At 44.6% G+C, this 144,179-nt stretch overlaps 1 protein-coding gene across 2 annotated transcripts; it reads right to left on the bottom strand.

Annotated features, from left to right (window-relative positions):
* Positions 1 to 40,827: 40,827 nt before the first annotated feature.
* LOC141172736 (indolethylamine N-methyltransferase-like) lies at positions 40,828 to 95,567 on the bottom strand. 2 transcript variants are annotated; one of them, XM_073657207.1, is made up of 4 exons: positions 95,303 to 95,567; positions 92,947 to 93,006; positions 44,203 to 44,410; positions 40,828 to 41,816 (listed from the first exon to the last, which is right to left on the bottom strand). In XM_073657207.1, the coding sequence occupies exons 1-4, from the start codon at positions 95,451 to 95,453 to the stop codon at positions 41,393 to 41,395; spliced, it is 843 nt and encodes a 280-aa protein (XP_073513308.1). In that variant the 5' UTR covers positions 95,454 to 95,567; the 3' UTR covers positions 40,828 to 41,392. The 2 variants fall into 2 exon arrangements, with proteins under 2 accessions (XP_073513308.1, XP_073513309.1); XM_073657208.1 differs by lacking the exon at positions 92,947 to 93,006 and having other exon boundaries at positions 95,303 to 95,565.
* Between the last annotated feature and the right edge of the window lie 48,612 nt (positions 95,568 to 144,179).

The raw sequence follows: 144,179 nt of genomic DNA on the forward strand, positions 1-144,179 counted from the left end.
CATTAACTCGTCTGGATTCACAGAAGCGCTGGAGTCGACCTCTGATTCCCAGGCTATAGTATGAGTAAACAGCTCTGCAGACTCAACCATCTGTTCTACCTCATACTCAGACGGGCAGCTGGAGATTTGGGAGCTGTGAGGAAGCAAGTGCGATTGGGGTGACACCTTTGAGGACTGGAGTATTTGTGATGTTGAAGTTGATGTGGAGGAGAGCCCACTTAAAGGAGCACTTGATATCCGTTGAAGCACCAGCTGTTTTTGTGCCTCATCTGGAATTTGTAGCGATTGGCGTGGCCGTAAGAAAGGGATCTTATCACATTGTCCGCAAAAAGAAATAGACATTTTAGTTTGGCTGGAAGATGGTCTTTCTTCTGCAGATGTTACTGTTGCTTTAACACCTACCCCACGGACACAACCTTTTTTCCCCTTCCCAACACGCCTATTCCCCTTTCCACCAGCAGCAGGCCTTTTTCCACTCATTTTGCTGGTTAACTAATTAACAACTCTGGAGTTGTTTGCACAAAAAAACAATTGATGGGAACCGAGCAGAGCTGAATGGCCAAACTGTGGTATTAGGCCAAAACTATTGGCTGGGTTAGATGCAGAAAAAAATTATATTCAATTTGCAACCTGATGGAGGTCAGTATAGATGGACTAATAGAGAAAGTCCCACACACTGCTAGAAGGCCAAATATTTTTTCAGAGCTAGATGCAGAAAAAAATATATTCAGTTTGCAACCTGATGGAGGTCTGTATAGATGGATTAATAGAACAAGTCCCACACACAGCTAGAAGCCCAATATTTTTTCAGAGGTAGATGCAGAAAAAAATATATTCAGTTTGCAACCTGATGGAGGTCAGTATAGATGGACTAATACAACAAGTCCCACACACAGCTAGAAGCCCAATATTTTTTCAGAGGTAGATGCAGAAAAAAATATATTCAGTTTGCAACCTGATGGAGGTCTGTATAGATGGATTAATAGAACAAGTCCCACACACAGCTAGAAGCCCAATATTTTTTCAGAGGTATATGCAGAAAAAAATATATTCAGTTTGCAACCTGATGGAGGTCAGTATAGATGGACTAATACAACAAGTCCCACACACAGCTAGAAGCCCAATATTTTTTCACAGGTAGATGCAGAAAAAAATATATTCAGTTTGCAACCTGATGGAGGTCTGTATAGATGGATTAATAGAACAAGTCCCACACACAGCTAGAAGCCCAATATTTTTTCAGAGGTAGATGCAGAAAAAAATATATTCAGTTTGCAACCTGATGGAGGTCAGTATAGATGAACTAATACAACAAGTCCCACACACAGCTAGAAGCCCAATATTTTTTCAGAGGTAGATGCAGAAAAACAGAAAAAAATATATTCAGTTTTCAACCTGATGGAGGTCTGTATAGATGGACTAATACAACAAGTCCCACACACAGCTAGAAGCCCAATATTTTTTCAGAGGTAGATTCAGAAAAAAATATATTCAGTTTGCAACCTGATGGAGGTCAGTATAGATGGACTAATACAACAAGTCCCACACACAGCTAGAAGCCCAATATTTTTTCAGAGGTAGATGCAGAAAAAAATATATTCAGTTTGCAACCTGATGGATGTCTGTATAGATGGATTAATAGAACAAGTCCCACACACAGCTAGAAGCCCAATATTTTTTCAGAGGTAGATGAAGAAAAAAATATATGCAGTTTGCAACCTGATGGAGGTCAGTATAGATGGACTAATACAACAAGTCCCACACATAGCTAGAAGCCCAATATTTTTTCAGAGCTAGATGCAGAAAAAAATTATATTCAATTTGCAACCTGATGGAGGTCAGTATAGATGGACTAATAGAATGATGCTATGCCCAAAAGATTTTACTTCACTAGGTGCAGTAAAAAAATTGGTATTCTATACACAGGTGGTATATCTTGCAACACAGATAGGCTACTCCACTGACTAACACACTCTGCAATAGGCCAAAAAGGATTAGCTTTGCTAGATTCAGCCAAATGCTGTGAAAAAAACTTGCACAGCACTGGCACAGACCTGCCTGGCAAAAACTGATAGGAACTGATGTAACCTAGTCCTGAAAAGGACTCCAATTACAATTAGTCTTTACTCCCACAATCTATCTATTTAAGAGCACAGACCTGCCTGATAAAAGTCGTAGGAAATGCTGTAACCTAGTCCTTAAAAGGACTGCAATCACAACTATTCCCTACTCCCAAGCTATCTGTAAATTTGTGCGAAAATTGGCTTGAAATTAACAAGGTATAGCGCACACAGCAACAGCAGTGCCGTCTAACATGCAGCTGCAGCAGTGAGAAAATGGTGGCGTCGGGGAAAATGGCTTGGTCTTATAGGGCAAGGACATGTGACATACACTGCCAATGACACATGCCCTTGCTTGTGTGAAAAAAAGCACTTCGCTCCGTGTGTGCGCTGCTGATAGGCTGACAGATTGCACCTCCCCACTGTAAATGCGGGAAAGAGAAAAAAAAAATGGAGATCTTCATTGTTCCTGCAGAGATCCATCCCCTGCCCCTCCCCCCACCCCGCTGTACACTCAAACTGCGTATTAACATTAATTTTCATCATTACTGAGAAAAAATCCAGTTATGATTTTGGTGCACGAACAGTTATCGAACATAACCTCGAACAGCCGAATTTTTCTCAAATTGTTCGTGTTCGCCGAACGGCTCAAACACCGCCCAAAACAGCTCGAATTTGAGATTGGCGAACAGTTCGAGTAGAACAACGCTCATCTCTACTCAGGAGTGGATATGGATGTCAGACATATGTAACATCCTCCAAAACTTTGAGGACTCCACCAAGATGGTGAGCGGTGATGATGCCATAATTAGCGTCACCATCCCCTTCTCTGTCTTCTAAAATACTCTATGCTCACAATCAAAGAGGATGCAGTGCAGGTGGAGCATGATGAGATAGAGCAAGGAACCATACAGGGTGATTACACACAGCCAAGCCTCATCTCATCTCAAAGTGGATTGGGTGACAATGAGGAAGAAGAGGAGGAGGAAGGACAGGAGCTCGTTTCATGCACTATAGACGGTACTAGCTGCACAGCTGTCATACCGTCTGTTCAGCGTGGATGGCCAGAGGAAGGAGAGGAGGAGAAGGAGAGCATGGTCAGTCATCCTCTTGGTGAGGACACGGAAGTCTTGCCTGTTAGTAGTCTGGGTGACAGTCATTACTGGTTAGTGACATTTCAAGACCGACGCTACAAGAAGAAATTTATATCTCTTATTCCTGAGACGGACAGGTGTACAAAAATGCGGCTGTACCAGAAGGCCCTTGTTGCAGAGCTATTAAAAAAATTCCCATCTGAAAATACTGGCGGCAGAGGGCACACTTCATTGGACAAACAAGGAGTTCAGGCGAGAGACACACAATTTCAATCCAGCAGAGGCAGGGGAACACTGTCATAGTTCTGGGAGAGTTTTCTCAGACATTCCCATCGCACGGGCCCTGAGACGCGGGGTACTCTCTCAAGGAGTGCAAAGTTTTGGAAGATGCTGAGGGAGTACCTTGCCGACCTCATCAACGTCCTCCGTGATTCCTCTGTGCCTTATAATTATTGGGTATCCAAGCTTGATACGTGGAATGAACTGGCTCTCTATGCCTTGGAGGCCCTGGCCTGCCCTGCAACCAGCATTTTATCAGAGCGGGTTTTTAGTGCCACTGATGGAATTATAACTGATAAGCGCATCCGCCTGTCAACTGAAATTGCTGACAGGCTGACTCATAAAAGTGAACAAGGGCTGGTTTGGGCCAGACTTCTCAACACCACCGAATGATAGCAGCGTAACATGAACTCAAATCCAGTGTCTTTTCTTCGGAGGTGTATTCCTATGCACATTTTCACACCCACTCATGGGTATACGCTTCCTGATTTTGGCTATTTGCTCTTGTCCTCCTCCTTCTCCACATCCTCCACCACCATATCCCCAGTGTGACCGTGGTCCTCGATGCAACACCCACATAATTATTTTAAAGGGTGTTTATGATGCCCGTAAAAAAAATTTTTTATACAGTATGTTCATGTATACCCTACAGGGGTAAATGTTTGTCAGCCCATACACTTGTGCATGGGCATTACAAGTATAGGAGGCCTGCTCCTTTCTAATGGAAGTTTGTCGTTAATGTGGCCCTGCTCTACGTCTCTTTAAATTGTTAGCGGGTTTTTCCTAAATTTGGTCAGCCGTTGAACTCACTGCATACCCTATAACGGTATAGCAGACTCTCTTCTTTCCAATGGGAACATGTCGTATCTTGCTACTGTGGCCCTGCTCTATGTGTCTTTAAATTCTTAGTGGGGGTTTTCCTAAAATTAGTCAGCCATTGGACTCACTGCATACCCTATAACTGTATAGCAGACTCTCTTCTTTCAAATGTGAATTTGTTATTACTGTGGCCCTGCTCTATGTGTCTTTAAATTCTTAGTGCGTTTTTTCCTAAAATTGGCCAGCCTTTGCACTCACTGCATACCCTATAACTGTATAGCAGACTCTCTCCTTTCCAATGGGAACATGTCGTAACTTGTTACTGTGGCCATTGCTCTATGTGTAATTAAATTCTTAGTGGGGTTTTTCCTAAAATTGGTCATCCTTTGGACTCACTGCATACCCTATAACTTTATAGCAGACTCTCTCCTTTCTAATGGGAATTTGTCATTACTGTGGCCCTGCTCTATGTGTCTTTAAATTCTTAGTGGGGTTTTTCCAAAATTTTGGCAGCCCTTGCAGTCACAGCATGGGCATTACCACTATAGAAGGCCCACTCCTTTATAATGTGAACATTTTTTTTTACTGAGACCCTCCTCTATGTCTCTTCATAGGGGTATTGGGTTGAGTCCACATTTTTGGCAGCCCTTGCAGTTACTGGAAATGCAATAACAGTATTGGAGACACACTTGTTAATAATGGGAACAACAAAGCATAGCAGGCTGATGGCTCTCTAGCAACAGCGAGCGCCGACTTCTTGCCTTTTAAGAATAGTAAGGGCCGTCTGATGGCCCTATAAAAATAGGCTTTATGACTTTCAGAGTCCCTCCATCATAAATAAAACAGGATGTGTCTGATGATGTGTTACACACCACATTGCCAGATAAGGTTGTAAAATGTTAATATGACATTTCCCGGCGAATGCATTTGTCTGAAAAAATAACGTAAAAAAAAACAAAACAATAGGATCATTCTTTAGTTTAAAGAACATTGTCACCAATTTAACCTCAATGTAATGACATTGTTCAGCTCCTGCACCTCCTCCTCCATCTCCAAAATGATCAAATCAGTCACAAGCTGACAGCACTGCAGCACTCCCTTAGCCAAGCAGCAACGGGCTGTGCTGAAGATAGCATGATTAATGATTAATTGACAAACCGCTCAGGGCTGCAGATTTGTTGAAAGTTGTAACACATCAGCCTGATCTGTGTCTCTCACCGCTGAACATACAGCGAGGCATGGTGGTGTGTGACAATGGGCTTAACCTGGTGACGGAGAAATGACAGCCTGGGTAGATACGGTTTCCCCCTATGCCAGTCCTTTCACAGAGCTAAATACAACTCTCAGCAAAAAAAGCTGTGAACTGGCTCAGTACCGTCCCTGGCCACATTCATCTGTCCACGTGTTTGTGAGTAGGTGGTCCTTCCCAGTAAGTGCACTGGGGAGGGCACGGGTAATGTTGAGGGACCCGTGCTTGTGGAAGGCAGAGACGACACTGGGAGAAACAGTGGCAGCTGGGGACCAAGTATGGACACCCGGCCGCCGCCGGCATGAGGTTGTGAAAAGCTTCCGCCTCCACAAGCCTAAAAGGCCACATTTCAAGTGAAAGCAGCTTTAAAGGACTTCCTGGGAGAAATGACAGCTGGGTAGATATGGTTTCACAAGTGCTTTCACCAAGCTAAAGAATATGGCTGTGGTGAAATACGACTCACCAAAAAAAGCTGTGGACTGGCTCCATACCGTCTCTGGACACATTCACCTGTTCACGTGTTTGTGATTAGACGGTCCTTCCCAGTAAGTGCACTGGGGAGGGCATTGGTAATGTTGTGGGAAACGTGCTTGTGGAAGGCGGAGATGACACCGGGAGAAACAGTGGCGGCTGGGGACCGAGTATGGACACCCGGCCGCCGCCGGCATGAAGTTGTGAAAAGCTTCCGCCTCCATGAGCCTAAAAGGCCATATTTTAAGTTCAAGTAGCTGCCCAGAAATCTGGCAGTTCAGTGTTGTGGCCTGTGGGTGGGCGGCTGGATGGCTGCATACTTGGCTTGCATTCCAAGTAGCAGAAAACTAAGCAGATGGTGGCCTCTATCATCATCATGGCCTCACCTCGGCACTATGAACTCTCCTGAAGGAAAAGCCAGGGCCCACCGGAGGAGTCTCCAGTGCTCTGGTGGGCCCGTCCAACCCTACCGAGAAGCATCCCTGGCTGAGAATCGTGTGGGGTAAGGTTCCTGGACACTCTATGGCTGCTTTTTAATGTGGATCCGACATGCTTATGCATGTTGTTTCTTAAATCGCATTGCAGATCAGGCCATTGTCCAACTCTATATTCATGAAATTAAATGCGCAAAGAAAGATGTTTGTGTGTTAAAGCACCACCGACAAGTGTGAGTTGATGTTGAACTGGTTGCCATTGCTTCTGCAACAAGCTGCATTAGAGGACTTCCTGGGAGAAATGACACCCAGGTTAGAGACGGTTTCCCTCTATGCCAGTCCTTTCACAGAGCTAAATACAACTCTCAGCAAAAAAAGTTGTTAACTGGCTCCGTTCCATCCCTGGTCACATTCATCTGTCCACGTGTTAGTGGTTAGGCGGTCCTTCCCAGTAAGTGCACTGGGGAGGGCACGGGTAATGTTGTGGGACCCATGCTAGTGGAAGGCGGAGACGACACCGGGAGAAACAGTAGCGGCTGTGGACCGAATATGGACACCCGGCCGCCGCCGGCATGAGGTTATCAAAATATTCCGCCTCCACGAGCCTAATAGGCTGCATTTCAAGTGCAAGTAGCTGTCAAAAATTTGGCAGTATAGTACTGCAGCATGTGGGTGGGTTGGTGGCTGGTTGCATACTTGCGCTTGCATTCTATGGAATGGGGTAGGGACAACTGAACGCTGCACTGGGAGAAGGACATGGACGGTGATTGCTGCAAGTCTGAAACGACAGGTGCATGGCGAGAGGCATCTTCGCATGCACCAAGGATCACTTATGATGGGCACACTTTTAGACAGTGACCTAGGAGTCAGAAATGCTTCCAGAGGTCTTCCCCTTGCTGTTCCCATGTCTTTTCAGCACTGTATGCATGTGTCTGATGATGTGTCACACACCACATGGCCAGAAAGGTTGTAAAATGTTAAAATGACATTTCCCAGTGAATGCATTTGTCTTTGTTGAAAGCAATGCAAAAGTGCAAAAACGCATCAAAAACGCTATGTGTGAACATAGCCCAAGGTGTGGACTAGTGTTTTTGGTTTTGGTTATATATTTTGCTTTATATACAGGTCATTACTAGAGATGAGCGTTGTTCTACTCGAACTGTTCGCCAATCTCGAATTCGAGCTGTTTTGGGCGGTGTACGAGCCGTTCGGCGAACACGAACGATTTGAGAAAAATTCGGCTGTTCGAGGTTATGTTCGATAACTGTTCGTGCACCAAAATCATAACTGGATTTTTTCTCAGTAATGATGAAAATTAATGTTAATACGCAGTTTGAGTGTACAGCGGGGTGGGGGGAGGGGCAGGGGATGGATCTCTGCAGGAATAATGAAGATCTCCATTTTTTTTTCTCTTTCCCGCATTTGCAGTGGGGAGGTGCAGTCTGTCAGCCTATCAGCAGCGCACACACGGAGCGAACTGCTGTTTTTCACACAAGCAAGGGCATGTGTCATTGGCAGTGTATGTCACATGTCCTTGCCCTATAAGACCAAGCCATTTTCCCCGTCGCCACCATTTTCTCACTGCTGCAGCTGCGTGTTAGACGGCACCGCTGTTGCTGTGTGCGCTATACCTTGTTAATTTCAAGCCAATTTTCGCACAAATCTACAGATAGCTTGGGAGTAGGGAATAGTTGTGATTGCAGTCCTTTTAAGGACTAGGTTACAGCATTTCCTACGACTTTTATCAGGCAGGTCTGTGCTCTTAAATAGATAGATTGTGGGAGTAAAGACTAATTGTAATTGCAGTCCTTTTCAGGACTAGGTTACATCAGTTCCTATCAGTTTTTGCCAGGCAGGTCTGTGCCAGTGCTGTGCAAGTTTTTTTCACAGCATTTTGCTGAATCTAGCAAAGCTAATCCTTTTTGGCCTATTGCAGAGTGTGTTAGTCAGTGGAGTAGCCTATCTGTGTTGCAAGATATACCACCTGTGTATAGAATACCAATTTTTTTACTGCACCTAGTGAAGTAAAATCTTTTGGGCATAGCATCATTCTATTAGTCCATCTATACTGACCTCCATCAGGTTGCAAATTGAATATAATTTTTTTCTGCATCTAGCTCTGAAAAAATATTTGGGCTTCTAGCAGTGTGTGGGACTTGTTCTATTAGTCCATCTATACTGACATCCATCAGGTTGCAAACTGAATATAATTTTTTTCTGCATCTAGCTCTGAAAAAATATTTGGCCTTCTAGCAGTGTGTGGGACTTTCTCTATTAGTCCATCTATACTGACCTCCATCAGGTTGCAAATTTAAAATAATTTTTATCTGCATCTAGCTCTTAAAAAATATTTGGCCTTCTAGCAGTGTGTGGGACTTTCTCTATTAGTCCATCTATACTGACCTCCATCAGGTTGCAAATTAAAAATAATTTTTATCTGCATCTACCTCTGAAAAAATATTTGGGCTTCTAGCTGTGTGTGGGACTTGTTCTATTAGTCCATCTATACTGACCTCCATCAGGTTGCAAACTGAATATAATTTTTTTCTGCATCTAGCTATGAAAAAATATTTGGCCTTCAAGCAGTGTGTGGGACTGGTTCTATTAGTCCATCTATACTGACCTCCATCAGGTTGCAAATTAAAAATATTTTTTTTTCTGCATCTACCTCTGAAAAAATATTGGGCTTCTAGCTGTGTGTGGGACTTGTTCTATTAATCCATCTATACAGACCTCCATCAGGTTGCAAACTGAATATAATTTTTTTCTGCATCTACCTCTGAAAAAATATTTGGGCTTCTAGCTGTGTGTGGGACTTGTTCTATAAGTCCATCTATACTGACCTCGATCAGGTTGCAAACTGAATATAATTTTTTTCTGCATCTAGCTCTGAAAAAATATTTGGCCTTCTAGTAGTGTGTGGGACTTTCTCTATTAGTCCATCTATACTGACCTCCATCAGGTTGCAAATTAAAATTAATTTTTATCTGCATCTAGCTCTGAAAAAATATTTGGCCTTCTAGCAGTGTGTGGGACTTTCTCTATTAGTCCATCTATACTGACCTCCATCAGGTTGCAAACTGAATATAATTTTTTTCTGCATCTACCTCTGAAAAAATATTTGGGCTTCTAGCTGTGTGTGGGACTTGTTCTATTAGTCCATCTATACTGACCTCCATCAGGTTGCAAACTGAATATAATTTTTTTCTGCATCTAGCTCTGAAAAAATATTTAGCCTTCTAGCAGTGTGTGGGACTTTGTCTATTAGTCCATCTATACTGACCTCCATCAGGTTGCAAATTAAAAATAATTTTTATCTGCATCTACCTCTGATAAAATATTTGGGCTTCTAGCTGTGTGTGGGACTTGTTCTATTAGCCCATCTATACTGACCTCCATCAGGTTGCAAACTGAATATAATTTTTTTCTGCATCTAGCTCTGAAAAAATATTTGGCCTTCTAGCAGTGTGTGGGACTTTCTCTATTAGTCCATCTACACTGACCTCCATCAGGTTGCAAATTAAAAATAATTTTTATCTGCATCTAGCTCTGAAAAAATATTTGGCCTTCTAGCAGTGTGTGGGGCTTTCTCTATTAGTCCATCTATACTGACCTCCATCAGGTTGCAAATTAAAAATAATTTTTATCTGCATCTAGCTCTGAAAAAATATTTGGCCTTCTAGCAGTGTGTGGGACTTTCTCTATTAGTCCATCTATACTGACCTCCATCAGATTGCAAATTAAAAATAATTTTTATCTGCATCTACCTCTGAAAAAATAGTTGGGCTTCTAGCTGTGTGTGGGACTTGTTCTATTAGTCCATCTATACTGACCTCCATCAGGTTGCAAACTGAATATAATTTTTTTCTGCATCTAGCTCTGAAAAAATATTTGGCCTTCTAGCAGTGTGTGGGACTTTCTCTATTAGTCCATCTATACTGACCTCCATCAGGTTGCAAATTAAAAATAATTTTTTTTCTGCATCTACCTCTGAAAAAATATTGGGCTTCTAGCTGTGTGTGGGACTTGTTCTATTAATCCATCTATACAGACCTCCATCAGGTTGCAAACTGAATATAATTATTTTCTGCATCTACCTCTGAAAAAATATTTGGGCTTCTAGCTGTGTGGGACTTGTTCTATTAGTCCATCTATACTGACCTCCATCAGGTTGCAAACTGAATATAATTTTTTTCTGCATCTAGCTCTGAAAAAATATTTGGCCTTCTAGCAGTGTGTGGGACTTGTTCTATTAGTCCACCTATACTGACCTCCATCAGGATGCAAATTCAAAATAATTTTTTGTCTGCATCTAGCTCTGAAAAAATATTTGGCCTTCTAGCAGTGTGTGGGACTTTCTCTATTAGTCCATCTATACTGACCTCCATCAGGTTGCAAACTGAATATGTTTTTTTTCTGCATCTACCTCTGAAAAAATATTTGGGCTTCTAGCTGTGTGTGGGACTTGTTCTATTAGTCCATCTATACTGACCTCCATCAGGTTGCAAATCGAATATAATTTTTTTCTGCATCTAACCCAGCCAATAGTTTTGGGCTAATACCACAGTTTGGCCACTCAGCTCTGCTCGGTTCCCATCCATTGTTTTTTTGTGCAAACAACTCCAGAGTTGTGAATTAGTTAACCACCAAAATGAGTGGAAAAAGGCCTGCTGCTGGTGGAAAGGGGAATAGGCGTGTTGGGAAGGGGAAAAAATGTTGTGTCCGTGGGGTAGGTGTTAAAGCAACCGTAACAACTGCAGAAGAAAGACCATCTTCCAGCCAAACTAAAATGTCTACTTCTTTTAGCGGACAATGTGATAAGATCCCTTTCTTACGGCCACGCCAATCGCTAAAAATTCCAGATGAGGCACAAAAACAGCAGGTGCTTCAATGGATATCAAGTGCTCCTTTAAGTGGGCTCTCCTCCACATCAACTTCAACATCACAAATACTCCAGTCCTCAAAGGTGTCACTCAAATCGCACTTGCTTCCTCACAGCTCCCAAATCTCCAACTGCCCGTCTGAGTATGAGGTAGAACAGATGGTTGAGTCTGCAGAGCTGTTTACTCATACTATAGCCTGGGAATCAGAGGTCGACTCCAGCGTTTCTGTGAATCCAGACGAGGAAATGATCTGCACTGATGCCCAGAATCTTTATGAGTCGGATCCAGGACCAGACGCAGAAAGTTCTGACCATAATGTAGACCGTCATTCCCAAACTGTAACTCCTGTTGGTGGAGACAATGAGGAAGACGATGATGAGACTCAAATACCTGATTGGAGCGACAACTTTAGTTTTTTGTCAGGGCAGGAACAGGTTGGCTCTGAGGACGACGGGTGTGATACCGCACAGGGTGATGATGATGAGGTTGGAGATCCCACTTACTGTCAACCCACAGTCAGCCAAGAGATGAGGTCAGCAGAGGAGGTGGAGGAAGATGCTAGTGACGACGAGGTCAGGTTGCGCCTTCCTGGACAGAGACGTAGTACTGGAAGCACGTCAACAACTGCATCCTCAAACACAACTCTGCCTCTCACCACAAGTCGTGGTGGCTCTTCAGGTCGCATGGGTGCTAAGCCTTGCATAGCCTGGGCATTTTTTCAGATCGATAAAGATGACCCAACTCGTGTTATCTGTAACATTTGTCAGCAAAAGTTAAGTAGAGGCCAAAAAATACATAGTTTGAGTACTTCATGCATGAACCGGCACATGGACATGAAGCATAAGTTGCAGTGGGAAGCTCAGTGTGCTACAATGCGGCCTAGCCGGCCGGGCCAACCGCCGTCTGCCATATCTTGTGCTTCCGCGGCCTCTTCATCCGCTGTGACTGGGGGGACAGCAGTCACACCTGTTTTGGGGTGCAGACCTGCCACCTCTTTACCCGCAACAGCCAGCGTGATTGGCAGGTCATCATTTTCTTTGGAGGTGGTAACACCAGCTGGTGTTGAGCGCTGTCCGACATCGATAGCACCACCTTTGGATCAAGGCAACCTAACATGTCCGCCTGCATCTTCCTCACAGACCGGCAGTTTGCCGGGGACACCCTTATCAACCCCGTCTAAGCACAATAGCCAGCCCTCGGTCCCTCAGATGTGGACAAGTAAAATACCATTTCCTCCTAGCCATGAGAAAGCTAAGAGGTTGAATTTCACCATCTGCAAGCTCTTGGCTACAGAAATGCTGCCTTTCCGCCTGGTGGACACAGAGGATTTTCGAGACCTTATGTCCGTCGCAGTGCCCCAGTACCAGATGCCCAGTTGGCACTACTTCTCAAAGAAAGATGTGCCTGCGCTCCACCAGCATGTCGCACACAACATCACCGCTTCTTTGAGAAACTCTGTGTGTGACAGGGTGCATTTCACCACAGACACTTGGACGAGTAGGCATGGACAGGAGCGTTACATCTTGCTGACTGGGCACTGGGTAACTATGGTGACAGCAGGACAAGGGGCTGCTGTCCAAGTCTTGCCGTCCCCACGAGTTGTGCATCAATCCTCTTTATGTCAAAGTTCCTCCACTGCTTCTGCCTCCTCAACCTCCTCTCGGTCTTCCACCTGCACCCAAAGCCTGTCTATTCATGCCACAAGCTTTCTAACTGCGCAGAAGGGATCCTGCACACCTCCTTACTATGCTGGCAGTAGGGCTCAACATCATCAGGTGGTTTTTACTTTGAAATGTCTGGGAAATGTGAGTCACACAGCTGAGGAGTTGTGGTCAGCTCTGGAGAACCAATTTCATGAATGGTTGTCTCCACTGGACCTGAAACCAGGGAAGGCCGTGTGCGACAATGCTGCAAACCTGGGTGCGGCCCTTCACCGGGGCAATGTCACACACGTGCCTTGTATGGCTCACGTGTTGAACCTGGTTGTCCAGCAATTTTTAGCCCACTATCCCAGACTAGATGGCCTTCTGCAGAGGGCATGGTCGCTGTGTGCTCACTTCCGCCGTTCGCATCCCGCAGCTCAGCGACTTACATCTCTACAGAAGTCGTTGGGCCTGCCACTTCACCGGCTAAAATGCGATGTGCCTACCCGGTGGAATTCAACTCTGCACATGTTGCAGCGACTGTGGCAGCACCGACAAGCCCTGGTGCAATACGTTCTGACGTATAGCCTGGGCCAACGAGATCCAGAGGTGGGGCAAATCACGCTGGAGGAGTGGTCTCAGATCAGGGACCTATGCACCCTTCTGCACAGTTTTGAAATGGCGACGAAGATGTTTAGTGCTGACTATGCCATTATCAGCATGACTATTCCGGTAATTTACATGCTGGAGCACATGTTAAACAGAATTCGGAGTCAGGTGGTGGCACAAGAGGAGGTGGAGGAAGTAGAGGAGGAGGAGCTGTATGCGGAAGGGCTAACATCTGCAAGGTCCAGACGGTCGGCAGCACCAAGGTGGCAGGCATGTGAGGGGGGGGGGGATGGTTTTACCAGGGCGCATGGTAGCAGCCAAACTAGTGAGGAAGGTGCTGGAGCCTAGGAAGAAGTGGCGGACGAACTGATGGAAGACTCATCAGATGAGGGAGACCTTGATCACATTTCTGTTGTGCGAGGTTGGGGGGAGAGGACAGAGGAAGGAAGCATGATTGTTACCTCGCCACCAACACAACAGGGACTTGGTGCTCCTGGATGCGCAACACACATGAGTGCCTTCTTGCTGCACTACCTGCAACATAACCCTCGAATTGTGAGAATTAGAAATAATCCTGACTACTGGGTTGCCACACTGTTAGATCCCCGGTACAAAAGTAAATTTGCCGAAATTATTCCTGCCATAGAAAGGGATGCACGCATGCAGGAGTATCAGCAGAGACTGTTGCAGAATCTTACATGTGCTTTTCCACAAAACACCAGTAGTGCACGTAGTGAATCTCACAGTTCCAACTTGCCAACTGTGGGACCGTCAAGTGTTCAGCACTCAAACCGTAACAGAACCACAGTATCTGCTGGTAACATCAATTTTGCAAAATCATTTCACCACTTTTTTAGCCCATCCTTTGCAAGGCCACAGGAGACAAGAAGTCTGACACATAGTCAACGCCTAGAGACGATGGTACAGGAGTATCTCCAAGTAAACATTGAAGCCATGACTGTGTCACTGGACCCTTGCTCTTTTTGGGCTTCCAATCTGGATAAATGGCCGGAGCTAGCCACTTACGCCTTGGAGATCTTGCCATGCTCCGCAGCCAGCGTTCTGTCTGAACGTGTGTTCAGCGCTGCTGGTGGTGTGCTGACAGATAAGCGCACGCGGCTCTCCACTGATAATGTAGACAGACTCACGTTCATAAAGATGAACAAATCATGGATCCGAAATGAGTTTTCTACCCCTGTGTCATCCTGGGGAGAGTAAAAGCTTGATGATTGGTTAAAATCACCCTACCAACCGTTTTAAGCTTTCAAATTACTAATCATGTTTATCTGTATCTTGGCTGGAAAATAATTTGGGCTTTGTAGCAGTGTGCAGCACTGATTCTATTAGGCCATCTATAATAAGCTCCACCAGATTTAAAATTACTAATCATGTTTATCTGTATCTTGGCTGGAAAATAATTTGGGCTTTGTAGCAGTGTGCAGCACTGATCCTATTAGGCCATCTATACTAAGCTCCACCAGATTTAAAATTAATAATAATTTTTAGCTGCATCTAGCCCGGAAAATAATTTTGGGGCTCCGAGATGCGCAAGACACATAAGTGCCTTCTTGCTGCACTACCTGCAACATGACCCTCATATTGTCAGAATTCGAAGTAATCATGACTACTGGGTTGCCAGACTCTTAGATTCCCCAAACTTTTCGATCAACCTTTTCATTTTAATAAAGACCAAAAAAATTGTCATTTTTGAAATTATAAGCATTAGCAGGTTATTAGAAACTGAAATCAAACAGTTTTCAACTCAAAACTTTATTCTAGATGATGTTACATTTTCACATAGGACCCCTTGTTCGAAAGGAGCTTCTGAACTCTCTCGTCCATTGAATTTGTCAGGTTTTGGATGGTTTCTGCTTCAATTGTTTTGCATGAGGACAGAATACCCTCCAAGAGCTGTTGCTTAGATGTGAACTGCCTCCCGCCATCATAGACACTCCTTTTGATGATGCTCCAGAGGTTCTGAATGGGGTAGAGGTCAGGGGAGCATGGGGGTCACACCATAAGTTTGTCCCCTTTTATGCCCATATCAGCCAGAGATGCAGATGTTTTATGTGCAGCATGAGATGGTGCATTATCATGCAAAAAAATGATCTTGCTGTGAAATACACGGTTCTTCTTCTTGAACCATGGCAGGAAGTGCTGTTTGAGAAAATCCACATACATTATGGAGTTCATCTTTAGCGCCTTCAGGGATCCTAAAGGGGCCGACAATCTCTCTCCCCATGATTCCAGCCCAAAGCATTACTCCACCTCCTCCTTGTTGGCGCTGTAGCCGTGTTTGCGTGGGGTGTCCATCAACCAGCCATCCTCCACTCCATCCATCTGGACCATCGAGCGCTGCACGGCACTCATCCGTGAACAAAACAGTTTTGAAATCAGTCTTCATGTAATGTTTGGCCCACTGGAGCCGTTTCTGCTTGTGTGAAGTGGATAGAGGAGGTCGACAGGATGGCGTATGCACAGCTGCAAACCTCTGAAGGACCCTGCATCTTGTTGTTCGGGGGACGTTGGAGGCACCAGCAGCTTCAAAAACTTGTCTGCTGCTATGACAAGGCTTTTTTGCCGCTGCTCTTTTAACCTGACGTAATTGCCTGTAGGAAAGAGTCCTCAATTTGCCCTTATCAGCACGCACACGTGTGTACTGTGAATCAGCTACATACTTCTTGATTGCCAAGACACTTCATCCTGATCATCGCACAATGTTGATTGTAGTCATGCCTTGACCTAAACACTCCACAATTTGTTGCTTCTCAGCAGCCGACACATCCTTTTTCTTTCCCATTTTGGCAGAAAATGTAGGCTGCTTAATAATGTGAGACAGCCTTCTTAAGTAGTCTTGCCTTTCATTGGACACACCTGCCAAACTAATTAGCACAGGTGTCTGCAATTGCTTACAGTGATATAAAGAGCCCTGACACACATCACCATCAATGAGTTTAACTGACAAACAAACAAATTCTTCCCTTATCACTCCTAAACACTTTTTGCATAATAATTTGGAACACAGTGTACATGTGCTTTTCCACAAAACACCAGTGGTTCACGTAGTGAATCTTACAGTTCTAACTTGCCAACCGTGGTCTGTATGGAGTTGTTCAATAAAGGGCCCAAAATTAAGATAACATAGATGGGAGAGGTCTCTATGAATAGGAATTCCTAAGTATTTGATACCCTGTGAGGGCCAGGCAAAGGGAAAGTTGGACTGGATGGAATCCTATATGGATTTGGGGAGGGAGACATCGAGGGCCTCAGACTTCGCTGCATTGATTTTAAAATTTGACCATGTAACAAAGTGATCTATTTCAGCCATAACAGCATGGATGGATATATGTGATTGAGTGATATATACTAGGACATCATCAGCAAATAGAGAGCACTTGTACTCGGTGCCTCCCACCTCAATCCACCTAATATTGGGGTTATGGCGAATTGATGAGAGCAGGTGCTCCGTCACTAGGATGTATAAGAGAGGGGACAGAGGACATCCCTGCCTTGTCCCATTGGTGATTGTGAAAGGTGATGAAAATGTTCTGATGCACCCCCTGGGCCTTGGGACACCCAGAGCCGGACCCTTTTTGGTGGATGCTGGTGGTTGTAGTCTTCGTATCGGCGACCCGGTTCCGTGGCTCAGGGTGGTCAAACCAGTGGCAGAACTATTTATGTGGTTTTGATGTTTAAATGTCCGACTACGCCACCCGTGGATTGCGGTCAGAGTGAACCGCCGCTGCAGGGCAGACCGCTGAGGCTGGTGTTGTGGGTGCAGCAGAGTGTAGCATAACTCCCCACGGGAGGAGTATAGCCTCAGGGCAGTGTATGCGGAGGATGGGGGTGATGGTGCAGGGCAGCAGCAGTAACGACACGGAGTCAGTGACGCAGTCCAGGGCCTTTACTCACAGTTCTTATTATCCAGACCACGTCTGCAGGTAACGGCTGCCCACGTCGTACTGTGCTCACCAGGTGAGGGGCTCAGACATCTCCCAGATAACTTTGGAGCGCTTCACAGGACCCCCTTTGTGTGTCCTTTGTCTGGCCTTTCTTACCAACCCTTCTGTCCGGCTGCCTCGGGCCTCCTCTTGGTAAACTTGGCGCCAGTTTCCCTGACCCTATGTGGTGCCTTCCTAGCGGGTGTAGCGAGGGGCTGCGCCACATAAAATGTCACAGCCTCCGGTTTCTAGCTGAGGGTCGTTTCCTGCCTCCACTAGTTTCGGGGACCGGTCTCCCCCTTTGGCCTGACCCCTCCACGCAGGTGGATTCGGGCGTGCGGTGGCGACTCGCCCGTCCGCACCCCTGGGATCCCTTCATTCCTCGTTCCTGGAGCCTTCTCCGCTCCTCTTCCTTCCTTCTCCCTCTTCCAGGCCTGGGCCTCTGTTACTAGGCCCGCCTCCGGAGCAGAGCTCATGCAGAGCCCCTGCTCCCTGCCACTTCTGCTCAGACTTCTCTGCACTGAACTAAGATGGTGCCCACCTTTTATACTCCCTTCTCAATGCACCCAGGAACTGCTTCCTCCCTGCTCCTGCACTACAGGGTTCCCCTTCCTCAGTGTTCCCTCCCCCCACTCCAGCCAGGGACAGGGACTGTCGTGCCCATCTCAGAGGCATATTGGTCGCCCTGCCCCACGGCAATGTGGTGTAATGCATGCAGGTGTCGGGTCCTGATCCACACTCCATCCTTACCTGAGAGTGAGATATCACACCTCTGGGTGAGGTGCAATACCTCTGTAGCAACCGAGCCCTCAGGGTGCTACAGTTCCATTTATCTTCAGCCTAGGTGACGTATTGTGATACAGGGCCGTGATTTTGGCTATAAAAGGGTCCCCTAGACCCCTACCCAAAGCTTTTTAAGAGAATCATATATGGCGTGCCAGGAGACTCTATGGAATGCTTTCTCAGCATCCAACGAGAGTATCTAATTACAAATTTTTAACTGCATCTAGCCCAGGAAATACTTTGTGCCTAGTAGCAGTGTCTGCTAGTCAGCGGATTATCCCGGCTGTTAAGCAAGCTACACCACCTGTAGTTTGGACACTTAATTTTTTCAAAGGAAATGCTTCGGGACCACGGGATACTCAGTGAAGAGCATCAGGAGGCACCCCAAGGCATAGGGGCTGGGACTGGCAGTAGGATGCCTTGCGGTGGACAGCCGAGCTCGATCCTTATAAAATCTTTTTAACTGCAGCAGCTTTAGTGGACGCTACTGGAGCTGGAATTACGCGGCTGCTGGCATGAGACTTGCCCTCCAATAGATCCTTGTAAATGGATTTAAAGTGTATTCATTCAAATTAGAGAGACAATTTAAATTAAAAAGCTTAGAGCTGCCTCCACCACAGGGGGGCTCGCTCGACCCACCAGCGGACAGACACCAGTATTGGGAGAGGGGGGCTGGCCGTCAGGGTTCACCGCGGCTCTGGCACAAACCCGGCGACACGGAGGTGGCACGGGCAGGAGCGGACTGAACGTGTCGGCTTCTCCCTTTTTGGATTTTAGAAGGGCATGACATGCCTATATCTGTGTCTCCCCCTCCTTTTACTGCTCCACCTCTTTTCTTTTTGCATGACTATATGTAGTTGTCACTTTTCCATGTGTTAGTTGTGTCTTCTGAGCAGTTTGTCAGCTTTTGGACACCTTTGAAGGTGTTTTCTATGTGTTTCTATGTGTTTTTGTTTGCCTGCCATTGGTTTTAACGGTGTTCGAAGGTGTTCGACGAACAGTTCGACGAACAGTTCGGCGAACACACGGGTGTTCGACGAACCGAACCGAACTCGAACACTACGGGGGTGGCTCAACACTCCCTTTGACCTCCATGTCATTTCTAATGGGCATTGGAGTGCCTCAAAATTTTTGGTAGGCATTGCACTCACTGTATGCCCTATAATTGTGTAGCTGAACCGCTCCTTTTGCTACAGAAACATATCCTACAAGACATATGTGGTTGACTGGCCTGATATTGATGTGAATGGTCCCTGTTCCTCCTGCTCTTTCTCCTTTGCCACTACCTCATCCATCATTTATCACCTGAAGCTTTGTTTTAAAGGGAGTCATAGAACTGGGATATTAGCAGGAAAGCATCCAGCAATCCTCGGAGGAGGTAGGATATGCGCCAAAACACTGACCACCTCAGACCTAGCCACTACTACATACATGCGCTTACATTCCAAGAAAACAAAGCAGATGCTAACTTGTATCATCATCATCATGGTCCTCACCTTAGCACTCTCAACTCCCCTGATGGAGAAGCCAGGGCCCACAAGAGGAGTCTGGTTCTCTGGTGGTCTCGTCCAATGCTGCCCTAAAGCAGGCCGGGCTAAGAAAAGTGTGTGGGGGGAACTTGAAAGGAGAAATAGGGTCGGCTGGGGACCCTTTTATGGACACCCGGCTGCCCCCTGTCGGCTGGGGATCGTTTGTGGACACCCGGCCGCGGGGTGGCTGGGGACCGAGTATGGACACCCGGTCGCCCCCTGGTGGCTGGGGACCAAGTGTGGACACCCGGTCGCCGGGCGGCTGGGGACTGAGTATGGATTCCAGGCCACCAACACAGCCATGATGTGGTGGCCAGATTGCGCCTCCACATGCCTAAAAGGCCCAATTTCAAGCGCAAGCAAGCAAGCAGTATGGTATTGCAGCCTGGGGGTGGGTGGGTGGCAGGCTTCATACTTGAGCTTGCATTGCAAGGAATGGGAGAGGTACAATTGAACACTGCCCTGGTACAAGGACTTGAACGGGGATAGTTGCAAGTCTGCAACGACAGGTGCAGGGTGGGAGGCATCTTCGCATGTACCATGAACAGGGGTTTGGCATGCACACAATACAGCGGAATAGGCTGTCCTTCCCAATAAATGCACTGGGGAGGGCACAGGTAATGTTTTGGTATACGCGCTTAATCTTATGTATAAGGCACACCGGGACAAATAGGGGTGGCTGGGGACTGAGTATGGATACCTCACTGTCGAAGCAGCCATGAGGTAGTGGCCAGCTTCGGCCTCCTCCAAACTAAAAGACCCCATTTCAAGTGCAAGCTAGCAGTATGGCATTGCAGCCTGGGGGTGGGTGGGTGGCAGGCTGCACACTTATGCTTGCATTAAAAGAAAAAAAAGCAGATGCTAACTTCTATCATCATCATCATGCTCCTCACCATGGCACTCTCAACTCCCCTGATGGAGAAGGCAGAGCCAACCAGAAGAATCTGGTTCTCTGGTGGTCTCGTCCAATGCTGCCCTAAAGCAGGCCGGGCTAAGAAAAGTGTGTGGGGGGAAGTTGACAAGAGAAATAGGGGCGGCTGGGGACCATTTATGGACACACGGCTGCCCCCAGGTGGCTGGGGACCATGTGTGCACACCCGGCCGCGGCGCGGCTGGGACCGAGTATGGACACCCAGCCGCCCCCTGGTGGCTGGGGACCGAGTGTGGACACCCGGCTGCCGGGCGGCTGGGGACTGAGTATGGATTCCAGGCCGCCAACGCAGTCATGACATGGTGGCCAGATTCCGCCTTCACATGCCTAAAAGGCCCAATTTCAAGTGCAAGCAAGCAAGCAAACAGTATGATATTGTAGCCTGGGGGTGGGTGGGTGGCAGGCTTCATACTTGCGCTTGCATTGCAAGGAATGGGAGAGGTACAATTGAACACTGCCCTGGGACAAGAACTTGAACGGGGATAGTTGCAAGTCTGCAACGACAGGTGCAGGGTGGGAGGCATCTTTGTATGTACCATGAACAGGAGTTTGGCATGCACACAATACAGTGGAATAGGCTGTCCTTCCCAATAAATGCACTGGAGAGGGCACAGGTAATGTTTTGGTATACGCGCTTAATCTTATGTATAAGGCACACCGGGAAAAATAGGGGTAACTGGGGACTGAGTATGGATACCTCGCTGCCGAAGCAACCATGAGGTAGTAGCCAGCTTCGGCCTCCTCCAAACTAAAAGGCCCCATTTCAAGTGCAAGCTAGCAATATGGCATTGCAGCCTCGGGGTGGTGGGTGGCAGGCTGCACACTTATGCTTGCATTAAAAGAAAGCAAAGCAATGCTGCCCTAAAGCAGGCCGGGCTAAGAAAAGTGTGTGGGGGGAAGTTGACAGGAGAAATAGGGGCGGCTGGGGACCATTTATGGACACCCGGCTGCCCTCAGGCGGCTGGGGACCGTGTGTGGACACCCGGCAGTGGGGTGGCTTGGGACCGAGTATGGACACCCGGCCGCTCCCTGCACAGGGATATTTGCAAATCTGCATCTTCTGATGTGGCAAGGATGACTTCACATGGGTACACTTTTAGGCAGTGACCAGGGTGTCAGAGATGCTTCCAGGGGTCTTCCCCATGCTGTTCCCATGTCTTTTCAGCACTGTATGCATGTGTCACACAGCACATGGCCAGATAAGGTTGTAAAATGTCAAAATGAAATTGCCCGGTGCATGCTTTTGTCACGGTTGAAAGCAATACAAAAGTGCAAAAACGCATAAAAAATGCTACTTGTGAACATAGCCCAAGGTGTGGAGGAGTATTTTTGTTTTTGGTTATTTATTTTACCTTATACACAAGTCTTTACCCTGGAAAAGAAATTCCTTAACATATTTTACAGGAAAAAAGTTTAACTTTCGTTTTTGAACATTTTATTATGAGCCTGTAAAAGTGGCTTAATACGTCTGACCACGTTGTTGACAACAGTGACCTGGGGGTCACAAATGCTTCCTGGGGCGATCCCCATGCTGCCCCATGTCATTTGAACACTGTCACATTTGGGCACTTGTTAGGCTTTTAAAAGACTGCCGGGGTGCCGCACCAAAAATGCTCGGGTCTCCCACAGACTAACATTGGGCTCGTTGCTCGGGTCGAGCACCCGAGTATCACGGCGAGCTGGGCCCGAGCTTCGAGCACCCGAGCATTTTAGTGCTCGATCACTAGTTATAACATATTTATGAAACCGACTTGTCAAAACTATGGCAATTGTTCTTGTATTTAGTGAGATATTGATTAAAATTTTACTTTTCAAAGTGAGGGTGTGTACTCATTTATGTTGAGCATAGGTATAAACACTATTTGCTTAAATAGCTGGTTATCTACAAATCAAGTTCCAGAAAAATTTGTGCGATGTGTAAAATGTTAAAATGACAAAAGAACAAATCTTTTGTAGCTTTATTTGATTAAAAACAACACAGATCAGAAGTTGATAATTAGACATTTTCAATTTTGTTTTAAATTTTTTTTTAGAAATGTTGGGACACACAATTAATTTTATAACTGTGTATAAACATACTATGTCAGAAAAGCAGAGTCTTTAAGAAGCAAAGATGGTCAGAGGTAGAGATGAGCGGTGTTCGACTTGAACTGTTCGCCAATCTCAAATTCGAGCTGTTTTGGGCGGTGTTTGAGCCGTTCGGCAAACAAGAACAATTTGCAAAAAATTCGGCTCTTCGAGGTTATGTTCGATAACTGTTCATGCACCAAAATCATAACTGGATTTTTTCTCAGTAATGCTGAAAATTAATGTTAATAAGCAGTTTGAGTGTACAGCGGGGCGGGGGGAGGGGATGGATCTCTGCAGAAATAATGAAGATCTCCATTTTTTTTTCTCTTTCCCGCATTTACAGTGGCGAGGTGTAATCTGTCAGCCTATCAGCAGTGCACACACGGAGCGAACTGCTTTTTTTCACACAAGCAAGGGCATGTGTCATTGGCAGTGTATGTCACATGTCCTTGCCCTATAAGACCCAGCCATTTTCCCTGTCGCCACCATTTTCTCACTGCTGCAGCTGCATGTTAGACGGCACCGCTGTTGCTGTGTGCGCTATACTTTGCTAATTTCAAGCCAAGTTTCGCACAAATCTACAGTTAGCTTGGGAGTAGGGAATAGTTGTGATTGCAGTGCTTTTAAGGACTAGGTTACATCATTTCCTACGACTTTTATCAGGCAGGTCTGTGCTCTTAAATAGATAGGTTGGGAGTAAAGACTAATTGTAATTACAGTCCTTTTCAGCACTAGGTTACATCAGTTCCTATCACTTTTATCAGGCAGGTCTGTGCTCTTAAATAGATAGGTTAGGAGTAAAGACAAATTGCAATTGCAGTCCTTTTCACGGCTAGGTTACATCAGTTCCTATCACTTTTTGCCAGGCAGGTCTGTTTTAGTGCTGGGCAAGTTTTTTTCACAGCATTTGGCTAAATCTAGCAAAGCAAATCCTTTTGGCCTCTTGCAGTGTGTGTTAGTCAGTGGAGTAGCCTATCTGTGTTGCAAGCTACAACACATGTGTATAGAATACAAATTTTTTTACTGCACCTAGTGAAGTAAAACCTTTTGGGCATAGCATCATTCTATTAGTCCATCTATACTAACCTCCACCAGGTGTCAAATTCAATATAATTTTTTTCTGTATCTAGCTCTGAAAAAATATTTCGGCATGTAGCAGTGTGTGGGACTTGTTCTATTAGTCCATCTATACTAACCTCCACCAGGTTGGTACAAGCCGAAATATTTTTTCAGAGCTAGATGCAGAAAAAAATCATATTGAATTTGCAATCTGGTGAAGGGTAGTATAGATGGACTAATAGAACTAGTCCCACACACTGCTACAAGCCAAAATATTTTTTCAGAGCTAGATGCAGATAAAAATTATATTGAATTTACAACCTGGTGGAGGTTAGTATAGATGAACTAATAGAACAAGTCCCACACATTGGTACAAGCCGAAATATTTTTTCAAAGCTAGATGCAGAAAAAAATCATATTGAATTTGCAGTGTGTGGGACTTGTTCTATTAGTCTATCTATACTAACCTCCACCAGGTTGTAAATTCAATATAATTTTTATCTGCATCTAGCTCTGAAAAAATATTTTGGCTTGTAGCAGTGTGTGGGACTAGTTCTTTTAGTCCATCTATACTACCCTCCACCAGATTGCAAATTCAATATAATTTTTTTCTGCATATAGCTCTGAAAAAATATTTCGGCTTGTAGCAGTGTGTGGGACTTGTTCTATTAGTCCATCTATACTAACCTCCACCAGGTTGCAAATTCAATATAATTTTTTTCTGCATCTAGCTCTGAATAAATATTTTGGCTTGTAGCAGTGTGTGGGACTTGTTCTATTAGTCCATTTATACTAACCTCCACCAGGTTGCAAATTCAATATAATTTTTATCTGCATCTAGCTCTGAAAAAATATTTCGGCTTGTAGCAGTGTGTGGGACTCGTACTATTAGTCCATCTATACTAACCTCCACCAGGTTGAAAATTCCATATAATTTTTTTCTGCATCTAGCTCTGAAAAAATATTTCGGCTTCTAGCAGTGTGTGGGACTTGTTCTATTAGTCCATCTATACTAACCTCCACCAGGTTGCAAATTCAATATAATTTTTATCTGCATCTAGCTCTGAAAAAATATTTCAGCTTGTAGCAGTGTGTGGGACATGTTCCATTAGTCCATCTTTACTAACCTCCACCAAGTTGCAAATTCAATATAATTTTTTTCTGCATCTAGCTCTGAAAAAATATTTGGCCTTCTAGCAGTGTGTGGGACATGTTCTATTAGTCCATCTATACTAACCTCCACCAGGTTGCAAATTCAATATCATTTTTATCTGCATCTAGCTCTGAAAAAATATTTTGGCTTGTAGCAGTGAGTGAGACTTGTTCTATTAGTCCATCTATACTAACCTCCACCAGGTTGCAAATTCAATATCATTTTTATCTGCATCTAACCCAGCCAATACTTTGGAGCTAATACCACAGTTTGGCCACTCAGCTCTGCTCGGTTCCCATCCATTGTTTGTTGTGCAAACAACTCCAGAGTTGTGAATTAGTTAACCACCAAAATGAGTGGAAAAGAGCCTGCTGCTGGTGGAAAGGGGAATAGGTGTGTTGGGAAGGGAAAATAAGGTTGTGTCTGTGGGGTAGGTGTTAAAGCAACAGTAACAACTGCAGAAGAAAGACCATCTTCCAGACAAACTAAAATGTCTACTTCTTTTAGGGGACAATGTGATAAGATCCCTTTCTTACGGCCACGAGAATCGCTAAAAATTCCAGATGAGGCACAAAAACAGCAGGTGCTTCAATGGATATCAACTGCTCCTTTAAGTGGGCTATCCTCTACCTCAACTTCAACATCAAAAATACTCCAGTCCTCAGAGGTGTCAGCCCAATCGCACTTGCTTCCTCACAGCTTCCAAGTCTCCAGCTGCCCATCTGAGTATGGGGTAGAACAGATGGTTGAGTCTGCAGAGCTGTTTACTCAGACTATAGCCTGGGAATCAGAGGTCGGCTCTAGAGCTTCTGTGAATCCAGACGAGGAAATGATCTGCACTGATGCCCAGAATCTTTATGAGTCGGATCCAGGACCAGACTCAGAAGGTTCTGACCATAATGTAGACCCTCGTTCCTTAACTGTAACTCCTGTTGGTGGAGACAATGAGGAAGACGATGATGAGACTCAAATACCTGATTGGAGTGACAACTTTAGTTTTTTGTCAGGGCAGGAATAGGTTGGCTCTGAGGACGATGGGTGTGATAACACACAGGGTGATGATGACGAGGTTGGAGATCCCACTTACTGTCAACCCACAGTCAGCCAAGAGATGAGGTCAGCAGAGGAGGTGGAGGAGGATGCTAGTGATGACGATGTCAGGTTGTGCCTTCCTGGACAGAGACGTAGTACTGGAAGCACGTCAACAACTGCATCCTCAAACACAACTCTGCCTCTGACCACAAGTTATGGTGGCTCTTCAGGTCGCATGGGTGCTAAGCCTTGCATTGCCTGGGCATTTTTTCAGATCCATAAAGATGACCCAAGTCTTGTTATCTGTAACATTTGTCAGCAAAAGCTAAGTAGAGGCCAAAAAATACATAGTTTGAGTACTTCATGCATGAACCGACACATGGTTATGAAGCATAAGTTGCAGTGGGAAGCTCACTGTGCTACAATGCGGCCTAGCCGGCCGGGCAAACCACCGTCTGCCACATCTTGTGCATCCACGACAGCAGTCACACCTGTTTTGGGACGCAGACCTGCCACCTCTTTACCCGCAACAGCCAGCGTGATTGGCAGGTCATCGTTTTCTTTATAGGTGGAAACACCAGCTGGTGTTGAGCGCTGTCCGACATCGATAGCACCACCTTTGGATCAAGGCAACCTAACATGTCCGCCTGCATCTTCCTCACAGACCAGCAGTTTGCCTGGGAAACCCTTCTCAACCCAATCTAAGCACAACAGCCAGCCCTCGGTCCCTCAGATGGGGACAAGTAAAAGACCATTTCCTCCTAGACATGAGAAAGCTAAGAGGATGAATTTCACCATCTGCAAGCTCTTGACTACAGAAATTCTGCCTTTCCACCTGGTGGACACAGAGGATTTTCGAGACCATATGTCCATCACAGTGCCCCAGTACCAGATGCTCAGTTGGCACTACTTCTCAAAGAAAGGTGTGCCTGTGCTCCACCAGCATGTTGCACACAACATAGCCGCTTCTTTGAGAAACTCTGTGTGTCACAGGGTGCATTTCTCCACAGACACTAGGACGAGTAGGCATGGATAGGGGCATTACATGTCGCTGACTGGGCACTGGGTAACTATGGTGACAGCAGGACAAGGGGCTGCTGTCCAAGTCTTGCTGTCCCCACGAGTTGTGCATCAACCCTCTTTATCTCAAAGTTCCTCCACAGCTTCTGCCTCCTCAACCTCCTCTCGGTCCTCCGCCTGCACCCAAAGCCTGTCTGGTCATGACACAAGCTTTCTAACTGTGCAGAAGGGATCCTGCACACCTCCTTACTATGCTGGCAGCAGGGCTCAACGTCATCAGGCGGTGTTTACTTTGAAATGTCAGGGAAATGTGAGTCACACAGCTGAGGACTTGTGGTCAGCTCTGGAGAACCAGTTTCATGAATGGTTGTCTCCACTGGACCAGAAACCAGGGAAGGCCATGTGCGACATTGCTGCAAACCTGGGTGCGGCCCTTCGCTAGGGTAATGTTACACACGTGCCTTGTATGGCTCACGTGTTGAACCTGGTTGTCCAGCAATTTTTAGCCCACTATCCCAGACTAGATGGCCTTCTGCAGAGGGCACGGTCTCTGTGTGCTCACTTCCGCCGTTAGCATCCCGCAGCTCAGCGACTTACATCTCTACAGAAGTCGATGGGCCTGCCACTTCACCGGCTAAAATGAGATGTGCCTACCCGGTAGAATTCAACTCTGCACATGTTGCAGCGACTGTGGCAGCACCGGCAAGCCCTGGTGCAATAAGTTGTGACGTATAGCCTGGGACAACGAGATCCAGAGGTGGGGCTAGTCACGCTGGAGGAGTGGTCTCAGATCAGGGACCTATGCACCCTTCTGCACAGTTTTGAAATGGCGATGAAGATGTTTAGTGCTGACAATGCCATTATCAGCGTGACTATTTCGGTGATTTACATGCTGGAGCACATGTTAAACAGAATTCGGAGTCAGGTGGTGGCACAAGAGGAGGTGGAGGAAGTAGAGGAGGAGGAGTTGTATGCAGAAGGGCTAACATCTGCAAGGTCCAGACGGTCAGCAGCACCAAGGCAGCAGGCATGTGCGGGTTTGGGAGATGGTTTTACCAGGGCGCATGGTAGCAGCCAAACTAGTGAGGAAGGTGCAGGAGCCCAGGAAGAAGTGGAGGACGAACTGATGGAAGACTCATCAGATAAGGGAGACCTTGATCACATTTCTGTTGTGTGAGGTAGGGGGGAGAGGGCAGAGGAAGGAAGCATGATTGTTACCTCGCCACCAACACAACAGGGACTTGGTGCTCCCGGATGCGCAAGACACATGAGTGCCTTCTTTCTGCACTACCTGCAACATGAACCTCGAATTGTGAGAATTAGAAATAATCCTGACTACTGTGTTGCCACACTGTTAGATCCCCAGTACAAAAGTAAATTTGCAGAAATTATTCCTGCCATAGAAAGAGATGCACACATGCAGGAGTATCAGCAGAGACTGTTGCAGAATCTTATATATGCTTTTCCCCAAAACACTAGTGGTGCTCCTAGTGAATCTCACAATTCAGACTTGCCAACCGTGGGACCGTCGAGTATTCAGCACTCAAAACGTAACAGAAGCACAGTATCTGCTGGTAACATCAATTTTGCGGAATAATTTCACCACTTTTTTAGCCCATCCTTTGCAAGGCCACAGGAGACAAGAAGTCTGACACATAGTCAAAGCCTAGAGACGATGGTAGAGGAGTGTCTCCAAATAAACACTGAAGCCATGACTGTGTCACTGGACCCTTGCTCTTTTTGGGCTTCCAATCTGGATAAATGGCCGGAGCTCGCCACTTACGCCTTGGAGATCATGTCATGCCCCGCAGCCAGCGTTCTGTCTGAACGTGTGTTCAGCGCTGCTGGTGGTGTGCTGACAGATAAGCACACGCGGCTCTCCACTGATAATGTAGACAGACTCACGTTCATAAAGATGAACCAATCATGGATCCGAAACGACTTTTCTATCCCTGTGTCATCCTGGGGAGAGTAACAGCTTGATGATTTGTTAAAATCACCTCACCAACCATTATAAGCTTTCAAATTACTAATTATGTTTATGTGTATCTTGGCTGGAAAATAATTTGGGCCTTGTAGCAGTTTGCAGTACTGATACTATTAGGCCATCTATACTAAACTCCACCAGATTTAAAATTAATAATCATGTTTATCTGTATCTTGGCTGGAAAATAATTTAGGACTTGTAGCTGTGTGCAGTACTGATTCTATTAGGCCATCTATACTAAACTCCACCAGATTTAAAATTACTAATCATGTTTATCTGTATCTTGGCTGAAAAATAATTTGGGCCTTGTAGCAGTTTGCAGTACTGATTCTATTAGGCCATCTATACCAATCTCCACCAGCTTTCAAATTAATAATAATTTTTAGCTGCATCTAGCCTGGAAAATAATTTCGGGGCTCCTAGATGCGCAAGACACATGAGTGCCTTCTTGCTGCTCTACCTGCAACAGGACCCTCAGTTTGTCAGAATTCGAAATAACCCTGACTACTGGGTTTCCACACTCTTAGATCCCCCACACTCTTCGATCAATCTTTTCATTTTAATAAAGAGCAAAAAAATGGTCATTTTTTAAATTATCAGCATTAGCAGGTTATTAGAACTAAAATCAAACAGTTTTCAACTCAAAACTTTATTCTAGGTGATGTTACATTTGCACATAGGACCCCTTGTTCGAAATGAGCTTCTGAACTCTCTCATTCATTGAATTTCTCATGTTTTGGATGGTTTCTGCTTCAATTGTTTTGCATGAGGACAGAATACCCTCCCAGAGCTGTTGCTTAGATGTGAACTGCCTCCCGCTATCATAGACACTCCTTCTGATGATGCTCCAGAGGTTCTGAATGGGGTAGAGGTCAGGGGAGCATGGGGGTCACACCATAAGTTTGTCCCCTTTTATGCCCATATCAGCCAGAGATGCAGATGTTATGTGTAGCATGAGTCGGTGCATTATCATGCATGAAAATGATCTTGCTGCGGAATACACAGTTCTTCTTCTTGAACCATGGCAGGAAATGCTGTTTGAGAAACTCCACATACATTATGGAGTTCATCTTTACCCCTTCAGGGATCCTAAAGGAGCAGACAATTTCTCTCCCCATGATTCCAGCCCAAAACATTACTCCACCTCCTCCTTGTTGGCGCTGTAGCCGTGTTTGCATGGGGTGTCCATCAACCAGCCATCCTCCACTCCATCCATCTGGACCATCGAGCGTTGCATGGCACTCATCGGTGAACAAAACAGTTTTGAAGTCAGTCTTCATGTATTGTTTGGCCCACTGGAGCCATTTCTGCTTGTGTACAGTGGATAGAGGAGGTCGACAGGATGGCTTACGCACAGCTGTAAACCTCTGAAGGACCCTGCATCTTGTTGTTCGGGGGACGTTGGAGGCACCAGCAGCTTCAAAAACTTGTCTACTGCTATGACAAGGCTTTTATGCTGCTGCTCTTTTAACCTGACGTAATTGCCTGTAGGAAAAAGTCTTCAATTTTCCCTTATCAGCATGCACACGTGTGTACTGTGAATCAGCTACATACTTTTTGATTGTGCGATGATCAGGATGAATTGTCTTGGCAATGTTGATTGTAGTCATGCCTTGACCTAAACACTCCACAATTTGTTGCTTCTCAGCAGCCAACACATCTTTTTTCTTTCCCATTTTGGCAGAAAATGTAGGCTGCTTAATAATGTGGGACAGACTTCTTAAGTAGTCTTGCCTTTCATTGGACACACCTGCCAAACTAATTAGCACAGGTGTCTGCAATTGCTTACAGTGATATAAAGAGCCCTGACACACATCACCATCAATGAGTTTAACTGACAAACAAACAAATTCTTCCCTTATCACTCCTAAACACTTTTTGCATAATAATTTGGAACACAGTGTACATGTGCTTTTCCACAAAACACCAGTGGTTCACGTAGCGAATCTTACAGTTCTAACTTGCCAACCGTGGTCTGCATGGAGTTGTTCAATAAAGGGCCCAAAATTAAGATAACATAGACGGGAGAGGTCTCTATGAATAGGAATTCCTAAGTATATGATACCCTGTGAGGGCCAGGCAAAGGGAAAGTTGGACTGGATGGAATCCTGTATGGATTTGGGGAGGGAGACATCGAGTGCCTCAGACTTCGCTGCATTGATTTTAAAATTTGACCATGTAACAAAGTGATCTATTTGAGCCATAACAGCAGGGATGGATATATGTGATTGAGTGATATATACTAGGACATCATCAGCAAATGCAGAGCACTTGTACTCGGTGCCTCCCACCTCAATCCACCTAATATTGGGGTTATGGCGAATTGATGAGAGCAGGTGCTCTGTCACTAGGATGTATAAGAGAGGGGACAGAGGACATCCCTTCCTTGGCCCATTGGTGATTATGAAAGGTGATGAAAATGTTCCATTTATCTTCAGCCTAGGTGACGTATTGCGATACAGGGCCGTGATTTTGGCTATAAAAGGGTCCCCTAGACCCCTACCCCAAGCTTTTTAAGAGAATAATATATGGCGTGCCAGGAGACTCTATGGAATGCTTTCTCAGCATCCAACGAAAGTATCTAATTACAAATTTTTAACTGCATCTAGCCCAGGAAATACTTTGTGCCTAGTAGCAGTGTCTGCTAGTCAGCGGATTATCCCAGCTGTTAAGCAAGCTACACCACCTGTAGTGTGGACACTTAATTTTTTCAAAGGAAATGGTTCGGGCCCCCGGGACACTCAGTGAAGAGCATTGGGGAGGCACCCCAAGGCATAGGGGCTGGAACTGGCGTTAGGACGCCTTGCGGTGGACAGCCAAGCTCGATCCTTATAAAAGCTTTTTAACTGCAGCAGCTTTAGTGGACGCTACTGGACCTGGAATTACCGCGGCTGCTGGCATGAGACTTGCCCTTCAAAAGATTCTTGTAAAAGTATTTAAAGTTTATTCATTAAAATTAGAGAGACAATTTAAATTAAAAAGATTAGACCTGCCTCCACCGCAGGGGGGCTCGCTCGACCCACCAGCGGACAGGCACCAGTATTGGGAGAGGGGGGCTGGCTGTCAGGGTCCACCGCGATTCTGGCACAAACCCGGCGACACGGAGGTCGCACGGGGAGGAACGGACTTGCCTTGTCGGCTTCGCACTTTTTTGATTTTAGAATTGCATGACATTCCTATATCTGTGGCTCCCTCTCATTTTACTCCTCCACCTCTTTTCTTTTCGCATGACTATATGTACTGGTCACTTTTCCATGTGTTATTTGTATATTCTGAGCAGTTTGTCAGCTTTTGGACACCTTTGAAGCTGTTTTCTATGTGTTTCTATGTGTTTATGTTTGCCTTCCATTGGTTTTAACTGTGTTCGAAGGTGTTCGACGAACAGTTCGACGAACAGTTCGGCGAACATACGGGTGTTCGACGAACCGAACCGAACTTGAACACTACGGGGGTGGCTCAACACTAGTCAGAGGTTAACCAATCTGTGAACAACTACAAATTATGGAGCAATTTCTGAAAAATGTTTCTCAACATAAAATTACAAACACTTTGAATGTTCCACCATCTACAGTTTACCATATCAAAACATTCAGAGATTCTCAAGAAATCCACGTTCACAAGGGTACAAGGCTGACGTTCAATATTAGATGCTTGTGATCCCTGGGCCCATTAAAAACAGGCATGATGCGATCATGCAAATCATTGCATGGGCTCAGGAATGCTTCCAGAAATCATTGTCTGTGAATACAGTTCCCTGTGCAATCCACAAATGTAAGGTAAAGGCCCCTGCTCTGCATCATTTTAGGTCTGGATGACCAAAGATGTTTGCAAGCTTAAAATATGGATACCACCAGAACAGATGTCAAACGGAGCTTAGATTTTCTCCATGCCTCATTTTAGTGAGTGGTTCCTTCTGGGGTTTCGTCTGAATCATATTTTTGTGGGATTTACATGGAAACCATGTCATAAGTGCTCAGTGTAAAACATAAAAGATTGTGATCCCAGCCTTATACTGAGAGTGATCAAAAAAAATGTTATGTACTCCAAAATGTTACCAATAAAACCCCTTATTTATCTAGCACAAAACAAGCCCTCACTCAGGTTGTCATCTGTCACTGGAAATATAGGGGTTCCTATGCTACTGTAGAACAAAGACTCTGGAAAAGCGACACAGCTCCCATCTCCTCAAATCAGATGCAGTGAAATCTGTGCTCCCAAATCCAAATGTCCCGTCCTTCTGAGCCCCACTGTGCCGAAACCGCAATAAGCAGCCACATATTTAACATTATTGTAGTGGTGAGAGCCCAATTAACGATATGCGGGGTGTGTGTCTCCAGAAGCACAAACTGGGCATAACGTGTGGGCACTGGTATAGATGCTACAACCCATAGATGAATCCATTAAGAAGTGCGATTTCTACATTGGGGTAACTTTTAGGTATTTTCTGCTGTTCTGGAAACTTAGGGGTTTTGAAATTGCAACCTATTTTAACAATATCTGTTCTAAAAAGAAATAGTGCTCCTTCCTTCTCAGCTCTGACATGTGGTCTAACAGTAGTTTATGAGGAGATATAGGGCACTACCTTGCTTGGGAGAAATTGTGCAATAAATTGGTGTACTGCACCAATAAAAATTGAATAACAAATTGTTCTTCTCAATTTCCTCCTATTGCCCCTTGTGTTAATTAAAACTTTGCAACTAAAGTAAAATGTCTGATCTGTTGGAGTCCGACACCCAGCATCCACGTCATTCAGCTGCTCTCGATGATGGTGGATGATGGCTGAAAGTGCTTACTTGTGGAGCTAGCCATCTTCTGATAGTGGCCGCAGTAGGGTACTACACATCCGCCTCCTATTGATTTGAATACGAGGTGGATGTGTAATACTTTGCCACGACCACTATCAGAAGATGGCCAGGTCCACAAGAGAGCATTTACGGCCTGCAACTGCCGCCATTACCGAGTACGGCTGATTGGCGGGAGTGTTGGACTCTGACTGATCAGACCCTAAGGATATGTCATCAGTGCTAAAGTAGTAGACAATCTCTTTACGTTTTTCATTTTCACAGCCCAATCTTATAAAATTCTGTGATGTAGTATGTGGGTTAAAAATGCTCACCACACCAATAGATGAATTCCTTATGGGGATTAGTTTGCCAAATGGGGTAACTTGTGGGTGTTTCTGCTTTTTTGGTACCTCAAGGGCTTTTCAAACGCAACATGGAGTCCAAATTTGCGTTCCAAAAATAAAATAGTGCTCTTTGCTTTCCCAGTTTTGCTATGTGCCCAAACATTAGTTTTTTATCACATATAGGGTATCACTGTATTTGAGAGCTATTGCATAAAAAAATATCAGGTCCATTTTCTCCTACTACCACTTGTCTAAATTATAAATTGATGTTAAAACAGTATTTTAGTGAAAAAAAAAAAATTCTGTTGTTCACATTGAAATGTTAAAAAAGTTTTGTGATTCAACTGTAGGTTAAAAATGCTCTGTACATCACTAAAAAAATTCCTTGAGGAGTCTAGTTTTCAAAATGGGGTCACTTGTGAGGGGTTTCTGCTGTTTTGAGTGTCAGGGGCTTTGCAAATGAGCCATGGAATTCACAATCAATTCCAGACAAATTTACTCTCCATAAATAGAATACCGCCCATTCCTTTCACAGCCCTGCCATGTGCCCAAAAGTAGTTTTTGACCACATATGAGGTATAATTGTGTTTTGGAGAAATTGCAGAACAAAAATATTGGGTCTAGTTTTAAAAATGGGGTCACCTGTGGGGGTGTCTGCTGTTTTAGTACCTCAAGAGCTCTGCAAATGAGACATAGTGACTGCAACCTATTCCAGACAAACTTACACTCCAAATACCAATTGTCACTTCTTCCCTTCGGAGCCCTACCATTTGTCCAAACAGAACTTTTTGAGAATATGTGGGGTATTGCTGCCCTCAAAAGAAAGTACACAACAAACTGTGGGGTCCACTATTTCATGTTGCCTCTTGCAAAAGTGAAACATTTGGGGCTAAAGCAACATTTTTGGGAAAAAATTGAATTTGTTCAATATGATGACCTAATGTTATCAAACTCTGTGTAGTACCTGTCGGTTCAAAATGCTCCCTATATCCCTGGATACCATCTTTGAGGGGAGTAGTTTCCAAAATGGGGTGATTTGTTTGGGTTTTCTGCTATTTGGGTGCATTATGAGCCTTGCAAATGCATCATGGCATCAGCAGTCTATTTCAGCCAAATTTTTGTTCCAAAATTCAAATGATGTTCCTTCCCTTCCGAGACATGCCGCTTGTTCAAAGAGAAGTTTATGATCACATGTAGGTTATCAATGCACTCAAACTGGGTAACAAATTGTGAGGTCCATTTTCTCATTTTAGCCCTTGTAAGAGTGAAAAATTTGTGGCTAAAGCAACATTTTAGATGAAAAATTCAAATTTTTATTTTTTTTCATTCCACTTTGCAATAATTTCTGTGTAGCACCTGAAAGGTTTACACATTTCCTGCCAGCAGTTTTGAAGTATTTGAGGGGTGTGATTTTTAAGACAGTACCACTTTTGGGAGTTTTTAATATACAGTATAGGCTCCTCAAAGTCAATTAAAATCTGAATAGGTACCAAAAGAAACAGGTATTGTAAATTTCTTGAAAAAATGAAAAATTGCTGCTTAACTTTTAACCTTTCTAACATCCTAACAAAATAAAATGATGTATGAAGAATGATTTAGATGTAAAGTTGGCATATGGGAATTGTTATTTATTAGTTATTTTGTACAGCATGGTTAACTGGCTTAAGGATATAAAAAATAAAAGTTTGAAAATTGCTAATTTTTCAAAATTTTCACCAAAAATATATATTTTTTCATAATTAAACGAAAAACAGATTGACCTAAATTTACCACTAACATAAAGTACAATGTGTCATGAAAATGATTTGAACAATAATGCACTCAACATCAGACTAACGTCAAATCTCTCCAATATAGAGATAGACTACTTGGATCTGAAGTTGATCAAGAGAGGTAATCATATCTGTACTACTCTCTTCAGAAAAGCCACAGCTACAAATAATCTGCTGCATTATTCAAGCTTCCACCCATTGCACTTACGAAACGGGATCCCGAAGGGACAATTTCTCCAGGTCCGAAGGAATTGTACCACTGTGGAGGATTTCCATGAACAATCGAAGGACCTCTCACGACACTTTCTTAAGAGAGGTTACCCACGACGAATCATCTCGAGTGCTTTCCAGGATGCAAGAGGTAGGAACTACAATGACTTACTGCAGACACGAGGGGCAAGACTGGTTAGACCTCTGAGCCTAATCACCACCTTTAATAATCAGTGGTCCAACATTCGGAATGTGCTCACAAAGAATTGGGGTATTCTTCTGAGTGAGCCAAAACTGATCACACACATCTCAACGATCCCTAATCTGATAGCCCATAGAGCAAGGAATCTAAAAGATAAACTGTGTAAGAGCCATTATAAGCGACCCTCCACCAGATTGGATAGAGGGGGTAGAATTGTTGGTACCTACCCTTGTGGGGGATGTAACATCTGCCAATACACAGTTGCACAAGATGGTATAACACTTTCCATCTTTCCTTATCAGATCAGATCAAAGACTTATTTCAACTGTCGATCACGAAACCTGGTATATGCCTTGATTTGTGGCTGCCCAAAGATATATGTTGGACAGACATCGCAAGAACTTAGGAAGAGAATCCAACAACATATCTCCAACATTTCCACGGCCAGGAGGGACCGTGACAAGGATAAAACATTAACGTCTGTGGCGACACACTTCTTGGATGTCCATAATGGTCGACCATCCGGACTCCAGGTACTGGGCTTGGAGCAGATAAAAACCAATATTAGGGGAGGTGACTGCATTAATGCCCTTTTGAGGTGTGAATCCAAATGGATTTTTGATCTACAGAGCTTGACGCCTGGAGGTTTAAATGCGGAACTTCTATTCACCGGTTTTTATAAACAGTTGTGAGTTTGCCCTGTCTCCATTCTCATCCCCTGTGCTCTCTTTTTCACACAGGACGTTTATTGCATCAGCTCCACTGTATCTGAAATCTGTCTTCATTCAGGTTACTTCCCCTTTGAAGCCAACTGAAGATGGCCTAGGTCTCTTGGATCCCCTAAAGATACCTTCGACATACATCTATTGGGCCTTTGACGGTGGAAGGGACGATACTCACTGCTTGAGGGACCCCCAACCTCCTCGGAGCCATCGAGAGAGCGGGACTGAGGGGGGTGAGGAGGAATCGGGGAACCAAACTCTACAACCTTTACCTTTCTTTCTACCATTCATTCATCTCCAACATTTGATTGTTGACTGGAATCCCGACACGGCCAGCACAACCGGTATGTCTGGGCCCTGGTTGTTCCCGCGGCCTCAGAAGAATTGGGACGGATAGGACTCATACGATTTACTCGCGGTTCTCGTGGCACCGTTACTTGATGGAACCTACCACGTGGGCGCAGTTACTATGTACCCAAGAGGACAGTTGGGTCATCTATTTATATATCGATTATCTTTGTACACTTTTTCCACGTGGGCGCAGTTACTATGCACCCAAGAGGACAGTTGGGTCATTTATGTATATTGATGTATATTGATTATCTTTGTACATTTTTTCCTTGTTTATTATTTGCTCCTCTTGTTCGCCATTAGGCTTCATTATCTGTGGTGGTCAATAATGGTTATACTATATTGGATGCACACAGAGGAGACATTGATAACCTTGTTGGGTACTAGAAAATATTCACCCACTAAAGCCCACCTCGGTGAATAATTTGGGAATCTGTACTCCCATTTCATAAAGAGTGTATCTAAGGAAGAATCAATACTTATACCTGCGCCCATGTATGATATGAATTGAGTTGCATTATTTTGCAGTTTGATAGTGCCACAAGAGCTCCAATGGCGGAGTCACGTTTATCATGCAATATCAGACGTTTAGTGAGGTCATTTATAAATCTCATTGAAAGTAGCATGTATATATATTTTTCCTATGCTTCCTCTTTTTCTAGTAACAGAATATTCAATATTAATTGGACATGATTGAATTTTGAGGGACCCTGATCTAAATTAACAACTTTCTCCTTATAAGTACAAATGTCTATCTTTCAGAGCACACATATGGGTTTGACCTTTGTACACGCTCTTATGTGTCTTATTATTATTATTATTTTTGACATGCTGCTATTGTCATGTCATAGTCTCACTCTGACTGAGTTGAATTTTATTACTGTACCCATGCTCAATTTGTTGGGCTTAGGTGGAGAGTTCTTATTTTTGAATCCCCTATTTGATCGGGCCAGTATTTTCTCTGTGGCCAACATTGTGGACGCTTCTTATGAAGCCGCGCATGCGCCAATGTACGGGGACTGTTTGGTCGGGGACTGTTTGGTCTGTGCGCGTGGGTCTCCTTAGCATCTCAGGACGCATACTATACTGGCTGCATTTGATATGTCTGTGCCGGTGTGAGTACTTCCGGTTCAGACATACACACTTCCGTTCCGCGATGTCCGGGGCTCCGGAGTCTCCTGAGATACAGCTGTTCTCTGGGTAAATTACAAATTACTGATTACTTAGGCTTTATATATATTGACACAAGGTATGGGTTCATACATGCCCCTGATGAAGCCACCCTGCGTGGCGACACGCGTTGGGCACTGAGGTCCCAGCTTCACTTTCCAGAGCACATGCTGTCTTAAATTAAACATATGCATTTAGGGTCATGTTGCGGGTCTAGATTGCCATATTGTGTGGGGAGTTGCTTTTCCTGCCCTTATAGTCATGGTGACTAACTAATTTTTTGCGGATATTTATTATTGGTATATTGTTTGCTTATTGAACAATCATTATCTGCACTTTGACTATTCTAACTGAACGTGTATTACACCTTTGGCCTGGCACCCGGGTACACGGGGAATAGGCATTTACCAATTGATTGAAAACTTTTACTTATTTTGATCATGTAAACATAGTGTGTAATTTACCACTTCTTGTTTTGGGTGTGTGCAATATAGGGCTTGTGCAGATATTGACCACTACAGATATTTTATACAGCCTGTGCGGCTGGTTTGATTATGTGCATTATTTGCACTCTATTCTTTAATACCATGGAAAGGTTTCTTGTGTAGCTGGCTCCTCATATAGTGGTTCACTCCACTTTTTTAATGGTGTTTTAAAATTGTTGGTATGTCCTTTACTTGTGTCTGATGATATTCAAATAAAATTAATTAATGCACTTTAAAATATATACATCTCTTTTTCTCATCTGTTATTTTGGTGATCACTGCTTATATGCACGTTCTTTCTCTGCTTGTTAGTTCATGTCATTTTTTTGCGTGCAGCAGGTGGATCCCAATTACCAGATGGTGCCCTCCTTAACTGGTTGTTGTTAATATTACAGTTCTATCACCAGAGCTGTCACTCAAGGAAGAGATCCCACCCCACCAGATACCAAGAAGTGAGGAGACTTTAAGAAGATTGCTCTGAGCTGCTCAAGAGACAACTTGTGAATACCCCATTAACACTAATTGACAACATATTGATTTGTTTAGATGTTTGAGTCTCAGTCTCTAAAAATGCAAAAGCTAATACCTTTATACCATGTAAAAACAAAGATGTCAGATTTAAAAAGTGTGCACAAAATCAAATGTATATGCACCTTCATATATTGATAAATAATCATTAAATCCTAAAATCATATAAAACAGAAGAAACACTATTAGAGTTGAGCGAATAAATTTGAGTATAACTGAATATACAGTATAAGGTGTAATTATTTTTGTACTTTGCTTCCGCATGGATTTAGCAGAATCAAAAAAGTTCATCAAAATGTTCAAAAAATTTAAAGAAAAACTTTTACTCACCTCACAGCTCTCTCCACTCCTCAACATCACCCATCTGGTCATAGCTGCATCTTCTGATCGCCATCATGAGCACTGAAATTGCTGGTTCGGGTCTTCTATGAGGACTCGGAAGGGTTCTGTGGATGCCCACACCATGACGTCATGAAACTGTGACACTTCACGCGCTTGCTCGAAAACCTCATGGGCTCTCATCAGAGTGGGAAATACCAGGTTAGAAGGAGAAGATCGGGGATTTCAGCACAAGCAGTGTTGATCTGAAGATGCAGCAAAGACCGAACGGGTGAGGGTATGAAGCAGAAAGCCTGGAGAGGTGAGCGGTGAGGTGAGTATTAGTATTCTTTTTTATTCATATATTACGTTAATTATGCTTTGAGGTCTAGAGAGCTCGCAAATCTTAATAAGGGACATTCAATTCACAGAGAAAAACATCTCTGTGAATAGCATTTCCGGTAAAAATCCGGAAAACCAGATGAATTTGAAATTTGCATTTTCCGCTCATCTCTAAACACTATAGAATATAGATAAAAGAACAAGTTTATGAATCTACAGTATGTAGAATGGTTATTAATGATGAAATATCTCATCCCTTCTAAAATGTATTCTCTGGAGGCCTCTAGTTTACAAATTCATGATCCAGTTTGGCTTCCTCGTATCAGGAGATGTTTAAATAATAGTTAATCGTCATCATTTCATGGCACAAGATTCTGATTAAAATCCAATATCTGTCAAAAATCTATTTGATCTGGTCTGATTTTTGTTACTGCTTCTATATTACACGTGCTACATTGCAGTCAAAGTGATGATCATTGGTCGCAAATCAATTTTTGCAAAACGAGCAAGTAAGTGAGAATTTTTGTCTTAGTAAAGGACACAAATAGCTAAGTCAGACATCAGTCACCTTTATTGTGGGAACTTATAAAAGATCCAACTCCTTAATGGAAGACACGAGTGTGAATGGATGCTCAACAGTTTTTTTCACAATATATATAATTTTTCCCCAGGGATTAGTGATGAGCGTCCCTACTTGCTACTCAATCGTGCATCGGTGTGCTCGGATACACATCAAGTATCGCCGATGCTCGAGTGCCTTGCTCGAGTCCCCACATGTGTCACGGCTGTTAGACAGCCAATAAATATGATGGAATTGCCTGCCATACATGGTAATCCCATAGCCATGTTGGCAATCCTCCCATGTTTATTGGCTGTCTAATAGCCGCGAAACATGCGGTGGGGACTAGAGCATGTCATTCAAGCACCCGCGATACTTGATGTGTACCTGAGCACACCGATGCACATCGTGTGGCGAGCACAATGCTTTTTATAAAAAAGAAAGAACAATTATATTTTTATACAATTGTATCATGCACTAGACTCAGATTAAACATATTAATAGGATTTAAGCTTGACATAAAACACTTGACATGGAGACTCAACTTATCATCTCAAACCTACTTCTCTTTGTGAGCTGCAATGAATATCATGCTCTTATAATCAACGTGGTCATTCACATCTGTTCTCTTTTTAACATTACAGCGGTCAATGATAAAACCTTCTCCAACTAGAGCTTTCCTGGCAAAATCCTCATCATAACTGAAAGCATGGTACTTGTGTTTCCCGACTGTGTAATATGTCATCTCTAAAGCCCCAATTAATATGAAGTGTCCTCCAGGTTTCAACAACCTTGAGAACTTCCTGAGATATCTCATGTAATCATTCTGATCTCTGCTGATAACGTCCAGGAAGATAGCACTGATGATACAATCTGCTGGTGGTAAAATGATCGGATCCATCATATCTTCTTTCTCGAGGTTACATTTCACAACATGTTGAAGGGCAGATCTCACTTTTCCTTCTTTGTCCTGTAACTGTTCACTGAAAAAAATAGGAAAAATGATGAAAGTGATTGTACCACAGTCAATACTGATGAGGACGGCATGAGAGCTCAGTGATTACCGCTGAATCATTGACTTCCATTTGGGAAAATACTGGACTCCACAAAGATTATTATATACACAGTGTTTGGACATAAATTTTTGGACTTCATTCATCTAACTGAGGCCATATACAGTGTCTCATACTTCTTTGTTAAGGTATTATATGCTAGCAAAACATTTTTACTAAATAATGCTTTCCTATGCAAAGAGGACTGCAAAAAACTTTTTACCATGGTTTGCTCTTTGGTCAATGATGAGTAATTCCCACTATTTGGCTAATCAGAGGAATATGTTGGATATATACAGTGGGTGAAATAAGTATTAAACATGTCACTAATTTTCTAAGTAAATATATTTCTAAAAGTTCGATTGACATGAAATTCTCACCAGATGTCGGTAACAACCCACCATATCCACACAGACAAATAAATAAAACCATAGATGTCCATAAATTTAAGTTATGTGTAAGAATTATAAATGACACAGTGAAAAAGTATTGAACACATGATTCAACTGATATAGGCCTAGGAAGACCTAGGCAATGATACTGAGCTCCATATACAATATAACAACCTACAGAAAAACAAAGGTCCTCCAAAAACCATAAACGTTAAATAAATACATTTTATTGACACACAAATTGATAAAAAAACACAAAAAAACAAAGAAATTGCAATACAGTTGACAACTAAAATGAAACAACTAAACAGAAATGTGTTTGAGATTAATCAATATGGCCAGTAACACACAACATATTGTGTGTGAAAGGGTATATATAGTAGAACCAGACAAATGATTTGGTGTTATTATTATGCACATCAAGATAGAATTTATATGCACCCAAGATTTACAAACATAATAATAGCAATAACTAAATAATATATTTTAAAAAGTATATCACAGTGTGTAAAAAATATAAGTTATTGCATTCATTACAGATGAGGTAAATAAATATAAAGTGCACAGATCAACATGGGGAGGTAGATTTCTGGAAACTGCAAAAAAATTATTCCTATACTGCAAAAAGTGCAGTACAGGAATAATGTGCTTGGCAGGTATGTCTTGGGAGTATACTTCATACAAAGGAAGATTGGCCGAAACGCGCATCAGTAGGTGGCAATGACGCTATCTGTGTCCTGGGTAACTAAACTTATCGTTATGTCTTGGTTGATATAATTAGATGTATTGCACTATATGGCTATAACGTTTTCTGGGTTACCTGCTTAATATATGCTCTTATGCTCTAGTGAATGTGTTTATGTGTACATTGATGTATTAGTATTACGCTCTTGGGCTACCTGCATATAAAAAATGGACTATATAGATACTGTAATTGGTATATAATGATTATCCTGAACAAATTCTAAATGTACTATTTATTGGACTTTGCTTTGTATGCAGTATACACCCAAGAGGTATTCCAACACCTTTCAGCATTTATCTCTCTTTGCATACCCGCCAAGCCGAATATTTCTCTGTTGCACACTGAACTTTTGCAATTTGCACTTTCCAGAAATCTACCTCACCATGTTTATCTGTGCACTTATATTTATTTGCCATATCTGTAATGAATACAGTATATTATATTTTTTACCCACTGTGACGTACGGTTCAAAGTATATTATTCAGTTATTGGTATTATTATCTTTGCATACTTTGGGTAAAGATAAATTCTATCTTGAGGATTTATGTCAATATGCATAATAATAACGCCAAGTCATTTGTCTGGCTCCACTTCATATACCCTTTCACACACAATATTTTGTGTGTTACTGGCCATATTGATTAATTCCGGTCACATTTCTGTTCAGTTTTTTCACTTTTTGTCTACTGTATTGGTTTTTGGAGGAGCTTTGTTGTTTTGTAGGTTGTTATTTTTGCTTAACTGATGGCCTTTAAAAAGGTGTCTCATTACCAAGGTGCCACACAAGAAACATCTCATGATGGCTAAAACCAGTGAGCTGTCTGAAGATCTTTGCAACCTTATTGTTTCAAAAAATACTGATGTCAACAGCAGCTTTAGAAATATATTTACATAGAAAATTGGTGACAAGTTCAATGCTTATTTCACCCGCTGTATGTGAGAGCTGAGGTTTGTAGACTCCCATTTTATACCTCCAACCCAAATGTGATATGAAGAGAGCATTACTGTGCCTTCCCAACAGTGTCCATTATTATAAAGCTCCAAGATTGAGAACTTTGATCTGAGTGGACAAATTTAGACTTTACTACCGACATTTAAAACTTTAAGACTGCAATCATATCTTTTGTACTTTAGAAACAATGACAGTGAAATTCTTTGAATTTTTGGACAAATATCTCACCTGTCTTCTTCTGTGTCTACATGACGTTTTGTGACATGGCTCCAATCAAATGCTCCTGTACGTGAGTCCACCCATCTTTTCAGCTCAATAATGCAACTGTCTCTAGACTTCAGCACGATGATGTGGTTGAAAAAGTCACTGGCTGCAAACAAATGATAAATCATAGAGCCAAGACTGATGTCGATCAAGACGTCTCCTTTAATATGACCTGCAGAAAAAAATCCAAATATTGAAATATACAAATAAATACATATACAAGTGAGAAAGTCACAATATCTATCACCTAAATATACTACTTTCAATGTAAACTTTGGGTGAATTCATTTGTTGTTTTTTTTTCTTTTTATGCCTCATGATATTACTTTTCCTTTTAATGTCTTGTGATACATGGATGTAAACCATAGATGCAAATATTTTTATCTAGGTTCGGGGCCCACTCACGTGTGACCCACCATTACTCCTGTGCGTAACCCTTTCTACATCTGTTCTGTGCATTATTCCTTATTATTAACTTTTGTTGCCCATTATAAGCAAAATAAATAAGCTTGCATAGTTCCCAACTATACAGGATCCAGGAGTCTCGATTTGCCTGAGATGTCCTGGGAGGTCAGGACTATGTTCTCGACTTTTACTCAGTTTCATTTTCTGAGATGTCTTGTCTAGTGTTGAGCCACCCCTGTAGTGTTCGAGTTCGGTTCGGTTCGTCGAACACCCGTATGATTGCCGAACTGTTCATCGAACTGTTCATCGAACACCTTCGAACACCGTTAAAACCAATGGCAGGCAAACAAAAACACATAGAAATACATAGAAAACACCTTCAAAGGTGTCCAAAAGCTGACAAACTGCTCAGAAGACATAACTAACACATGGAAAAGTGACAAGTACATATAGTCATGCAAAAATAAAAGAGGTGGAGCAGTTAAAGGAGGGGGAGACACAGATATAAGCATGTCATGCCCTTCTAAAACCAAAAAAGTGTGAAGACGACACGGCCAGTCCGTTCCTGCCCGTGCGACCTCCGTGTCGCCGGGTTTGTGCCAGAGCTGCGGTGGACCCTGACGGCCAGCCCCCCTCTCCTAATACTGGTGCCTGTCCGCTGGTGGGTCGAGTGAGCCCCCCTGTGGTGGAGGCAGGTCTAAGCTTTTTAACTTAAATTGTCTCCCTAATTTGAATGAATACAGTTTAAATCCTTTTACAAGGATCTATTGGAGGGCAAGTCTTATGCCAGCAGCCGCGTAATTCCAGCTCCTGTAGCATCCACTAAAGGTGCTGCAGTTAAAAAACTTTAATAAGGATCGAGCTCAGTGGTCGACTGCAAGGCGTCCTACCGCCAGTCCCAGCCCCTATGCCTTGGAGTGTCTCCCCGATGCTCTTCACTGAGTGTCCCGGGGGCCCGAAGCATTTCCTTTGAAAAAATTAAGTGTCCAAACTACAGGTGGTGTAGCTTGCTTAACAGCTGGGATAATCCGCTGACTAGCAGACACTGCTACTAGGCACAAAGTATTTCCTGGGCTAGATGCAGTTAAAAATTTGTAATTAGATACTCTCGTTGGATGCTGAGAAAGCACTCCATGGAGTCTCCTGGCACACCATATATTACTCCCTTGAAAAACTTGGGGTAGGGGTCTAGGGAACCTTTTATAGGCCAAATCACAGCCCTGTATCGCAATACATCACCTAGGCTGAAGATAAATGGAACATTTTCATCACCTTTCTTAATCACCAATGGGACTAGGCAGGGATGTCCTCTGTCCCCTCTCTTATACATCCTAGTGATGGAGCACCTGCTCTCATCAATTCGCCATAACCCCAATATTAGGTGGATTGAGGTGGGAGGCACCGAGTACAAGTGCTCTGCATTTGCTGATGATGTCCTAGTATATATCACTCAATCACATATATCCATCCCTGCTGTTATGGCTGAAATAGATCACTTTGTTACATGGTCAAATTTTAAAATCAATGCAGTGAAGTCTGAGGCCCTCGATGTCTCCCTCCCCAAATCCATACAGGATTCCATCCAGTCCAACTTTCCCTTTGCCTGGCCCTCACAGGGTATCAAATACTTAGGAATTCCTATTCATAGAGACCTTTCCCGTCTATGTTATCTTAATTTTGGACCCTTTATTGAACAACTCCATACAGACAACGGTTGGCAAGTTAGAACTGTAAGATTCACTATGTGAACCACTGGTGTTTTGTGGAAAAGCACATGTACACTGTGTTCCAAATTATTATGCAAAAAGTGTTTAGGAGTGATAAGGGAAGAATTTGTTTGTTTGTCAGTTAAACTCATTGATGGTGATGTGTGTCAGGGCTCTTTATATCACTGTAAGCAATTGCAGACACCTGTGCTAATTAGTTTGGCAGGTGTGTCCAATGAAAGGCAAGACTACTTAAGAAGGCTGTCCCACATTATTAAGCAGCCTACATTTTCTGCCAAAATGGGAAAGAAAAAGGATGTGTCGGCTGCTGAGAAGCAACAAATTGTGGAGTGTTTAGGTCAAGGCATGCTACAATCAACATTGCCAAGACACTTCATACTGATGATCGCACAATCAAGAAGTATGTAGCTGATTCACAGTACACACGTGTGCATGCTGATAATGGAAAATTGAGGACTCTTTCCTCCAGGCAATTACGTCAGGTTAAAAGAGCAGCGGCAAAAAAGCCTTGTCAAAGCAGCAGACAAGTTTTTGAAGCTGCTGGTGCCTCCAACGTCCCCCGAACAACAAGATGCAGGGTCCTTCAGAGGTTTGCAGCTGTGTGTACTCCATCATGTCGACCTCCTCTATCCACTGCACACAAGCAGAAACGGCTCCAGTGGGCCAAACAATACATGAAGACTGACTTCAAAACTGTTTTATTGACCGAAGAGTGCCGTGCAACTCTCGATGGTCCAGATGGATGGAGTGGAGGATGGCTGGTTGATGGACACCCCACGCAAACACAGCTACAGCACCAACAAGGAGGAGGTGGAGTAATGTTTTGTGCTGGAATCATGGGGAGAGAGATTGTCAGCCCCTTTAGGATCCCTGAAGGGGTAAAGATGAACTCCATAATGTGTGTGGAGTTTTTCAAACAGCACTTCCTGCCATGGTTCAAGAAGAAGAACCGTGTATTCCGCAGCAAGATCATTTTCATGCATGATAATGCACCGTCTCATGCTGCACATAACACATCTGCATCTCTGGCTGATATGGGCATAAAAGGGGACAAACTTATGGTGTGACCCCCATGCTACCCTGACCTCAACCTTATTCAGAACCTCTGGAGCATCATCAAAAGGAGTGTCTATGATGGCGGGAGGCAGTTCACATCTAAGCAACAGCTCTGGGAGGTTATTCTGTCCTCATGCAAAACAATTGAAGCAGAAACCATCCAAAACCTGACAAACTCAATGGACGATAGAGTTCAGAAGCTCCTTTCGAACAAGGGGTCCTCTGTGCAAATGTAACATCACCTAGAATAAAGTTTTGATTTGAAAACTGTTTAATTTCAGTTTCTAATAACCTGCTAATGCTTATAATTTCAAAAATTACCATTTTTATGTTCTTTATTAAAATGAAAAGATTGATCGAAGAGTGTGGGGAATCTTAGAATGTGGCAACCCAGTAGTCAGGATTACTTCGAATTTTGAAAATCTGAGGGTCATGTTGCAGGTAGTGTAGCAAGAAGGCACTCATGTGTCTTGCGCACCTAGGAGACCCAAAATTATTTTCCGGGCTAGATGCAGCTAATAATTATTATTAATTTGAAAGCTGGTGGAGTTTATTATAGATGGCTTAATAGAATCAGTACTGCAAACTGCTACATAGCCCAAATTATTTTCCAGCCAAGATACCGATAAACTTGATTAGTCATTTTAAAGCTTAAAACGGTTGGTGAGGTGATTTTAACAAATCATCTTTTACTCTCCCCAGGATGACACAGGGGTAGAAAAGTCATTTCGAATCCATGATTTGCTCATCTTTATGAACGTGAGTCTGTCTACATTATCAGTGGATAGCCGCGTGCGCTTATCTGTCAGCACACCACCAGCAGCGCTGAACACACGTTCAGACAGAACGCTGGCTGCAGGGCATGACAAGATCTCCAAGGCGTAAGTGGCAAGCTCCGACCAATTATCCAGATTGGAAGCCCAAACAGAGCAAGGGTCCAGTGATACAGTCATGGCTTCAATGTTTACTTGGAGATACTCCTGTACCATCGTCTCTAGGCGTTGACTATGTGTCCGACTTCTTGTCTCCTGTGGCCTTGCAAAGGATGGGCTAAAAAAGTGGTGAAATGATTCCGCAAAATTGATGTTACCAGCACATACTGTGGTTCTGTTACGGTTTGAGTGCTGAACACTTGACGGTCCCACGTTTGGCAAGTTGGAACTGTGAGATTCACTACGTGCACCACTGGTGTTTTGTGGAAAAGCACATGTAAGATTCTGCAACAATCTCTGCTGATACTCCTGCATGCGTGCATCCCTTACTATGGCAGGAATAATTTCTGCCAATTTACTTTTATACCGGGGATCTAACAGTGTGGCAACCCAGTAGTCAGGATTATTTCTAATTCTCACAATTCGAGGGTCATGTTGCAGGTAGTGCAGCAAGAAGGCACTCATGTGTCTTGCGCATCCAGGAGCACCAAGTCCCTGTTGTGTTGGTGGCGAGGTAACAATCATGCTTCCTTCCTCTGTCCTCTCCCCCCAACCTCGCACAACAGAAATGTGATCAAGGTCTCCCTCATCTGATGAGTCTTCCATCAGTTCGTCCTCCACTTCTTCCTGGGCTCCTGCACCTTCCTCACTAGTTTGGCTGCTACCATGCGCACTGGTTAAAACCATCTACCCCACCCTCACATGCCTGCCGCCTTGGTGCTGCCGACCGTCTGGACCTTGCAGATGTTAGCCCTTTCGCATACAACTCCTCATCTTCTACTTCCTCCACCTCCTCTTGTGCCACCACCTGACTCCGAATTCTGTTTAACATGTACTCCAGCATGTAAATCACTGGAATAGTCATGCTGATAATGGAATCGTCAGTAGTGTTGAGCCACCCCCGTAGTGTTCGAGTTCGGTTCGGTTCGTCGAACACCCGTGTGTTCGCCGAACTGTTCGTCGAACTGTTCGTCGAACACCTTCGAACACCGTTAAAACCAATGGCAGGCAAACAAAAACACATAGAAACACATAGAAAACACCTTCAAAGGTGTCCAAAAGCTGACAAACTGCTCAGAAGACATAACTAACACATGGAAAAGTGACAAGTACATATAGTCATGCAAAAATAAAAGAGGTGGAGCAGTTAAAGGAGGGGGAGACACAGATATAAGCATGTTATGCCCTTCTAAAACCAAAAAAGTGTGAAGACGACACGGCCAGTCCGTTCCTGCCCGTGTGACCTCCGTGTCGCCGGGTTTGTGCCAGAGCTGCGGTGGACCCTGACGGCCAGCCCCCCTCTCCTAATACTGGTGCCTGTCCGCTGGTGGGTCGAGTGAGCCCCCCTGTGGTGGAGGCAGGTCTAAGCTTTTTAACTTAAATTGTCTCCCTAATTTGAATGAATACAGTTTAAATCCTTTTACAAGGATCTATTGGAGGGCAAGTCTTATGCCAGCAGCCGCGTAATTCCAGCTCCTGTAGCATCCACTAAAGGTGCTGCAGTTAAAAAACTTTTATAAGGATCGAGCTCAGTGGTCGACTGCAAGGCGTCCTACCGCCAGTCCCAGCCCCTATGCCTTGGAGTGTCTCCCCGATGCTCTTCACTGAGTGTCCCGGGGGCCCGAAGCATTTCCTTTGAAAAAATTAAGTGTCCAAACTACAGGTGGTGTAGCTTGCTTAACAGCTGGGATAATCCGCTGACTAGCAGACACTGCTACTAGGCACAAAGTATTTCCTGGGCTAGATGCAGTTAAAAATTTGTAATTAGATACTCTCGTTGGATGCTGAGAAAGCACTCCATGGAGTCTCCTGGCACACCATATATTACTCCCTTGAAAAACTTGGGGTAGAGGTCTAGGGAACCTTTTATAGGCCAAATCACAGCCCTGTATCGCAATACATCACCTAGGCTGAAGATAAATGGAACATTTTCATCACCTTTCTTAATCACCAATGGGACTAGGCAGGGATGTCCTCTGTCCCCTCTCTTATACATCCTAGTGATGGAGCACCTGCTCTCATCAATTCGCCATAACCCCAATATTAGGTGGATTGAGGTGGGAGGCACCGAGTACAAGTGCTCTGCATTTGCTGATGATGTCCTAGTATATATCACTCAATCACATATATCCATCCCTGCTGTTATGGCTGAAATAGATCACTTTGTTACATGGTCAAATTTTAAAATCAATGCAGTGAAGTCTGAGGCCCTCGATGTCTCCCTCCCCAAATCCATACAGGATTCCATCCAGTCCAACTTTCCCTTTGCCTGGCCCTCACAGGGTATCAAATACTTAGGAATTCCTATTCATAGAGACCTTTCCCGTCTATGTTATCTTAATTTTGGACCCTTTATTGAACAACTCCATACAGACAACGGTTGGCAAGTTAGAACTGTAAGATTCACTATGTGAACCACTGGTGTTTTGTGGAAAAGCACATGTACACTGTGTTCCAAATTATTATGCAAAAAGTGTTTAGGAGTGATAAGGGAAGAATTTGTTTGTTTGTCAGTTAAACTCATTGATGGTGATGTGTGTCAGGGCTCTTTATATCACTGTAAGCAATTGCAGACACCTGTGCTAATTAGTTTGGCAGGTGTGTCCAATGAAAGGCAAGACTACTTAAGAAGGCTGTCCCACATTATTAAGCTGCCTACATTTTCTGCCAAAATGGGAAAGAAAAAGGATGTGTCGGCTGCTGAGAAGCAACAAATTGTGGAGTGTTTAGGTCAAGGCATGCTACAATCAACATTGCCAAGACACTTCATACTGATGATCGCACAATCAAGAAGTATGTAGCTGATTCACAGTACACACGTGTGCATGCTGATAATGGAAAATTGAGGACTCTTTCCTCCAGGCAATTACGTCAGGTTAAAAGAGCAGCGGCAAAAAAGCCTTGTCATAGCAGCAGACAAGTTTTTGAAGCTGCTGGTGCCTCCAACGTCCCCCGAACAACAAGATGCAGGGTCCTTCAGAGGTTTGCAGCTGTGTGTACTCCATCATGTCGACCTCCTCTATCCACTGCACACAAGCAGAAACGGCTCCAGTGGGCCAAACAATACATGAAGACTGACTTCAAAACTGTTTTATTGACCGAAGAGTGCCGTGCAACTCTCGATGGTCCAGATGGATGGAGTGGAGGATGGCTGGTTGATGGACACCCCACGCAAACACAGCTACAGCACCAACAAGGAGGAGGTGGAGTAATGTTTTGTGCTGGAATCATGGGGAGAGAGATTGTCAGCCCCTTTAGGATCCCTGAAGGGGTAAAGATGAACTCCATAATGTGTGTGGAGTTTTTCAAACAGCACTTCCTGCCATGGTTCAAGAAGAAGAACCGTGTATTCCGCAGCAAGATCATTTTCATGCATGATAATGCACCGTCTCATGCTGCACATAACACATCTGCATCTCTGGCTGATATGGGCATAAAAGGGGACAAACTTATGGTGTGACCCCCATGCTACCCTGACCTCAACCTTATTCAGAACCTCTGGAGCATCATCAAAAGGAGTGTCTATGATGGCGGGAGGCAGTTCACATCTAAGCAACAGCTCTGGGAGGTTATTCTGTCCTCATGCAAAACAATTGAAGCAGAAACCATCCAAAACCTGACAAACTCAATGGACGATAGAGTTCAGAAGCTCCTTTCGAACAAGGGGTCCTCTGTGCAAATGTAACATCACCTAGAATAAAGTTTTGATTTGAAAACTGTTTAATTTCAGTTTCTAATAACCTGCTAATGCTTATAATTTCAAAAATTACCATTTTTATGTTCTTTATTAAAATGAAAAGATTGATCGAAGAGTGTGGGGAATCTTAGAATGTGGCAACCCAGTAGTCAGGATTACTTCGAATTTTGAAAATCTGAGGGTCATGTTGCAGGTAGTGTAGCAAGAAGGCACCCATGTGTCTTGCGCACCTAGGAGACCCAAAATTATTTTCCGGGCTAGATGCAGCTAATAATTATTATTAATTTGAAAGCTGGTGGAGTTTATTATAGATGGCTTAATAGAATCAGTACTGCAAACTGCTACATAGCCCAAATTATTTTCCAGCCAAGATACCGATAAACTTGATTAGTCATTTTAAAGCTTAAAACGGTTGGTGAGGTGATTTTAACAAATCATCTTTCTTCCTCTGTCCTCTCCCCCCAACCTCGCACAACAGAAATGTGATCAAGGTCTCCCTCATCTGATGAGTCTTCCATCAGTTCGTCCTCCACTTCTTCCTGGGCTCCTGCACCTTCCTCACTAGTTTGGCTGCTACCATGCGCACTGGTTAAAACCATCTACCCCACCCTCACATGCCTGCCGCCTTGGTGCTGCCGACCGTCTGGACCTTGCAGATGTTAGCCCTTTCGCATACAACTCCTCATCTTCTACTTCCTCCACCTCCTCTTGTGCCACCACCTGACTCCGAATTCTGTTTAACATGTACTCCAGCATGTAAATCACTGGAATAGTCATGCTGATAATGGAATCGTCAGTAGTGTTGAGCCACCCCCGTAGTGTTCGAGTTCGGTTCGGTTCGTCGAACACCCGTGTGTTCGCCGAACTGTTCGTCGAACTGTTCGTCGAACACCTTCGAACACCGTTAAAACCAATGGCAGGCAAACAAAAACACATAGAAACACATAGAAAACACCTTCAAAGGTGTCCAAAAGCTGACAAACTGCTCAGAAGACATAACTAACACATGGAAAAGTGACAAGTACATATAGTCATGCGAAAATAAAAGAGGTGGAGGAGTAAAAGGAGGGGGAGACACAGATATAGGCATGTCATGCCCTTCTAAAATCCAAAAAGTGAGAAGCCGACACGGCCAGTCCGCTCCTGCCCGTGCCACCTCCGTGTCGCCGGGTTTGTGCCAGAGCCGCGGTGAACCCTGTCGGCCAGCCCCCCTCTCCCAATACTGGTGCCTGTCCGCTGGTGGGTCGAGCGAGCCCCCCTGTGGTGGAGGCAGCTCTAAGCTTTTTAATTTAAATTGTCTCTCTAATTTGAATGAATACACTTTAAATCCATTTACAAGGATCTATTGGAGGGCAAGTCTCATGCCAGCAGCCGCGGTAATTCCAGCTCCAGTAGCGTCCACTAAAGCTGCTGCAGTTAAAAAGCTTTTATAAGGATCGAGCTCGGCTGTCCACCGCAAGGCATCCTACTGCCAGTCCCAGCCCCTATGCCTTGGGGTGCCTCCTGATGCTCTTCACTAAGTATCCCATGGTCCCGAAGCATTTCCTTTGAAAAAATTAAGTGTCTAAACTACAGGTGGTGCAGCTTGCTTAACAGCCGGGATAATCCGCTTACTAGCAGACACTGCTACTAGGCACAAAGTATTTCCTGGGCTAGATGCAGTTAAAAATTTGTAATTAGATACTCTCGTTGGATGCTGAGAAAGCATTCCATAGAGTCTCCTGGCACGCCATATATGATTCTCTTAAAAAGCTTGGGGTAGGGGTCTAGGGGACACTTTTATAGCCAAAATCATGGCCCTGTATCGCAATACGTCACCTAGGCTGAAGATAAATGGAACTGTAGCACCCTGAGGGCTCGGTTGCTAAAGACGTATTGCACCTCACCCAGAGGTGTGATATCTCACTCTCAGGTAAGGATGGAGTGTGGATCAGGACCCGACACCTGCATGCATTACACCACATTGCCGTGGGGCAGGGCGACCAATATGCCCCTGAGATGGGCACGACAGTCCCTGTCCCTGGCTGGAGTGGGGGGAGGGAACACTGAGGAAGGGGAACCCTGTAGTGCAGGAGCAGGGAGGAAGCAGTTCCTGGGTGCATTGAGAAGGGAGTATAAAAGGTGGGCACCATCTTAGTTCAGTGCAGAGAAGTCTGAGCAGAAGTGGCAGGGAGCAGGGGCTCTGCATGAGCTCTGCTCCGGAGGCGGGCCTAGTAACAGAGGCCCAGGCCTGGAAGAGGGAGAAGGAAGGAAGAGGAGCGGAGAAGGATCCAGGAACGAGGAATGAAGGGATCCCAGGGGTGCGGACGGGCGAGTCGCCACCGCACGCCCGAATCCACCTGCGTGGAGGGGTCAGGCCAAAGGGGGAGACCGGTCCCCGAACTAGTGGAGGCAGGAAACGACCCTCAGCTAGAAACCGGAGGCTCTGACATTTTATGTGGCGCAGCCCCTCACTACACTCGCTAGGAAGGCACCACATAGGGTCAGGGAAACTGGCGCAAGTTTACCAAGAGGAGGCCCGAGGCAGCCGGACAGAAGTGTTGGTAAGAAAGGCCAGACAAAGGACACACAAAGGGGGTCCTGTGAAGTGCTCCAAAGTTATCTGGGAGTTGTCTGAGCCCCTCACCTGGTGAGCACAGTACGACGTGGGCAGCCGTTACCTGCAGACGTGGTCTGGATAATAAGAACTGTGAGTAAAGGCCCTGAACTGCATCACTGACTCCGTGTCGTTACTGCTGCTGCCCTGCACCATCACCCCCATCCTCCGCATACACTGCCCTGAGGCTATACTCCTCCCGTGGGGAGTTATGCTACGCTCTGCTGCACCCACAACACCAGCCTCAGTGGTCTGCCCTGTAGCGGCGGTTCACTCTGACCGCAATCCACGGGTGGCGTAGTCGGACATTTAAACATGAAAACCACATAAATAGTTCCGCCACTGGTTTGACCGCCCTGAGCCACGGAACTGGGTCGCCGCCACGAAGACTACAACCACCAGCATCCACCAAAAAGGGTCCGGCTCCGGGTGTCCCAAGGCCCAGGGGGTGCAACAGAACATTTTCATCACCTTTCACAATCACCAATGGGACAAGGCAGGGATGTCCTCTGTCCCCTCTCTTATACATCCTAGTGACGGAGCACCTGCTCTCATCAATTCGCCATAACCCCAATATTAGGTGGATTGAGGTGGGAGGCACCGAGTACAAGTGCTCTCTATTTGCTGATGATGTCCTAGTATATATCACTCAATCACATATATCCATCCCTGCTGTTATGGCTCAAATAGATCACTTTGTTACATGGTCAAATTTTAAAATCAATGCAGCGAAGTCTGAGGCCCTCGATGTCTCCCTCCCCAAATCCATATAGGATTCCATCCAGTCCAACTTTCCCTTTGCCTGGCCCTCACAGGGTATCAAATACTTAGGAATTCCTATTCATAGAGACCTCTCCGATCTATGTTATCTTAATTTTGGGCCCTTTATTGAACAACTCCATACAGACCACGGTTGGCAAGTTAGAACTGTAAGATTCACTACGTGAACCACTGGTGTTTTGTGGAAAAGCACATGTACACTGCGTTCCAAATTATTATACAAAAAGTGTTTAGGAGTGATAAGGGAAGAATTTGTTTGTTTGTCAGTTAAACTCATTGATGGTGATGTGTGTCAGGGCTCTTTATATCACTGTAAGCAATTGCAGACACCTGTGCTAATTAGTTTGGCAGGTGTGTCCAATGAAAGGCAAGACTACTTAAGAAGGCTCTCTCACATTATTAAGCAGCCTACATTTTCTGCCAAAATGGGAAAGAAAAAGGATGTGTCGGCTGCTGAGAAGCAACAAATTGTGGAGTGTTTAGGTCAAGGCATGACTAAAATCAACATTGTGCGATGATCAGGATGAAGTGTCCTGGCAATCAAGAAGTATGTAGCTGATTCACAGTACACACGTGTGCGTGCTGATAAGGGCAAATTGAGGACTCTTTCCTACAGGCAATTACGTCAGGTTGAAAGAGCAGCGGCAAAAAAGCCTTGTCATAGCAGCAGACAAGTTTTTGAAGCTGCTTGTGCCTCCAACGTCCCCCGAACAACAAGATGCAGGGTCCTTCAGAGGTTTGCAGCTGTGCATGCGCCATCCTGTCGACCTCCTCTATCCACTTCACACAAGCAGAAACGGCTCCAGTGGGCCAAACATTACATGAAGACTGATGTCAAAACTGTTTTGTTCACGGATGAGTGCCGTGCAGCGCTCGATGGTCCAGATGGATGGAGTGGAGGATGGCTGGTTGATGGACACCCCACGCAAACACGGCTACAGCGCCAACAAGGAGGAGGTGGAGTAATGTTTTGGGCTGGAATCATGGGGAGAGAGATTGTCGGCCCCTTTAGGATCCCTGAAGGCGCTAAAGATGAACTCCATAATGTATGTGGATTTTCTCAAACAGCACTTCCTGCCATGGTTCAAGAAGAAGAACCGTGTATTTCACAGCAAGATCATTTTTCTGCATGATAATGCACCATCTCATGCTGCACATAAAACATCTGCATCTCTGGCTGATATGGGCATAAAAGGGGACAAACTTATGGTGTGACCCCCATGCTCCCCTGACCTCTACCCCATTCAGAACCTTTGGAGCATCATTAAAAGGAGTGTCTATGATGGCGGGAGGCAGTTCACATCTAAGCAACAGCTCTGGGAGGGTATTCTGTCCTCATGCAAAACAATTGAAGCAGAAACCATCCAAAACCTGACAAATTCAATGGACGAGAGAGTTCAGAAGCTCCTTTCGAACAAGGGGTCCTATGTGAAAATGTAACATCACCTAGAATAAAGTTTTGAGTTGAAAACTGTTTGATTTCAGTTTCTAACAACCTGCTAATGCTTATAATTTCAAAAATGACCATTTTTTTGGTCTTTATTAAAGTGAAAAGGTTGATCGAAAAGTTTGGGGGATCTAAGAGTGTGGCAACCCAGTAGTCATGATTACTTCGAATTCTGACAATATGAGGGTCATGCTGCAGGTAGTGCAGCAAGAAGGCACTTATGTGCCTTGCGCATCTCGGAGCCCCAAAATTATTTTCCGGGCTAGATGCAGCTAAAAATTATTTTTAATTTTAAATCTGGTGAAGCTTTAGTATAGATGGCCTAATAGGCTCAGTGCTGCACACTGCTACAAAGCCCAAATTATTTTCCAGTCAAGATACAGATAAACATGATTAGTAATTTGAAAGCTTAAAACGGTTGGTAGGGTGATTTTAACCAATCATCAAGCTTTTACTCTCCCCAGGATGACACAGGGGTAGAAAAGTCGTTTCGGATCCATGATTTGTTCATCTTTATGAACGTGAGTCTGTCTACATTATCAGTGGAGAGCCGCGTGCGCTTATCTGTCAGCACACCACCAGCAGCGCTGAACACACGTTCAGACAGAATGCTGGCTGCGGGGCATGACAAGATCTCCAAGGCGTAAGTGGCTAGCTCCGGCCATTTATCCAGATTGGAAGCCCAAAAAGAGCAAGGGTCCAGTGACACAGTCGTGGCTTCAATGTTTACTTGGAGATACTCCTGTACCATCGTCTCTAGGCGTTGACTATGTGTCAGACTTCTTGTCTCCTGTGGCCTTGCAAAGGATGGGCTAAAAAAGTGGTGAAATGATTCCGCAAAATTGATGTTACCAGCAGATACTGTGGTTCTGTTACGGTTTGAGTGCTGAACACTTGACGGTCCCACGGTTGGCAAGTTGGAACTGTGAGATTCACTACGTGCACCACTGGTATTTTGTGGAAAAGCACATGTAAGATTCTGCAACAGTCTCTGCTGATACTCCTGCATGCGTGCATCCCTTTCTATGGCAGGAATAATTTCTGCAAATTTACTTTTGTACCGGGGATCTAACAGTGTGGCAACCCAGTAGTCAGGATTATTTCTAATTCTCACAATTCGAGGGTCATGTTGCAGGTAGTGCAGCAAGAAGGCACTCATGTGTGTTGCGCATCCAGGAGCACCAAGTCCCTGTTGTGTTGGTGGCGAGGTAACAATCATGCTTCCTTCCTCTGTCCTCTCCCCCCAACCTCGCACAACAGAAATGTGATCAAGGTCTCCCTCATCTGATGAGTCTTCCATCAGTTCGTCCTCCACTTCTTCCTGGGCTCCTGCACCTTCCTCACTAGTTTGGCTGCTACCATGCGCCCTGGTAAAACCATCTCCCCCACCCTCACATGCCTGCCGCCTTGGTGCTGCCGACCGTCTGGACCTTGCAGATGTTAGCCCTTCCGCATACAACTCCTCCTCCTCTACTTCCTCCACCTCCTCTTGTGCCACCACCTGACTCCGAATTCTGTTTAACATGTGCTCCAGCATGTAAATCACCGGAATAGTCATGCTGATAATGGCATCGTCAGCACTAAACATCTTCGTCGCCATTTCAAAACTGTGCAGAAGGGTGCATAGGTCCCTGATCTGAGACCACTCCTCCAGCGTGATTTGCCCCACCTCTGAATCTCGTTGGCCCAGGCTATACGTCAGAACGTATTGCACCAGGGCTTGTCGGTGCTGCCATAGTCGCTACAACATGTGCAGAGTTGAATTCCACCGGGTAGGCACATCGCATTTTAGCCGGTGAAGTGGCAGGCCCAACGACTTCTGTAGAGATGTAAGTCGCTGAGCTGCGGGATGCGAACGGCGGAAGTGAGCACACAGCGACCGTGCCCTCTGCAGAAGGCCATCTAGTCTGGGATAGTGGGCTAAAAATTGCTGGACAACCAGGTTCAACACGTGAGCCATACAAGGCACGTGTGTGACATTGCCCCGGCGAAGGGCCGCACCCAGGTTTGCAGCATTGTCGCACACGGCCTTCCCTGGTTTCAGGTCCAGTGGAGACAACCATTCATGAAATTGGTTCTCCAGAGCTGACCACAACTCCTCAGCTGTGTGACTCACATTTCCCAGACATTTCAATGTAAAAACCGCCTGATGACGTTGAGCCCTACTGCCAGCATAGTAAGGAGGTGTGCAGGATCCCTTCTGCGCAGTTAGAAAGCTTGTGGCATGACCAGACAGGCTTTGGGTGCAGGTGGAAGACCGAGAGGAGGTTGAGGAGGCAGAAGCAGTGGAGGAACTTTGACATAAAGAGGATTGACGCACAACTCGTGGGGACGGCAAGACTTGGACAGCAGCCCCTTGTCCTGCTGTCACCATAGTTACCCAGTGCCCAGTCAGCGACATGTAACGCCCCTGTCCATGCCTACTCGTCCAAGTGTCTGTGGTGAAATGCACCCTGTCACACACAGAGTTTCTCAAAGAAGCGGTGATGTTGTGTGCGACATGCTGGTGGAGCGCAGGCACACCTTTCTTTGAGAAGTAGTGCCGACTGGGCATCTGGTACTGGGGCACTGCGACGGACATAAGGTCTCGAAAATCCTCTGTGTCCACCAGGCGGAAAGGCAGCATTTCTGTAGCCAAGAGCTTGCAGATGGTGAAATTCAACCTCTTAGCTTTCTCATGGCTAGGAGGAAATGGTCTTTTACTTGTCCACATCTGAGGGACCGAGGGCTGGCTATTGTGCTTAGACGGGGTTGATAAGGGTGTCCCCGGCAAACTGCCGGTCTGTGAGGAAGATGCAGGCGGACATGTTAGGTTGCCTTGATCCAAAGGTGGTGCTATCGATGTCGGACAGTGCTCAACACCAGCTGGTGTTACCACCTCCAAAGAAAATGATGACCTGCCAATCACGCTGGCTGTTGCGGGTAAAGAGGTGGCAGGTCTGCGCCCCAAAACAGGTGTGACTGCTGTCCCCCCAGTCACAGAGGATGAAGAGGCCGCGGATGCACAAGATATGGCAGACGGTGATTGGCCCGGCCGGCTAGGCCGCATTGTAGCACACTGAGCTTCCCACTGCAACTTATGCTTCATGTCCATGTGCCGGTTCATGCATGAAGTACTCAAACTATGTATTTTTTGGCCTCTACTTAGCTTTTGCTGACAAATGTTACAGATAACACGAGTTGGGTCATCTTTATCGATCTGAAAAAATGCCCAGGCTATGCAAGGCTTAGCACCCATGCGACCTGAAGAGCCACCACGACTTGTGGTGAGAGGCAGAGTTGTGTTTGAGGATGCAGTTGTTGACGTGCTTCCAGGACTACGTCTCTGTCCAGGAAGGCGCAACCTGACCTCGTCGTCACTAGCATCTTCCTCCACCTCCTCTGCTGACCTCATCTCTTGGCTGACTGTGGGTTGACAGTAAGTGGGATCTCCGACCTCATCATCATCACCCTGTGCGTTATCACACCCGTCGTCCTCAGAGCCAACCTGTTCCTGCCCTGACAAAAAACTAAAGTTGTCGCTCCAATCAAGTATTTGAGTCTTATCATCGTCTTCCTCATTGTCTCCACCAACAGGAGTTACAGTTTGGGAATGAGGGTCTACATTATGGTCAGAACCTTCTGCGTCTGGTCCTGGATCCGACTCATAAAGATTCTGGGCATCAGTGCAGATCATTTCCTCGTCTGGATTCACAGAAGCGCTGGAGTCGACCTCTGATTCCCAGGCTATAGTATGAGTAAACAGCTCTGCAGACTCAACCATCTGTTCTACCTCACACTCAGACGGGCAGCTGGAGATTTGGGAGCTGTGAGGAAGCAAGTGCGATTTGGGTGACACCTTTGAGGACTGGAGTATTTGTGATGTTGAAGTTGATGTGGAGGAGAGCCCACTTAAAGGAGCACTTGATATCCGTTGAAGCACCTGCTGTTTTTGTGCCTCATCTGGAATTTGTAGCGATTGGCGTGGCCGTAAGAAAGGGATCTTATCACATTGTCCGCTAAAAGAAGTAGACATTTTAGTTTGGCTGGAAGATGGTCTTTCTTCTGCACCTACCCCACGGACACAACCTTTTTTCCCCTTCCCAACACGCCTATTCCCCTTTCCACCAGCAGCAGGCCTTTTTCCACTCATTTTGGTGGTTAACTAATTCACAACTCTGGAGTTGTTTGCACAAAAAAACAATGGATGGTAACCGAGCAGAGCTGAGTGGCCAAACTGTGGTATTAGGCCAAAACTATTGGCTGGGTTAGATGCAGAAAAAAATTATTTTTAATTTGCAACCTGATGGAGGTCAGTATAGATGGACTAATAGACCAAGTCCCACACACCGCTAGAAGCCCAAATATTTTTTCAGAGCTAGATGCAGAAAAAAATTATTTTTAATTTGCAACCTGATGTAGGTCAGTATAGATGGACTAATAGACCAAGTCCCACACACTGCTAGAAGCCCAAATATTTTTTCAGAGCTAGATGCAGAAAAAAATTATTTTTAATTTGCAACCTGATGGAGGTCAGTATAGATGGACTAATAGACCAAGTCCCATACACCGCTAGAAGCCCAAATATTTTTTCAGAGCTAGATGCAGAAAAAAATTATTTTTAATTTGCAACCTGATGTAGGTCAGTATAGATGGACTAATAGACCAAGTCCCACACACTGCTAGAAGCCCAAATATTTTTTCAGAGCTAGATGCAGAAAAAAAATATTTTTAATTTGCAACCTGATGGAGGTCAGTATAGATGGACTAATAGACCAAGTCCCAGACACCGCTAGAAGCCCAAATATTTTTTCAGAGCTAGATGCAGAAAAAAATTATTTTTAATTTGCAACCTGATGTAGGTCAGTATAGATGGACTAATAGACCAAGTCCCACACACTGCTAGAAGCCCAAATATTTTTTCAGAGGTAGATGCAGAAAAAAATTATTTTTAATTTGCAACCTGATGGAGGTCAGTATAGATGGACTAATAGACCAAGTCCCACACACCGCTAGAAGCCCAAATATTTTTTCAGAGCTAGATGCAGAAAAAATTATATTCAGTTTGCAACCTGATGGAGGTCAGTATAGATGGACTAATAGAATGATGCTATGCCCAAAAGATTTTACTTCACTAGGTGCAGTAAAAAAATTGGTATTCTATACACAGGTGTTATATCTTGCAACACAGATAGGCTACTCCACTGACTAACACACTCTGCAATAGGCCAAAAAGGATTAGCTTTGCTAGATTCAGCCAAATGCTGTGAAAAAAACTTGCACAGCACTGGCACAGACCTGCCTGGCAAAAACTGATAGGAACTCATGTAACCTAGTCCTGAAAAGGACTCCAATCACAATTAGTCTTTACTCCCACAACCTATCTATTTAAGAGCACAGACCTGCTTGATAAAAGTCGTAGGAAATGCTGTAACCTAGTCCTTAAAAGGACTGCAATCACAACTATTCCCTACTCCCAAGCTATCTGTATATTTGTGCGAAAATTGGCTTGAAATTAACAAGGTATAGCACACACAGCAACAGCGGTGCCGTCTAACACGCAGCTGCAGCAGTGAGAAAATGGTGGCGACGGGGAAAATGGCTTGGTCTTATAGGGCAAGGACATGTGACATACACTGCCAATCACACATGCCCTTGCTTGTGTGAAAAAAAGCACTTCGCTCCGTGTGTGCGCTGCTGATAGGCTGACAGATTGCACCTCCCCACTGCAAATGCGGGAAAGAGAAAAAAAAATGGAGATCTTCATTGTTCCTGCAGAGATCCATCCCCTGCCCCTCCCCCCGCCCCGCTGTACACCCAAACTGCGTATTAACATTAATTTTCATCATTACTGAGAAAAAATCCAGTTATGATTTTGGTGCACGAACAGTTATCGAACATAACCTCGAACAGCCGAATTTTTCTCAAATTGTTCGTGTTCGCCGACCGGCTCGAACACCGCCCAAAACAGCTCGAATTTGAGATTGGCGAACAGTTCGAGTAGAACAACGCTCATCTCTAATCGTCAGCACTAAACATCTTCGTCGCCATTTCAAAACTGTGCAGAAGGGTGCATAGGTCCCTGATCTGAGACCACTCCTCCAGCGTGATTTGCCCCACCTTTGGATCTCGTTGGCCCAGGCTATACGTCAGAACGTATTGCACCAGGGCATGTCGGTGCTGCCACAGTCACTTCAACATGTGCAGAGTTGAATTCTACCGGGTAGGCACATCGCAATTTAGCCGTTGAAGTGGCAGGCCCAACGACTTCTGTAGAGATGGAAGTAGCTGAGCTGGGGGATGCGATCGGCGGAAGTGAGCACACAGCGACCGTGCCCTCTGCAGAAGGCCATCTATTCCGGGATAGTGGGCTAAAAATTGCTGGACAACCAGGTTCAACACGTGAGCCGTACAAGGCACGTGTGTGACATTGCCCCGGCAAAGGGCCGCACCCAGGTTTGCAGCATTGTCGCACATGGCCTTCCCTGGTTTCAGGACCAGTGGAGACAACCATTCTTGAAACTGGTACTCCAGAGCTGACCACAAGTCCTCAGCTGTGTGACTCACATTTCCCAGACATTTCAAAGTAAAAGCCGCCTGATGACGTTGAGCCCTGCTGCCAGCATAGTAAGGAGGTGTGCAGGATCCCTTCTGCGCAGTTAGAAAGCTTGTGGCATGACCAGACAGGCTTTGGGTGCAGGTGGAGGACTGAGAGGAGGTTGAGGAGGCAGAAGCAGTGGAGGAACTATGAGATAAAGGGGATTGATGTACAACTCGTGGGGACGGCAAGACTTGGCCAGCAGCCCCTTGTCCTGCTGTCACCATAGTTACCCAGTGCCCAGTCAGCGACATGTAACGCCCCTGTCCATGCCTCCTCATCCAAGTGTCTGTGGTGAAATGCACTCTGTCACACATAGAGTTTCTCAAAGAAGCGGTGATGTTGTGTGCTACATGCTGGTGGAGCGCAGGCACACCTTTCTTTGAGAAGTAGTGCCAACTGGGCATCTGGTACTGGGGCACTGCGACGGACATAAGGTCTCGAAAATCCTCTCTGTTCACCAGGCGGAAAGGAAGCATTTCTGTAGCCAAGAGCTTGAAGATGGTGAAATTCAACCTCTTAGCTTTCTCATGGCTAGGAGGAAATGGTCTTTTACTTGTCCACATCTGAGGGACCGAGGGCTGGCTGTTGTGCTTAGACGGGGTTGAGAAGGGTGTCCCCGGCAAACTGCCGGTCTGTGAGGAAGATGCAGGCGGACATGTTAGGTTGCCTTGATCCAAAGGTGGTGCTATAAATGTCTGACAGCGCTGAACACCAGCTGGTGTTTCCACCTCCAAAGAAAATGATGACCTGCCAATCACACTGGCTGTTGCGGGTAAAGAAGTGGCAGGTCTGCGTCCCAAAACATGTGTGACTGCTGTACCCCCAGTCACAGAGGATGAAGAGGCTGCCGATGCACAAGATGTGGCAGACGGTGGTTGGCCCGGCCGGCTAGGCTGCATTGTAGCAAAGAGAGCTTCCCACTGCAACTTATGCTTCATGTCCATGTGCCGGTTCATGCATGAAGTACTCAAACTATGCATTTTTTGGCCTCTACTTAGCTTTTGCTGACAAATGTTACAGATAACACGAGTTGGGTCATCTTTATTGATCTGAAAAAATGCCCAGGCTATGCAAGGCTTAGCACCCATGCGACCTGAAAAAGCACCATGACTTGTGGTCAGAGGCAGAGTTGTGTTTGAGGATGCAGTTGTTGACGTGCTTCCAGTACTACATCTCTGTCCAGGAAGGCGCAACCTGACCTCGTCATCACTAGCATCCTCCTCCACCTCCTCTGCTGACCTTATCTCTTGGCTGACCTTATCTCTTGACAGTAAGTGGGATATCCAACCTCATCATCATCACCCTGTGTGTTATCACACCCATCATCCTCAGAGCCAACCTGTTCCTGCCCTGACAAAAAACTAAAGTTGTCGCTCCAATCAGGTATTTGAGTCTCATCATCGTATTCCTCATTGTCTCCACCAACAGGAGTTACAGTTTGGGAACGAGGGTCTACATTATGGTCAGAACCTTCTGCGTCTGGTCCTGGATACGACTCATAAAGATTCTGGGCATCAGTGCAGATCATTTCCTCATCTGGATTCACAGAAGCTCTGGAGCCGACCACTGATTCCCAGGCTATAGTATGAGTAAACAGCTCTGCAGACTCAACCATCTGCTCTACCTCATACTCAGACGGGCAGCTGGAGACTTGGAAGCTGTGAGGAAGCAAGTGCGATTGGGGTGACACCTCTGAGGACTGGAGTATTTGTGATGTTAAAGTTGAGGTGGAGGAGAGCCCACTTAAAGGAGCACTTGATATCCATTGAAGCACCTGCTGTTTTTGTGCCTCATCTGGAATTTGTAGCGATTGGCGTGGCGGTAAGAATGGGATCTTAACACATTGTCCGCTAAAAGAAGTAGACATCTTAGTTTGCCTGGTAGATGGTCTTTCTTCTGAAGATGTTTCTGTTGCTTTAACACCTACCCCACGAACACAACCTTTTTTTCCCTTCCCAACAGGCCTATTCCCCTTTCCACCAGCAGCAGGCCTTTTTCCACTCATTTTGGTGGTTAACTAATTCACAACTCTGGAGTTGTTTGCACAAAAAACAATGGATGGGAACTGAGCAGAGCTGAGTGGCCAAACTGTGGTATTAGCCCAAAAGTATTGGCTGGGTTAGATGCAGATAAACATTATATTGAATTTGCAACCTGATGGAGGTCAGTATAGATGGACTATTAGAACAAGTCCCACACACTGCTAGAAGCCAAAATATTTTTTCAGAGCTAGATGCAGAAAAAAAATATATTGAATTTGCAACCTGATGGAGGTCAGTATAGATGGACTAATAGAACAAGTCCCACACACTGCTAGAATCCTAAATATTTTTTCAGAGCTAGATGCAGAAAAAAATTATATTGAATTTGCAACCTGATGGAGGTTAGTATAGATGGACTAATAGAACAAGTCCCACACACTGCAAGAAGCCGAAATATTTTTTCAGAGCTAGATGCAGAAAAAAATTATATTGAATTTGCAACCTGATGGAGGTTAGTATAGATGGACTAATAGAACAAGTCCCACACACTGCTAGAAGCCTAAATATTTTTTCAGAGCTAGATGCAGAAAAAAATTATATTGAATTTGCAACCTGATGGAGGTTAGTATAGATGGACTAATAGAACAAGTCCCACACACTGCTAGAAGCCTAAATATTTTTTCAGAGCTCGATGCAGAAAAAAAGTATATTGAATTTGCAACCTGATGGAGGTTAGTAAAGATTGGCTAATAGAACAAGTCCCACACACTGCTAGAAGCCTAAATATTTTTTCAGACCTTGATGCAGAAAAAAATATATTGAACTTGCAACCTGATGTAGGTCAGTATAGATGGACTAATAGAAAAATTCCCACACACTGCTAGAAGCCTAAATATTTTTTCAGCGCTCAAGGCAGAAAAAAATTATATTGAATTTGCATCCTGATGGAGGTTAGTATAGATGGACTAATAGAACAAGTCCCACACACTGCTAGAAGCCTAATTACTTTTTCAGACCTCGATGCAGAAAAAAATTATATTGAATTTGCAACCTGATGGAGGTTAGTATAGATGGAGTAATAGAACAAGTCCCACACACTGCTAGAAGCCAAAATATTTTTTCAGAGCTAGATGCAGAAAAAAATATATTGAATTTGCAACCTGATGGAGGTTAGTATAGATGGACTAATAGAACAAGTCCCACACACTGCTAAAAGCCTAAATATTTTTTCAGAGCTCGATGCAGAAAAAAATTATATTGAATTTGCAACCTGATGGAGGTTAGTATAGATGGACTAATAGATCAAGTCCCACACACTGCTAGAAGCCTACTGCAGCAAGGCATGTCCCCTGAAATCCAGAGGAGTGTCAGCTCCAGTAAAGAGGGAAATAGGAGAGTAGGGCAGGCCAGGCAGGTGCTGGTAGTGGGGGACTCAATTATTAGGGGAACAGATAGGGCAATCTGTCACAAAGACAGGGATCGTCGAACAGTGTGCTTCCTACCTGGCGCTCGAGTCCGGCACATTACTGATCGGGTTGACAGATTACTGGGAGGGGCTGGTGAGGACCCAGCGGTCATGGTGCACATTGGCACAAATGACAAAGTTAGAGGTAGGTGGAAGGTCCTTAAAGATGATTTCAGGAAATTAGGCTGCAAGCTTAAAGCAAGGATCTCCAAGGTGGTATCCTCTGAAATACTACCGGTACCACGTGCCACGCCAGAGAGGCATTGGGAGATTAGGGAGATAAATAAGTGGCTCAAGAACTGGTGTAGGAAGGAGGGATTTGGGTTCCCGGAGAACTGGGCCGACTTCTCAGTTGGCTACAGACTCTACGCTAGGGACCGGCTGCACCTTGATGTGGAGGGTGCAGCTGTACTGGGGGAGAAAATGGCTAGAAGGTTGGAGGAGTGTTTAATCTTGGGATTGGGGGGGAGGGTATTCATTTTATAGGTGGGGAAGATAGTGCAGATAGTGACCTGGGCACTAGAGATGAGCGTTGTTCGACTCGAACTGTTCGCCAATCTCAAATTCGAGCTGTTTTGGGCGGTGTTCAAGCAGTTCGGCGAACACGAACGATTTTAGAAAAATTCGGCTGTTCAAGGTTATGTTCGATAACTGTTCGTGCACCAAAATCATAACTGGATTTTTTCTCAGTAATGATGAAAATTATTGTTAATACGCAGTTTGAGTGTACAGCGGGGTGGGGGGAGGGGCAGGGGATGGATCTCTACAGGAATAATGAAGATCTCCATTTTTTTTTCTCTTTCCCGCATTTACAGTGGGGAGGGGCAATCTGTCAGCCTATCAGCAGTGCACACACGGAGCGAAGTGCATTTTTTCACACAAGCAAGGGCATGTGTCATTGGCAGTGTATGTCACATGTCCTTGCCCTATAAGACCAAGCCATTTTCCCCGTCGCCACCATTTTCTCACTGCTGCAGCTGCGTGTTAGACGGCACCGCTGTTGCTGTGTGCGCTATACCTTGTTAATTTCAAGCCAATTTTCGCACAAATCTACAGATAGCTTGGGGGTAGGGAATAGTTGTGATTGCAGTCCTTTTAAGGACTAGGTTACAGCATTTCCTGCGACTTTTATCAGGCAGGTCTGTGCTCTTAAATAGATAGATTGTGGGAGTAAAGACTAATTGTAATTGCAGTCCTTTTCAGGACTAGGTTACATCAGTTCCTATCAGTTTTTGCCAGACAGGTCTGTGCCAGTGCTGTGCAAGTTTTTTTCACAGCATTTGGCTGAATCTAGCAAAGCTAATCCTTTTTGGAATATTGCAGAGTGTGTTAGTCAGTGGAGTAGCCTATCTGTGTTGCAAGATATACCACCTGTGTATAGAATACCGATTTTTTTACTGCACCTAGTGAAGTAAAATCTTTTGGGCATAGCATCATTCTATTAGTCCATCTATACTGACCTCCATCAGGTTGCAAATTGAATATAATTTTTTTCTGCATCTAGCTCTGAAAAAATATTTGGCCTTCTAGCAGTGTGTGGGACTTGTTCTATTAGTCCATCTATACTGACCTCCATCAGGTTGCAAACTGAATATAATTTTTTTCTGCATCGAGCTCTGAAAAAATATTTGGCCTTCTAGCAGTGTGTGGGACTTGTTCTATTAGTCCATCTATACTGACCTCCATCACGTTGCAAATTCAAAATAATTTTTTGTCTGCATCTAGCTCTGAAAAAATATTTGGCCTTCTAGCAGTGTGTGGGACTTTCTCTATTAGTCCATCTATACTGACCTCCATCAGGTTGCAAATTAAAAATAATTTTTATCTGCATCTACCTCTGAAAAAATATTTGGGCTTCTAGCTGTGTGTGGGACTTGTTCTATTAGTCCATCTATACTGACCTCCATCAGGTTGCAAACTGAAAATAATTTTTTTCTGCATCTAGCTCTGAAAAAATATTTGGCCTTCTAGCAGTGTGTGGGACTTTCTCTATTAGTCCATCTATACTGACCTCCATCAGGTTGCAAATTAAAAATAATTTTTTGTCTGCATCTAGCTCTGAGAAAATATTTGGCCTTCTAGCAGTGTGTGGGACTTTCTCTATTAGTCCATCTATACTGACCTCCATCAGGTTGCAAACTGAATATATTTTTTTTCTGCATCTACCTCTGAAAAAATATTTGGCTTCTAGCTGTGTGTGGGACTTGTTCTATTAATCCATCTATACAGACCTCCATCAGGTTGCAAACTGAATATAATTTTTTTCTGCATCTACCTCTGAAAAAATATTTGGGCTTCTAGCTGTGCGTGGGACTTGTTCTATTAGTCCATCTATACTGACCTCCATCAGGTTGCAAACTGAATATAATTTTTTTCTGCATCTAGGTCTGAAAAAATATTTTCCTTCTAGCAGTGTATGGGACTTTCTCTATTCGTTCATCTATACTGACCTCCATCAGGTTGCAAATTAAAAATAATTTTTATCTGCATCTAGCTCTGAAAAAATATTTGGCCTTCTAGCAGTGTGTGGGACTTTCTCTATTAGTCCATCTATACTGACCTCCATCAGGTTGCAAACTGAATATATTTTTTTTCTGCATCTACCTCTGAAAAAATATTTGGGCTTCTAGCTGTGTGTGGGACTTGTTCTATTAGTCCTTCTATACTGACCTCCATCAGGTTGCAAACTGAAAATAATTTTTTTCTGCATCTAGCTCTGCAAAAATATTTGGCCTTCTAGCAGTGTGTGGGACTTTCTCTATTAGTCCATCTATACTGACCTCCATCAGGTTGCAAATTAAAAATAATTTTTATCTGCATCTACCTCTGAAAAAATATTTGGGCTTCTAGCTGTGTGTGGGACTTGTTCTATTAGTCCATCTATACTGACCTCCATCAGGTTGCAAACTGAATATAATTTTTTTCTGCATCTAGGTCTGAAAAAATATTTGGCCTTCTAGCAGTGTGTGGGACTTTCTCTATTAGTCCATCTATACTGACCTCCATCAGGTTGCAAATTAAAAATAATTTATATCTGCATCTAGCTCTGAAAAAATATTTGGCCTTCTAGCAGTGTGTGGGACTTTCTCTATTAGTCCATCTATACTGACCTCCATCAGGCTGCAAATTAAAAATAATTTTTTGTCTGCATCTATCTCTGAAAAAATATTTGGCCTTCTAGCAGTGTGTCGGACTTTCTCTATTAGTCCATCTATACTGACCTCCATCAGGTTGCAAACTGAATATATTTTTTTTCTGCATCTACCTCTGAAAAAATATTTGGGCTTCTAGCTGTGTGTGGGACTTGTTCTATTAGTCCATCTATACTGACCTCCATCAGGTTGCAAACTGAAAATAATTTTTTTCTGCATCTATATCTGCAAAAATATTTGGCCTTCTAGCAGTGTGTGGGACTTTCTCTATTAGTCCATCTATACTGACCTCCATCAGGTTGCAAATTAAAAATAATTTTTATCTGCATCTACCTCTGAAAAAATATTTGGGCTTCTAGCTGTGTGTGGGATTTTTTCTATTAGTCCATCTATACTGACCTCCATCAGGTTGCAAACTGAATATAATTTTTTTCTGCATCTAGGTCTGAAAAAATATTTGGCCTTCTAGCAGTGTGTGGGACTTTCTCTATTAGTCCATCTATACTGACCTCCATCAGGTTGCAAATTAAAAATAATTTATATCTGCATCTAGCTCTGAAAAAATATTTGGCCTTCTAGCAGTGTGTGGGACTTTCTCTATTAGTCCATCTATACTGACCTCCATCAGGTTGCAAATTAAAAATAATTTTTTGTCTGCATCTATCTCTGAAAAAATATTTGGCCTTCTAGCAGTGTGTCGGACTTTCTCTATTAGTCCATCTATACTGACCTCCATCAGGTTGCAAACTGAATATATTTTTTTTCTGCATCTACCTCTGAAAAAATATTTGGGCTTCTAGCTGTGTGTGGGACTTGTTCTATTAGTCCATCTATACTGACCTCCATCAGGTTGCAAACTGAAAATAATTTTTTTCTGCATCTACCTCTGAAAAAATATTTTTGCTTCTAGCTGTGCGTGGGACTTGTTCTATTAGTCCATCTATACTGACCTCCATCAGGTTGCAAACTGAATATAATTTTTTTCTGCATCTAGGTCTGAAAAAATATTTGGCCTTCTAGCAGTGTATGGGACTTTCTCTATTAGTTCATCTATACTGACCTCCATCAGGTTGCAAATTAAAAATAATTTTTATCTGCATCTAGCTCTGAAAAAATATTTGGCCTTCTAGCAGTGTGTGGGACTTTCTCTATTAGTCCATCTATACTGACCTACATCAGGTTGCAAACTGAATATATTTTTTTTCTGCATCTACCTCTGAAAAAATATTTGGGCTTCTAGCTGTGTGTGGGACTTGTTCTATTAGTCCTTCTATACTGACCTCCATCAGGTTGCAAACTGAAAATAATTTTTTTCTGCATCTAGCTCTGCAAAAATATTTGGCCTTCTAGCAGTGTGTGGGACTTTCTCTATTAGTCCATCTATACTGACCTACATCAGGTTGCAAACTGAATATATTTTTTTTCTGCATCTACCTCTGAAAAAATATTTGGGCTTCTAGCTGTGTGTGGGACTTGTTCTATTAGTCCTTCTATACTGACCTCCATCAGGTTGCAAACTGAAAATAATTTTTTTCTGCATCTAGCTCTGCAAAAATATTTGGCCTTCTAGCAGTGTGTGAGACTTTCTCTATTAGTCCATCTATACTGACCTCCATCAGGTTGCAAATTAAAAATAATTTATATCTGCATCTAGCTCTGAAAAAATATTTGGCCTTCTAGCAGTGTGTGGGACTTTTTCTATTAGTCCATCTATACTGACCTCCATCAGGTTGCAAATTAAAAATTATTTTTTTCTGCATCTACCTCTGAAAAAATATTTGGGCTTCTAGCTGTGTGTGGGACTTGTTCTATTAGTCCATCTATACTGACCTCTATCAGGTTGCAAACTGAATATAATTTTTTTCTGCATCTAGGTCTGAAAAAATATTTGGCCTTCTAGCAGTGTGTGGGACTTTCTCTATTAGTCCATCTATACTGACCTCCATCAGGTTGCAAATTAAAAATAATTTATATCTGCATCTAGCTCTGAAAAAATATTTGGCCTTCTAGCAGTGTGTGGGACTTTCTCTTTTAGTCCATCTATACTGACCTCCATCAGGTTGCAAACTGAATATATTTTTTTTCTGCATCTACCTCTGAAAAAATATTTGGGCTTCTAGCTGTGTGTGGGACTTGTTCTATTAGTCCATCTATACTGACCTCCATCAGGTTGCAAACTGAAAATAATTTTTTTCTGCATCTAGCTCTGCAAAAATATTTGGCCTTCTAGCAGTGTGTGGTACTTTCTCTATTAGTCCACCTATACTGACCTCCATCAGGTTGCAAATTAAAAATAATTTTTATCTGCATCTACCTCTGAAAAAATATTTGGGCTTCTAGCTGTGTGTGGGACTTGTTCTATTAGTCCATCTATACTGACCTCCATCAGGTTGCAAACTGAATATAATTTTTTTCTGCATCTAGCTCTGCAAAAATATTTGGCCTTCTAGCAGTGTGTGGGACTTTCTCTATTAGTCCATCTATACTGACCTCCATCAGGTTGCAAATTAAAAATAATTTATATCTGCATCTAGCTCTGAAAAAATATTTGGCCTTCTAGCAGTGTGTGGGACTTTCTCTATTAGTCAATCTATACTGACCTCCATCAGGTTGCAAATTAAAAATAATTTTTTGTCTGCATCTAGCTCTGAAAAAATATTTGGCCTTCTAGCAGTGTGTGGGACTTTCTCTATTAGTCCATCTATACTGACCTCCATCAGGTTGTAAACTGAATATATTTTTTTTCTGCATCTACCTCTAAAAAAATATTTGGCTTCTAGCTGTGTGTGGGACTTGTTCTATTAATCCATCTATATAGACCTCCATCAGGTTGCAAACTGAATATAATTTTTTTCTGCATCTACCTCTGAAAAAATATTTGGGCTTCTAGCTGTGTGTGGGACTTGTTCTATTAGTCCATCTATACTGACCTCCATCAGGTTGCAAACTGAATATAATTTTTTTCTGCATCTAGCTCTGAAAAAATATTTGGCCTTCTAGCAGTGTGTGGGACTTTCTCTATTAGTCCATCTATACTGACCTCCATCAGGTTGCAAATTAAAAATAATTTTTATTTGCATCTAGCTCTGAAAAAATATTTGGCCTTCTAGCAGTGTGTGGGACTTTCTCTATTAGTCCATCTATACTGACATCCATCAGGTTGCAAACTGAATATATTTTTTTTCTGCATCTACCTCTGAAAAAATATTTGGGCTTCTAGCTGTGTGTGGGACTTGTTCTATTAGTCCATCTATACTGACCTCCATCAGGTTGCAAACTGAAAATAATTTTTTTCTACATCTACCTCTGAAAAAATATTTGGCCTTCTAGCAGTGTGTGGGACTTTCTCTATTAGTCCATCTATACTGACCTCCATCAGGTTGCAAATTAAAAATAATTTTTATTTGCATCTACCTCTGAAAAAATATTTGGGCTTCTAGCTGTGTGTGGGACTTGTTCTATTAGTCCATCTATACTGACCTCCATCAGGTTGCAAACTGGATATAATTTTTTTCTGCATCTAGGTCTGAAAAAATATTTGGCCTTCTAGCAGTGTGTGGGACTTTCTCTATTAGTTCATCTATACTGACCTCCATCAGGTTGCAAATTAAAAATAATTTATATCTGCATGTAGCTCTGAAAAAATATTTGGCCTTCTAGCAGTGTGTGGGACTTTCTCTATTAGTCCATCTATACTGACCTCCATCAGGTTGCAAATTAAAAATAATTTTTTGTCTGCATCTAGCTCTGAAAAAATATTTGGCCTTCTAGCAGTGTGTGGGACTTTCTCTATTAGTCCATCTATACTGACCTCCATCAGGTTGCAAACTGAATATATTTTTTTTCTACATCTACCTCTGAAAAAATATTTGGCTTCTAGCTGTGTGTGGGACTTGTTCTATTAATCCATCTATACAGACCTCCATCAGGTTGCAAACTGAATATAATTTTTTTCTGCATCTAGCTCTGAAAAAATATTTGGCCTTCTAGCAGTGTGTGGGACTTTCTCTATTAGTCCATCTATACTGACCTCCATCAGGTTGCAAATTAAAAATAATTTTTATCTGCATCTAGCTCTGAAAAAATATTTGGCCTTCTAGCAGTGTGTGGGACTTTCTCTATTAGTCCATCTATACTGACCTCCATCAGGTTGCAAACTGAATATATATTTTTTCTGCATCTACCTCTGAAAAAATATTTGGGCTTCTAGCGGTGTGTGGGACTTGTTCTTTTAGTCCATCTATACTGACCTCCATCAGGTTGCAAACTGAAAATAATTTTTTTCTGCATCTACCTCTGAAAAAATATTTGGGCTTCTAGCTGTGTGTGGGACTTGTTCTATTAGTCCATCTATACTGACCTCCATCAGGTTGCAAACTGAAAATAATTTTTTTCTGCATCTACCTCTGAAAAAATATATGGCCTTCTAGCAGTGTGTGGGACTTTCTCTATTAGTCCATCTATACTGACCTCCATCAGGTTGCAAAGTAAACATAATTTTTATCTGCATCTACCTCTGAAAAAATATTTGGGCTTCTAGCTGTGTGTGGGACTTGTTCTATTAGTCCATCTATACTGACCTCTATCAGGTTGCAAACTGAATATAATTTTTTTCTGCATCTAGGTCTGAAAAAATATTTGGCCTTCTAGCAGTGTGTGGGACTTTCTCTATTAGTCCATCTATACTGACCTCCATCAGGTTGCAAATTAAAAATAATTTATATCTGCATCTAGCTCTGAAAAAATATTTGGCCTTCTAGCAGTGTGTGGGACTTTCTCTATTAGTCCATCTATACTGACCTCCATCAGGTTGCAAATTAAAAATAATTTTTTGTCTGCATCTAGCTCTGAAAAAATATTTGGCCTTCTAGCAGTGTGTGGGACTTTCTCTATTAGTCTATCTATACTGACCTCCATCAGGTTGCAAACTGAATATATTTTTTTTCTGCATCTACCTATGAAAAAATATTTGGCTTCTAGCTGTGTGTGGGACTTGTTCTATTAATCAATTTATACAGACCTCCATCAGGTTGCAAACTGAATATAATTTTTTTCTGCATCTACCTCTGAAAAAATATTTGGGCTTCTAGCTGTGTGTGGGACTTGTTCTATTAGTCCATCTATACTGACCTCCATCAGGTTGCAAACTGAATATAATTTTTTTCTGCATCTAGCTCTGAAAAAATATTTGGCCTTCTAGCAGTGTGTGGGACTTTCTCTATTAGTCCATCTATACTGACCTCCATCAGGTTGCAAATTAAAAATAATTTTTATTTGCATCTAGCTCTGAAAAAATATTTGGCCTTCTAGCAGTGTGTGGGACTTTCTCTATTAGTCCATCTATACTGACATCCATCAGGTTGCAAACTGAATATATTTTTTTTCTGCATCTACCTCTGAAAAAATATTTGGGCTTCTAGCTGTGTGTGGGACTTGTTCTATTAGTCCATCTATACTGACCTCCATCAGGTTGCAAACTGAAAATAATTTTTTTCTACATCTACCTCTGAAAAAATATTTGGCCTTCTAGCAGTGTGTGGGACTTTCTCTATTAGTCCATCTATACTGACCTCCATCAGGTTGCAAATTAAAAATAATTTTTATTTGCATCTACCTCTGAAAAAATATTTGGGCTTCTAGCTGTGTGTGGGACTTGTTCTATTAGTCCATCTATACTGACCTCCATCAGGTTGCAAACTGGATATAATTTTTTTCTGCATCTAGGTCTGAAAAAATATTTGGCCTTCTAGCAGTGTGTGGGACTTTCTCTATTAGTTCATCTATACTGACCTCCATCAGGTTGCAAATTAAAAATAATTTATATCTGCATGTAGCTCTGAAAAAATATTTGGCCTTCTAGCAGTGTGTGGGACTTTCTCTATTAGTCCATCTATACTGACCTCCATCAGGTTGCAAATTAAAAATAATTTTTTGTCTGCATCTAGCTCTGAAAAAATATTTGGCCTTCTAGCAGTGTGTGGGACTTTCTCTATTAGTCCATCTATACTGACCTCCATCAGGTTGCAAACTGAATATATTTTTTTTCTACATCTACCTCTGAAAAAATATTTGGCTTCTAGCTGTGTGTGGGACTTGTTCTATTAATCCATCTATACAGACCTCCATCAGGTTGCAAACTGAATATAATTTTTTTCTGCATCTAGCTCTGAAAAAATATTTGGCCTTCTAGCAGTGTGTGGGACTTTCTCTATTAGTCCATCTATACTGACCTCCATCAGGTTGCAAATTAAAAATAATTTTTATCTGCATCTAGCTCTGAAAAAATATTTGGCCTTCTAGCAGTGTGTGGGACTTTCTCTATTAGTCCATCTATACTGACCTCCATCAGGTTGCAAACTGAATATATATTTTTTCTGCATCTACCTCTGAAAAAATATTTGGGCTTCTAGCGGTGTGTGGGACTTGTTCTTTTAGTCCATCTATACTGACCTCCATCAGGTTGCAAACTGAAAATAATTTTTTTCTGCATCTACCTCTGAAAAAATATTTGGGCTTCTAGCTGTGTGTGGGACTTGTTCTATTAGTCCATCTATACTGACCTCCATCAGGTTGCAAACTGAAAATAATTTTTTTCTGCATCTACCTCTGAAAAAATATATGGCCTTCTAGCAGTGTGTGGGACTTTCTCTATTAGTCCATCTATACTGACCTCCATCAGGTTGCAAAGTAAACATAATTTTTATCTGCATCTACCTCTGAAAAAATATTTGGGCTTCTAGCTGTGTGTGGGACTTGTTCTATTAGTCCATCTATACTGACCTCTATCAGGTTGCAAACTGAATATAATTTTTTTCTGCATCTAGGTCTGAAAAAATATTTGGCCTTCTAGCAGTGTGTGGGACTTTCTCTATTAGTCCATCTATACTGACCTCCATCAGGTTGCAAATTAAAAATAATTTATATCTGCATCTAGCTCTGAAAAAATATTTGGCCTTCTAGCAGTGTGTGGGACTTTCTCTATTAGTCCATCTATACTGACCTCCATCAGGTTGCAAATTAAAAATAATTTTTTGTCTGCATCTAGCTCTGAAAAAATATTTGGCCTTCTAGCAGTGTGTGGGACTTTCTCTATTAGTCTATCTATACTGACCTCCATCAGGTTGCAAACTGAATATATTTTTTTTCTGCATCTACCTATGAAAAAATATTTGGCTTCTAGCTGTGTGTGGGACTTGTTCTATTAATCAATTTATACAGACCTCCATCAGGTTGCAAACTGAATATAATTTTTTTCTGCATCTACCTCTGAAAAAATATTTGGGCTTCTAGCTGTGTGTGGGACTTGTTCTATTAGTCCATCTATACTGACCTCCATCAGGTTGCAAACTGAATATAATTTTTTTCTGCATCTAGCTCTGAAAAAATATTTGGCCTTCTAGCAGTGTGTGGGACTTTCTCTATTAGTCCATCTATACTGACCTCCATCAGGTTGCAAATTAAAAATAATTTATATCTGCATCTAGCTCTGAAAAAATATTTGGCCTTCTAGCAGTGTGTGGGACTTTCTCTATTAGTCCATCTATACTGACCTCCATCAGGTTGCAAATTAAAAATAATTTTTTGTCTGCATCTAGCTCTGAAAAAATATTTGGCCTTCTAGCAGTGTGTGGGACTTTCTCTATTAGTCTATCTATACTGACCTCCATCAGGTTGCAAACTGAATATATTTTTTTTCTGCATCTACCTATGAAAAAATATTTGGCTTCTAGCTGTGTGTGGGACTTGTTCTATTAATCAATTTATACAGACCTCCATCAGGTTGCAAACTGAATATAATTTTTTTCTGCATCTACCTCTGAAAAAATATTTGGGCTTCTAGCTGTGTGTGGGACTTGTTCTATTAGTCCATCTATACTGACCTCCATCAGGTTGCAAACTGAATATAATTTTTTTCTGCATCTAGCTCTGAAAAAATATTTGGCCTTCTAGCAGTGTGTGGGACTTTCTCTATTAGTCCGTCTTTACTAACCTCCATCAGATTGCAAATTAAAAATTATTTTTATCTGCATCTAGCTCCAAAAAATATTTGGCCTTCTAGCAGTGTGTGGGACTTTCTCTATTAGTCCATCTATACTGACCTCCATCAGGTTGCAAATTGAATATAATTTTTTTCTGCATCTAACCCAGCCAATAGTTTTGGCCTAATACCACAGTTTGGCCACTCAGCTCTGCTCGGTTCCCATCCATTGTTTTTTTGTGCAAACAACTCCAGAGTTGTGAATTAGTTAACCACCAAAAAGAGTGGAAAAAGGCCTGCTGCTGGTGGAAAGGGGAATAGGCGTTTTGGGAAGGGGAAAAAAGGTTGTGTCCGTTGGGTAGGTGTTAAAACAACAGTAACATCTGCAGAAGAAAGACCATCTTCCAGCCAAACTAAAATGTCTACTTCTTTTAGCAGACAATGTGATAAGATCCCTTTCTTACAGCCACGCCAATCGCTACAAATTCCAGATGAGGGACAAAAACAACTGGTGCTTCAACGGATATCAAGTGCTCCTTTAAGTGGGCTCTCCTCCACATCAACTTCAACATCACAAATACTCCAGTCCTCAAAGGTGTCACCCCAATCGCACTTGCTTCCTCACAGCTCCCAAATCTCCAGCTGCCCGTCTGAGTATGAGGTAGAACAGATGGTTGAGTCTGCAGAGCTGTTTACTCATACTATAGCCTGGGAATCAGAGGTCGACTCAAGCGCTTCTGTGAATCCAGACGAGGAAATGATCTGCACTGATGCCCAGAATCTTTATGAGTCGGATCCAGGACCAGACGCAGAAGGTTCTGACTATAATGTAGACCCTCATTCCCAAACTGTAACTCCTCTTGGTGGAGACAATGAGGAAGACGATGATGAGACTCAAATACCTGATTGGAGCGACAACTTTAGTTTTTTGTCAGGGCAGGAACAGGTTGGCTCTGAGGACGACGGGTGTGATAACGCACAGGGAGATGATGATGAGGTTGGAGATCCCACTTACTGTCAACCCACAGTCAGCCAAGAGATGAGGTCAGCAGAGGAGGTGGAGGAGAATACTAGTGATGACGAGGTCAGGTTGCGCCTTCCTGGACAGAGACGTAGTACTGGAAGCACGTCAACAACTGCATCCTCAAACACAACTCTGCATCTCACCACAAGTCGTGGTGGCTCTTCAGGTCGCATGGGTGCTAAGCCTTGCATAGCCTGGGCATTTTTTCAGATCAATAAAGATGACCCAACTCGTGTTATCTGTAACATTTGTCAGCAAAAGCTAAGTAGAGGCCAAAAAATACATAGTTTGAGTACTTCATGCATGAACCGGCACATGGACATGAAGCATAAGTTGCAGTGGGAAGCTCACTGTGCTACAATGCGGCCTAGCCGGCTGGGCCAACCACCGTCTGCCATATCTTGTGCATCCGCGGCCTCTTCATCCTCTGTGACTGGGGGGACAGCAGTCACACCTGTTTTGGGGCACAGACCTGCCACCTATTTACCCGCAACAGCCAGCGTGATTGGCAGGTCATCATTTTCTTTAGAGGTGGTAACACCAGCTGGTGTTGAGCGCTGTCCGACATCGATAGCACCACCTTTGGATCAAGGCAACCTAACATGTCCGCCTGCATCTTCCTCACAGACCGGCAGTTTGCCGGGGACACCCTTATCAACCCCGTCTAAGCACAACAGCCAGCCCTCGGTCCCTCAGATGTGGGCAAGTAAAAGAACATTTCCTCCTAGCCATGAGAAAGCTAAGAGGTTGAATTTCACCATCTGCATGCTCTTGGCTACACAAATGCTGCCTTTCCGCCTGGTGGACACAGAGGATTTTCGAGACCTTATGTCCGTCGCAGTGCCCCAGTACCAGATGCCCAGTCGGCACTACTTCTCAAAGAAAGGTGTGCCTGCGCTCCACCAGCATGTCGCACACAACATCACCGCTTCTTTGAGAAACTCTGTGTGTGACAGGGTGTATTTCACCGCAGACACGTGGACGAGTAGGCATGACAGGGGCGTTACATGTCGCTGACTGGGCACTGGCTAACTATGGTGACAGCAGGACAAGGGGCTGCTGTCCAAGTCTTGCCGTCCCCACGAGTTGTGCGTCAATCCTCTTTATGTCAAAGTTCCTCCACTGCTTCTGCCTCCTCAACCTCCTCTCGGTCCTCCACCTGCACCCAAAGCCTGTCTGGTCATGCCACAAGCTTTCTAACTGCACAGAAGGGATCCTGCACACCTCCTTACTATGCTGGCAGTAGGGCTCAACGTCATCAGGCGGTTTTTACTTTGAAATGTCTGGGAAATGTGAGTCACACAGCTGAGGAGTTGTGGTCAGCTCTGGACAACCAATTTCATGAATGGTTGTCTCCACTGGACCTGAAACCAGAGAAGGCCGTGTGCGACAATGCTGCAAACCTGGGTGCGGCCCTTCGCCAGGGCAATGTCACATACGTGCCTTGTATGGCTCACGTGTTGAACCTGGTTGTCCAGCAATTTTTAGCCCACTATCCTGGACTAGATGGCCTTCTGCAGAGGGCACGGTCGCTGTGTGCTCACTTCCGCAAGTCGCATCCCGCAGCTCAGCGACTTACATCTCTACAGAAGTCGTTGGGCCTGCCACTTCACCGGCTAAAATGCGATGTGCCTACCCGGTGGAATTCAACTCTGCACATGTTGCAGCGACTGTGGCAGCACCGACAAGCCCTGGTGCAATACGTTCTGACGTATAGCCTGGGCCAACGAGATCCAGAGGTGGGGCAAATCACGCTGGAGGAGTGGTCTCAGATCAGGGACCTATGCACCCTTCTGCACAGTTTTGAAATGGCGACGAAGATGTTTAGTGCTGACGATGCCATTATCAGCATGGCTATTCTGGTGACTTACATGCTGGAGCACATGTTAAACAGAATTCTGAGTCAGGTGGTGGCACAAGAGGAGGTGGAGGAAGTAGAAGAGGAGGAGTTGTATGCGGAAGGGCTAACATCTGCAAGGTCCAGACAGTCGGCAGCACCAAGGCGGCAGGCATGTGAGGGTGGGGGAGATAGTTTTACCAGGTCGCATGTTAGCAACCAAACTAGTGAGGAAGGTGCAGGAGCCCAGGAAGAAGTGGAGGACGAACTGATGGAAGACTCATCAGATGAGGGAGACCTTGATCACATTTCTGTTGTGCGAGGTTGGGGGGAGAGGACGGAGGAAGAAAGCATGATTGTTACCTCGCCACCAACACAACAGGGACTTGGTGCTCCTGGATGCGCAACACACATGAGTGCCTTCTTGCTGCACTACCTGCAACATGACCCTCGAATTGTGAGAATTAGAAATAATCCTGACTATTGGTTTGCCACACTGTTAGATCCCCGGTACAAAAGTAAATTTGCAGAAATTATTCCTGCCATAGAAAGGGATGCACGCATGCAGGAGTATCAGCAGAGACTGTTGCAGAATCTTACATGTGCTTTTCCACAAAACGCCAGTGGTGCACGTAGTGAATCTCACAGTTCCAACTTGCCAACTGTGGGACCGTCGAGTGTTCAGCACTCAAACCGTAACAGAACCACAGTATCTGCTGGTAACATCAATTTTGCGGAATCATTTCACCACTTTTTTAGCCCATCCTTTGCAAGGCCACAGGAGACAAGAAGTCTGACACATAGTCAACGCCTAGAGACGATGGTACAGGAGTATCTCCAAGTAAACATTGAAGCCATGACTGTGTCACTGGACCCTTGCTCTTTTTGGGCTTCCAATCTGGATAAATGGCCGGAGCTAGCCACTTACGCCTTGGAGATCTTGTCATGCCCCGCAGCCAGCGTTCTGTCTGAATGTGTGATCAGCGCTGCTGGTGGTGTGCTGACAGATAAGCGCACGCGGCTCTCCACTGATAATGTAGACAGACTCACGTTCATAAAGATGAACAAATCATGGATCCGAAACGACTTTTCTACCCCTGTGTCATCCTGGGGAGAGTAAAAGCTTGATGATTGGTTAAAATCAACTCACCAACCGTTTTAAGCTTTCAAATTACTAATCATGTTTATCTGTATCTTGGCTGGAAAATAATTTGGGCTTTGTAGCAGTGTGCAGCACTGATTCTATTAGGCCATCTATACTAAGCTCCACCAGATTTAAAATTACTAATCATGTTTATCTGTATCTTGGCTGGAAAATAATTTGGGCTTTGTAACAGTGTGCAGCACTGATCCTATTAGGCCATCTATACTAAGCTCCACCAGATTTAAAATTAATAATAATTTTTAGCTGCATCTAGCCCGGAAAATAATTTTGGGGCTCCGAGATGCGCAAGACACATAAGTGCCTTCTTGCTGCACTACCTGCAACATGACCCTCATATTGTCAGAATTCGATGTAATCATGACTACTGGGTTGCCACACTCTTAGATCCCCCAAACTTTTCGATCAACCTTTTCATTTTAATAAAGACCAAAAAAATGGTAATTTTGAAATTATAAGCATTAGCAGGTTATTAGAAACTGAAATTAAACAGTTTTCAACTCAAAACTTAATTCTAGGTGATGTTACATTTTCACATAGGACCCCTTGTTCGAAAGGAGCTTCTGAACTCTCTCGTCCATTGAATTTGTCAGGTGTTGGATGGTTTCTGCTTCAATTGTTTTGCATGAGGACAGAATACGCTCCCAGAGCTGTTGCTTAGATGTGAACTGCCTCCCGCTATCATAGAGACTCCTTCTGATGATGCTCCAGAGGTTCTGAATGGGGTAGAGGTCAGGGGAGCATGGGGGTCACACCATAAGTTTGTCCCCTTTTATGCCCATATCAGCCAGAGATGCAGATGTTTTATGTGCAGCATGAGATGGTGCATTATCATGCATAAAAATGATCTTGCTGTGGAATACACGGTTCTTCTTCTTGAACCATTGCAGGAAGTGCTGTTTGAGAAAATCCACATACATTATGGAGTTCATCTTTTCCCCTTCACCGATCCTAAAGGGGCCGACAATCTCTCTCCCCATGATTCCAGCCCAAAACATTACTCCACCTCCTCCTTGTTGGTGCTGTAGCCGTGTTTGCGTGGGGTGTCCATCAACCAGCCATCCTCCACTCCATCCATCTGGACCATCCAGCGCTGCACGGCACTCATCCATGAACAAAACAGTTTTGAAATCAGTCTTCATGTAATGTTTGGCCCACTGGAGCCGTTTCTGCTTGTGTGAAGTGGATAGAGGAGGTCGACAGGATGGCGTATGCACAGCTGCAAACCTCTGAAGGACCCTGCATCTTGTTGATCGGGGGACGTTGGAGGCACCAGAAGCTTCAAAACCTTGTCTGCTGCTATGACAAGGCTTTTTTGACGCTGCTCTTTTAACCTGACGTAATTGCCTGTAGGAAAGAGTCCTCAATTTGCCCTTATCAGCACGCACACGTGTGTACTGTGAATCAGCTACATACTTCTTGATTGCCAAGACACTTCATCCTAATCATCGCACAATGTTGATTTTAGTCATGCCTTGACCTAAACACTACACAATTTGCTGCTTCTCAACAGCCGACACATCCTTTTTCTTTCCCATTTTGGCAGAAAATGTAGGCTGCTTAATAATGTGAGACAGCCTTCTTAAGTAGTATTGCCTTTCATTGGACCCACCTGCCAAACTAATTAGCACAGGTGTCTGCAATTGCTTACAGTGATATAAAGAGCCCTGACACACATCACCATCAATGAGTTTAACTGACAAACAAACAAATTCTTCCCTTATCACTCCTAAACACTTTTTGCATAATAATTTGGAACACAGTGTAGATGTGCTTTTCCACAAAACACCAGTGGTTCACGTAGTGAATCTTACAGTTCTAACTTGCCAACCGTGGTCTGTATGGAGTTGTTCAATAAAGGGCCCAAAATTAAGATAACATAGATGGGAGAGGTCTCTATGAATAGGAATTCCTAAGTATTTGATACCCTGTGAGGGCCAGGCAAAGTCAAAGTTGGACTGGATGGAATCCTGTATGGATTTGGGGAGGGAGACATCGAGGGCCTCAGACTTCGCTGCATTGATTTTAAAATTTGACCATGTAACAAAGTGATCTATTTCAGCCATAACAGCAGGGATGGATATATGTGATTGAGTGATATATACTAGGACATCATCAGCAAATAGAGAGCACTTGTACTCGGTGCCTCCCACCTCAATCCACCTAATATTGGGGTTATGGCGAATTGATGAGAGCAGGTGCTCCGTCACTAGGATGTATAAGAGAGGGGACAGAGGACATCCCTGCCTTGTCCCATTGGTGATTGTGAAAGGTGATGAAAATGTTCTGTTGCACCCCCTGGGCCTTGGGACACCCGGAGCCGGACCCTTTTTGGTGGATGCTGGTGGTTGTAGTCTCCGTGGCGGCGACCCGGTTCCGTGGCTTAGGGCGGTCAAACCAGTGGCGGAACTATTTATGTGGTTTTGATGTTTAAATGTCTGACTACGCCACCCGTGGATTGCGGTCAGAGTGAACCGCTGCTGCAGGGCAGGCCGCTGAGGCTGGTGTTGTGGGTGCAGCAGAGCGTAGCATAACTCCCCACGGGAGGAGTATAGCCTCAGGGCAGTGTATGCGGAGGATGGGGGTGATGGTGCAGGGCAGCAGCAGTAACGACACGGAGTCAGTGATGCAGTCCAGGGCCTTTACTCACAGTTCTTATTATCCAGACCACGTCTGCAGGTAGCGGCTGCCCACGTCGTACTGTGCTCACCAGGTGAGGGGCTCAGACAACTCACAGATAACTTTGGAGCGCTTCACAGGACCCCCTTTGTGTGTCCTTTGTCTGGCCTTTCTTACCAACCCTTCTGTCCGGCTGCCTCGGGCCTCCTCTTGGTAAACTTGGCGCCAGTTTCCCTGACCCTATGTGGTGCCTTCCTAGCGGGTGTAGCGAGGGGCTGCGCCACATAAAATGTCACAGCCTCCGGTTTCTAGCTGAGGGTCATTTCCTGCCTCCACTAGTTTCAGGGACCGGTCTCCCCCTTTGGCCTGACCCCTCCACGCAGGTGGATTCGGGCATGCGGTGGCGACTCGCCCGTCCGCACCACTGGGATCCCTTCGTTCCTCGTTCCTGGAGCCTTCTCCGCTCCTCTTCCTTCCTTCTCCCTCTTCCAGGCCTGGGCCTCTGTTACTAGGCCCGTCTCCGGAGCAGAGCTCATGCAGAGCCCCTGCTCCCTGCTACTTCTGCTCAGACTTCTCTGCACTGAACTAAGATGGTGCCCACCTTTTATACTCCCTTCTCAATGCACCCAGGAACCTCTTCCTCCCTGCTCCTGCACTACAGGGTTCCAATTCCTCAGTGTTCCCTCCCCCCAATCCAGCCAGGGACAGGGACTGTCGTGCCCATCTGAGGGGCATATTGGTCGCCCTGCCCCACGGCAATGTGGTGTAATGCATGCAGGTGTCGGGTCCTGATCCACACTCCATCCTTACCTGAGAGTGAGATATCACACCTCTGGGTGAGGTGCAATACCTCTGTAGCAACCGAGCCTTCAGGGTGCTACAGTTCCATTTATCTTCAGCCTAGGTGACGTATTGCGATACAGGGCCGTGATTTTGGCTATAAAAGGGTCCCCTAGACCCCTACCCCAAGCTTTTTAAGAGAATCATATATGGCGTGCCAGGAGACTCTATGGAATGCTTTCTCAGCATCCAACGAAAGTATCTAATTACAAATTTTTAACTGCATCTAGCCCAGGAAATACTTTGTGCCTAGTAGCAGTGTCTGCTAGTCAACGGATTATCCCGGCTGTTAAGCAAGCTGCACCACCTGTAGTTTGGACACTTAATTTTTTCAAAGGAAATGCTTCGGGACCACGGGTGTACTCAGTGAAGAGCATCAGGAGGCACCCCAAGGCATAGGGGCTGAGACTGGCAGTAGGATGCCTTGCGGTGGACAGCCGAGCTCGATCCTTATAAAAGCTTTTTAACTGCAGCAGCTTTAGTGGACGCTACTGGAACTGGAATTACGCGGCTGCTGGCATGAGACTTGCCCTCCAATAGATCCTTGTAAATGGATTTAAAGTGTATTCATTCAAATTAGAGAGACAATTTAAATTAAAAAGCTTAGAGCTGCCTCCACCACAGGGGGGCTCGCTCGACCCACCAGCGGACAGGCACCAGTATTGGGAGAGGGGGGCTGGCCGTTAGGGTTCACCGCGGCTCTGGCACAAACCCGGCGACACGGAGGTGGCACGGGCAGGAGCGGACTGAACGTGTCGGCTTCTCACGTTTTGGATTTTAGAAGGGCATGACATGCCTATATCTGTGTCTCCCCCTCCTTTTACTCCTCCACCTCTTTTCTTTTCGCATGACTATATGTACTTGTCACTTTTCCATGTGTTAGTTGTGTCTTCTGAGCAGCTTGTCAGCTTTTGGACACCTTTGAAGGTGTTTTCTATGTGTTTCTATGTGTTTTTGTTTGCCTGCCATTGGTTTTAACGGTGTTCGAAGGTGTTCGACGAACAGTTCGACGAACAGTTCGGCGAACACACGGGTGTTCGACGAACCGAACCGAACTCGAACACTACGGGGGTGGCTCAACACTACTGGGTACAAATAAAGAAATTGGGGGTGGGGTTAGAACAGTCAATAAAGTAAGAAGGAATAGAGGTACAGAGAGATACATGAAATGCATGTACACTAATGCCAGAAGCCTCACCAACAAAATGGAGGAATTAGAATTAATTTTGTTGGAAAATAATTATGACATGGTAGGGATATCTGAGACGTGGCTGGACGAGAGCCATGACTGGCCAGTTAATTTACAGGGCTATAGTCTGTTCAGAAATGACCGTACAAACAAGTCAGGGGGGTGTGTGTTTATATGTAAAATCATCCTTAAAACCTGTCTTGCGGGAGGATATATGTGAATCTGATGAAAATGTAGAGTCACTGTGGGTGGAGATAAGGGGTAGGGGAAAAAATAATAAATTACTGATAGGGGTTTGTTATAAGTCTCCAAAAATAATGGAGGTAGTGGAGAATATCCTCGTAAAGCAAATAGATGAAGCAGCGACTCAAGGAGAAGTCATTATTATGGGAGACTTCAACTACCCTGAAATACATTGGGGGACAGAAACATGTAGTTCAAGCAAAGGAAAAAGTTTTTGACTACTATGAGAGACAATTACCTTTCACAACTGGTTCAGGACCCAACAAGAAGGGGGGCACTGCTAGACCTAATATTAACCAATAGTCCAGACCGCATATCAAATATACGAGTTGGGGGTCACTTGGGTAATAGTGATCACAAAATAATACGTTTTCATGTAACCTTTAATAAGATGTGTAGTAGAGGGGTTACAAGGACACTAAACTTCAGGAAGGCAAATTTCCAACGGTTAAGAGATGATCTTAGTGCAATAAACTGGGACGATATGCTGAGACATAAAGCTACACAAAGCAAATGGGAGACATTTATTATCATCCTGAATAGGACCTGTGCACAATATATACCCCTTGGTAATAAACATGCTAGAAATAGGAGGAAACCACTATGGCTAAATAGAGCTGTAAGGGGCGCAATAAGTGACAAAAAGAAAGCATTTAGAGAACTAAAGCAAGTAGCTAGTGATGAGGCATTAAATAAATATAGAAAATTAAATACATTATGTAAAAAACAAATCAAAGCAGCAAAGATTGAGGCAGAGAGAATCATTGCCAGAGAAAGTAAAAATAACCCCAAAATATTCTTTAACTACATAAATAGTAAAAAACTAAAAAATGATAGTGTTGGCCCCCTTACAAATAGTCTGGGTACACAAGAAAATCGCATGACAGAAAACATGATTAGTGATAACAAAAATTCTCCAGTAAATGTCACTTGCTTAACCCAGCAGGAAGTACGGCGGCGTCTAAAAATCACTAAAGTTGACAAATCCCCGGGCCCGGATGGGATACACCCGCGAGTACTGCAGGAATTAAGTAACGTCATAGATACACCATTATTTTTAATCTTTAAAGATTCCATAATAACAGGGTCTGTACCACTGGACTGGCGTATAGCAAATGTGGTGCCAATATTCAAAAAGGGGACAAAAACTGAACCTGGAAATTATAGGCCGGTAAGCTTAACCTCTACTGTGGGTAAAATCCTGGAGGGTTTCCTAAGAGATGCTATGATAGAGTATCTGAAGAAGAATAACCTCATGACCCAATATCAACATGGGTTTACGAGGGACCGTTCCTGTCAAACTAATCTGATCAGTTTTTATGACGAGGCAAGTTCTGGATTGGACCAAGGAAATGCAGTGGATGTTGTGTATATGGACTTTTCAAAAGCTTTTGATGCGGTTCCACACAAAAGGTTGATACATAAAATGAGAACAATGGGGATAGTGGAAAATATATGTATGTGGGTTAAGAATTGGCTCAGTGATAGGAAACAAAGGGTGGTTATTAATGGAAAACACTCAGACTGGGTCTCAGTTAACAGTGGGGTACCACAGGGGTCAGTATTGGGCCCCCTTCTTTTTAACATATTTATTAATGACCTTGTAGGGGGCATACAGAGTAATATTTCAATATTTGCAGATGACACTAAACTCTGCAGGGTAATCAATACAGAGGAGGACAATTTTATATTACAGCAGGATCTATGTAAACTAGAAGCTTGGGCTGATAAATGGCAAATGAGCTTTAATGGGGATAAATGTAAGGTAATGCACTTGGGCAGAGGAAATAAAATGTATAATTATATGCTTAATTGTAAAACACTGGGAAAAACTGTAACTGAAAAAGACCTGGGTGTATTGGTGGACGACAAGCTCACGTTTAGTGGCCAGTGTCAGGCAGCTGCTGCAAAGGCAAATAAAATAATGGGATGCATTAAAAGAGGCATAGATTCTCATGAGGAGAACATAATTTTACCTCTATACAAGTCATTAGTGCTACCACACTTAGAATATTGTGTACAGTTCTGGTCTCCGGTGTATAAGAAAGACATAGCTGAACTAGAGAGGGTGCAGAGAAGAGGGACCAAGGTTATTAGAGGACTGGGGGGTCTGCAATACCAAGACAGATTATTACACTTGGGGTTATTTACTGTGGAAAAAAGAAGGCTTAGGGGTGATCTTATTACTATGTACAAGTATTTGAGGGGACAGTACAAAGATCTTTCTACTGATCTTTTTACTCTGAGGCCTGAGACGGGGACAAGGGGGCATCTTCTACATCTGGAGGTAAGAAGGTTTAATCATAATCACAGACAAGGGTTCTTTACTGTAAGAGCAGTGAGACTATGGAACTCTCTGCCGCATGATGTTGTAATGAGTGATTCACTATTAAAATTTAAGAAGGGCATAGATGCCTTTCTTGAAAAGTATAATATTACAGGTTATAAATACTAGATTCCTTGATAGGGCGTTGATCCAGGGAACTAGTCTGATTGTCGTATGGAGTCGGGAAGGAATTTTTTTCCCCAATGTGAAGCTTAGTGTTTGCCACATGGGGATTTTTTTACTTCCTCTGGATCAACAAGTTAGGCTATGGGTTGAACTAGATGGACTTAGTCTTCCTTCAACCTTAAAAACTATGTTACTATGTAAATATTTTTTCAGACCTCGATGCAGAAAAAAATTATATTGAACTTGCAACCTGATGGAGGTCAGTATAAATCGACTAATAGAACAAGTCCCACACACTGCTACAAGCCTAAATATTTTTTCAGAGCTCGATGCAGAAATTTTTTTTATTGAATTTGCAACCTGGTGGAGGTTAGTATAGATGTACTAATAGAATGATGCTATGCCCAAAAGGTTTTACTTCACTAGGTGCAGTAAAAAAAATTGTATTCTATACACAGGTGGTGTAGCTTGCAACAAAGATAGGCTACTCCACTGACTAACACACTCTGCAATAGGCCAAAAAGTATTTGCTTTGCTAGATTAAGCCAAATGCTGTGAAAAAAACTTGCACAGCACTGGCACAGACCTGCCTGGCAAAAACTGATAGGAACTGATGTAACTTAGTCCTGAAAAGGACTGCAATTACAATTAGTCTTTACTCCCAACCTATCTATTTAAGAGCACAGACCTGCCTGATAAAAGTCGTAGGAAATGATGTAACCTAGTCCTTAAAAGGACTGCAATCACAACTCTTCCCTACTCCCAAGCTATCTGTAGATTTGTGCGAAAATTGGCTTGAAATTAACCAAGTATAGTGCACACAGCAACAGCGGTGCCATCTAGCACGCAGCTGAAGCAGTGAGAAAATGGTGGTGACGGGGAAAATGGCTGGGTCTTATAGGGTAAGGACATGTGACATACACTGCTAATGACACATGCCCTTGCTTGTGTGAAAAAAAGCAGTTCGCTCCGTGTGTGCGCTGCTGATAGGCTGACAGATTGCACCAACCCACTGTAAATGCGGGGAAGAGAAAAAAAAAAGGAGATCTTCACTATTTCTGCAGAGATCCATCCCTTGCCCCTCCCCCCGCCCCACTGTACACTCAAACTGCGTATTTACATTAATTTTCAGCATTACTGAGAAAAAATCCAGTTATGATTTTGTTGCACGAACAGTTATCGAACATAACCTTGAACAGCCAAATTTTTTTCAAATCGTTCGTGTTCGCCGAACGGCTCGAACACCGCCCAAAACAGCTTGAATTTGAAATTGGCGAACAGTTCGAGTCGAACAACGCTCATCTCTAGTCTTATCTCCTGCAGTGCAGTCATTGCATGTTCCTGAGGTCACTGCTAAATACAGTCATATGAAAAAGTTGGGGCACACCTATTAATCTTAAGCTTAATGTTTTATAAAAATTGGTGTTTTTGCAACAGCTATTTCAGTTTGATATATGTAATAACTGTTGGACACAGTAATGTTTCTGCCTTGAAATGAGGTTTATTGTACTAACAGAAAATGTGCAATTTGCATTCAAACAAAATTTGACAGGTGCATAAGTATGGGCACCTCACCAGAAAAGTAACATTAATATTTAGTAGATCCTCCTTTTGCAAAAATAACAGCCTCTAGTCGCTTCCTGTAGCTTTTAATGATTTCCTGGATCCTGGATGAAGGTATTTTTGACCATTCCTCTTTACAAAACAATTCCAGTTCAGTTAAGTTTGATGGTCGCTGAGCATGGACAGCCCTCTTCATATGATCCCACAGATGGTCAATGATATTCAGGTCTGGGGACTGGGATGGCCATTCCAGAACATTATAATTGTTCCTCTGCATGAATGCCTGAGTAGATTTGGAGCGGTGTTTTGGATCATTGTCTTGCTGAAAGATCCATCCCCTGCGTAACTTCAAATTTGTCACTGATTCTTGAATATTATTGTCAAGAATCTGCTGATACTGAGTGGAATCCATGCGTCCCTTAACTTTAACAAGATTCCCGGTGCCAGCATTGGCCACACAGCCCCAAAGCATGATGGAACCTCCACCAAATTTTACTGTGGGTAGCAAGTGTTTTTCTTGGAATGCTGTGTTTTTTTGCCGCAATGCATAGCCCCTTTTTGTATGACCAAACAACTCAATCTTGGTTTCATCAGTCTACAGGACCTTCTTCCAAAAAGAAATTGGCTTCTCCAAATGTGCTTTTGCATACCTCAGCCGACTCTGTTTGTGGCGTGCTTTCAGAAACGGCTTCTTTCGCATCACTCTCCCATACAGCTTCTCCTTGTGCAAAGTGCGTTGTATAGTTGACCGATGCACAGTGACACCATCTGTAGCAAGTTGATGCTGCAGCTCTCTGGAGGTGGTCTGAGGATTGTCCTTGACTGATCTCACCATTCTTCTTCACTGCCTTTCTGATGTTTTTCTTGGCCTGCCACTTCTGGCCTTAACAAGTACTGTCCCTGTGTTCTTCCATTTCCTTACTATGTTCCTCACAGTGGAAACTGACAGGTTAAATCTCTGAGACAGTTTTTTGTATCCTTCCCCTGAACAACTATGTTGAATAATCTTTGTTTTCAGATAATTAGACAGTTGTTTTGAGGAGCCCATGATGCCACTCTTCAGAGGAGAGTCAAACAGGAGAACAACTTGCAAGTGGCCACTTTAAGTAGCTTTTCTCATGATTGCATACACCTGGCTATGAAGTTCAAAGCTCAATGAGGTTACAAAACCAAAAAAAGTGCTTTAGTACGTCAGTAAATAGTAGGTAGGAGTATTTAAAGCAAGAAAATGATAAGGGTGCCCATACTTATGCACCTGTCAAATTTTGTTTGAATGCAGATTGCACATTTTCTGTTAGTACAATAAACCTCATATCAAGGCAGAAACATTACTGTGTCCAACAGTTATTATATATATATCAAACTGAAATAGCTGTTGCAAAAACACCAATTTTTATAAAACATTAAGCTTAAGATTAATAGGGGTGCCCAATCTTTTTCATATAACTGTAGCTACTCCACTTCCCATGGACATCTCTCTGCTCTCTACTTACTGACATTCATTTAATTAACTCATTATTCTCTTTTCTTTAAGTCTGATTTGCCCTGGGATTCAAACTCCCAACCTGTAGCATTAGAAGCAGCGATAGCGAAGAGCTACAGGCTTCACTGTCACTTATTGGAGGATTTTCTTTGCATCGTTTTGTTCTTTACTACATGCAGATTATACTGGTACATGTCCAGCATCTCTAGATATAAGTGCATTTCTATATACCTGTATTCTAGGGATAAAATAAATGTCAGTGATTTTTTTCTTGGATAAAAATGCTGAAAAATACTGAAAATTAATTACAATAATGTGACATGCAGAAGTAGTGCTGTTGCTTTAAAAGCATTCAGCAACTATTAGAAGTAACACAAGCACAGGAGACAGGAAGTGTTGTGCTCCAGAAGCACCCAGCAACTAGAGGGATTAACACAGTCACAGGGGAAGGGGGAGTGTTTTAGCAGAACCCCAGGGGGATTGTGGGGAAATTGTTTACTGTCTGGCTGGAGATGAATCGAAAGATGGTGCCTGTGTTCTGTATCTTGCAGAAGTGCCCCTGCAAGGGAAAAGGAATCAAGTCAGGAGTGAAGCTAAGGACAGGTCAGGTAGAGTTCCTGAACTAACAGTGCAGAGTATTGTCAAGCAGAAAGATAAGGACTGGAAAAAATGGTGTCACAGGGATCAACTCCTTCAGCAAACCTTCCCCCCTCCTCCATCTCACTGTGCTGTAAAGAATGCTGTGATCATTAATGTCCCTTTGCGTTAGAACTGTGCTGTCCTGTACTACTTGAAAGACTGTGAACTGCTGTGCTGCTAAGGAAAGTGTACTGTTTGTCACTGGAGCCTGTTGCTCGTATGACTTAACTTGCACTTGCTGTGCGGCTTCTTATTAAATGCTGCTGTTCTACCGTTTATGAGGACTCTTGTCAAGTGTGTCTGGACAGCAAGTGAAACAACTTACGTGTCTGTGCCTGACGGTCAATACCCCTGTATGCCTGAGAGAAGCTGCAGCACATGGTCTATGATGTCGTCCTGACAACTCAGGTCGTCCTGAGTAACGGTTCCCCCAGGACTCCAAAGAATTCATGTAACCTGTCTCGCCCCTATCTGAATCTAGTGGTGTAAGTGTAACAATAATGATATTTTTAATACACTTAAAAAAAAAATAACATCACAAATCAGCAAATTATAGACATATTTGGTATCCCTGTAATTGTAATAACTCATACAATACAGTGAACTTATTTATGGTGATCGGTAAATGTGAAATATTTTATTTTGCGCTTTAAAACGCAACTGTGTGTTTTCTGATGCATTTTTCTCAGGCTCTCTATAGAAACACACAGAGAAAAAAAGGATAAAAAATAGAGCAATTCAACAGTGTCTTAGACGCACAGTGGGCAGGCATTATCATGAAATCCCATCCATGTTGGACATTTAGGCCGTGTTCATATGTCGCATAAATGCTGCCTTCTTTTAGTGCTGCATTTTTTACAGAAAATCTGCTGAATTTAACTGTCCAAGCAAAGTGGATGTGCTTTCATGCTGTGGCATCACTGTATAGAGCACAAGTGATCAGACGATTGCAGCTTAAAGTCCCAAAGTGGACTAACAAGAACAGTGGAAAATAAAAAAAAATTAGTAAAAATAAAGTTAATAAATTTTTTTAAAAAAATACACATGTGGTATTGCCACATTCAGAAAGGTCCGATCTACCAAAATATAAAAAAAATTAACTGTAATTGTAAAATAAAACACAAGAACGCCAAATTACATTTTTTTGTCACTACATTCCCACAAAAAATGCTGTTAACTAGCAATCAAAACATGATCTCTATCCCAAAAAGGTATGAAAAATGTTATCTTGCTCCATAAAAAATAAGCCATCACACGGCTCCATCTACTGAAAATTGAAACCATTACGGGTCTCAGAAAATGGTGACACAACCTCAAATATTTTTTGGGCAAATTTCAGATTTTTTTTCACCACTAAATTAAAAAAAAAAACTTGACATACTTGGCATTGCCGTAATTGCAATGATGAGCAGAATCATATTACCAGGTCATTTTTGCAACAAAATATACACATAATTACAATTCCCAAAAAAACATGTTAGAATTGCTTTTTTTTCACAATTTCTCCCCAAGTGAAATTTTTTTTCACTATTTTCCAATACACTATGCAGTAAAATGAATGTTATCATTCAAAAGTGCAACTCGTCACACAAAAAAAAAAGACCCCCCCCATATGTCTATGTGGACTGAAAAATAAAAAGGTTATGGTTTTCGGACGAAGGTGAGGAAAAAACGAAAGCGCAAAAATGGAAACTGGGCTGCGTCGTGAAGGGGGTTAAAAAAATTATAGCTCATCTCACCAAAAGCGAGACTTGATATAGCATAGCTTATATAAAAATGTACGGTTGCTACTAATATAAAGTAATTAACAAAAAATAAATCAGTAGCTCTCAACCGCCCCAGATGTAGTGGGACAGTCTCAGATTTGGGTCTACACTGCGCTGTCCCAGCAGATTTCTCTGATAAGATATATCACAAAATTGCTTATTTTTATCTGTACTATTGACTTAAGAAATAAAAATTAAAAGGAAGATTACTTTTTAACTTTATCAGTTTTCAGGGCTCTGAAAATAAGAAAAAGGAAACAATTATTCTACTAACCCCAGAAATCGTATACTATTCTTCCTATAGAATCAACACAACTTTGCTCTGCTTCCTTTGCTTGTATGAGTCGGGCATGGTGCTTTCCCCCTCTGATCTCCAAAACCACTGAAAATCACATTTTCCCTATTTTTATTTCAGTAAAACCATCTACACAGAACAATTAGGATACATACCTTCTGTAAACGTTTTTATAAGATTTTCAATGGGAAATATCAAGGAATCCTCATGAGAGATCCTATCAGGGTTATCTGACACGTAATCCTCCAAATGTTGCCTGGAATCAAAGTCATCTTCATGGTAGAGCTTGTTGGTGCTGGAATCCATCGTCCAATCTTCTATCACAGGCAGGGTGACTCCTTCTACCCCAGTGCTCAAGGTCTTTATATCATCACCAGGTATCTAGTTACAAAGCATGTTGCTAAAGTTTACATTTACTTGTTATATCATGAGTTCTTCTCTTCATTAACACAGTCATGCAATCCTGTATTTACATGGTGATTAAAGCATAACAAAAACAAGAAGAAAAAATGATTAACCTATTAAGGACCAGACTTTCAGGAGTACACACAGTTTCAAAGTTTGCTTTTCGCTATTGAAAAATTTATATTATTTCGGCCATGATTGCCCAATCCTTGTGACAAAGCCTGGCGAAACATGAGACAGGATGCCTCACCACTATAGGGTCTGAATGGAGATTACGATTAAAATTTTGCATTCCATTTCCTCATTATTTTGCTGACTACCATTAGTGCTAGTTGACTTGAGTGTACTGTTTAGTATCTGATCTAGGAAGCTCACTACGTATGGGGCCTAACAGTGAAATATTGTGGTGGCAATGCCCTCATGTCGGGCTGCATGAGTGCTTCTGGTGTCGGAGATCTACCTTTCAATGATGATATCATGAATTCACAGATGTACTGCTCTATAGTAAAAGAGAAGATGCTGCCACCACTCTGTGCTCTTGGTACACGTGCACTTTTCCAAAAATGATCCCAAAAACACATCTGTTCCATTTTTGAAGAAGAACAGAGGGGAAATAATTCAGTGGCCAAGTGTCTCTTGATTTGAGGCCAACCGAACACCTATGAGGTATGGGGAATTCTGAAGTGACAATTTCTCATTACTCTCTATCCAGCATCCACGCTTTAAAAGAGAAGAATGTAAAAAGACAGATGGTTGAAATATGTCACCAACTTGTACATTCCAGGCCTAGATGATGTGGTGCTGTCCTTAAAATTCATGGAGGCCATGTAAAATATTGGATGTATGAGCGACCATACTCGCAAGTACTCGGTACTCGCCCAAGCATCTCAGCACTCGAGATGCTCAGAGCTTGCCGAGTACTTGCGGCATGCTAGGGGGGAACGTCAGGTTCCCTCGCTGCATGTTTGGATCTCTTTACAGAGCTAATGAACATGCAGGGATTTCCTGCCAATCACTGTAATGCCGCAGCCATGTTGGTTGTGGCATTACTGTGATTGGCTGGCTGCACAGCGTCATCAGGTCTATATCAGACCTGGCACCGCCATGCTCGTCACAGTCACTCCGGATCAGACAGTGTAGGGAGAGGTGCTGATGAGTTAGGGAGAGATTTGCTTGTTTATTAGTTAGTATAGGTAGAACAGAAGTATATTACACATATCAATCTCAGCAAACAGTCCTTCTGAGGACTAATCCATCTGCAGAGATATCAGACAGGCAGTTTATATAGGCAGGCAGGCAGTGTATATAGCAGACTGCAGTGTATATAGCACAAGAGACTCCATTTCAGTTCTGTCTGCTGCTGCTGTTAGACATTTCTAGACATAGGCCCAGGTCTCAGGGGCCAGGAATATTTTTTTTTTGGATCATAATCCTCATTATTTGCTTAAAAAGCAATCCAGAGAATACTTTTTCTGCGCCATTTGCTTGTTGGCACTGCAGAATACAGCCAGGTCCTTTCCATATTACAGTGCTAAAAATCCAGCTATTTAAAACTGTGGTTTCTCCGTCACACGGATCACAAATAACTTTGCTCCAAATTCAGCCATCTGTAGTGATCGTGGAAGATATTGTCCTCCATTTAAAATGTGCAAGGCACGTGACAAGGGACGGAGAACTGGAAGTGATGGTGATGGTGCATGCAGAGGCCTAGGCCCTGGGCATGCTGAAATTGTGCCACAACAAACACCCACATCTTCTCACCCGACCTTCCTGTCCCAGTTCCTAGTGGACCGCAGAACACCACTATTGAACCCAGAGCAGTGTCAAAAGGTGGTTGGTTGCATAGCAGATAATGCTTCCAGTCACTTTGCCATCACAACCACCCTGTCTTCCACACTGTCAAGTCTCAGTAGCCGTGAGTCTGGACTGCATATTCCTCACCCTGATCCTCCTTCCTCCCACAATGCCAAGTTCCCGGAGACAACTGATCCCACACTTGGACACTCCGAGGAGCTGTTGACTTCTCCATTTATAGATTCGGGCCTCTCGCTCAGTCCACTTGAAGCGGGGCAAAATGAGATCTCATGTAGAAATGACCAAATATTTGAGCAGCCACGGTCATACGAAGGTGACGGTGGGAAAGTGTCACAAGAGGTGGATGATGATGAGACACAATTGCCAGAAAGTCAGGAGGAGGACTAGGGTGTGGAAGTGGAAGATGAGGTGGTGGATGATAAAGTAACTGACCCAACCTGGCAGGAGGACATGCAGAGCGAGGACAGCAGCACGCAGCGGGAGGGAGATAGAGCACCCCAAAAGGCAGGAAGAAGCAGTGTGGTGGCCGCAGACAGAAGGCAGGCAACCATTCTCCGTAACAACAACATGAAGGAAGTTTCAAGGACAACTGTTAGGTCTTTTAGGCGCTCAAAATGTTGCCTTTTAGGCTCGTGGAAATGGAAGCATTCCGCAACCTGATGGCGGCGGCTGTCCATTGGTACTCGGTCCTCAGCCCCCACTATTTCTCTCGGTGTGCCGTCTCCGCATTACACAAGCATGTGTCCCAAAACATTAGCCGTGCCCTCAACAACACAGTTACCGTTACAGTCACCTAACCTTGGACACGTGGACAAGTGCTTGTGGGCAGGGACGGTACATCTCACTGACGGCACACTGGGTTAAAATAGTGGAATCTGGGACCCAGTGGGACCTTGGGATGGAACACGTCCTCCGGATGCCAAGGATTGTGGGCCTTAGGTCAAGCAGGGTTGGCCCCACAGCCTACAGCTCCTGCACCTCATCCTCCAAAGCCTCCTCCTCCTCTTCAGACTCCATCTCCGAAATGACCACATCATTCAAAAGTTGGAAGCACTGCAGCACTGCCTCGGCCAAGCAGCAACAGGCTGTGCTGAAACTAATATTCTTAGGTGACAAACTGCACAATGCTGAAGAGTTGTGGACAGTTCTGAAAGAGCAGGAAGATCTGTGGCTCACACCGCTGAACCTACAGCCAGGTATGGTCATGTGTGACAATGGCTGGAACCTGGTGGCGGCTCTGAGACGAGGCGAGCTCACACACGTACCATGCCTGGCCCATGTGCTTAACCTCGTGGTTCAGCAGTTTCTCAAATCCTACCCAGAACTGACGGATCTGCTTGTTAAAGTACGCCGCCTGTGTGCCCATTTTAGAAAGTCAGCAACAACTTCCACCGCCCTTGCAGTGTTTCAGCAGCATTTTCAGCTTCCGGCTCACAGACTGGTGTGTGGTGTCCCCACACGTTGGAACTCTACACTGCAGATGTTGGGAAGGATTTGTGAGCAGAAGAGGGCAGTTGTTGGGTACCAGCATCAACAAGGCCGTCGGTATTCAGTTCAGACTCCACACATAAGACCTCAGGAGTGGACATGGATGTCAGACATATGTACCATCCTCCAAAACTTTCAGGACTCCACCAAGATGGTGAGCGGCGATGACGCCATAATTAGTGTCACCGTCCCGCTTCTCTGACTTCGGAAACGTTCTCTGCTCGCAATCAAAGAGGATGCATTGCAGGCAGAGCATGATGAGATGGAGCAAGGAACCATACAAGGTGATTACACTCAGCCAAGCCCTCATCTAATCCCAATGTGGATTGGGTGACAATGAGGAAGAGGAGGAGGAAGGACAGGAGATAGATTCATACAATATAGACGGTACTACTTGCACATCTGTCATAACGTCTGTTCAGCGTGGATGGCCAGAAGACGTAGAGGAGGAGGAGGAGAGCATGGTCAGTCATCCTCTTGGTGAGGACACGGAAGTCTTGCCTGTTAGCAGTTTGGTATGCATGGCTGAGTTTATGTTACGCTTTCTTTCCCATGACCCTCGCGTTCTCAAAATTTTGGGCGACAGTCATTACTGGTTGGTGACACTTCTAGACCCACGCTACAAAGAGAAATTTATATTTCTTATTCCTGAGTAGAGATGAGCGTTGTTCTACTCGAACTGTTCGCCAATCTCAAATTCGAGCTGTTTTGGGCGGTGTTCGAGCCGTTCGGCGAACACGAACAATTTGATAAAAATTCGGCTGTTCGAGGTTATGTTCGATAACTGTTCGTGCACCAAAATCATAACTGGATTTTTTCTCAGTAATGATGAAAATTAATGTTAATACGCAGTTTGAGTGTACAGCAGGGTGGGGGGAGGGGCAGGGGATGGATCTCTGCAGGAACAATGAAGATCTCCATTTTTTTTTCTCTTTCCCGCATTTGCAGTGGGGAGGTGCAATCTGTCAGCCTATCAGCAGCGCACACACGGAGCGAAGTGCTTTTTTTCACACAAGCAAGGGCATGTGTCATTGGCAGTGTATGTCACATGTCCTTGCCCTATAAGACCAAGCCATTTTCCCCGTCGCCACCATTTTCTCACTGCTGCAGCTGCGTGTTAGACGGCACCGCTGTTGCTGTGTGCCAATTTTCGCACAAATATACAGATAGCTTGGTAGTAGGGAATAGTTGTGATTGCAGTCCTTTTAAGGACTAGGTTACAGCATTTCCTACGACTTTTATCAGGGAGGTCTGTGCTCTTAAATAGATAGGTTGTGGGAGTAAAGACTAATTGTAATTGTAGTCCTTTTCAGGACTAGGTTACATCAGTTCCTATCAGTTTTTGCCAGGCAGGTCTGTGCCAGTGCTGTGCAAGTTTTTTTCACAGCATTTGGCTGAATCTAGCAAAGCTAATCCTTTTTGGCCTATTGCAGAGTGTGTTAGTCAGTGGAGTAGCCTATCTGTGTTGCAAGATATACCACCTGTGTATAGAATACCAATTTTTTTACTGCACCTAGTGAAGTAAAATCTTTTGGGCATAGCATCATTCTATTAGTCCACCTATACTGACCTCCATGAGGTTGCAAATTAAAACTAATTTTTATCTGCATCTACAGTACCTCTGAAAAAATATTTGGGCTTCTAGCTGTGTGTGGGACTTGTTGTATTAGTCCATCTATACTGACCTCCATCAGGTTGCAAATTAAAACTAATTTTTATCTGCATCTACAGTACCTCTGAAAAAATATTTGGGCTTCTAGCTGTGTGTGGGACTTGTTGTATTAGTCCATCTATACTGACCTCCATCAGGTTGCAAACTGAATATATTTTTTTCTGCATCTACCTCTGAAAAAATATTTGGGCTTCTAGCTGTGTGTGGGACTTGTTGTATTAGTCCATCTATACTGACCTCCATCAGGTTGCAAACTGGATATATTTTTTTCTGCATCTACCTCTGAAAAAATATTGGGCTTCTAGCTGTGTGTGGGTCTTGTTCTATTAATCCATCTATACTGACCTCCATCAGGTTGCAAACTGAATATAATTTTTTTCTGCATCTAGCTCTGAAAAAATATTTGGCCTTCTAGCAGTGTGTCGGACTTTCTCTATTAGTCCATCTATACTGACCTCCATCAGGTTGCAAATTAAAACTAATTTTTATCTGCATCTACAGTTCCTCTGAAAAAATATTTGGGCTTCTAGCTGTGTGTGGGACTTGTTGTATTAGTCCATCTATACTGACCTCCATCAGGTTGCAAATTAAAAATAATTTTTATCTGCATCTACAGTACCTCTGAAAAAATATTTGGGCTTCTAGCTGTGTGTGGGACTTGTTGTATTAGTCCATCTATACTGACCTCCATCAGGTTGCAAACTGAATATATTTTTTTCTGCATCTACCTCTGAAAAAATATTTGGGCTTCTAGCTGTGTGTGGGACTTGTTCTATTAATCCATCTATACTGACCTCCATCAGGTTGCAAACTGAATATATTTTTTTCTGCATCTACCTCTGAAAAAATATTGGGCTTCTAGCTGTGTGTGGGACTTGTTGTATTAGTCCGACTATACTGACCTCCATCAGGTTGCAAACTGAATATATTTTTTTCTGCATCTACCTCTGAAAAAATATTGGGCTTCTAGCTGTGTGTGGGTCTTGTTCTATTAATCCATCTATACTGACCTCCATCAGGTTGCAAACTGAATATAATTTTTTTCTGCATCTAGCTCTGAAAAAATATTTGGCCTTCTAGCAGTGTGTCGGACTTTCTCTATTAGTCCATCTATACTGACCTCCATCAGGTTGCAAATTAAAACTAATTTTTATCTGCATCTACAGTACCTCTGAAAAAATATTTGGGCTTCTAGCTGTGTGTGGGACTTGTTGTATTAGTCCATCTATACTGACCTCCATCAGGTTGCAAATTAAAAATAATTTTTATCTGCATCTACAGTACCTCTGAAAAAATATTTGGGCTTCTAGCTGTGTGTGGGACTTGTTGTATTAGTCCATCTATACTGACCTCCATCAGGTTGCAAACTGAATATATTTTTTTCTGCATCTACCTCTGAAAAAATATTTGGGCTTCTAGCTGTGTGTGGGACTTGTTGTATTAGTCCATCTATACTGACCTCCATCAGGTTGCAAACTGAATATATTTTTTTCTGCATCTACCTCTGAAAAAATATTGGGCTTCTAGCTGTGTGTGGGACTTGTTGTATTAGTCCATCTATACTGACCTCCATCAGGTTGCAAACTGAATATATTTTTTTCTGCATCTACCTCTGAAAAAATATTGGGCTTCTAGCTGTGTGTGGGACTTGTTGTATTAGTCCATCTATACTGACCTCCATCAGGTTGCAAACTGAATATATTTTTTTCTGCATCTACCTCTGAAAAAATATTGGGCTTCTAGCTGTGTGTGGGACTTGTTGTATTAGTTTATCTATACTGACCTCCATCAGGTTGCAAACTGAATATATTTTTTTCTTCATCTACCTCTGAAAAAATATTGGGCTTCTAGCTGTGTGTGGGTTTTGTTCTATTAATCCATCTATACTGACCTCCATCAGGTTGCAAACTGAATATAATTTTTTTCTGCATCTAGCTCTGAAAAAATATTTGGCCTTCTAGCAGTGTGTCGGACTTTCTCTATTAGTCCATCTATACTGACCTCCATCAGGTTGCAAATTAAAACTAATTTTTATCTGCATCTACAGTACCTCTGAAAAAATATTTGGGCTTCTAGCTGTGTGTGGGACTTGTTGTATTAGTCCATCTATACTGACCTCCATCAGGTTGCAAACTGAATATATTTTTTTCTGCTTCTACCTCTGAAAAAATATTGGGCTTCTAGCTGTGTGTGGGACTTGTTGTATTAGTCCATCTATACTGACCTCCATCAGGTTGCAAACTGAATATATTTTTTTCTGCATCTAACCCAGCCAATAGTTTTGGCCTAATACCACAGTTTTGCCACTCAGCTCTGCTCGGTTACCATCCATTGTTTTTTTGTGCAAACAACTCCAGAGTTGTGAATTAGTTAACCACCAAAATGAGTGGAAAAAGGCCTGCTGCTGGTGGAAAGGGGAATAGGCGTGTTGGGAAGGGGAAAAAAGGTTGTGTCCGTGGGGTAGGTGTTAAAGCAACAGTAACATCTGCAGAAGAAAGACCATCTTCCAGCCAAACTAAAATGTCTACTTCTTTTAGCGGACAATGTGATAAGATCCCTTTCTTACGGCCACGCCAATCGCTACAAATTCCAGATGAGGCACAAAAACAGCAGGTGCTTCAACGGATATCAAGTGCTCCTTTAAGTGGGCTCTCCTCCACATCAACTTCAACATCACAAATACTCCAGTCCTCAAAGGTGTCACCCAAATCGCACTTGCTTCCTCACAGCTCCCAAATCTCCAGCTGCCCGTCTGAGTATGAGGTACAACAGATGGTTGAGTCTGCAGAGCTGTTTACTCATACTATAGCCTGGGAATCAGAGGTCGACTCCAGTGCTTCTGTGAATCCAGACGAGGAAATGATCTGCACTGATGCCCAGAATCTTTATGAGTCGGATCCAGGACCAGACGCAGAAGGTTCTGACCATAATGTAGACCCTCATTCCCAAACTGTAACTCCTGTTGGTGGAGACAATGAGGAAGACGATGATAAGACTCAAATACCTGATTGGAGCGACAACTTTAGTTTTTTGTCAGGGCAGGAACAGGTTGGCTCTGAGGACGACGGGTGTGATAACACACAGGGTGATGATGATGAGGTTGGAGATCCCACTTACTGTCAACCCACAGTCAGCCAAGAGATGAGGTCAGCAGAGGAGGAGGAGGAAGATGCTAGTGACGACGAGGTCAGGTTGCGCCTTCCTGGACAGAGACGCAGTACTGGAAGCACATCAACAACTGCATCCTCAAACACAAATCTGCCTCTCACCACAAGTCGTGGTGGCTCTTCAGGTCGCATGGGTGCTAAGCTTTGCATAGCCTGGGCATTTTTTCAGATCGATAAAGATGACCCAACTCGTGTTATCTGTAACATTTGTCAGCAAAAGCTAAGTAGAGGCCAAAAAATACATAGTTTGAGTACTTCATGCATGAACCGGCACATGGACATGAAGCATAAGTTGCAGTGGGAAGCTCAGTGTGCTACAATGCGGCCTAGCCGGCCGGGCCAACCACCGTCTGCCATATCTTGTGCATCCGCGGCCTCTTCATCCTCTGTGACTGGGGGGAAAGCAGTCACACCTGTTTTGGGGCGCAGACCTGCCACCTCTTTACCCGCAACAGCCAGCGTGATTGGCAGGTCATCATTTTCTTTGGAGGTGGTAACAGCAGCTGGTGTTGAGCGCTGTCCGACATCGATAGCACCACCTTTGGATCAAGGCAACCTAACATGTCCGCCTGCATCTTCCTCACAGACCGGCAGTTTGCCGGGGACATCCTTATCAACCCCGTCTAAGCACAATAGCCAGCCCTCGGTCCCTCAGATGTGGACAAGTAAAAGACCATTTCCTCCTAGCCATGAGAAAGCTAAGAGGTTGAATTTCACCATCTGCAAGCTCTTGGCTACAGAAATGCTGCCTTTTCGCCTGGTGGACACAGAGGATTTTCGAGACCTTATGTCCGTCGCAGTGCCCCAGTACCAGATGCCCAGTCGGCACTACTTCTCAAAGAAAGGTGTGCCTGCGCTCCACCAGCATGTCGCACACAACATCATCGCTTCTTTGAGAAACTCTGTGTGTGACAGTCAGCTCTGGAGAACCAATTTCATGAATGGTTGTCTCCACTGGACCTGAAACCAGGGAAGGCCGTGTGCGACAATGCTGCAAACCTGGGTGCGGCCCTTCGCCGGGGCAATGTCACACACGTGCCTTGTATGGCTCACGTGTTGAACCTGGTTGTCCAGCAATTTTTAGCCCACTATCCCAGACTAGATGGCCTTCTGCAGAGGGCACGGTCGCTGTGTGCTCACTTCCGCCGTTCGCATCCCGCAGCTCAGCGACTTACATCTCTACAGAAGTCGTTGGGCCTGCCACTTCACCGGCTAAAATGCGATGTGCCTACCCGGTGGAATTCAACTCTGCACATGTTGCAGCGACTGTGGCAGCACCGACAAGCCCTTTTGCAATACGTTCTGACGTATAGCCTGGGCCAACGAGATTCAGAGGTGGGGCAAATCACGCTGGAGGAGTGGTCTCAGATCAGGGACCTATGCACCCTTCTGCACAGTTTTGAAATGGCGACGAAGATGTTTAGTGCTGACGATGCCATTATCAGCATGACTATTCCGGTGATTTACATGCTGGAGCACATGTTAAACAGAATTCGGAGTCAGGTGGTGGCACAAGAGGAGGTGGAGGAAGTAGAGGAGGAGGAGTTGTATGCGGAAGGGCTAACATCTGCAAGGTCCAGACGGTCGGCAGCACCAAGGCGGCAGGCATGTGAGGGTGGGGGAGATGGTTTTACCAGGGCGCATGGTAGCAGCCAAACTAGTGAGGAAGGTGCAGGAGCCCAGGAAGAAGTGGAGGACGAACTGATGGAAGACTCATCAGATGAGGGAGACCTTGATCACATTTCTGTTGTGCGAGGTTGGGGGGAGAGGACAGAGGAAGGAAGCATGATTGTTACCTCGCCACCAACACAACAGGGACTTGGTGCTCCTGGATGCGCAACACACATGAGTGCCTTCTTGCTGCACTACCTGCAACATGACCCTCGAATTGTGAGAATTAGAAATAATCCTGACTACTGGGTTGCCACACTGTTAGATCCCCGGTACAAAAGTAAATTTGCAGAAATTATTCCTGCCATAGAAAGGGATGCACGCATGCAGGAGTATCAGCAGAGACTGTTGCAGAATCTTACATGTGCTTTTCCACAAAATACCAGTGGTGCACGTAGTGAATCTCACAGTTCCAACTTGCGAACCGTGGGACCGTCAAGTGTTCAGCACTCAAACCGTAACAGAACCACAGTATCTGCTGGTAACATCAATTTTGTGGAATCATTATACCACTTTTTTAGCCCATCCTTTGCAAGGCCACAGGAGACAAGAAGTCTGACACATAGTCAACGCCTAGAGACGATGGTACAGGAGTATCTCCAAGTAAACATTGAAGCCACGACTGTGTCACTGGACCCTTGCTCTTTTTGGGCTTCCAATCTGGATAAATGGCCGGAGCTAGCCACTTACGCCTTGGAGATCTTGTCATGCCCCGCAGCCAGCGTTCTGTCTGAACGTGTGTTCAGCGCTGCTGGTGGTGTGCTGACAGATAAGCGCACGCGGCTCTCCACTGATAATGTAGACAGACTCACGTTCATAAAGATGAACAAATCATGGATCCGAAACGACTTTTCTACCCCTGTGTCATCCTGGGGAGAGTAAAAGCTTGATGATTGGTTAAAATCACCCTACCAACCGTTTTAAGCTTTCAAATTACTAATCATGTTTATCTGTATCTTGACTGGAAAATAATTTGGGCTTTGTAGCAGTGTGCAGCACTGATCCTATTAGGCCATCTATAATAAGCTTCACCAGATTTAAAATTAAAAATAATTTTTAGCTGCATCTAGCCCGGAAAATAATTTTGGGGCTCCGAGATGCGCAAGACACATAAGTGCCTTCTTGCTGCACTACCTGCAGCATGACCCTCATATTGTCAGAATTCGAAGTAATCATGACTACTGGGTTGCCACACTCTTAGATCCCCCAAACTTTTCGATCAACCTTTTCATTTTAATAAAGACCAAAAAAATGGTCATTTTTGAAATTATAAGCATTAGCAGGTTGTTAGAAACTGAAATAAAACAGTTTTCAACTCAAAACTTTATTCTAGGTGATGTTACATTTTCACATAGGACCCCTTGTTCGAAAGGAGCTTCTGAACTCTCTCGTCCATTGAATTTGTCAGGTTTTGGATGGTTTCTGCTTCAATTGTTTTGCATGAGGACAGAATACCCTCCCAGAGCTGTTGCTTAGATGTGAACTGCCTCCCGCCATCATAGACACTCCTTTTAATGATGCTCCAAAGGTTCTGAATGGGGTAGAGGTCAGGGGAGCATGGGGGTCACACCATAAGTTTGTCCCCTTTTATGCCCATATCAGCCAGAGATGCAGATGTTTTATGTGCAGCATGAGATGGTGCATTATCATGCAGAAAAATGATCTTGCTGTGAAATACACGGTTCTTCTTCTTGAACCATGGCAGGAAGTGCTGTTTGAGAAAATCCACATACATTATGGAGTTCATCTTTAGCGCCTTCAGGGATCCTAAAGGGGCCGACAATCTCTCTCCCCATGATTCCAGCCCAAAACATTACTCCACCTCCTCCTTGTTGGCGCTGTAGCCGTGTTTGCGTGGGGTGTCCATCAACCAGCCATCCTCCACTCCATCCATCTGGACCATCGAGCGCTGCACGGCACTCATCCGTGAACAAAACAGTTTTGAAATCAGTCTTCATGTAATGTTTGGCCCACTGGAGCCGTTTCTGCTTGTGTGAAGTGGATAGAGGAGGTCGACAGGATGGTGTATGCACAGCTGCAAACCTCTGAAGGACCCTGCATCTTGTTGTTCGGGGGACGTTGGAGGCACAAGCAGCTTCAAAAACTTGTCTGCTGCTATGACAAGGCTTTTTTGCCGCTGCTCTTTCAACCTGACGTAATTGCCTGTAGGAAAGAGTCCTCAATTTGCCCTTATCAGCACGCACACGTGTGTACTGTGAATCAGCTACATACTTCTTGATTGCCAAGACACTTCATCCTGATCATCGCACAATGTTGATTGTAGTCATGTCTTGACCTAAACACTCCACAATTTGTTGCTTCTCAGCAGCCGACATCCTTTTTCTTTCCCGTTTTGGCAGAAAATGTAGGCTGCTGAATAATGTGAGAGAGCCTTCTTAAGTAGTCTTGCCTTTCATTGGACACACCTGCGAAACTAATTAGCACTGGTGTCTGCAATTGCTTACAGTGATATAAAGAGCCCTGACACACATCACCATCAATGAGTTTAACTGACAAACAAACAAATTCTTCCCTTATCACTCCTAAACACTTTTTGCATAATAATTTGGAACACAGTGTACATGTGCTTTTCCACAAAACACCAGTGGTTCACGTAGTGAATCTTACAGTTCTAACTTGCCAACCGTGGTCTGTATGGAGTTGTTCAATAAAGGGCCCAAAATTAAGATAACATAGATGGGAGAGGTCTCTATGAATAGGAATTCCTAAGTATTTGATACCCTGTGAGGGCCAGGCAAAGGGAAAGTTGGACTGGATGGAATCCTATATGGATTTGGGGAGGTAGACATCGAGGGCCTCAGACTTCGCTGCATTGATTTTAAAATTTGACCATGTAACAAAGTGATCTATTTCAGCCATAACAGCATGGATGGATATATGTGATTGAGTGATATATACTAGGACATCATGAGCAAATAGAAAGCACTTGTACTCGGTGCCTCCCACCTCAATCCACCTAATATTGGGGTTATGGCGAATTGATGAGAGCAGGTGCTCCGTCACTAGGATGTATAAGAGAGGGGACAGAGAACATCCCTGCCTTGTCCCATTGGTGATTGTGAAAGGTGATGAAAATGTTCTGACGCGCCCCCTGGGCCTTGGGACACCCGGAGCCGGACCCTTTTTGGTGGATGGTGGTGGTTGTAGTCTCCGTGGCGGCAACCCGGTTCCGTGGCTCAGGGCGGTCAAACCAGTGGCGGAACTATTTATGTGGTTTTGATGTTTAAATGTCCGACTACGCCACCCGTGGATTGCGGTCAGAGTGAACCGCCGCTCCAGGGCAGACCGCTGAGGCTGGTGTTGTGGGTGCAGCAAAGCGTAGCATAACTCCCCACGGGAGGAGTATAGCCTCAGGGCAGTGTATGCGGAGGATGGGGGTGATGGTGCAGGGCAGCAGCAGTAATGACACGGAGTCAGTGATGCAGTCCAGGGCCTTTACACACAGTTCTTATTATCCAGACCACGTCTGCAGGTAACGGCTGCCCACGTCGTACTGTGCTCACCAGGTGAGGGGCTCAGACAACTCCCAGATAACTTTGGAGTGCTTCACAGGACCCCCTTTGTGTGTCCTTTGTCTGGCCTTTCTTACCAACACTTCTGTCCGGCTGCCTCGGGCCTCCTCTTGGTAAACTTGGCGCCAGTTTCCCTGACCCTATGTGGTGCCTTCCTAGCGGGTGTAGCGAGGGGCTGCGCCACATAAAATGTCACAGCCTCCTGTTTCTAGCTGAGGGTCGTTTCCTGCCTCCACTAGTTTCGGGGACCGGTCTCCCCCTTTGGCCTGACCCCTCCACGCAGGTGGATTCTGGCGTGCGGTGGCGACTCGCCCGTCCGCACCCCTGAGATCCCTTCGTTCCTCGTTCCTGGAGCCTTCTCCGCTCCTCTTCCTTCCTTCTCCCTCTTCCAGGCCTGGGCCTCTGTTACTAGGCCCGCCTCCGGAGCAGAGCTCATGCAGAGCCCCTGCTCCCTGCCACTTCTGCTCAGACTTCTCTGCACTGAACTAAGATGGTGCCCACCTTTTATACTCCCTTCTCAATGCACCCAGGAACTGCTTCCTCCCTGCTCCTGCACTACAGGGTTCCCCTTCCTCAGTGTTCCCTCCCCCCACTCCAGCCAGGGACAGGGACTGTCGTGCCCATCTCAGGGGCATATTGGTCGCCCTGCCCCACGGCAATGTGGTGTAATGCATGCAGGTGTCGGGTCCTGATCCACACTACATCCTTACCTGAGAGTGAGATATCACACCTCTGGGTGAGGTGCAATACCTCTGTAGCAACCGAGCCCTCAGGGTGCTACAGTTCAATTTATCTTCAGCCTAGGTGACGTATTGCGATACAGGGCCGTGATTTTGGCTATAAAAGGGTCCCCTAGACCCCTACCCCAAGCTTTTTAAGAGAATCATATATGGCGTGCCAGGAGACTCTATGGAATGCTTTCTCAGCATCCAACGAGAGTATCTAATTACAAATTTTTAACTGCATCTAGCCCAGGAAATACTTTGTGCCTAGTAGCAGGGTCTGCTAGTCAGCGGATTATCCCGGCTGTTAAGCAAGCTACACCACCTGTAGTTTGGACACTTCATTTTTTCAAAGGAAATTCTTCGGGACCACGGGATACTCAGTGAAGAGCATCAGGAGGCACCCCAAGGCATAGGGGCTGGGACTGGCAGTAGGATGCCTTGCGGTGGACAGCCGAGCTCGATCCTTATAAAAGCTTTTTAACTGCAGCAGCTTTAGTGGATGCTACTGGAGCTGGAATTACGCGGCTGCTGGCATGAGACTTGCCCTCCAATAGATCCTTGTAAATGGATTTAAAGTGTATTCATTCAAATTAGAGAGACAATTTAAATTAAAAAGCTTAGAGCTGCCTCCACCACAGGGGGGCTCGCTCGACCCACCAGCGGACAGGCACCAGTATTGGGAGAGGGGGGCTGGCCGTCAGGGTTCACCGCGGCTCTGGCACAAACCCGGCGACACGGAGGTGGCACGGGCAGGAGCGGACTGGCCGTGTCGGCTTCTCACTTTTTGGATTTTAGAAGGGCATGACATGCCTATATCTGTGTCTCCCCCTCCTTTTACTCCTCCACCTCTTTTATTTTCGCATGACTATATGTACTTGTCACTTTTCCATGTGTTAGTTACGTCTTCTGAGCAGTTTGTCAGCTTTTGGACACCATTGAAGGTGTTTTCTATGTGTTTCTATGTGTTTTTGTTTGCCTGCCATTGGTTTTAACGGTGTTCGACGAACCGAACCGAACTCGAACACCACGGGGGTGGCTCAACACTATTCCTGAGGTGGAAAAGTCTACAATAACGGGGCTGTACCAGAAGGCCCTGTGAGGCGTTGGTTTGTTGCTGGATTCGAAATGGGTACAGAACCTTCTGTAGTCTCCCATTTTGGTCCAGCCAGGGCTGATGCTGCTCAGCATCATCATCAGCCCCAACGCCTAGCTGGTCCACGAGACATAGAAACTGTCTCCCATGTAATTGTACCTAGCAATGTTAAGCATAGGTTGCAGAGGGAGACAGGGTGTTTGGAGTCTAAGTCCAGGATTCGCCGCAGTGAGCATGCCCGTGGCCTGGCGGCTCGTGATTGGTGGTTTGGCACCCACCTGACCCGGTGATCTGGCACCGCCTGATTGGTTCACGGGTGGCATCACCAATGGCGTGTCGGTGAGCAGGGCTTAGTCTTTAAAAGGCCCACCCACAAACATGGCGGCGCGCTCTGATCTTTGAGCAAGTGATGCTGTTGTGTGGACGACTGTGTTCCACGTAGTTTCCATAAGCAGGCTAGTGGAAATAGGGAGGTAGCTTCGTCTAGCAGTCTGGCTCTGCCAAAGGGGTCGCCTAACACCCCGAGCAGCGTGCAGATGCCCTATCCACAGCTATCGCCTATAAGCCACGTGGAGTAGTACCCTTCAGTCCGGTAGCATGCCGCCTGGAGGCACGTGTACCCATCGGCGTAGTCACACACGCATTCTAGCGCCGCCAGTGTAGTCCCTGTGCAGTAACAGGGCTACAGATAGTTTCCCGGCCCCACATCTCCCGTGCTGTTAACGGAGATGGAGCGAACCGCTATACCCGTTTCTGTGTGCAGTAACACAGAAGGGTTTATCATTTAAGTTGGTTGCTTTCCTTTTCACCCGGAAAGTGTTCGGCAGCAGTCCACCAGGCTGCATCGCAGACCCCGGGATCGGTTGCGTTCCATTATATTAAAGTTGTTTGCAACCGCCCTCCTAAAAGGCCCTTGTTGTGGAAAATTCCCATCTGAAAACGCTGACGGCAGAGGACACAACTTCAATCAAGCAGAGGCAGGGGAACACTGTCAAAGTTCTGGGAGAGTTTTCTCAGATCCTCCCATCGCACAGGCCCTGAGGCGCGGGGTACTCTCGCAAGGAGTGCAAAGTTTGGGAAGATGCTGAGGGAGTACCTTGCTGACCGTACCATCGTCCTCCGTGATTCAGCTGTACCTTATAATTATTGGGAATCCAAGCTGGATAGGTGGAATGAACTGGCTCTCTACGCCTTGGAGGTCCTGGCGTGCCCTGCCGCCAGCGTTTTATCAGAATGGGTTTTTAGTGCCGCTGGTGGAATTATAACTGAAAAGCCATCCGCCTGTCAACTGAAAATGCTGACAGGCTGACTCTTATAAAAATGAACAAGGGCTAGATTGGGCAAGATTTCTCAACACCACTGAATGATAGCATTGCATCATAAACTCAAATCCAGTGTCTTTTCTTGGGAGGTGTAATCCCGTGCACATTTTCATACCCACACATGGTATACGCTTCCTGATTTTGGCTATTTTCTCTTGTCCTTCTCCTTCTCCTCATCCTCCACCACCATATTAACAGGGTGACCGTGGTCCATGATGCAACACCCAAATAATTTTTTTAAAGGGTGTTTATGATGCCCATAAAAACATTTTTTTACACAGTATGTTCATGTATACCCCCCAGGGGTAAATGTTTGTCAGCCCATACACTTAGTGCATGGGCATTACAAGTATAGGAGGCACCCTCCTTTCTAATGGGAACATTTTTTAATGAGGCCCTCCTCCACGTCTCTTCCAAGGGGCATTGAAGTGCCTCCAAATTCTTCGCAGCCCTTGCATCCACTGCATAGGTCAACACTATGGGAGACTCTCTCCTTTCTAATGGGAATTTGCTGTTACTGTGGCCCTGCTCTATGTGTCTTTAAATTCTTAGTGGGGTTTTTCCTAAAACTGGTCAGCCGTTGGACTCACTGCATACCCGATAACTGTATAGCAGACCCTCTCCTTTCTAATGGGAACATGTCATACTTGTTACTGTGGCCCTGCTCTATCTGTCTTTAAATTCTTATTGGGGGTTTTTCCTAAAATTGGTCAGCCGTTGGACTCACTGCATACCCTATAACTGTATAGCAGACCCTCTCCTTTCTAATGGGAACATGTCGTACCTTGTTACTGTGGCCCTGCTCTATGTGTCTTTAAATTATTAGTGGGGTTTTTACTAAAATTGGTCTGCCGTTGGACTCACTGCATACCCTATAACTGTATAGAAGACTCTCTCCTTTCTAATGGGAACTTGTCGTACTTGTTACTGTGGCCCTGCTCTATGTGTCTTTAAATTCTTAGTGGGGTTTTTCCCAAATTTTGACAGGCCTTGCAATCACAGCATGGGCATTACCACTATAGGAGACCCGCTCCTTTATAATGGGAACATTTTTTTTACTGAGACCCTCCTCTATGTCTCTTCTAAGTGTTATTGGGTTGCGTCCAAATTTTTGTGAGCCCTTGCAGTCACTGGATAAGCAATAGCAGTATAGGATACCCACTTGTTAATAATGGGAACAACAAAGCATAGCCGGCTGATGGCTCTCTAACAATAGAGAGGGCCGACTGATAGCCTTTTAAGAATATTAACCACTTCGCGCCAGAGCCTGTTTTTGCCTTCGTGACCAGGCCAATTTTTTCAATTCTGACCACTGTCAATTTATGAAGTAATTACTCTGGAACAATTCAACTGATTCCCCTGATTCTGTGTGTGTTTTTTCGTGACATATTTTACTTCATGATTGTCATAAAATTTCTTCGATATCACTTGCGTTTATTTGTGAAAAAATCAGAAATTTGGCGAAAATTGTGAAAATTTAGCAATTTTCAAACTTTGAATTTTCATGCCCTTAAATCAGAGAGATATGTCACACAAAATAGTTAATAAATAACACTTCCCAAATGTCTACTTTACATCAGCACAATTTTGGAACCAACATTTTTTTTTTGTTAGGAAGCTATAAGGGTTTAAAATTGACCAGCGATTTCTCATTTTTCCAACAAAATTTACAAAAACATTTTTTTAGGGACCACATCTTATTTGAAGTGACTTTGAGGGGCCCTTATGACAGAAAATGCCCAAAAGTGACACCATTCTAAATACTGCACCCCTCAAGGTGCTCAAAACCACATTCAAGAAGTTTATTAACCCTTCAGGTGTTTCACGGGATTTTTGGAATGTGGAAGAAAACAATGAACATTTAACTTTTTTTCACAAAAATGTTACTTTAGACCCAATTTTTTTATTTTCACAAGAGTAACAGGAAAAAATGGAATACACAATTTGTACAGCAATTTCTCATTAGCGCGCTGATACCCCATATGTGAGGGAAAACCACTGTTTGAGCGCACTGCAGGGTTTGGAAGGGATGGAGCGCCATTAGACTTTTTGAATGTAAAATTTGTTTGAATAATTAGTGGAAGCCATGTTGCATTTGGGGAGCCCCTGATGTGCCTAAACGGTGGAAACCCCCCACAAGTGACACAATTTTGTAAACTAGACCCCTTAGGGAACTTATCTAGATGTGTGTTGAGCACTTTTCACCCCCAGGTGCTTCACAGAAGTTTATAATATTGAGCCGTAAAAATAAAATTTTCACATTTTTCCCACAAAAAATGTTTTTCATCCCCTAATTTTGCATTATCATAAGGATAACAGGAGAAATTTCACCATGAAATTTGTTGTGCAACTTCTCCTGAGTACGGCGATACCCCATATGTGGTGGAAAACCACTGCTTTGGTGTACGGCAGGGTTCGGAAGAGAAAGGAGTGCTATGTTGGCTGGGATAGGTTGCTGACACCATGTCACATTTGAAGAGTCACTGACATGCCGAAACAGCAGAAACCCCCACAAGTGACCCCATTTTGTAAGCTACACCTCTCAAGGAATTCATCTAGGTAAGTAGTGAGTATTTTTTAATTTTTAAATTTATACCATTGGACAGTGAAGAAAACACGATTGTATTTTTACCACAAAAACTGTTTTACCCTCAGATTTTACATTTTCACACAGGGCAATGGGTAAAAATGGTGTCGAAATGTGTCACACAATTTTTTCTAAAAGTGGCAATATCCCATATGTGGCTGTATCATACCGCTTTGCCATACGGCGAGATCTGGGAGGGACGGAGCGCTATTTGACAATTGGAAAACAAATTATTGTAGAATAGGCATTTGGATTTGGGAGCACAAAATTTTCTGAATTTCTTTTGGGGGGCAAGGGCCATTTCGCTTTTCCAGAGCCTTTCTGCTACCAGTAACTTAGAAGTCCCTTACATTTTTAACAGATGATGGACCTGAGTGGGGACTAGCTTTTTTTGAGGACTGAGTTGAAGCTTTTATTGGGAACATTTTACGTAACATTTATCCGGCGCTCTAGACTGAGCACTTACATCGGGGTTTCCATCTAAATTTCCAAGTGATGTAATTCAGATGAAACACCTGCAGGATCCATTCACTATAATGAGGCAGCAGAGTTACTCTCGACTCCATCTGGCCTCTGTTTAGCGGTGTCCTTTTTTTCAGAAGTGCACAAAACTGTGGCCAACCGCACTTTTATGCACGCCTAAAAAAAATGACACGGTGGGATCACAGGCCAGACGGCATCCACAGTGGCCTATATCTGCCTCATTACAGGGAATCTTCCATCATGGGTTCCGTCTGAATCAAGTATTTCAGAGAATTACACGGAAACTCTCGTGTAAGTGCTCAGCGCAGAGCGCCGGATAAATGTGAGCAGAGCCTTACTGCGATATTTGGGAGACATAATAAACAAATCAGTAGCAGGTGAATTGGTTTTATTTATTTTTTACGCCATTCCTCGTGCGGTGTAAGTGATGAGATTACTTTATTCTTCGGGTCAGTGCGATTACAGAGGTACCAGATTTATATCGGGTTTTTATGACTGACAGCTGTCACACACTAAGAGACGCTTTTTTTTTGGAAAATCTAGTTTTTGCATTGCCATATTTTGAGAGCTATAATTTTTACATATTTCAGCCGACAGAGTCAAGTGATGGCTTTTTTTTTGCAGAACAAGTTGACATTTTTATTTCTACCATTTTTGGGTATGTGACATTTTTTGATCACTTTCTATTCTGTTTTTTAGGAGGTAAAATTAGCAAAAACCAATAATTCAGGAATTGTTTATTGAGGTTTTTTTTATGCCGTTCTACGTGTGGTAAAAGTGATAAGGCAGCATTATTCTTTGGGTCAGTACATTTACAGTGATACTACACTTACTGTATTTTTTTTATGTTTTGGCGCTTTTACACAATAAAACAATTTTATAGAAAAAATATTTTTTTTACATCGCTTTATTTTGAGAGCTATAACTTTTTTATTTTTCGGCTGATGGAGCTGTATGGCAGATTTTTTTTTGCGAAACAAGATGATGTTTTCAGCGGTACCATTTTTATTTCCATTTTGCTTTTTGATCGCATTTTTTTCCACTTTTTGTTTGGCGATATGATGAAAAAGCATAGTTTTTTGCTCCGTTTTTTATGTATTTTTATTACGGTGTGCACAGAAGGAGTTAATTAGTTTGACAGTTTTATAGATCGGGTTGTTTTGGACGCGGCGATACCAAATATGTGTACTTTTTTTGTTTTTGCATAAATATACGGATTTATTGATTTAATATTTTATTTATTTACTTTTATTTATTTTGTGATTTTTTTTAACAGTTTGAAAACATTTTTTAGAATTTTTTTTACATTTTTACTTAGACCTGTATGGGACATTAATTTTTATTTTTCTAATCAATGTTCTCATGCAATGCAATAGACATTGCATGAGAACTTTGCTGACAGTTTCACACTGTCTGTCTCCTGCTAGACTTCAGCTGCAGGCTGAGCTCAGCAGGACACCATATATGGCAGATCTGGAGGCGGTCATGTGACCTCCAGCTGCCAGAACAACGGCAGGTCCTGGAAGACATCAGGGGGCCGTCGGAGAGGTAAGTGGACGACCCCCTCTCCTCTCACTATCTTCTAAATGCTGCAATCACTATAGATCGCGGCATATAGAAGATAGCAAAGGGTTAACATCATTGGGACCTGATCCAATCAGGTCCTGATGATGTCCCCTGTCAGAGCTGTCGCTCTGAACCTCAACCGCAGCACTTGTAGGACCCTGGGGGTCCTGAGGGCTGTGTGACCACTGACCGATCATAAACGTCGGTGCTGCACAGAGCCCAGGCAGCGCCGACTTTTACGTACAGTGGGCGGTCGGGAAGCGGTTAAGGGCTGTCTGATGTCCCTTTAAAAATAGGCTTTATGACTTTCAGAGTCCCTACATCATAAATAAAACAGGATGTGTCTGATAATGTGTCACACAACACGTTGCCAGATAAGGTGGCAAAATGTTAAAATGACATTTCCCGGTGAATGCATTTGTCTTAAAAAATAACTTTAAAAAAAACAAAACAATAGCATCTTTCTTTAGTATAAAAAACAGCGTCACCAATTTAACCTTAATGTAATCACATTGTTCAGCTCATGCACCTCCTCCTCCATCTCCGAAATGACCACATCAGTCACAAGCTGACAGCACTGCAGCACTGCCTTGGCCAAGCGGCAACAGGCTGTGCCTAAGATAACACGCTTAATGCTTAATTGACCAACCACCCAGCGCTGCAGAGTTGTTGAAAGCTGTAACACAGCAGCCTGATCGGTGGCTCTCACCGCTGAACATACAGCCAGGCATGGTCGTCTGTGACAATGGGCGGAAACTGGTGATGGAGAAATGACAGCTGGAGTAGATACGGTTTCCCTCTATGCCAGTCCTTTCACCGAGCTAAATACAACTCTCATCAAAAAAAGTTGTGGACTGGCTCTGTACCGTCCCTGGCCACATTCACCTGTCCACGTGTTTGTGATTAGGCGGTCCTTCCCAGTAAGTGCACTGGGCAGGGCACGGGTAATGTTGTGGGACCGGTGCTTGTGGAAGGCGGAGACGATACCCGGGGAAATAGTGTCGGCTGGGGACCAAGTATGGACACCCGGCCGCCGCCAGCATGAGGTTGTGAAAAGGTTCCGCTTCCACAAGCTTAAAAGGCCATATTTCAAGTGCAAGCAGCTGCCTAGAAATCTGGCAGTTTAGTGTTGCGGCCTGTGCGTGGGTGGGTGGCTGCATACTTGCACTTGCATTCCAAGTAACAGAAAACTAAGCAGATGGTGGCCTCTATCATCATTATGACCTCACCTCGGCACTATGAACTCTCCTGAAGTAGAATCTTGGGCCCGCCATAGGAGTCTCCAGTTCTCTGGTGGGTCCATCCAACCCTGCGGAGAAGAAGCCCTGGCTAAGAAAAGTGTGGCGGAAGATTCCCGGACACTCTATGGATGCTTTTTTAATGTGGATCGGCCATGCTTATGCATGTTATTTCTTAAACCGCATTACAGATCAGGCCATTGTCCAACTCTGTATTCAAGAAATTAAAAAATAATAATAATAATAATAATAGTTTTTATTTTTATAGCACCAACATATTCCGCAGCACTTTACAAATTTTAGGGAGGACTTATACAAACAATAAAGAATAAACATAACTCATATCGAAAGGAGTGAGGGTCCTGCTCGCAAGCTTACAGTCTATGAGGAAATGGGGGAGACACAAAAGGCAAAAAGTACTTATATTGTACAATGCAGCCTTGATATACTAAATAGGATAAATAATAATACATGGACTGGTCGCCAGCCAGTATGTGTACAGTCCTGACAGAGGCTATTAAGTGCATGGTTGGTATGAAACTGAAGTTGAAGAACATTTTAATATGGGGGAAAACTGGGACGGACAGAGTGTGTTTAGGCGATACGCCAGTCTAAAGAAATGTGTTTTTAGGGTTCTCTTGAAACTGTGGGTATTGGGAATTAATTGAACTGTCCTGGGTAGTGCATTCCAAAGAATTGGCGCAGCATGCGAGAAATCTTGGAGACGGGAGTGGGAAGTTCGGATTATGGAGGATTTTAGTTTTAAGTCATTTGCAGAATGGAGGGCACGTGTAGGGTGGTAGAATGAGACAAGAGAGATGTAGCGGGGTACTGAAGCATGGAGTGCTTTGTGGGTAAGCGTGATAAGTTTAAATTGAACTCTATATTGGATGGGCAACCAATGCAATGACTGGCACAGGGAAGAGGCATCGGTGTAGCGGTTGGCAAGGAATATGATCCTGGCTGCTGCGTTAAGGATGGATTGGAGAGGGGAGAGTTTAGTAAGAGGGAGACCGATTAGTAGAGCGTTGCAATAGTCAAGACGAGAATGAATGAGAGCTACAGTAAGAGTTTTTGCCGAGTCAAAGGTGAGAAAATCCTGATTCTTTAGATGTTTTTGATGTGTAGATGACATGAACGAGCGAGTGATTTGATGTGAGGAGTGAAAGAAAGATCTGACTCAAAAATGACACCGGGCTTGTTGCTGGGGAGTAGTGTTGAGCCACCCCCGTAGTGTTCGAGTTCGGTTCGGTTCATCGAACACCCGTATGTTCACCGAACTGTTCGTCGAACTGTTCATCGAACACCTTCGAACACCGTTAAAACCAATGGCACGCAAACAAAAACACATAGAAACACATAGAAAACACATAGAAAACACTTCAAAGGTGTCCAAAAGCTGACAAACTGCTCAGAAGACACAACTAACACATGAAAAAGTGACAAGTACATTTAGTCATGCGAAAAGAAAAGAGGTGGAGGAGTAAAAGGAGGGGGAGACACAGATATAGGCATGTCATGCCCTTCTAAAATCAAGAAAGGCTGGAGTAAAATTCTAAAATCAGCCTACCAACACCCAGACGTCGTGACAAGAAAATTAAAGAAAGAAATATCTTTAGGCAGAATGGCGGCTCCATTCAGAACACTTTCCTTACAAGACGTAGTGGTATCCCCATTGTGAGTTGAGCCAAAAACGGAACCCAATACATTCGGACTAATCCACCATTTGTCATATCTAAGGGGCAGGTCCGTAAACGACAACATCGACGCGGAACCAAGTACAGTAGTATATACTGTACATCCTTTGACAAGGCAATCAGGCGGATCAAGAAGTTGGGAAGGGTCACCCTAATGGCCAAAACAGACATTGATGCTGCGTTCCGGTTACTTACTACCTGTGCCTCCGAATAGTGTCCACCTATTGGGCTGCTTCTGGGAAGGAACATACTATATAGATCGCTGTTTGCCCATGGGGTGCTCCAGATCCTGCTCACTATTTGAGGCGTTTTGTTGCTTCCTCGAATGGGTTGTAATGGACGTTTCTAAGGGGGCACATATTATCCATTACCTCGACAACTTCTTATGCCTGGCCCAAAAAGATTTGCCACAGTGTGAATACACGCAGTAGTCCACCTGTGAGAAGGAGAGAGCTGGAGGGAGAGAGGACACCACAGAGCCGAGGGGTTAGAATGAGAACCAAAGAAGGAAAGAGGGCGAGGGAGGTAAGGGAGTACAGTGGAAGGCCGACCTGAGCTCCCCCACATTCCTGTTGGGCGGGGAACAGCCCTGGGAAGAAAAGCCGCTTGCGCATCCCTTTGAGGTTACGGGCGCGACCGGGCAGAGGGACTACGCTGGAGTGCCAAGCCGACACGGCCAGTCCGTTCCTGCCCATGCGACATCCGTGTCGCCGGGTTTGTGCCAGAGCCGCGGTGGACCCTGATGGCCAGCCCCCCTCTCCCAATACTGGTGCCTGTCTGCTGGTGGGTCGAGCCCCCCCGTGGTGGGGAGGAGTAACATCTGCAGAAGAAAGACCATCTTCCAGCCAAACTAAGATGTCTACTTCTTTTCGTGGACAATGTGATATGATCCCTTTCTTACGGACACGCCCATCGCTACAAATTCCAGATGAGGCACAAAACAGCAGGTGCTTCAACGGATATCAAGTGCTCCTTCAAGTGGGCTCTCCTCCACCTCAACTTCAACATCACAAATACTCCAGTCCTCAGAGGTGTCACCCCAATCGCACTTGCTTCCGCGCAGCTCCCAAGTCTCCAGCTGCCCGTCTGAGTATGGGCTAACACAGATGGTTGAGTCTGCACAGCTGTTTACTCATACTATAGCCTGGGAAACGGAGGTGTTCTCCAGAGCTTCTGTTAATCCAGACGAGGAAATGATCTGCACTGATGCCCAGAATCTTTATGAGTCTGATCCAGGACCAGATGAAGAAGGTTCTGAGCATAATGTAGACCCTCGTTCCCAAACTGTAACTCCTGTTGGTGGAGACAATGATGAAGACGATGATGAGACTCAAATACCTGATTGGAGCGACAACTTGACTTTTCGGTCAGGGCAGGAAGAAGTTGGCTCTGAGGACGACGGGTGTGAGAACACACAGGGCGATGATGATGAGGTTGGAGATCCCACTTACTGTCAACCCACAGTCAGACAGTCGATGAGGTCAGCAGAGGAGGTGGAAGAGGATGTGACTAGCCAAGGGGATGGGGATGACTCGGTACCCGGGCCTTTGCCTGGCCTTTGGGATGTCGCAGTGGTCGGCTCCCGGGCCCGTACCCTGGGGTCACTCTTTAAAAGGATGGATAATTGTTAATTTTATAAGAGTTCGTAACGCCACCTGTGGTATCTGGTGAGAAGCACAAGCGCTGCAGCAGTCCACTGAGGCCGGTGATAAGGCAGCTCGATGGTATAGCTCCCCACAGCAGGAGCTAGGCCTCCGAAAAGCATATGCAGGGGGAATGCAGGACAGGCGAGACCCAGCTGGGTCAGAGCAAGAACGGGAACGGACACGGTAGTCACTTCAGTACCTTTTACTGGTGGAAATTCAGGCACATTCCGCTGCACTGTATGGTGAAGGGTGCATATCAGGATCATCCCCAATGAGCGGGTGTCGGGCCCCCTGTTTCTTGCCTCTGCGTAGTAAGTTTCTGACCTGCCTGGAGCTAGGCCTAACTTTGTCTCTGTCCTGCGCTGGCTGACCTTGTGGTAGGGCCTTGTCTTGGAGTTCACGCTCCCAGTATGCGAGGCCTAAGCGTCTCCTGGCTCTGTTACGCATCAGCACCTTTGCGATCCTGGGACTTGTAGTTCTCCAGGGATTCCGGTTATGCCTTACTGGGTCATAAAGATCCCGGTAAGCTCAGATCGGGTGTCCGGTAAATGCATCGTGGTGAGTTGGTTAAGCTCCTCTGCCCCCTATGTACTAACTCTCCACTCGCCTTCGGCCTACTCGGGCCCTCACTAGGCTATACACACTAAAGGCAGCTTGCCGCGCTTCACTGATCTTATGGTGCCGGGACACCTTAAGTTCTAACTGGGCTCCCTGAATCTAGCGAACAGGAGCCTCGTGCTCCACTGCTGAACTATTAACTGAGTTCTTTAGACTAGACTGAGCTCCACTGCAGACTGACCTCTCTTAGGCTTCTCTACTGCAGGAATTCTTCAGAGGAACTGAACTGCCTAGCTCCAAATTCCCTATTTATATCCCTAACGGTCTCCCTCTGCTGGTCTGAGGTGGAAGGTGGAGATGTGTGAATGTTTATGGGGGCCTCTTGTGGAGGATTCCATCTATGCAATCTTCTAGGATCTGTGATACCAAGCGCAGCTGGGCATCACAGATGCTATTGACGACGAGGTTAGGTTGCGCCTTCCTGGACAGAGACGGAGTACTGGAAGCACCTCAACAACTGCATCCTCAACCCCAACTCTGCCTCTGTCGTAGTGTCTCTTCAGGTCGCATGGGCTCTTAGCCTTGCATAGCCTGGGTATTTTTTCAGATCGATAAGGATGACCCCGTGTTATCTGTAATATTTGTCACCAAAAGCTAAGTAGAGGCCAAAAAATCCATAGTTTGAGTACTTTATGCATGAACCGTCACATGGATATGAAGCATAAGTTGCAGTGGGAAGCTCACTGTGCTACAATGCGGCCTAGCGGGCCGGGCCAACCACCGTCTGCCCCATCTTGTGCATCCGCGGCCTCTTCATCTTCTGTGACTGGGGGGAAAACAGCAGTCACACATGTTTTTGGACGCAGACCTGCCACCACTTTACCCGCAACAGACAGTTTGATTCGCAGGTCATCATTTCATTTGGAAGTAGAAACACCAGCTGGTGCTGAGCGCTCTCTGACATCGAGAGCACCACCTTTGGATCAAGGCAACCTAAATTTTCCGTCTGCATCTTCCTCACAGACCGGCAAGTTTGCCGGGGACACCCTACTCAACCCAGTCTAAGCACAACAGCCAGCCCTCGGTCCCTCAGATGTGGACAATTAAAAGACCATTTCCTTCTAGCCATGACAAAACTAAAAGGTTGAATTTCACCATCTGCAAGCTGTTGGCTACAGAAATGCTGCCTTTCCGCCTGGTGGACACAGAGGATTTTCGAGACCTTATGTCTGTCGCAGTGTCCCAGTACCAGATGCCCAGTCGGCACTACTTCTCAAAGAAAGGTGTGCCTGCGCTCCACCAGCATGTCGCATACAACATTACTGCTTCTTTGAGAAACTCTGTGTGTGACAGGGTGCATTTCACCACAAACACATGGGCGAATAGGCATGGACAGGGGCGTTACATGTCACTGACTGGGCACTGGCTAACTATGGTGACAGCAGGACAAGGGGCTGCTGTCCAAGTCTTGCCGTCCCCACGAGTTGTACGTCAATCCTCTTTATCTAGAAGTTCCTCCACTGCTTCTGCCTCCTCAACCTCCCCTCGGTCCTCTACCTGCACCCAAAGCCTGTCTGGTAATGCCACCCGCTTTCTAACTGCGCAGAAGGAATCCTGCACACCTCCTTACTATGCTGGCAGCGGGGCTCAATGGCATCAGGCGGTGTTTACTTTGAAATGTATGGGAAATGTGAGTCACACAGCTGAGGAGTTGTGGTCAGCTCTGGAGACCCAGTTTCATGAATGGTTGTCTCCACTGGACCTGCAACCAGGGAAGGCCATGTGCGACAATGCTGCAAACCTGGGAGCGGCCCTTAGCCGGGGCAATGTCACACACGTGCCTTGTATGGCTCACGTGTTGAACCTGGTTGTCCAGCAATTTTTAGCCCACTCTCCCGGACTAGATGGCCTTCTGCAGAGGGCACGGTCTCTGTGTGCTCACTTCCGCCGTTCGCATCCCGCAGCTCAACGACTTACATCTCTACAGAAGTCGTTGGGCCTGCCAGTTCAAGAGCTGAAATGAGATGTGCCAACATGGTGGAATTCAACTCTGCACATGTTGCAGCGACTGTGGCAGCACCGACAAGCCCTAGTGCAATACGTTCTGACATAGCCTGGGGCAACGAGATCCAGAGGTGGGGCAAATCACGCTGCAGGAGTGGTCTCAGATCAGGGAATTATGAAGTTGACGCGCCCCCTGGGCCATGGGGTACCCAGAGCCGGCCCGGTAGATGCTGGGGTTTGTAGTCACTGTGGCGGTGACCCGGTCCATGACCCAGGACGGTCAATCCAAGGGTAATTTGTATATGTGGGTTTTATAATGTCCGACTACGCCACCTGTGGAGTGCGGCCAAAGGGTCCGCCGCTGCGGAATAGTCCTCTGAAGCTGGTGGCTTTGCAGCAATGGTATTATTACTCCCCACAGGAAGAGTGTAGCTTCAGGGCAATGTGGGTGGATGATAGTGGTTGTAGTGCAGGGAGTCAGTAATGAACACAGAGTCCGTGTGATGCAGTCCCAAGATCTTTACTCACAGTTGTTGCAGTCCAGATTACAGGTACCAGAGCAATCTCCCCCGTCGTGCTGTGCATACTCAGTGAGGGGCCCAGTCCACCCCAGATAGCTCAGGAGTACTTAGCAGGACCCCCTTCCGTGTGTCCTTTCTCTGGCCTTCTCCCTGCACCTCACACCCAGTGACACTTCTATCCGGTATCCTCGGGCCTTGGCGGGCGACGTGTGTTACGTCCCCTGGGTCCTATGTGGCTACCTTCTTAGTGAGACTCATGTGGACTTTGGCCTGTAGTACATGAAATGCTGCAGCTTCCGGTTTTTAGTTGAGGTTTGCTGTTTCTCCGCTAGTTGAGGGACCGATTCCCCTTATCTGGCCTGACCCCTCTACCTCCTGGTAGCAGCAGGGGTACGGGTGGCCTTCTGCACGGCCGATACCCCTAGGGTCCCTTCGGCTCCTGGATCCTTCCTCTCCTCTCTCCTCCCACTCCTCTCTTCTCTCCTTCAGTCCTGGGCCTCCAAGGCTAGGCCCGCCTCCGGAGCAGAGCTCATGCAGAGCCTCTGCTCCTGTCACTTCTCCTCCTCTGACTGGCTTGCTTTTTCTAAGATGGCTTCCTATTTATACTCACCCTGTCATGTTCTACCCTAAGCTGCTTTCTCCACCCACACCCACTACATAGGACCTTCCCGCCAGCTAGGGACCTGGGACTGTGCTTTCCCTTAGGAGCAATCTCGCCCTACCCCCACTGCGGGTATGTGTTGGAAGCAGGTGTTAGGGTCTCGAACCATACTCCTTCCTTACCTGAGGGTGAGATACCACACCTCTGGGTGAGATGCAGTACCTCTATGGCGACTGAACCCTCAGGGGTGCCACACACCCTTCTGCACAGTTTTGAAATGTGACAAAGATGTTTAGTGCTGACGCCGATGCCATTATCAGCATGACTATTCCGGTTATTTACATGCTGGAGCACACGTTAAGCAGAATTCAGAGTCAGGTGGTGGGACAAGAGGAGGTGGAGGAAGTAGAGGAGGAGTCGTATGCGGAAGGGATAACATCTCCAAGGTCCAGACGGTCGGCAGCGCCAAGGCGGCAGGCATGGGAGGGTGGTGGAGAGGGATTAACCAGGGCGCATGGTAGCAGCCAAACTGTTGAGGAAGGTGCAGGAGCCGAGGAAGAAGTGGAGGATGAACTGGCGATGGGCATGTAAGACTCATCAGATGAGGGAGACCTTGATCACATTTCTGTTGTGTGAGGTTGGGGGGAGAGGGCAGAGGAAGGAAGCATGATTCTTACCTCGCTACCAACACAACAAGGACTTGGTCCTCCTGGATGCGCAAGACACATGAGTGCCTTCTTGCTGCACTACCTGCAACATGACCCACGAATTGTCAGAATTCGAAGTAATCCCGACTACTGGGTTGCCACACTCTTAGATCCCCAGTACAAAAGTAAATTTGCCGAAATAATTCCTGCCATAGACAGGGATTCACGCATGCAGGAGTATCAGCAGAGGCTGTTGCAGAATATTACATGTGCTTTTCCACAAAACACCAGTGGTGCACGTCGTGAATCTCACAGTTCTAACTTGCAAACCATGGGACTGTCGAGTCTTCATCACTCAAACCGTAAGAGTAACACAGTATCTGCTGGTAACAGCAATTTTGTGGAATCGTTTCACCACTTTTTTAGACCATCCTTTGCAAGGCCACAGGAGACAAGAAGTCTGACACATAGTCAATGCCTAGAGAGGATGGTACAGGAGTATCTCCAAGTGAACATCGAAGCCATGACTGTGTCACTGGACCCTTGCTCATTTTGGGATTCTAATCTGGAAAAATGTCCGGAGCTCGCCACTCATGCCTTGGAGATCTTGTCATGCCCTGCAGCCAGCGTTCTCTCTGAATGTGTGTTCAGCGCTGCTGGTGGTGTGCTGACAGATAAGCGCACGCGGCTGTCCACTGAGAATGTAGACAGACTCACGTTCATAAAGATGAATAAATCATGGATCCGCAAGTACTTTTCTACTTTTCTGTCATCCTGGGGAGACTAAAAGTTTGAGGATTTGGTAAAATCACCTCACCAACCATTTTAAGCAACTATGGGGCAATTGATGCCACTTAAGTGGTGTCTGTGCAACAATTTTTGGAAAAAATGGAGACTCTTTTTGGAGTCTCCTTGCTGTGTTTTATGTGACGTTGACATCGTCAATTCCAGGAGGGTTGGGTGCCCCCCCCTTTTAACTGTAAGAAACTACATACACTATGGCTTGGGGTAACACAGATGGTTGAGTCTAAAGAGCTGTTTACTCAGAGGTCTACTCCAAAGCTTCAGTGTCTGCTAGTCAGCGTAGAATTTTTAACTGCATCTAGCTTAGGCAATACCATGGGCGTACTAGCCCAGCTGCGAAGCAAGCTGCACCGCCTGTGTATCTAATAAGAATTTTTAAATGCATCTAGCCTAGGCAGACTGTGGGGACCCCCAACCAAACCCAGACGCTCAGCCCCCCTACCGCCCCCCTTTCCTTGACAATACAATAATGTAACTCTTACAACTGGATGGGTGAGGATCGGTCACAGCTTTATCAACTCTTTATACTCATTCCGTTAGAAAGGCATTTTATTTCTAAAATAATTCATCTTGTTGCAGCATGCCCTTGGTCTCCACACCGGCAAGTTGGCCAACATGTGTAACTCTCCAACATGTTCTTTCTATTTCCAGGCCACGGAGGATCCTGCGTACTCGTATGCAGGACTCTGACCCCCATCCATCACTCTTAATGCTTCTTCCACTCCGTACTGGAGTCCTGACAGGAATATGTCCAGTCCAATATACATTAAGTGAACACCGTCGGGTCGTATGAGCCCTGCTTTATCTCCTTCCAGTTGTCGGTGTTGTATCACTACACCGCCTCTGTCTCTTCTAAATTTTGCCATCCGAAGATTTATTACCCGCCTTGTCCGTTCGATGGCCGTGATGTCTCGCGCACCTTGCCAAACCTCTATCGGCACAATCTCTGACCATACTATAGTTAGTTTTGTGAAAAATTTTCTGAAGCGCTCAGTGTCTAGTTTCATTATTGCCATTTGTTATGCGCTCTTGTGATGACCTAGGTCGTTTCCCCCGGCCTGTATAACTAAGATGACTAGACCTCTTGCCTATCTCCCTACCTTGATTACCTCCATTAGTACCTGTGGCCATAGCAGGCCTCTAATACCTCTCCAGTTGAAATATGTGTTATGAAACTCTAATTTCCTCCCGCCTGGGCGGACTTTCGCCCTTTTTTCTGCCCAATATATATACGAGTGGCCTATCACCCACACTGTTGGCTTAGCGTCACCTGTAAAAGAAACAAACCACGTTAGGATAACAAGTCCGGTCTTATGTATCTCGCCAAACACGTGGATCACCATCTCCCTATCCTCTGAACTTCCTTTTCTGACAGTCCTGCTCTTGCTATTTCCGTGGCCGTGCCTATGCGGAATGAGTGTGTCCCGTAATCTTTGGGGTGGTTCCCTGCCGATGTTAAGGCATTTATTAAATATAGCTTGGAACTGGTATCTTGATAATGGCGTTCCATCAATGTGTGATAGGAAGAAATTACTTTGTGATCTGATGGTATATATGTTTTTACTATTGTTACCCGACTCAGTGTGCCGTTTGTGGGTTGTACAAGTACCCAAGTGCCCCTGCCCGCTGGAACCATTTTCGATTTGCGTATGCATAGACGTATTGCATTATTGGATATGACTACGTCCTGGTGTGATAAGCCTCCACTGGTGGTAATTTTGGATTGAGGGACTAATTCCCTTATGCATAGCGCCCCGAAGAAGGCGATCGCAAATGCAGTAGACAGTAGTGTTGCTTCAAATTGTGAGTGTCATGTTAATGGTGTTAGGGATATGATGTGAGAAATCAGTTTTAGTGACACGGGACGGGACGTCTACACTCCTGACTTGGCTGACCCCTTTTCCACCCTTTTATGGATTGTCTGATGATGAATCTCTTTGTCACATCTCCCCAATTCAGTAGTTGGAAGTGAAATGCTACTCCGGTCAGACACCGCTAAGCTGACACCCCTGATATGCCCCTCATCATTAGCTGCTGGAGAAATTCTATTGTGACCTGTAATCTGGTTGGTCAACCCGTGTGCCTGCTACTAGTCGTGACCACCCTTCCCATGCCTTACCATATGCTTGCCACGTCGACGGGGCAACTGACGAACTGATTAATGTCATCAACTATTCGCCACTAGATCCCATAGGGAAGGTGGGCAACTGTTGCCCGATGGGAGGACGCTGGGGAGGAGCTCTGTGAAAATCTGCCAATTGAATTGTGATAAATCGTTAGCAGCTGCGTTAGACCCCTCAGCATCGTGGGTAGCGCGGACCCATACATTGTGTTTTAGGCACAGAAATGCTAGCCGGCGTAGTAGGCCTAGCACTGGGAGAGACGATGATGCTATCTTATTAATGCAGTGCGCTAGGCTGGTGTTTTTTGTTATGAAGCGTATATTTTTGTTAACCAGGTGCACGCCCCATATTTCTATTGCTACCACTATTGGGAAGAAAAATTATTTTCCGGGCTAGATGCAGCTAAAAATTATTATTCATTTCAAAGCTGGTGGAGTTTGGTATAGATGGCCTAATACAATGAGTACCACACATTGCTACAAGCCCAAATATTTTTTCAGAGATAGATGCAGATAAAAATTATTTTGAATTTGCAACCTGGTGGAGGTTAGTATAGATGGACTAATAGAACAAGTCCCACACACTGCTACAAGCCCAAATATTTTTTCAGAGCTAGATGCAGATAAAAATAATTTTGAATTTGCAACCTGGTGGAGGTTAGTATAGATCTACTAATAGAACAAGTCCTACACACTGCTACAAGCCCACATATTTTTTCAGAGCTAGATGCAGATAAAAATTATTTTGAATTTGCAACCTGGTGGAGGTTAGTATAGATGGACTAATAGAACAAGTGCCACACACAGCTACAAACCCAAATATTTTTTCAGAGCTAGATGCAGATAAAAATTATTTTGAATTTGCAACCTGGTGGAGGTTAGTATAGATGGACTAATAGAACAAGTCCCACACACTGCTGCAAGCCCAAATATTTTTTCAGAGCTAGATGCAGATGAAAATAATTTTGAATTTGCAACCTGGTGGAGGTTAGTATAGATTGACTAATAGAACAAGTCCCACACACTGCTACAAGCCGAAATATTTTTTCAGAGCTAGATGCAGATAAAAATTATTTTGAATTTGCAACCTGGTGGAGGTTAGTATAGATGGACTAATAGAACAAGTCCCACACACTGCTACAAGCCCAAATATTTTTTCAGAGCTAGATGCAGATAAAAATTATTTTGAATTTTCAACCTGGTGGAGGTTAGTATAGATGGACTAATAGAACAAGTCCCACACACTGCTACAAGCCCAAATATTTTTTCAGAGCTAGATGCAGATAAAAATTATTTTGAATTTGTAACCTGGTGGAGGTTAGTATAGATGGACTAATAGAACAAGTCCCACACACTACTACAAGCCCAAATATTTTTTCATAGCTAGATGCAGATAAAAATTATTTTGAATTTGAAACCTGGTGGAGGTTAGTATTGATGGACTAATAGAATGATGCTATGCCCAAAAGGTTTTACTTGGCTAGGTGCAGTAAAAAAATTTGTATTCTATACACAGGTAGAGTAGCTTGCAACACAGATAGGCTACTCCACTGACTAACACACACTGCAAGAGGCCAAAAAGGATTTGCTTAGCTAGATTTTGCCAAATGCTGTGAAAAAAACTTGCACAGCACTGGCACAGACCTGCCTGGTAAAAAGTGATAGGAACTGATGTAACCTAGCCCTCAAAAGGACTGCAATTACAATTAGTCTTTACTCCCAACCTATCTATTTAAGAGCACAGACCTGCCTGATAAGAGTCGTAGGAAATGATGTAACCTAGTCCTCAAAAGGACTGCAATCACAACTATTCCCTACTCCCAAGCTATCTGTAGATTTGTGCGAAAATTGGTTTGAAATTAACACTCACAGTATAGCAACAGCGGTGCCGTCTAACACGCAGCTGCAGCAGTGAGAAAATGGTGGCTACGTGGAAAATGGCTGGGTCTTATAGGGCAAGGACATGTGACATACACTGCCAATGACACATGCCCTTGCTTGTGTGAAAAAAAGCAGTTCGCTCCGTGTGTGCGCTGCTGATAGGCTGACAGATTGCACCTCCCCACTGTAAATGCGGGAAAGAGAAAAAAAATGGAGATCTTCATTATTTATGCAGAGATCCATCCCCTGCCCCTCCCCCCGCCCCGCTGTACACTCAAACTGCGTATTAACATTAATTTTCAGCATTACTGAGAAAAAATCCAGTTATGATTTTGGTGCACGAACAGTTATCGAACATAACCTCGAACAGCCGAATTTTTTTCAAATCGTTCATGTTTGCCGAACGGCTCAAACACCGCCCAAAACAGCTTGAATTTGAGGTTGGCGAACAGTTCGAGTCGAACACCACTCATCTGTACTGGGGAGTAATGGTTGAGCCACAAACGGAAATGGCAATATCGGGCACAGGTAGGTTAGTGGAGGAAGGAAAGACGAGTAGTTCAGTTTTTGACAGATTCAGTTTTAGGCAGAGGGAGGACATAATGTTAGACACAGCAGAAAGACAATGACTGGTCTTTTGTAGTAATGCAGGGGTGATGTCCGGAGCAGAGGTGTATAATTGGGTGTCATCAGCATAGAGATGGTACTGAAAACCGAATCTGCTGAATGTTTGTCCAATAGGAGCGGTGTATAAGGAGGAAAGAAGGGGGCCTAGGACTGATCCTTGAGGATCCCCGACAGTAAGGGGAAGTAGGGAGGAGGAGGAGCCGGCAAAAGACACAGAGAAGGAGCGGTCAGAGAGATAGGAGGTGAACCAGGAGAGAACAGTGTCCTTGAGGCAAATAGTGCGGAGCATAGTGAGGTGGAGCTGGTGATCCACAGTGTCGAATGCTGCAGAGAGATCCAGGAGAATCAGCAGGGAGTAGTGACCATTAGATTTAGCTGTTAGTAAATCATTAGAGACTTTAGTGAGGGCAGTTTCAGTAGAATGTAAAGAGCGGAAACCAGATTGTAAAGGGTCAAGAAGAGAGTTGTCTGAGAGATAGAAGATGAGAAGGGAGTGGACCAGGCATTCCAGGAGTTTAGAGATAAAGGGAAGATTGGAAACAGGTCTGTAGTTGGCCTTGCAGTTCTGGTCAAGGGATGGTTTTTTAAGTAATGGTTGTATGCTGGCGTGTTTAAAAGAAGAGGGAAAGATACCAAATGCACAATGAAATATGTGTGTGTGTCAAAACACCACCGACAAGTGTGAGTTGATGTTGGACGGGCTGCTATTGCTTCTGCAACAAGATGCATTAGAGGACTTTCCGGGAGAAATGACACTTAGGGTAGACACGGTTTCCCTCTATGCCAGTCCTTTCAGCTAGCTAAATACAACTCTCAGCAAAAAAAAGTTGTGGACTGGCTCCATACCGTCCTTGGCCACATTCACCTGTCCACGTGTTTGTGGTTAGGCGGTCCTTCCCAGTAAGTGCACTGGGGGGGGCATGGGTAATGTTGTGGGACCCATGCTTGTGAAAGGCGGAGGCAACACTGGGAGAAACAGTGGCGGCTAGGGACCGAGTTTGGACACCCGGCCGCCGCCGGCATGAAGTTATGAAAAGCTTCCACCTCCACGAGCCTAAAAGGCCACATTTCAAGTGCAAGCAGCTGTCAAAAATTTGGCAGTATAGTATTGCAGCCAGTGGGTGGGGGTTGGCTGGCTGCATACTTGTGCGTGCATTCCAAGGGATGGGGTAGGGACAACTGAATGCTGCTCTGGGACAAGGACGTGGACGGTGGTTGTTGCAAGTCTGCAATGACAGGTGCATGGCGGGAGGCATCCTCGCATGCGCCTAGGAGCACTTATGATGGGCACACTTTTAGGCAGTGACCTGGGAGTCAGAAATGCTTCCAGAGGTCTTCCTCATGCTATTCCCATATCTTTTCAGCACTGTATGCATGCGTCTGATGATGTGTCACACGCCACATGGCCAGATAAGGTCGTAAAATGTTAAAATGACATTTCCCAGTGAATGCATTTGTCTTTGTTGAAAGCAATGCAAAAGTGCAAAAGCGCATCAAAAACGTTACGTGTGAACATAGCCCAAGGTTTGGAGCAGTATTTTTTTGGGGAGGGGGTTATTTTGCTTTGAATACATTGTACATGTCAGGGAAAGGATGTTCCTTAACATATTTCCCAGGAAAATCCATTTTGGTTTCGTTTTGTTATGTTTTATCGTGAGTACGTAAAAGTGGCGTACTACCTCTGACAACGTTGTTGACAGCAGTGACCTGGGAGTCAGAAATGCTTCCCGGGGTCTTCCCCATGCTGTCCCCATATCATTTTAGCACTGTTACCATCGATTTGGGCAATTTTTAGGCCCTTGCAGACCGCCGGGGGGAGCCGCCTGAAAAATGCTTGAGTTTCCCATAGACTTACATTTGGCTCTTTGCTCGGGTCGAGCACCCGAGTATTCCAATTTGCTCGACCCGAGCAACATTTACCCGAGGGTTTTAGTGCTCGCTCATCACTACCAGGCACTCCTTCTCTACGGTGGCATAGTTATTTTCACAGGAGGAGAGTTTCATACGCAGGAAAAGATCCCCATCTATTTCCTGGGACAATACAGCTCTCAAACCGACCTAGGAGGCGTCAGTCTGAACCACAAACTCCTTAGTGAAGTCAGGTGCTACTAAGACCGGCTGGCTACTAAGAGTGGCTGCTTACATAGGGCGAGCTTCAACTCCTGGAATGCCGTCTCCTCTTCAGGGGACCACTTGGCCATCAATGTCTTCGTGCCCTTAAGAAGATCAGTCGGGGGGCGGCTATCATGGCGAAATTTGGAATAAATCGTCTATAATACTGCACAATTCTGAGAAGTGCACGAACTTGCTTTTGGAGTTTGGTTGTGGGCAGTTTTGGATAGCCTCCACCTTCTTTACTTGCGGCTTTATTTCGCCCCTTCCCACAACATAGTCCAAGTATTTTGCTTCTTCCTTCCAGATAGCGCACTTTTTTGAGTTTATCGTAAACCCCGCTTTCCTTAGCGCATCCAATACCGCCTAAACCTTCTGTAAATGACTTCCCCAATCTGGGCTGAATATTACAATGTCATCATGGTAAGCTGCGGTGTACTTCTAATGAGAGGCTAGTATACGGTCCATGGCCTTCTGGAAGGTAGCTGGTGCTCCCTGCAGGCCAAATGGCATCCTGGTGTACAGGATTAGAGAAGGCCATCTACTCCTTGGCATCTGGGGACAAGAGAATCTGCCAGTACCCTTTCGTAAGGTCCAAGGTGGAGATATATCTGGCTAATCCAAGCCTCTCAATAAGCTCATTGACTCTGGACATGGGATACATATCAAATTGTGACACTTCATTCAGCTTCCGGTAGTCATTACAGAACTGCCACTCTCCATCCGGCTTCGGCACCATTACAATGGGGCTGAACCAGCCACTTTTTGACTCCTTGATGACACCCAGACTCAACATTCTTCTCACCTCCTTGGAGTTTACCTTGCGGCAGGCTTCTGGAATCCAATACGGCCTTTGATTCACCCTCACATGTGGCTCTGTCAAGATTTCGTGTTCGACTACCTGCGTACAACATAGTAGTTCTTAAAACAAGTCCCGGTTCCGCTGGAGCAGCTCTCGGCACTGTTGCTTCTGGGCCGGTGACAGTGTTTCTGCCATTGTTACATCCTCTATACGGGCTTTGCGTTTTGCCTCAGGCACATAGCTACCACCGGATCCCTTTCTCGCCAAGGTTTGAGCAGGTTAACATTGTATACCTGATACGGCTTCATTCTTCTTGGTTGGTGGACCTTGTAGTTGACGTCACTCAACTTTTTGACCACCTCATATGGCCCTTGCCATTTAGCCAGGAATTTACTTTCCACTGTAGGGATCAACACCAACACCCAGTCTCCAGGACTAAACTTCCTCAGTCTTGCTGACCGATTGTACACCCTTGCCTGGGCTTCTTGGGCTTTAAGGAGGCTCTCTTAAATTTGGCATCAGCCTCGCAATCCTGTCTTGCATCTGGGCCACATGCTCGATGACGCTCCAGTGGGGTTTCACCTCGGCTTCCCAGGTCTCCTTCTCAATGTCCAGAAGTCCTCGAGGGTGCCGTCCATAATGCGGCTCGAAGGGTGAGAACTAGTGATGAGCGAACATGCTCGCTACTGCTTGGTGCTCGCCTGAGCATCTCACTGCTCGAGATGCTTGGCGCTCGCCGAATATTTCCGGGTTGCTCGGGCGGGAACTCGGGTCCCCTCCCTGCTTGTTTGGCACTCTTTAGAGAGCCAATGAACATGCAGGGATTGACTTCCATGCACTGTAATGCCGTAGCCATGTTGATTGTGGGCATTACAGTGATTGGCTGGCCACACAGCGTCATCAGGTCTATATCAGACCTGGCGCCGCCATGCTCATCACAGTCACTTCGGAATCAGACAGTGTAGGGAGAGGTGCTGCTGCGTCAGGGAGAGATTTGCTTGTGTATTAGGTAGTGTAAGGAGAAAAACCGCACATTACACATACCCATCTTAACAAATAGTCCTTCTGTGGACTAATATATCTGCAGAGATATCAGGCAGGGTGTATAGGCAGGCAGTGTATATAGCAGACTGCAGTGCATAAATCACAAGAGGCTCCATCCCAATTCTGCCTTCTGCTGCTGTTAGATATTTCTATACAAAGGCCCAGGTCTCAGGGGCCAGGAATTATTTTCTTTGGATCTTAATCTTCATTATTTGCTTAAAAAGCAATCCAGGGAACACAGTTTTTCTGCGCCATTTGCTTGTGTAGTGAGAGGTGCTGCTGCGTCAGGTAGAGATTTGCTTGTGTATTAGGTAGTGTAGGGAGAAAAACCGTACATTACACATATCCATTTTAACAAACTGTCCTTTTGAGGACTAACTAATCTATCTGCAGAGATATCAGGCAGGCAGTGTATATAGGCAGGCAGGTAGGGTATAAAGCAGACTGCAGTGCACATAGCACAAGAGGCCCCATTAAAAGTCTGCCTTCTGCTGCTGTTACTTTTTTTTTGGAAGTGCATTGAGGTGAAAACCTCTTTAAATCTCTTAGTTTGCGAGTGTGAACGAGCTGCGTGTGTCCGGAGCGTAAGTGCGAACGAAAGTAAGTGTGTGACTTGTTTTTCAGTGAAGAGGTATTTGGGAATCCTGCAGAAAATACCTGTGTGAATTGCGGTGAGTGCTGCATTGTGACCTGCTGAGTGCTTTTCTACCTGTTTAGATTTATTGGGCTTTTTAAAACCTATTTTCTCACTACAGTTTTAGTTTCTTAGTTTACTACCTGTGTATTTAAGGGTTAACTACATTGCACTAAAATCCTGAGGTGTAGATTTACTCACAAGGGGTTAATTAAGGGGAAGGGGTCATAATTAAGGGTTTATAAGGGGCAGCTGGTTGGACATCAAGTCCTTTGGAAGTGCATTGAGGTGAAGGGTACATTGCTGGAAAAGGAAGAAAAAAAAAAAAAGCCTCTTTAAATCTCTTAGTTTGCGAGTGTGAACGAGCTGCGTGTGTCCGGAGCGTAAGTGCGAACGAAAGTAAGTGTGTGACTTGTTTTTCAGTGACTTTGGATTCAGGGAGTTTGGAAGGGAGGACTTAGGACTGAATTGCTGACTGTATTTCATTCTTTCTTTACTTTACTTTTTACTTAATTAATCCACCTGACCTACTTATCTGATTCCCCCGTCCATACTTGATACTTAACTGATCCCCCGCCGATATCTAATTGATACACTTGCACATCCCTAATTGATCCCCGTCCATACACCTATATATAAATAATTGTGTTTTGTACTTGTATATATATACTGACTGTATCCCCATGTTTAGAATGACGTCCATGTTGGCCGGAGCCGTGCAGTGTACATCTTGTGCAATGTATGCATTCCGTGAGCAACCGCTCGAGGATCCATACTGCTGCGAGAGATGTGAGCATATCGTGCACTTGGAAGCCCAAATTCTGGATCTAAGTGCTCAGATAGCGATACTGAGGAGCATTGACAACATGGAACGGAGTTTGCTGCTCACCGAGCAGACACTCAATGGGTCAATACTGGGGGTGGAGCATAGAGGGGAAGTGCAGGCTGAACAGGCAGGGAGCTGGATAACAGTTAGGAGGGATAGAGGGAAGAAGTATAGGAAGGCTGGTTCAGAACCGGCATTATTGGAGCACGACAGATCCTCTGACCGCCGGGGGAGTGTATGCTCCAGTAATGAGGGGGAGGGGGGAAGTGTAGGGCAGGCAAGACAGGTTCTGGTAGTGGGTGACTCTATTATTAGGGGGACAGACAGGGCAATCTGTCACAAAGACCGGGATCGCCGAACGGTGTGCTGCCTCCCTGGCGCTCGAGTCCGGCACATCGCGGATCGGGTTGACAGGTTACTGGGTGGGGCTGGCGAAGACCCAGCGGTCATGGTCCACATCGGCACCAATGACAAAGTGAGTGGTAGATGGAGGGTCCTTAAAAATGATTTCAGGGACCTAGGTAGGAAGCTTAGGGCAAGGACCTCCAAGGTAGTTTTCTCAGAAATACTACCAATCCCGCGAGCCACACAGGAGCGCCAACGGGAAGTTAGGGAGGTGAATAAGTGGCTAAAGAGTTGGTGCAAGGCAGAAGGGTTTGGGTTCATGGAGAACTGGGCCGACTTCGCGGTCGGCTACAGGCTCTACCGTAGGGACGGGCTGCACCTCAATGGGGAGGGTGCAGCGGTGCTGGGGAAGAAGATGGCTAACAGGTTGGAGGAGTTTTTAAACTAGAGACGGGGGGGGGGAAACCAAGGAAATAGGTGGGATGTGAGGCAAGCAAGGGGGAAGGGGAGAAGTGAATATAATGAGGGTGGAGAGGGGGGTGGGGATAGTACAGTTAGACATCATAGGTATAACAGAGACTTGGCTAGACGATAGCTACGACTGGGCGGTAAATTTATTAGATTATAGTTTATTTAGAAGGGACCGGAAACAGGGGAAACAGGGGAAAGGCGGAGGAGTCTGCTTATATGTAAAGTCATGTCTAAAACCCAGTCTAAGGGAAGATATAGGAGAGGGAGAAGAGGGGGTCGAGTCCATGTGGGTAGAGATAGAGGGAACTAAAAATAATAATAAAATATTACTGGGGGTCTGCTATAAGCCACCAAATATAACAGAGGAGAATGAGAATCTGCTATTAGGACAAATAGACAAAGTAGCAAAACATAAGGAAGTGATTGTAATGGGGGATTTCAACTACCCGGATATTGACTGGGAAACAGAAACCTGTAGATCTCAGAAAAGAAAAAGGTTCTTGACAAATATTAAGGATAATTATCTCTCCCAACTAGTGCAGGAACCAACGAGAGGGAAGGCCGTGTTGGACTTAATATTGACTAATAGGCCTGATAGAATAACTGAGGTACAGATAGGGGGGCACCTAGGTAATAGCGACCATAATATTATCGACTTCAAAATGCCCTTCAGTAGGGTTATCAATAAGGGAACAACAAAAACATTAAACTTTAGGAGGGCGAAGTTTGATCAGCTGAAAGAAAGCCTTCAACTTATTGACTGGGACAAAGTTCTTAATCAAAGGAATACGAATAGTAAATGGGAAACCTTCAAAAGAATTCTGAATACTCAGTGCGAGAGATATATACCGTATGGGAATAAAAGGGCCAGAAATAAGAGGAAACCAATATGGTTGAACAAGAACGTAAAAGGGGCGTTAAATAGCAAAAAAGAGGCATTCAAGAGATTAAAACAGGAAAACAGTAAGGAAGCACTAATGTGTTACAAGGAAAAAACGAGAACCTGTAAAAAACAAATAAAAATAGCGAAGGAGGAAACAGAGAGACGTATTGCTAGGGAAAGTAGATCAAATCCCAAACTGTTCTTTACGTATATAAATAGTAAAAGGATTAAATCGGATAATATTGGACCGATAAAAAGTGAGGAAGGCAAAATCATAGAGAAAGATGAGGATAAAGCTAATCTATTAAATAATTTTTTTTCGACAACTTTCACAAAGGAAATCGAAATAACAGGAGAAATGAGAAGTGACAAACTTAATCGTCCACTAAGTGTGACTAATCTAACCCAAGCTGGGGTACAGTAACATTAAAATAAACAAATCACCAGGACCTGATGGCATACACCCACGGGTACTAAGGGAACTAAGTAATGTGATAGACAGACTGTTATATCTTATATTTAAGGACTCTGTTGAGACTGGGTCTGTGCCACTTGATTGGCGACAGGCGAATGTAGTGCCAATATTCAAAAAGGGAGCGAAAAGTGACGCCGGAAACTATCGGCTGGTGAGTCTGACGTCCGTTGTGGGCAAAATTTTTGAAAGCTTCATTAAAGAGGCAATTACGGAGCATCTTGATGCTAATAATCTTTTAATCCCGAACCAACATGGATTCATGAGGAATCGCTCCTGCCAAACAAACCTGATTGACTTCTACGAGGAGGTTAGCTCTCGAGTAGATCAGGGGGAACCAGTGGATGTCGTGTATCTCGACTTCTCAAAAGCGTTCGATAGCGTGCCACATAATAGGTTGGTATACAAAATGAGAATGATGGGGCTGGGGGAAAATGTCTGCAAGTGGGTAGCTAACTGGCTAAAGGATAGAAGGCAGAGGGTGGTTATAAATGGAATATACTCAGATTGGGTAAGCGTCACTAGTGGGGTACTACAGGGGTCTGTACTAGGCCCAATGTTATTTAATATCTTTATTAACGACATAGTCAACGGGATAAATAGTAAAATATCAATATTTGCAGATGACACAAAGTTATGTAAAGCAATTAATACAAAAGAGGACAGTGCAGACCTACAGAGGGATTTGGATAAGCTGGGTAGGTGGAGCATTAAATGGCAAATGAGGTTTAACGAGGAGAAATGTAAGGTCATACATATGGGAAGGAAAAATGGAAGTCACCAGTACTCACTGAATGGGAAATCATTGGGGAATTCAGAGATGGAGAAGGACTTGGGCATCTTGATTGATAGCAAACTAAATTGGAGTGCCCAAAGTCAGGGCGCTGCTGTAAGGGCAAACAGGGTAATGGGATGTATCAGAAGAGGTATAGCTGCAAAGGATGAGAACATTGTTCTTCCACTGTACAAAGCACTGGTCAGACCACACTTGGAATACTGTGCTCTGTTATGGGCCCCAATATATAGAAAGGATATAAATGAGCTTGAAAAGGTACAAAGGAGGGCAACAAAATTAATAAAGGGAATGGAGGGACTGCAATACCCAGAGAGGTTGGCAAAACTAGGACTATTCAGCCTGGAAAAGAGAAGGTTGAGGGGGGACATAATAAATGTGTACAAATATGTTAGGGGACAGTATAGAGATCTTGCCCGGGATTTGTTCAAAAGGAGGGATATTACGGTAACAAGAGGGCATTCACTAAGACTGGAAGAGAAAAGGTTTCAGCACCAGCATAGGAAGGGGTTCTTTACGGTAAGAGCAGTGAGAATATGGAATTCACTGAGTGAGGAGACGGTAATGTCGGATTCACTACACCAGTTCAAGCGGGGACTGGATGCATTTCTAGATACCAGGCAGATTTCAGCATATACTTAAAAATAAAATAAAATAGTAGGTTGATACAGGGATTTATTCTGACTGCTGGTTTCAGAGTCGGGAGGGAATTTTTCCTCAGGTGAAGATTGGCCAAATCATTTGGGGTTTTTGCCCTCCTCTGGATCAACTTTAGCAATTACAGAACTAACAGGTCGAACTTGATGGACGCAAGTCTTTATTCGGCTTTACAAACTATGTTACTATGTTACTATGTTACTATATCTATACAAAGGCCCAGGTCTCAGGGGCCAGGAATACTTTTCTTTGGATCTTAATCCTCATTATTTGCTTAAAAAGCAATCCAGAGAACACCGTTTTTCTGCACCATTTGCTTGTTGGCACTGCAGAATACAGCCAGTTCCTTTCCATGTTAAAGCGCTAGAAATCCAGCTATTTAAAACTTTGTTTTCTCCGTCAAACGGATCACATATACGTTGTCAGAAAATACTGCAATTTCTGGCCTCCATTAAAAAATTCCTTTAGTGTGTCAGTGAAGCAGTTCACAGCAGTTTGCTGTTCAAAAAACTTACCTACAGGCCAGGCATTTAAAACTCTGTTTTCTCCATCACATGGATCACATATCAGTTCGCTCCAAACTCAGTCATTTGTAGTGAGCGTGGTAGATACTGTCCTCCATTTAAAATGGGCAAGACACGTGGCATGGGACAGGGAACAGGACGTGATGGTAATGGTGCATGCAGAGGCCGAGGACAAGGCCGTGGGCAAGCTGAAATTGTGCCTCAACAAACACCCACATCTTCTCACCTGACCTTAATGTCCCAATTTCAAGGGGACCGCAGCACAACAATATTGAACCCAGAGCAGTGTCAAATTTTGTTGGTTAAATAGCGGAAAATGCTTCCAGTCAATTTACCACCACCAACACCCTGTCTTCCACACGGTCAAGTCTCAGTAGCCGTGAGTCTGGACCGCATATTCCTCACCCTGATCCTCCTTCCTCCCACCATGCCGAGTACCCAGAGACAACTGATCCCACACTTGGACACTCTGAAGAGTTGTTCACTTTCCCATTTATAGATTCAGGACTCTCGCCCGGTCCACTTGAAGCAGGGCAAGTGGAGATCGCGTGTAGCGATGCCCAAATATTTGAGCAGCCATGGTCACACAAAGGCGATGGTGGGAAAGTGTCACAAAAGGTGGACGATGATGAGACAGAATTGCCAGAAATTCAGGAGGAGGACCAGGGTGCGGAAGTGGAAGACAAGGTGGTGGATGATATAGTAACTGACCCAACCTGGCAGGAGGACATGCAGAGCGAGGACAGCAGCACACAGGGGGAGGGAGGCAGAGCACCCCAACAGGCAAGAAGAAGCAGTGTGGTGGGCGCAGACAGAAGGTAGGCAACTGTTCCCCGTAACACCAACATGAAGGAAGTTGCCAGTACAACTGTTAGGTATTCCGGAGTCTGGTTGTTTTTTAAAGACTCTGCCGATAACCCCAAAAAGGCCATTTGCACCACCTGCCAGGCAAGAATCAGCAGGGGTGGCAGAACGACCAGCCTTACCACCACCAGCATAATCAGGCACATGGCAGCAAAGCACCTGACTTTGTGGGCCGAACCTCAGGGTCCAGAAAAGTGCTACTTCCGCTGTTGTGTGTGCAAGCCAATCCACTGTCCATAGTGCATGTGAAGATGGCTCCTGCCCTGCACCTGTCATTGCACACTCTCAGCTAGCACCATCAGCAAGCACATCCTTGTCCCAGCGCAACGTTCTGTTGTCCATACCCCAGTCCTTGGAACGCAAGCGCATATTTGCAGCCAACGCCCCAGAGGCCACACTACTAAATTCTTACATTTCACGACTGCTTGCACTCGAAATGTTGCCTTTTAGGCTCGTGGAGATGGAAGCATTCTGCAACCTGATGGCGGCGGCTGTCCCTCTGTACTCTGTCCCCAGCAGCCACTATTTCTCCTGGTGTGCCGTGTCCGCATTACACAAGCACGTGTCCCAAAACATTAGCCGTGTCCTCAACAATGCAGTTACCGATAAAGTCCACCTAACCACGGACACGTGGACAAGTGCTTGTGTGCAGGGACGGTACATCTCACTGACGTCACATTGGGTTAACATAGTGGAAGTTGGGACACAGTCGGACCTTGGGACGGAACACGTCCTCCGGACTCCAAGGATTCCGGTCCCTAGGTCAATCAGGGTTGCCCCCACAGTCTACGGCTCCAGAACCTCATCCTCCTAAGCCTCCTCCTCCTCTTCAGCCTACCATCTCCGAAATGACCACATCAGTCACAACCTGGAAGTACTGCAGCACTGCCTCGGCCAAGCGGCAACAGGCTGTGCTGAAGCTAATATGCTTAGGTAACAAACCACACAATGCTGAAGAGTTGTGGACAGCTCTGAAAGAGCAGGAAAATCTGTGGCTCACACTGCTGAAACTACAGCCAGGCATGGTCGTGTGTGACAATGGGTGGAACCTGGTGGTGGCTCTGAGGTGAGGCGAAGTCACACACGTACCATGCCTGGCCCATGTGATTAACCTCGTGGTTCAGCGGTTTATCAAATCCTAAACGGAGCTGCCAGATCTGCTTGTTAAATTACGCCACCAGTGTGCTCATCTTAGAAAGTCAGCTACAGCTTCCGCCGCCCTTGCAGTGTTTCAGCAGCATTTGCAGCAGCATTTGCAGATTCCGGCTCACAGACTGGTGTGTGATGTCCCCATGCGTTGGAACTCTACACTGCAGATGTTGGGAAGGATTTGTGAGCAGAAGAGGGCAGTTGTTGAGTACCAGCATCAAAAAGGCCATCGGTATTCAGTTCAGACTCCACACATAAGACCTCTGGAGTGGACATGGATGTCAGACATATGAACCATCCTCCAAAACTTTGAGGACTCCACCAAGATGGTGAGCGGCGATGACGCCATAATTAGCGTCACCATCCCGCTTCTCTGTCTTCTGAAATGCTCTCTGCTCACTATCAAAGAGGATGCGTTGTAGGCGGAGCACGATGAGGTGGAGCAAGGAACCATACAGGGGCATTGCACACAGCTAAACCTCATCTCACCCCAACGTGGATTGAGTGACAATGAGGAAGAGGAGGAGGAGGAGGAAGGACAGGAGCTAGTTTCATGCACTATAGACGGTACTACCTGCTCAGCTGTCATACCGTCTGTTCAGCATGGATGGCCAGAGGACAGAGAGGATGAGGAGGAGAGCATGGTCAGTCATCCTCTTGGTGAGGACACAGTAGTCTTGCCTGTTAGTAGTCTGGCACACATGGCTGAGTTTATGTTACGCTTCCTTTCCCATGACCCTCGCGTTCTCAAAATTTTGGGTGACAATCATTACTGGTTGGTGACATTACTAGACCCACGCTAGAAGGAGAACTTTATATCTCTTATTCCTGAGGCGGAAAGGTCTACAAAAATGGGGCTGTACCAGAAGGCCCTTGTTGCGGAACTATTAATAATATTCCCCTCTGAAAACGCTGGCGGCAAGGGGCACACTTTGTTGGACAACCAAGGAGTACAGGGGAGAGAGATACAACTTTAATCCAGCAGAGGCAGGGAAACACTGTCAAAGTTCTGGGAGAGTTTTCTCAGACCCTCCCATCGGACAGGCCCTGATGCCCGGTGTACTCTCACAAGGAGTGCAAAGTTTGGGAAGATGCTGAGGGAGTACCTTGCCGACCGTACCAATGTCATCCCTGATTCTGCTGTGCCTTATAATTATTGGGTATCCAAGCTGGATACATGGAATGAACTGGCTCTCTACGCCTTGGAGGTCCTGGCATGCCCTGCCGCCAGCGTTTTATCAGAGCGAGTTCTTAGTGCCACTGGTGGAATTATAACTGATAAGGGCATACGCCTATCAACTGAAAATGCTGACAGGCTGACTCTTATAAAAATGAACAAGGCTGGATTGGGCCAGACTTCTCAACACCACCGAATGATAGCAGCGCAACATAAACTCAAATCCAGTGTGTTTTCTTGGGAGGTGTATTCCCATGCACCTTTTCACACCCACACATGGGTATACGCTTCCTGATTTTGGCTATTTGCTCTTGTCCTCCTCCTTCTCCTCATCCTCCACCACCATATTAACAGGGTGACAGTGGTCCCTGATGCAACACCCACATAATTTTTTTAATGGGTGTTT

The sequence above is a fragment of the Phyllobates terribilis genome, unplaced genomic scaffold, assembly GCF_046119375.1.
Source record: "Phyllobates terribilis strain yellow unplaced genomic scaffold, ASM4611937v1 Scaffold_12__6_contigs__length_324123572, whole genome shotgun sequence".
Taxonomy (NCBI): Eukaryota; Metazoa; Chordata; class Amphibia; order Anura; family Dendrobatidae; genus Phyllobates; species Phyllobates terribilis.

Coding starts and splice junctions, on each gene's coding strand:
- LOC141172736 (XM_073657207.1), bottom strand. CDS start 95,453: ATGGATTCCAGCACCAACAAGCTCTACCATGAAGATGACTTTGATTCC. Junction 93,007..95,302: donor TATAAAAACGTTTACAGAAG/GTATGTATCCTA, acceptor TTTCCCTTGCAG/GGGCACTTCTGCAAGATACA. Junction 41,817..44,202: donor GTAGACACAGAAGAAGACAG/GTGAGATATTTG, acceptor TATTTTTTTCAG/TGAACAGTTACAGGACAAAG.